General features: G+C 46.2%; 1 protein-coding gene and 1 long non-coding RNA gene across 3 annotated transcripts; one reads left to right on the top strand and one right to left on the bottom strand.

The window, feature by feature from the left end:
* Positions 1–25,891: 25,891 nt before the first annotated feature.
* Positions 25,892–93,646, top strand: LOC115646280 (hexokinase-2). Of its 2 annotated transcripts, XM_030551932.1 has the most exons (18): positions 25,892–26,000; positions 41,280–41,442; positions 54,974–55,122; positions 58,046–58,165; positions 60,855–60,950; positions 63,569–63,668; positions 64,286–64,469; positions 67,741–67,896; positions 70,903–71,136; positions 71,837–72,141; positions 73,329–73,477; positions 76,363–76,482; positions 78,965–79,060; positions 79,994–80,093; positions 81,961–82,144; positions 84,151–84,306; positions 86,480–86,713; positions 88,146–93,646. In XM_030551932.1, exons 1-18 carry the CDS (start codon positions 25,938–25,940, stop codon positions 88,288–88,290), a joined length of 2,754 nt encoding a protein of 917 aa, XP_030407792.1. In that variant the 5' UTR covers positions 25,892–25,937; the 3' UTR covers positions 88,291–93,646. The 2 variants fall into 2 exon arrangements, with proteins under 2 accessions (XP_030407792.1, XP_030407793.1); XM_030551933.1 differs by lacking the exon at positions 41,280–41,442 and having other exon boundaries at positions 25,923–26,000.
* LOC115646281 lies at positions 87,501–107,339 on the bottom strand. Its single transcript, XR_003998984.1, has 4 exons — positions 107,007–107,339; positions 97,056–97,066; positions 93,994–94,001; positions 87,501–87,511 (listed from the first exon to the last, which is right to left on the bottom strand). It is a non-coding gene; the product is annotated as an uncharacterized LOC115646281 (long non-coding RNA).
* Between the last annotated feature and the right edge of the window lie 36,840 nt (positions 107,340–144,179).

Below are 144,179 nucleotides of genomic sequence, written 5' to 3'. Positions count from 1 at the left end.
TCCACTTTTCTGTATATTTCATTTTTAATACCTACGGGCTCTTTTTACTCTTAAGTAAATCTGAATTCATGTTGGGACACTTTACTTTGCACCCATAACACATTTTCCCATGACTAAAAGTTCTGATATCATTTCGCTTTTCCTTGTCTTTCAACTTCTGTATCCACGCTGTCATTCGAATGGCATGTGGAGTTCTAACATCATGTGCAATAGTCCACCTATCAAATTCCTAACAATCCTCATATATTTGGTACTTTCGTTGTTGCCGTTCCCATTAAATTTGGCTCAGAAAGTTAGATTCAGTAGTTTCATTCATAGTGTAACTGGCATTTCACTGGACGCTATCTGTAGCACGCATATAAGTGTTGTAATAAATGCACCTCATGCTATTCGTAGTGCCTGGGCTTGTATTAAATCTAATTTTGTAAGTTCTAATTCTGATGTTCAGCCAAAACCAGTCTGAATAAGGCTCTGGATACTATCAGCAGTGTTTTCTCGCGTACCACCAATCGATCCCAGCAAGACTTTTAAGGAGATTATTCCTTCCTCTACATTTATCTTTAATAAAGTCTATATGATCCTTCCAAAGTAATTTAGTATATAATATTAGCCCTAGGAATGTAAACCCTTTTAACTGTAAGTATTTGTTTTCCATACAGATACCGTTTGCACTCCTTGGTCATTTTCCTTTTTGTAAAGATCAGTCCTTTGGCTTTGGCAATGCAGAACTTGAAACCCCATGCATTTGCTCAGTCAGAAGTCTCTTGTAACACTTTCCTGGTTCCCTTTTCTGCCACCTCAATATTCCTGCTCCTAACCTACACAGCACAATCATTTGTGAACAGAAAGACACTCACCTGGCACTGAGTCATTTTGGAAGATCATTTATTGTAATTCTAAATAAGGTTGGGCTGATAACACTTTGTGTGGTGTACTCTTTTTAATATTATATATAGTCAACAGAACTTTCCTAACTCTGACGTGCACGGTGCTTTTACTCAAAAGAGTTTCTAATCCCTCCATACATTCATCCCCTTATCCCTAGTGCACCTATATTGAACAAGCATTCCCTTTGTACCGTGTCATATACCTTTTCAGCATCTAGAAAGACAGCTGCCATGAAACCTCTGTGCCTCACATGTTTTTATATTTCAGTTTCTAATTTAACAATGTGATCAATGGTGCTGCTTCACCTCCAAAAACCACTCTGCACTTTATCTATAATGCCATTCTTTTCCATCTAGGCAACCAATCTCCCATTCACCACTCTTCCCATAATTTTATCCAGACAGGATGTAAGGGCAACAAGTCCATCAACGTCCCCTTCTGTGGATAGTTTGCCTCATTTCCGTATTGGAATTACTAGTACGTGTATCACTCCTTTTCCCCATACAGTATCATATAGTTCAAGAGAACTTTCAAACTGCTTTCAGAAGGATAGTTAAACATTATGTTGCATATATAATCATGGGTGGCAGGTTTGTAGAAATTATGGTGGTGCCCAGAACCCGCCACCCCAAACTCCGCCCCCTACCTGCCTAAGGCTCTGAGAGGTGGGTTGGGTGGGGAGAGGAGGTCTGGGGTGCAGGTCCTGGGCTGGGGATTAGGGTGCAGGAGGGGTGCAGGGTGAAGGCTCTCGGATGGAGTTTGGGTGCTGGGTGCAGGCTCCGGGCTGGGGAAGGGGGTGGGTGTACAGGAGGGGGTGAGAGGTGAAGGTTCTGGGATGGAGTTTGGGGGTGGGAGGGAGTGCAAAGGGAGGGGGTGCAAAGGGAGAAGGTGCAGGCTTTGGGAGGGAGTTTGGGGGCAGGAGGGTGTGTGTGGGAAGGGGGGAGTTTGAGAATAGGAGGGAGAGCAGGGATGAGGGCTATGGGGATGAGGATGAGTAGGCTCAGGGATGGGGCAGAAGATTAGGGTGTGGGGGGATGAGGGTTGGGGATGAGGGGTTTGGGGCGTTGGAGAGGCTCAGGGCTAGGGTGGAAGGGCAGGGTAAGGGTAGCCTGCCCTTCTTCCATTAGTAGTTGGGGGGCACTAGGACCCTGGGGCAGCAGACAGCAATTGCTGCCGGGAGTGAGGCTCCTCATAGGAATGTCCTACAGGGGCAGCACAAGCAGGCATGGGAGAGGTGTGTGCTGATCTCTTCCAGGCAGGGAAGCGGCGGAGCAAGGGGGAGACCCACGGGGGCTGGGGCCTGCTCCAGACAGGGCCGGGGGAGAGACCCAGCTCCAAATATTGGTGGAACAGAGCCCCCAGCCCTGAATATTGCTGGAGCTCGGGCACCACAAAAGAATATAACCCACTGCCTATGTATATAATTAGAGCCCTACCAAATTCAAGGACTGTGAAATCTAATCTCCCCTGTGATCACAGGGGAAACCAGCATTTCTCAAACTGGGGATCCTGACCCAAAAGAGGGCTAGGGGAGCTTTGCAAGGTTATTGCAGGGGGGTTGCGGTATTCCCACCTTTACTTCAGAGCTGGGTGGCCAGAGAGCAGTGGCTGCTGGCTGGGTGCCCAGCTCTGAAGGCAGCGCCACCACTAGCAGCAGCAGAGAAATAAGGGTGGCAAAACCATACTATGCCACCCTTACTTCTGCGCTGCTGCCTTCACAGTTGAGTCAGGACCCCTACAGTTACAACACCATGAAGTTTCAGATTTAAATAATTAAAATCATGAAATTTACTATTTAAAAAACTTATAACCATGAAATTGACCAAAATGGACCATGAATTTGGTCTGGCCCTATCTACAATTTTTACCTGGGGGTGTATTCTTACTGATATCAATAGCTACTTCAAATAGGGTGACCAGATGTCCCGATTTTATAGGGACAGCCCCGATTTTTGGATCTTTTTCTTATATAGGCTCCTATTACCTCCCTACCCCCGTCCCAATTTTTAACATTTTCTTTCTGGTCATCTTAACCTCAAGTTCCAGCCTACAAAACTATTCGTTCAGTATAGTGTTTACTTCCCCTATGTGATAGTTCATTATTTTCTTCAGTGAATTCACTTCTAATCTGCACTGTCATCATTGCCCCTCAGAAAGTTCCTGTTTAAACGTCTACTTTCTTGTTATTGGAACTGACAAAATAGAAGTTCTGATAAAACCCAGGATGTGACTACTCTTAGTCTGAATTCCATTCATTCTTCTAATTTGCCTGCATATTTGTGATGTCTTGGTATCTTTATCTATCTGCCCACAATACTTCCACCAACTCACTTTCTTTGATCTTTTTATAAGTCTTTGTGCTATTGCCTTATTTCTTTTATAGTTCATTAGCAAAAAAACAATGAATAGCAAAAAGCTTTTTTATAGGCTTTGTTCCTTTCTTTAATTACCATTTGCACACATCATTCCAGCATGTGGTACTTGAATATCTTAGGTATGGCTACTGTAACTCCTGCTATTAATCCCTTTAACACTCTATCATTGAAATTCTCTAGGTCATCATTCACGCAATGAGTTTTCACCAATTCAGTATTTTTACTTGAAAATAGCTCCCAGTTATTTTTTTTTTAAATATCAGGTGGGTAATTTTCCATCACCTTTAACCTTACTTTCCTCTTGAAATGTAATAAGTATAGGGAAGTTATCACTCCCCATTACTTCTTCCATTTATTTATTTCCCAGTTGCATCTACTTGCAATATTTGGTGTTATAATTGCAAGGTCTAAATAAGAAAAACTACCTACTATCTGCTGCATTAAAAATAATTGGGGGTGCCACTAGATTGTTTTCACCAATTAACTTCTCTAAGGCCTGGTCCACACTACAGCGTTAAATCGATTTAAACAGCGTTAAATTGATTTAACTCTGTACCCGTCCACACTACAAAGCACTTTAAATCGATTTTAAGGGCTCTTAAAATCGATTTCTGTACTCCTCCCCAACGAGAGGAGTAATCCTAAAATCGATATTACTATATCGATTTAGGGTTAGTGTGGATGGAAATCGAAGTTATTGGTCTCATTCCTTTAATGTAGCTACCCAGAGTGCAACGCTCCGGAAATCGATGGTAGCCTGGGACCATGGATGCACACCACCGAAGTAATGAGCCCTAGTGTGGACGCGTAAAATCGATTTTATAAAACCTGTTTTATAAAACCGGTTTTAATAATTTCGATTTTATTCTGTAGTGTAGACATGGCCTAAGTATGTGCCCTTGTTGTTGTCTTACATCCCCACAATGTATGATGACTATTTAGGTCACCACATATCACATAGGGTCTTTTGCATTCTTCACTATTTCTTGCAACCTCAAGCTTTCTAATTTCCTACATGGGTTATAGGTAGTGTAAGCCCTTAAAGGGCAATTTCTGTTCTGCACTGGGATTTCATCAGCATTATATTCAAGACTTATATTTTTGTTCTCTAATGCCATGTAGTTTAATCTTTCCCTTATGAAAGTACAAATGCCTAATCCTCTTCCTAGTTTTTGATCTTGTCGAAAGGCCACAGACCCTGGAATTTGAAAAGCAAGCTTTTTAACCCACCATGTTTACTGCATACATATGGCATCTGGTTTAGTTTTCATATCCAGGATATTTTCTTTTGGTTCTTGACCACACACTGTCAAACTGTGTGTAGCCCATTTGCATGGTTGCCTCCTGCTGCTCTTTGTAGGGCAATCGCCATGCTCTCTCCCAGGTGTTGCTCATTCTGTAATCAGGCTTAGGGGGCAAGCCATGCTGTTACAGTGAGTTCTTCTAAGGGTGCTGCAGTGCGGGCTACAGAGGTGTGAACTGGAAAGCACACTAACCCATTGTGCTTTAACTGTCGCGTGCAGATCTGTTGGCATGAACTAAAAAGTTTACATTGATGTAAACTGGACTACATTAACCTGCACTGGGTACCTTTCAGTTTGTGCCAGCCAGGTCTCCCTACCCAGGGCAACGTTAGCACATGCTACAATTCACAAACCTGTAGTCCATCCTGCAGCAGCATGTAGACAAGCCCTAAGTGAAGGCTTTTGAGGAATCATATGAAAGGTGTGATCTGTGTTCAAAACAATAGCTGCCTTTTAAATTTTGCTCTGGGGAATTTGCACTGGTACAGCTTCACAGATTGTTTGCTACTTTGATTCATGTAGCACCAAAGGGTTGATTGTAATGACACTAATACATTGCTGTCCTAGGGCCTGATTCTTTTTTGCCCAGCACCTTCGACAGTCATCTGCACTCATCCATCCAAAGTGGATGTAAAAACACTTCTGTTCTGATCCGGTAACATTTGACACCCACTGTGCACTGAAAAAAGAACGAGGAGTACTTGTGGCACCTTAGAGACTAACACTTCATCAGATGCACCAGTGTCGGCACATGCACCAAGCACAGAGCAATGCGAGTCGGGCTCATTAGCACTGGCGAGCTGCATGAGTGACTTCATAGTAATACATAGCTCTTATCCAGTGCTCTTCATGAGATCTCACAGCCCATTATAAATGAGGTCAATATCTTTACCCTCATTTTACAGATGGGGAAACTGATCCACAGACTGGGGGAGTGACCAAGGTCCACCAACAAACCAGTGGCAGAGGCAGGAATAGAACCTAGGCCTCCTGCAACTGTCAAGTATTCCAGGCAATCTGCACTAGGCAACTCTGCCTCCCTTGGTTCAGTTTAACCAGGTGCAAGTCACTCTTTCCACTACTACAGTGCAACGACACAGGTGGTTCTTCCTGTTGCAGCATCAGTGCAAAACCTGCAGCACACACAAGTCTTCAGTTATCCCAGTGTAATTCCATTGCCTTCAGTTGAATTGCTCGGAATTTACACAGATGTAAGAGTGAGCAGAATTTGGCCAAGAATTAATTTCCCATCCTTCCAAGGATGCTTTGGTTTTTGATTTTTTAACATAGGCCTCTCTCTTTCTCCAGAGGAATGAATTATTTGTGCTCATCACAATCTCTGGGATTAAATCACTGGCTGCTGGAATCCGTATTTAGCTCCACTTTGCCCAGCCAATGACCTCAGGCCTGACTGTATAGGGCCTCCCACTGCAAAGGATCAGAGATGATAAAGCTGTCTCTACGTTAACTTCCTCAGTTCTGAACCTCTCCTGGGCAGGGGAATCCCATACCACCACTAGCCCACATTGTCTCCAGAAGTAGAAGATGTCGGCTGAAAGCTCAGTGAATGTGAAGGATGGGGCTGGCTTCCCTCAGGTACAGGGATTTTATTTTCTAACCATCTATTCTCATCCTCCTAGCTAGGAGCTAGTAATAGGTTATGGTTCACTTGCTGCATCCAGTGTAACCTGAAGGCTGCCCAGATGGGACACATGGGTATTCATTTGATGGAAGATTTGCTACCTAGGATAGGAAGTGACCTGGATATTAGAAACATCTCGGCTTGACCTGGATAGCAGGAGATCATTTGACTAGTCCTGGTGAAATAATAGTAAATGATTACGCAAGAGTGTTAAATGACTTCTTTAAAATCCATAGGATTGTGTTAAATTGGGAGTTATCAAAGCCTTTTTCTAATGGGCAAATTTCCAGGGTAGATTTAAATGTCTACAGCATGCTCCTTTCTTACAGCAGCCTTACAGGAAACCAATGAGAGCAAAATTCGTAACTGAAGGGAGACAGAGGGAAAGTTTTTGTTTAGCGGGTTGAAACTCTTGGTTGTGGGTGCGGGTACATGAGATTGGCAGGTGCATGATATTGACAGGCACTCTCCATCAATGCAGGAGGATGCTGTTGTTTAGCTATACTATCCAGCTGAGTTTCAGACTTTCATTCAGGGAAACTTTGACAAGTGGCCTGATTCTGTGATTTCAAATTCTGATTCAGGGTCTGGTTGCTTTTTGCCAGACCTGGCCAAGAAAACAGCAATGTCTCTTTGGTAGCAAAAATGACCTGCAATCTCTCAGCAAAAGCTAGGAATATTGATGAGTTTTACTCAGAGAATTTTCAATGCAGCAATTTCTTTTGGGACAGGACAGCACAGCTGTGGCTAAATTATTCTTGCTGATACGCAGCGTGTGTGTCAGTTGCAAGAGAAGATTGCAAATCAAGACTCCTGGCTTCTGTCTCCTCTTGAGCCATTGACTCACCATGTACATGGCTGTCACTCTGCCTCTGTGCTCCAGATTCCCCACTTGTGCAGTGAGGGTGTTGATCCTGACTCACCTTGCAGAGGTGTTGTGAGAATTAATTAAGGCTTGTAAGGCACTAGGAGACCCTCAAACGAAAGGGTTACCTATGTGCATGCACTGTATTATTACAACTCTGTGGAAACAAACACACTCATTCACTGTCTGGTAGACAAGCTTAGCCATTAACATACTTTCAAACACTTTAACCAACTTCTTTGAGTGCCTCATGTGCTGAAACAACACCATTCTTAGCCAAGGAGTGAAATTAGATTTAAATTCCTCCCCCCCCCCCCCGCCCCGAAAAAAAAGTAATTGTTTTTGTCCGGCATCTTCAAAGAGGTTACACATCTCACTCCCATTAAATTTTATTGGATTCAGGGGTCCTAACTCCTTAGGCTCTTTTTAAAATCCCAGCCTTTCATTTGAAAAAGTATGTCTGCTAAATATGTAGTTGAGCCTTCTTACTGTGTGGTGAGAGAGCAGGAGAATCTGTCAATCAAAGCAAAGGGTCCAATGCTATTTTCAATTAAGTCAATGGCAGTTGTGAGGAGGGCAGGGTTTGGGGCCTGATCCAAAGCCCATTGAAGTCAAAGGAAAGACTTCCATAGACTGGCCCTCCGCTGGATGCTGGATCAGGTCCATGACTCCTGTAGGGGCCAATCCTGCGCCATGGAAGTCAGTGGGAGTTTTGCCTCTGTCTTCAGCAATGCAGGCTAAGGCTGGCTCTTCAACGCAGCTAAAAGGCAGAAATGTGGCCCTTTGTAACTGAGCTTTTATTACCCAAATGCACTGGCGCTTTCATAGCTCACTGAATTGCTCTAAGAGCTGTGAGCACCTGGGAGCACACATTCTTAGCTGGCGAGAGTCGGCATTGCTCCACTGAAATTATGCTGCAAATCCTAAGTGGAGTACTTTGCATTTGTCCCTGTTGAATTTCGTCCTACTGACTTCAGACCATTTCTCCAGCTTGTCCAGATCATTTTGAATTTTAATCCTATCCTCCAAAGCATTTGCAACTCCTCCCAGCGTGGTATCGTCCACAAACTTTGTAAGTGTACTCTCTATGCCATTATTGATGAAGATATTGAACAGAACCAGACCCAGAACTGATCCCTGCTGGACCGCACTCATTATGCCCTTCCAGCTTGACTGTGAACCACTGATAACTACGCTCCGAGAAATGTTTTCCAGACAGCAGGTAAGTTGCCTCAAACCTGACTCATAGGGCTCACCTCAAGAAAGGAAGAAGAGTCCACAATGCGCCAACCTCTACTGGAGTGGCTGCCACTTAGTGCCTATTGTGCTCTGGACACGTGGCCACTGACTGCATATTTAGACAATATTTACAATGCAAAGTAAGCCAACAAAAGTACATGAGGCTTCAGCCATTCCTCAGGGAACAGAGGGGATTTTTCTACTGGTGTCAGGCTTCCTAGGAGACTGTTCCTTTTATGTGTCTTTGAAAATCAGCTGTCCCGCCTCCTTTATTGAGCTCCCAAGGGAAACGCCTCCGGGTTCAGGTTTCCAACAAAACAGACGCTTGTTGCTTTGCTACACTAAAAAATCTGGGATGGGGGTTGCCATGACCACAAGGGGCCCCTTTTGGGTCCTGATGGGTCTTTACCATTCATCATGCTCAGACAAAGCTGTAATTAGAATTTCTGCGGGAAACATGATAGGGAAATTGGAGTGATTGCCCTTTGGTCTAGATTATTTCCTTTATTCTCTTCTGCACTTCCAGCAGCAGAACTTTCCTTCATTTCACCTGCAGAGTCTGATAGATAAGGCCCTAGTTGAGGGGTCCATAGGTGACACAAAGGCTAAAATGAAGGGGGCCTATCTGATCTAAATCCAGATTTAAAACTCAAATGACTGTCCCACATTCATAACCATCATGTCCTCCAGTCTGCAGGTCTTCTAAATGACCAAGGATTTGCAGGTAAGCAGGAAGTGAGGTCACCATGTCTCACAGGATGGGTAACAACTTCCTGGCTGTGGTGCTGGGTCAGGAAAGTGCCTGAGATATTCTGCAAATCTCTTCTTTCCATGGCACATGCTTGAGTTTAAAGAGAAGTTTGCATTGAATGTGAAGTGATTGAATGGCAGATGATGCTAAAGCAAAGCTCTGTCATTTGTGGCACATTAGACCTAAACTAAGCACTAAATGCTGGGATTATACACCCCTTCACCTAATACATATAGGAATGACCAAGTAGGTCATGCTGGTGTGGGAGTGGGACTATTCATGAAAGGAAGCAAAGAGTCAAATATAGTAAAAGTCTTCAAACTGTACCGTAGAATCTCAGTGGATAGAAATTCCATGCTTGACCAATAAGAGCATAGCAGTAGGAATAGCCTACCAACCACCTGACCAGCATGGTGACAGGTTATTGTGAAACGCTAAGGAAGATTAGAAAGGCTATAAAGGCAGAAAACGTAATAATAATGGGGGATTTCAACTATCCTTACACTCACCGAGTCTGTCACCTCAAGAAGGAATACAGAGATAGAGTTTCTAGATACCATTATGAATGCTTCTTGGAGCAGCTTGTCTTGGAACCCACGGGGCAGGGAGGCAATTCTTGATTTAGACCAAAGTGGAGCATGAGGATCTCATCCCAGAGGTGAATCTAATGGATCTGCTCAGTAATAGTGATCATAGTGAAATTAAATTTAACAATCTTGTGGGGGCAAAATGCCAAAGAAACTTACCATATTAGTATTTAACTTCCAAAAAGGGAACTATGCAAAAATGAGGAAGCTAGTTAAACAAAAATTAATTAGGTATCATCACAAGGGTAAAATGCCTGCAAAGTGCAAGAAAGCTATTTAAAAACACAATAATAGAAGCTCAAACTAAATGCATACCCCAAATTATATATATATATATATATATATATAAAGCAGTAAGAGGATCAAAAATATGTCACCGTGGCTAGACAGCAGAGTGAAAGAGGTAGCTAGTTGCAAAAAGGCATCCTTTAAAACTGGAAGTCAAATCCTAGCGAAGAAAATAGAAAGGAGCACAAACTCTGACAAGTCACATGTGAAAGTGTAATAAGGCATGTCAAGCAAGAATATAAAGAGAAATCAGATAAAGACACAAAGAATAACAGCAATTTATTTTTAGTACCTCAGAAGCAGGAAGCCTGCCAAACAGTCGGGGTCACTGAACGATCGAGGTGCTAAAGGAGCACTCAAAGAAGACAAGGCCATTGTGGGGAAGCTAAATGAATTATTTGCATCGGTTTTCACTGTAGAGGATATGATATACATCCCTACACCCACGCCATTCTTTTTAGGTGACAGATCTGAGGAACTATCCCAGATTGAAGTGTTAGAAGAGGAGGTTTTGGAACAAATTGATAAATTAAACAGTAATATGTCACTGGGACCAGCTGGTATTCACCCAAAAGTTCTAAAGAAACTCAAATATGAAATTACAGAACTTTGGTATGTAAACTATTAAATTAAATCAGCCCTTGGCACTGGCCACTGTTGGAAGACAGGATGCTAGGTTTGATGGACCTTTGGTCTGATCCAGTATGGCCCTTCTTATGTACCAGATGATTAGAGGGTAGCTAATGTAATGCCTAGTTTTAAAAATGGTTCCAGAGATGATCCTGGCAATGACAGGCCAGTAAGCCTGACTTCAGCATGAGGTAAACTGGTTGAAGCTCTTATAAAGTGCTTCTGGGGAGGGATAGCTCAGTGGTTTGCACATTGGCCTCCTAAACTCAGTGTTGTGAGTTCAATCCTTGAGGGGGCCATTTGGGGATTGGTCCTGCTTTGAGCAGGGGTGTCATAAACAGATAGCTAAGGGTTAATGTCTCTTTCACCTGAAACACCTGACCAGAGAACCAATCAGGAAACTGGATTTTTTCAACTTTGGGTGGAGGGAATTGGGTGTCTGAGTCTTTTGTCTGTCTGCCTGTTTCCTCTGAGCTTTGGAGAAGTAGTTCTATTTTCTAGTCTTCTGTTTCTAAGTGTAAGGACAAAGATCAAATAGTAAGTTCTATGGTTTCTTTTCTTTGGTATTTGCATGAATATAAGTGCTGAAGTGCTTTGATTTGTATTCTTTTTGAATAAGGCTGTTTATTCAATATTCTTTTAAGCAATTGACCCTGTGTTGTATCATCTTAATACAGAGAGAACATTTGTATTTTTTCTTTCTTTTTTATATAAAGCTTTCATTTAAGACCTGTTGGAGTTTTTCTTTACTTCAGGGAAATTGAGTCTGTACTCACCAGGGAATTGGTGGGAGGAAGAAATCAGGGGAGGTCTGTGTGTGTTGAATTGGCTAGCCTGATTTTGCATTCCCTCTGGGGAATAGGAAAGTCCTTTTTGTTCCCAGGACTGGGGAACGGAGAGGGGGAATCACTCTGTGTAGTTTCACAGAGCTTGTGTCTGTGTATCTCTCCAGGAGCACCTGGAGGGGGGAAGGGAAACAGGATTATTTCCCTTTGTTGTGAGACTCAAGGGATTTGGGTCTTGGGGTCCCCAGGGAAGGTTTTTCAGGGGGACCAGAGTGCCCCAAAATATGGGGGTTAGCATGAAAACCTCCAAGCTTAGTTACCAGCTTGGACCTGGTACTGCTGCCACCACCCAAAAAATTAGAGTGTTTTGGGGCACTCTGGTCCCCCTGAAAAACCTTCCCTGGGGACCCCAAGACCCAAATCCCTTGAGTCTCACAACAAAGGGAAATAATCCTGTTTCCCTTCCCCCCTCCAGGTGCTCCTGGAGAGATACACAGACACAAGCTCTGTGAAACTACACAGAGTGATTCCCCCTCTCCGTTCCCCAGTCCTGGGAATTCCTATTCCCCAGAGGGAATGCAAAATCAGGCTAGCCAATTCAACACACACAGACCTCCCCTGATTTCTTCCTCCCACCAATTCCCTGGTGAGTACAGACTCAATTTCCCTGAAGTAAAGAAAAACTCCAACAGGTCTTAAATGAAAGCTTTATATAAAAAAGAAAAAAAAAATACAAATGTTCTCTCTGTATTAAGATGATACAACACAGGGTCAATTGCTTAAAAGAATATTGAATAAACAGCCTTATTCAAAAAGAATACAAATCAAAGCACTTCAGCACTTATATTCATGCAAATACCAAAGAAAAGAAACCATAGAACTTACTATTTGATCTCTTTGTCCTTACACTTAGAAACAGAAGACTAGAAAATAGAACTACTTCTCCAAAGCTCAGAGGAAACAGGCAGACAGACAAAAGACTCAGAGACCCAATTCCCTCCACCCAAAGTTGAAAAAATCCAGTTTCCTGATTGGTTCTCTGGTCAGGTGTTTCAGGTGAAAGAGACATTAACCCTTAGCTATCTGTTTATGACAAGGGGGTTGGACTAGATGATCTCCTGAGGCCCCTTCCAACCCTAATAATCTATGATTCTATGACACATAGATGAACACAGTATGTTGGGGTGGATTAACTACAGTGACAAAACCCCTGGTGTTGCTGTAGCACAGGTACACACTGTAGTGAACAAGCAGCTGCACCACTGTCGCATCTGTAGTGTAGACAACCCCTTAGGAATCTTGAGGGGACATAATGCTGAGTGGGGATTGGGTGATGAGTCATTCCTGAGTCACCTCTGAGCCTGACCCACAGAGTGTGATGAGTCAGAGGCAATGACCAGCAGGTGTTTTGATAGGCCCAACACCATTCAGCCAGGGTTCTTCAGCCAATCCACAGGCAAGGATCCACCCAGGTGATTCCAAAGCTGCTATATAGGACCCTAAGGGAATCTTCCTTCCTGGTCAGCTTAGTATCTTTGCCTGACTGGGAACTCTCCCATTGTCTAGCAGAGGTGCTGGAACCATTTGTATACTAGGAGTGCTGAAAGCCATTGTATATACACATGTATATACATCGCAAACCCTGTCTATAATGGAAACCACTTCAAGCCCAGGAGTGCTTCAGCACCTCTAGTTCCAGCACCTGTGTTGCCTAGTAGTGCTGACAAACTCCTCCTGCTCCTGACCTTTGCTCCCCCACCTGTTTCCATACTAGCTAATCCAGAGGCAATATGTGTGTGGGGGGGATGCCCCCAGATTTAACGGCTTGGCTTCTACTGAGCATGGTCACATGGACTGAGCATGCTCAGTAACATCTGCTGAAGCCTCTGCCCTCACTCTGCCCTTCCTTGTGCCCCCCACCCCCCACTATCTGTAGGTATGGGTCATCATAGCAGAATGGCTGGTAGGTCAGCAGGGTCTTGGATTTATGCCTTCCAGCACAGCTGAGGGATGAATATGTTCCATTGCTCACTCTGAAGTTCATATGCTTTGTCTGATGTCTGCCCGAGAAACAAAAGTAACCAGACCGGTTTTCTATTTCAAACAGTGTAGCATGAGCTGGCTGTGCATAGAATTAAAGGTTTCCAGTACATGTATGAGAAAATGCAATGTAAATAAATGGCTGTTTTAAATTTAATGTGTGTGTGGATGTGGAATTAATGAGATGTTGTCAGAAATTATCTGGAGCAGCAATGGGTAGATGTGTCTATGGTAGGTGACTGAATATGAGTAAATCATAGAATCATGGAAGTGTCAGGCTTGAAGGAACCTCAAGAAGTCATCAAGTCCAACCCCCTGTAATGAGGCAGGATCAAGTAAACCTAGACCTAGACCATCTTTGACAGGTGCTTCTCCAACCTGTTCTTAGAAATCTCCAGCGACGGGGATTCTACAACTTCCATTGGAAGCCTATTCCAGAGTTCAATTACTCATATAGTTGGAAAGTATTTACTAATATCTGACCTAAATTATTTCTTGTCCTACCTTCAGTGGACATGGAGAGCAAGTGATCATAGTCCTCTTTATAAGGGCCCTTCATGTATTTGAAGAAGATCAGTCTCCCCATTCAGTCTTCTTTTCTCAAGACTAAACATAGCCAGGTTTTTTTTAAACTTTCCCTATTATTTTTGTTGCTCTCCTCTGGACTCTCTCCAATTTGTCCACATCTTTCCTAAAGTGTGGTGCCCAGAACTGGACACAGAATTGCAGCTGGGGCCTCATCAGTGTGAGCAAAGTAGGACAATTACTGCTTGTGTAGGCCTTGCCTTACGTACAACTCTCCTGTTAATATACCCTAGAATAATGTTCGCCTTTTTCGCAACTGCATCACGTTGTTGACTCATAGTTAATTTGTGATCCACTTATAACCCTAAGTCTCCCACATTTTCAGCCTAAGTGGTTGATTGGGCCTCTTGGCCCAACTCAGCCCTCTCGGGGCCAGTGTGGGGTGTTGTCAGTTGGCGTGTATGTGCGTGTGTTCTCTCTGTGTGCCGTCCCAGCTTTGTGCAGAGATCTGGCTCGGCAGACCTCAATAGTACTCCCCAGAAAGACCATGGACTCAGTTGGGTGGCAAAGGCGCTTGGCCAGATTTCTTTCCGATGAAGCACGGTCCTTGTGCCCCATAGTCTCTACAGGTACACTAACACATATATGCTCATGACATCGGACTCAGGTCAGTCAGCATCAGGACTTCTTGCTGCCCTCTTGGCTGGACAAAGGTGCCATGCCTATGATTTCTCTTTTATACATTGATACAAACAAGTTCCATATAACACTCCTGAAGTAGTTCCCAACCCTATACCTTGTACCTGCTGGTTCGAACAAAACATTTCCATCCATCATCCTATCCTCCCATTCTTGTCTTGCTCGGGGCCAGTGTGTTCCTGGGCCATGTCCCAGGAATGTGCTTACATGAATATCGAGTACTTAGGAGTACCTGTGTTTTAGCAATGCTTGTCGTACCTTTGCCAAGTTCATCTGCCGGATTGTGAACTTGTAAACAACCCTCTGCTTTATGATAGGGCCTGACTTTGGCTCATAGCATGGCCTGGCTTTGCTGCCTGTGGTTCCAAGTCTTGCACAAGGCCCCCTGTTCCAGGCTCTCTGCTACATGGGGAGCAATTCCATCTAGACAACATTTCTCTAGTTTGCTTCTGAGAATGTCATGTGGAACTGCCTCAAAAGCCTTACTAAAACCAAGATATATCATGTCTACTGTTTTCCCCCTATCTGCTAGACCATTAACACTGCCAAAGAAGGAAATTAGGTTGGTTTCGATAGTTCTCTGAAAACATCCACTCAATGTGCAGCAGCAGTCAAAAAAGCTAACAGAATGTTGGGAATCATTAAGAAAGGAATAGATAATAAGACAGAAAATATCATATTGCCTCTCTATAAATCCATGGTACGCCCACACCTTGAATACTGTGTGCAGATGTGATAGCCCCATCTCAAAAAAGATATATTGAACTTGGAAAAGGTTCAGAAAAGGGCAACAAAAATGATTAGGGGTATGGAATGGCTGCTATATGAGGAGAGATTAGTAAGATTGGGACTTTTCAGCTTTGAAAAGAGACAACTAAGGGAGGGATGTGATAGAGGTCTATAAAATCATGACTGGTGTGGAGAAAGTAAATAAGGAAGTGTTATTTACTCCTTTTCATAACACAATAACTAGGGGCCACCAAATGAAATTAATAGGCAGCAGATTTAAAACAAACAAAAGAAAGTATTTTTTCACACAACACACAGTCAACTTGTGGAACTCTTTGCCAGAGGATGTTGTGAAGGCTATAAGAGGGTTCAAAAAAGAACTAGATAAATTCATGGAGGATAGATCCATCAATGGCTGTTAGCCAGGATGGGCAGGGATGGTGTCCCTAACCTCTGTTTGCCAGAAGCTGGGAATGAGCGACAGGGGATGGATCACTTGATGATTACCTGTTCTATTCATTCCCTCTGGGGCACCTGGCATTGGCCACTGTCAGAAGACAGGATACTGGGCTAGATGGACCTTTGGTCTGACCCAGTGTGGGTGTTCTTATGTTCTTATTTGTTCTTCACAAATCCATGCTGGCTATTCCTTATAATCCTATTATTCTCTAGGTGCTTAGAAATTGATGCTTAGCAATTTGTTCCAGTATCTTTCCAGGTATCAAAGCTATGCTGACTAGGTTCTAATTTCCTGGGTCCTCTTTGCTTCCCCTTTTAAAATATAGGTACTATGTCTGTTCTTCTCCTGGAACCTCACCCGTCCTCTATAAATTCTCAAAGATAATTGCTAATGGTTCCAAGATTTCTTCAGTTTGTTCGGTAAGAGCCCAAGGATGAATTTCTTAAGGCCCTGCTGACTTGAATACATCTAACTGAGGGGTCACCAACCTTTCAGAAGTGGTGTGCCGAGTCTTTATTTGTTCACTCTAATTTAAGGTTTCACGTGCCAGTAATACATTTTAAAATTTTTAGAAGGTCTCTTTCTATAAGTCTACAATATCTAACTAAACTATTGTTGTATGTAAAGTAAATAAGGTTTTAAAATGTTTAAGAAGCTTCATTGAAAATTAAATTAAAATGCAGAGCCCCTCAGACCCAGGCAGTGTGAGTGCCACTGAAAATCAGCTCGTGTGCCGCCTTTGGCATGCGTGCCATAGGTTGCCTACTCCTGGTCTAACTTATCTAAATATTCTTTAACCTGTTCTTTCCCTATTTTGGCTATGTTCCTTCCCCCTTGTTAATATTAATTGTGTTGAGTATTTGGTCACTATTAACCTTTTTAGTGAAGACCGAAGCAAAATAGGCATTAAACAGCTTAGCCTTCTTCATGTCATCAGTTATTAGCTCTCCTCCCCTCACAAATAGTAGACCTACACTTTCCTTTGTCTTTCTTTTGCTCCTAATGTATTTAAACAATCTCTTCTTATTGTCTTTTTTGTCCCTTGCCAGGCATCATTCATTTTGTGTTGTAGCCTTTCTGATTTTGTCCCTACATGCTTGTGCTGGTCTTTTGCATGTTTTCCTTTCAGTTTTCAGGTCATTAAAAAGCTCCTGATGGAGCCATATTGGCCTCTAACTATTTTTCCTGTCTTTCTTTTGCATTGGGATAGCTGGCAGTTGTGCCTTTAATAGTATCTCCTTGAGAAACTGCCAGTTCTCCTGAATTTCTTTTTCCATTAGATTTTCTTCCCATGGGACCTTATCTACCAGTTCTCTGAATTTATTAAAGTCCATTTTTTGATATCCATTGTTCTTACTCTGCTACTCTGACTTCTTCCTTTCCTTAGAATCATGTAATCTATCATTTCATGATCATTTTTACCCAAATTGCCTTCCTCCTTCAAAGTCACAACCAATTCCTTCCTGTTGATCAGAATCAGGTCCAAAATTGCTGTCTTCCTGGTTACTTTCTTCATTTTCTGAAACAAAAAGTTGTCTCCAATACACCTGTGACGCAGTAGAGAGTGGGGTGGATTGACCTGGGAATGTCGTTTAGTTTTACTGGGACTGTCTGCATGGGGGATGGGAGAGCAGGGGATGACTTTAGGCGAGGGACAGTACCTGAACCTGTAAACTGAGCCAGGAAGGGGAGTGGGGTGAGTCCACACCTTTGCCTGGGAAACTGGACAAAAGGAGAGGGGGAGAGAAGGAGGGGGAAAGAGCCTGCTGGCGGAGTTTTTGGTTTCAGTTTTGGGCTGGCTGGGAAGAGGCAGGGAACCCCAAGTCTGGGGTCTAAGATCCTTGCCCCCTAGAGGGACCTGGCTGATGGATCCTGGTTGTACCTACAAGCCCTGCTTGGGCTGTGTTCCTGTCGTCTAATAAACCTTCTGTTTTACTGGCTGGCTGAGAGTCATGGTGAATTGCAGGAACTGGGGGGTGCAAGGCCCTGACTCCCCCACACTTTGTGACAACACCCCAAGAATTTATTGGGTGCAGCTTCTGAAATTACCCCAGCTTTGAGATAATCCTAAATGGCAGCCACACTCAGCCAAGTGGGTTTTAGAACGAGTTCATTCAATGAATAGCACATAAATACCTCTGAATGGGGCACCTACAGCACTGCAGAAAGGAGGTGCAAGAACCAGTGGCCACTGGGATCCACAGTACTTGGATTCTGTTCTAGTCACTCCACCTCTCTGTGCCTTCATTTCTCCCTCTGTAAAATGGGGATAATGATACTGACTGCTTTGAGATGTACAGATGAAAAGCACTATGTAAGAACTATGTATTAATATGTCTGCTTAGTGGAATGCTGAATTTCGTCCAATATGTTCTGTGTGGTTGGAGAGCAATGGTGAGGGACATGGGTGCAGCTGAAAGTTATATTTGCTCTTGTCATGTGATCTCCAAGATTCCTTCAGGCAAATTAGGATAGCTGCAAGGGGAGAATTATAAGAGGGTCTGATCCTTGGCTGGGGAAAACCAGTGTAACTCCATTGCTATGCCAATTTACCCTAGCTCAGAATCTGGCCCATGGTTTGCTCTTCTAGAACGTCTTGTGCTCAAGGACCTCAAACATTAGTTAATGAACCTCTATTTTACAGATAGGGAAATTGAGGTTCAGAGCTAAAGTGAGCCTATCCAAAGCCCATTGAAGTCAGGCCTGGTCTACACTGGGGGAAGGGGGAGGAACGATCTAAGTTACGCAACTTCAGCTATGTGAATAATGTAGCTGAAGTTGACGTACTTCGATCGACTTACCATAGTGTCTTCACCACAGTGAGTCGACTGCTGCCGCTCCCCCGTCGATTCCACCTGAGCCTCTCGTGGCGGTGGAGTACAGGAGTTGGTGGGAGAGTGCTCGGCAATCAATTTATCATGTCTAGACTAAATGCGATAAATCGACCCCTGCTGGATCGATCGCTGCCCGCCGATCTGGTGGGTAGTGTAGACATACCCTTAATGGGAGTCTTTTTCATTGACTTCAGCGTGCTTTGGATTAGGCCCAGTTTGCCTCTGACTCCCACAGTGTGTCAGTGGTGGTTGTAGATAGGACCATCGATTCCTGATTCCCAAACCCCTGCTCTAATCATTAGACAACACTCCCTTTTTGAACGCTAAGGAGAAGTTATTGTCACTATAATACGACAGCTCTGCATCTGCAATTGGTGTTCATGGAAATAGCTCTTTTATTAATATTATCCAATTTCATGAACCAGCCGCCAAATTAAATAATTTTCTTGTCTGCTTCCAGCGTTTTGGTGAAGTGTGCAGCTTGAAATGCCTTTGAATCATTGTTCACTCGATTCTGGGTTTATTGGCTTGATAACTAGTCTCTTTGTGGAGCTGAGAAGTGCTGTTTTGTGTGAAAGGAATTCTAAAATAATTTATTTCAAGATATAGTTTGAAAATGGGATTATTTAGTGTCATAAAGCAATCTAATACCAGATTATATAACCTTTACTTACACTGAGTAATCTCTTACTCCGCATATAATCCCATTGGTTTCAATGGGGCTATGCCCGAAGAAGAATGGTGAGTAAGGACAGCAGAATCAAGGGCAAAGAAATGGATCCCAAAGAGCTTATGCCATGAAATAAACATAACATATATTGCATGCATTGAAACCCAAGATCAGGGCTCCATTGCGGTAAGCATTGTGGATACAATCCCTGCTCTGAAGAGTTTACAGGCTAAATACACAAGACAAACACAGGGCAGGAGGAAAACGGAAAAGCAAAGGGATTTGCCAAAGGTCACCAAGGAGGTCAGTGGCAGAGGTGGGCATAGATTCCAGGTCTCCTGACTCCCTGTCTAGTGCCCTATCCACTCCATCACAGACCTGCATATATTGATTCACAGATGGTGAAACTAAGGCACAGAAAAGTTAAGTGAGGCACTGACCAGGCAAAGCAAGGCAAGAATAAGATCTAGAAGAGGAGTCCTGGCTTCAAGGCTCCTGTTCTAACCTCCAGAAGACACATGGTCCCTTTATGATTCAAACCTCAACACAGGCAGAAAAGGGACAGATGTGCTGAGTTATTTTTATCCCGCCCTGTGTTTTAATTTTGCTGTAACTACAGAGAGTTTGGTGCTTAGCAAAAGCTGGATGAGGGGGGTCAATGAAATGGAGTCATGCTGAAAAGATTATATGGAATCATCTCTTGACGCAACTCTCCCTAGCTTTAAGAGGTACACGCCTAGTTTTAACTTTTGCATGATGAAATAAGGTCAGCCAAGGCCTGGTTTACCCACAAAAAACCAAAAAGTATGGGGTTTGGCTGAGGGAAGCAGGCTTCGCTGGCTGCATTGAACAATGTCCATGCTTCCTTTGAAATCCTGAATTTCACTGGTAAGAGGGTTTGAAATGGAACTTGGCTCTATACCCTCCCAGAGTAATCACTGTACGACACATCTGTTAACAGTTTGAGTTTCTTAAAACTATTTGAAAGGACAGCTTCCACAGAAGAGGTAAGAGCATCTATAATGGTTAAATAAGCACTGTGCACACACACGGGTGACCGGATGTCCCAATTTTATCGGGATAGTCTCGATTTTGGGGTCTTATATAGTCTCTTATTACCCCCCCCACACACACACACACCCTGTCCTGATTTTCACACTTGCTGTCTGGTCACTCCCGCCCCCACACACACCCCTCCAGGCATGAAGGAAAGAGGCTGCTAAAACCCGTCTGATGGTAGAATTGATACAGGCAGTGCAGACTAGGCCATGGCTACACTTACAGCTGTACAGCGCTGGGAATTACAGCTGTCTTTGTACAGCTGTGTAGGGAAAGCGCTGCAGTGTGGCCATACTGACAGCTACCAGAGCTGCAGTGTGGCCACATTTGCAGCATTTGCAGCGCTGTTGGGAGTGGTGCATTGTGGGCAGCTATCCCAGCATTCAAGTGGCTGCAATGTGCTTTTCAAAAGAGGGGGGTGGGGTGGAGTGTGACAGGGAGCGTGAAGGAGACAGAGAGAGTGGATTTTTGGAGCTGACACTGTTCTCAGCTCCCTGCCTTGCAAGTTCTAAGGACTGGAAGATACACAGCACCTACCTTCAATCATTTTAAAAGTTTTGACCCCTTCCCCCACCCCTCTCTTATTCACTAAATGCAAATTATGCACTCCTAAATAGCCTTCAGACCACATAAGCAGCAGCTCCAACATGGACTCCCCCCTCCCCCTCCGCCGTGTGGCTTCTCTACTCAAGCAAACAGCAGTGAACATTCCAAAGCAATTCCCCTGCCTGCCTCTTCTCCAGCAAACAGGAGCTGTGTTTGTTTTTTAGATAAGCAGCTCCAGGGAGCCCGGAATTCACCCACTCTTCTGGTTTGTTGTGAACAGGCATTCTGGGATACCTCCTAATACCCTGGAGGCCAATAACAGCGCTTTTGGTGGCCACACTTAATGAGCAGTGCTGCATCACCAGCCCTGCAATCGTTACACCCCAAGCAGACCAGGTGTACAGCCAGCGCTGCAGCCAGGGAGTTGCAGCGCTGGGTGTGCCTTGCAGGTGTGGACAGTTACTAACTTGCAGCCCTGTAAACCCACCACCAGCGCTGCAACTCTCCAGTGTAGCCAAGCCCTGACTCCTGTTGAATTAACAGGAGAGAGAGGAGCGTAAGACGTATTAATAGGAGAACTCGCAGCCCTCTGTTATCCTGTGTTGCACATGACATCCCTGTGTGTCCATGTATTTGTGTGTGCGAGTGTTTATGCCCTGTTAGCAATTTTGTGAGTCACTCGCAGTTTTACTGTGAGACTACTATGGGCTCTGCTGTTGTCTGCCTTGTGTTGTAACCAGGGATGGTTCTAGCCGTTTCGCCGCTCCAAGCACCGCGGTACACCGCGGGGGGTGTTCTGCCACTCGCCGGTCCCGCGGCTCCAGTGGATCTCCCGCAGGCGTCCCTGCGGAGGGTCCGCTGGTCCCGTGGCTTCGGTGGACCTCCCGCAGGCCGGCAGAGTGCCGCCTCCCCCCCAGGCATGCTGCCCCAAGCATGCGCTTGGCGTGCTGGGGCCTGGAGCTGGCCTTGGTTATAACAGGATGATCCTCCTGCTCTGGGGAAGGGAGCAGCTTCCTCCTGCCCCTCCTCTTGAACAACCTTGCTCGGGGCTTCCAAAACCCTAAAGCCAGCTCTGACAAACAGACCCACTCAATAACTGACACATGCATTCCTATGTACAGACCCTTTGACTGAGAGCTCCCTGCAGTGATTGATCTGCAGACAGATGACCCATGCATAGACAGCTAGACAAACAAGACCCATGCAGCACAAACAGCCCTGCGCTCCAACTGACCCTGCAGCCCAGACACACAGCCCTATGCTCAGACAGGCAGACCCATCTAAGGACACATGCAGTGCAGACTGACACACAGCGCTGTGCTCAGACAGATAGACAGACCTATGCATATGCAGTGTTGTTGTAGCTGTATTGGTGCCAGGATATTAGAGAGAGAATGGTAGGTGAGGGGTAATATCTTTTATTGGACCAACTGCAGTTGGTAAGAAAGACAAGCTTTTGAACTTCCACAGACCTCTTCTGGTCTGGGAAATGTATATCATGCACAACCCCCCCCCCCCACACACACAAATGTAAACATAGAAATATCACACAGATACAAAATATGCATATCACACACATACAGAATATTCCTGGGAAATGTAGTCAGAGGGCAGGTCTACACTATGTATGTACATCAGTATCATTACGTTGCTCAGAGGTGTGAACCCACACCCCCGAATGATGTAGTTACACCGACCTAACCCACGGTGCAGACATAACTACCATCTCTCGGGGAGAGGGATTAACTGCGCAGACGGGAGAAGATCTCCCTTGGGCATAGGAGCATCTTCACTAAAGCACTGCAGTGGTGCTGATGCAGCACTGTATATGAAGACAAGACCAGAGTGGTGGAACAGATTGTTTAGCATAAATAGTTAGCACATTTTTCAAGGGACCATTCGAAGTGAAGTGGACCGTTAACAGGGTGGCCAGATCTCCCAATTTTATAGGGACAGTCCTGATTTTTGGGTCTTTTTCTTATATAGGCTTCTATTACCCCCCACCCCCATCCTGATTTTTCACACTTGCTGTCTGGTCACTCTAACCATTAACACTTCTCAGTCACAGGGAAGCAGGGGGAAAGCTGGTGGTGTGGGGCGATTGGAGGGGTTAGAGATTGATGCAACAAACCATAAATCCAGTGTCTCTATTCAATCCGTGATTTTTAGTGTCTAGCAATGTTATAAATGTAAGCTCCCAGGCTTGTCTTTTGAAGGTGTTGTGTAGGTTTCCTTTGAGGATGAGGACAGAGAGGTCAGATATAGAGTGATTGCTTTGTGAACATTGTTCACCCATGTTGATAGGGTGTTTTTTGTATTTTATCATTTCTCTGTGTGAGCTTATTCGAGAGTGTAGTGACTGTCTGGTTTGACCCAAATAGTTGTGATTGAGGAATTGAGTGCACCAGGTGTGATACACCACTTGTTGTAATAGGCATGTGTAGGACCCATGGATCTTGAAAGGGGCGTGTTGATCATTGTAACAATGGAAATGTGTCTACAGGTTTTGCATCTGTTGTTTTGACATGGTCTGCTGCCACTTTAAGTTGGTGTGTTCTGGTCTGTGTGGAGCTGGCTTATGATGATGAACTTGGAGGGGCTGGGAGGTTTGTTTGAAGGCCAGAAGAGGGGTTCAGGAAAGATTTCTTTCAAGATGTGATCTCCATCGAGTGTGGGCTCTAATTGTTTGATGGATACCTCATATGGGTTTTGGCGTTGGCTAGCAGGTGACAACTAGGGATGTGCAGTTGGAGGGGGGGTTATTTCTATATTGAAGCAGGTTGTCTGGCAGTATTTGGGTGGCCTGTTTCACGATGTGATCTCCTTCTCTCGTGTGTCCTTGTTTGGTGAAGACAGTTTTAAGTGTGTTCATGTATCGATCCCAGATTTTCTTCTCAGAATATATTTATAGACTATCAGGGCTGGAAGGGACCTCAAGAGGTTATCTAGTCCAACCTCCTGCTCAAAGCAGGACTAATCCCCAGACAGATCTTTATCCCAGTTCCCTAAATGGCCCTCTCAAGGATTGAACTCACAACCTGGGGTTTAGAAGGCCATGCTCAAATCACTGAGCTATCCTTCTCCCCCGTTTCTTGGTTTGTCTAGGGTGGTTGCTGGACCTGTGAAGGTAAGTGTAGCAGGCTGTGGGTTTCTTGTATATAGCTGTCTGCAGGGTTTCTTTGTTCAAGCCGATCATGCATAGATCAGATGCCATTCCTAATATCTGATTTGTGTCCATTTATCGATGGTCCCAGCTAAAACCCCTCCAACGCATCATCAGGGATCTACAACCCATCCTGGACAATGATCCCACACTTTCACAGGCCTTGGGTGGCAGGCCAGTCCTTGCCCACAGACAACCTGCCAACCTGAAACATATTCTCACCAGTAACTGCACACCGCACCATAGTAACTCTAGCTCAGCAACCACTCGATGCAACAAACCTCAATACCAACTCTGCCCACATATCTACACCAGCGACACCATCACAGGATCTAACTAGATCAGCCACACCATCACCAGTTCATTCACCTGCATGTCCACCAATGTAATATACACCATCATATGCCAGCAATGCCCCTCTGCTATGTTCATCAGCCAAACTGGACAGTCTCTACGGAAAAGGATAAATGGACACAAATCAGATATTAGGAATGGCAATATACAAAAACCTGTAGGAGAACACTTCAACCTCCCTAGCCACACTATAGCAGACCTTAAGGTGGCCATCCTGCAGCAAAAAAACTTCAGGACCAGACTTCAAAGAGAAACTGCTAAGCCTCAGTTCATCTGCAAATTTGACACCATCAGTTCAGGATTAAACAAAGACTGTGAATGGCTTGCCAACTACAAAACCAGTTTCTCCTCCCTTGGTTTTCACACCTCAAACCTGCTAGAACAGGGCCTCATCCTCCCTGATTGAACTAACCTCATTATCTCTAGCTTGCTTACATATATATACCCAGGACCGGCGTTAGGGGTTTTAGCGCCCTAGGCGCACAGCAATTTCTCTGCCCCGCGTGCTGGTCGCGTGGCTCCGGTGGAGCTGCCACAGTCGTGGCTGCGGACGGTCAGCTGCTCTGCGGCTCTGGTGGAGCTGTCGCAGTCGTGCCTGCGGGAGGTCCACCGGAGCCGCGCAAGCAGCGACCGTCTGCAGCCACGACTGCGGCAGCTCCACCAGAGCTGCGGACCAGCGGACCCTCCGCAGGCACGACTGCGGTAGGTCCACCAGAGCCGCCTGCCGCCCCCTCCGGCAAAACGCCGCCCTCCAAGAATCCTGGCGCTCTAGGCAATTGCCTAGGCCTCCTAAATGAAAGCGCCGGCCCTGTATATACTCGCCCCTGAAAATTTCCACTACATGCATTTGATGAAGTGGGTATTCACCCACGAAGCTCATGCTCCAAAACGTCTGTTAGTCTATAAGGTGCCACAGGATTCTTTGCTGCTCCTCCCTCAAGTTGCCTCTGTAACATGCAGTACAGACAGCCCTGTGCTCCCACAGACCCAGGCATAGCCACCTACAGCGCGTACAGACACACGGCCCTGTGCTTAGACAGGCAGACCCATGCACAGACACATGAAGTACACACAGACACATATGTGCTCAGACAGACTGACCCATGCATAGGGCCAACAACAGGCACACATCCCTGGGCTCAGACACACCCATGCATATCCACATTCAGTGCAAACAGATAGACTGGTGCCTAGACACATGCTGGGTGGATAGGCCCATGAACGGAGGGGCAATGCACGTGCATAGTCACATCCAGCGCAGAGAGACCAGTGCTGGGCGGATACCCCCCCAGCTCGCTCAGACAGATAGACAGACAGAGGCGCAAAACCCGCCCCACGCGGAGCACACACCCTCCCGCCCTGGCCAATGGGAGCCGGGCGGCGGGGGCGCGTCACTCCTGGGCCGGGGGAATCTCTTGAATGAGCCACATTGTTACAGCAGAAAGTAACTAACGTGCCGGCTGATCGAGACCGGCTCCGGCTCCGACTTCCCGCGCTGCGGAAGATGATCGCGTCCCACCTGCTCGCCTATTTCTTCACTGAGCTCAGCCATGACCAAGGGCAGAAGGTGGGCGGCCCCCCCAATCGATACTTGCGTGCCGATACCTCGTGGGGGGGTGGGGGGGTGTTAGTGAGGCTCGGAGCGGGACCCGGGGCGGGCTTTGCAGGCTGTCGATACCCATCGGGGACTGGGGGAGCGGCCAGCTCTGGGGTGGGTTATCGATACCGAGCCGGGGGTGAGCGAGATGTGAGGCTTGTGCCTGTCCGGTCGGAGAGAACTCACCGGTCCGGGGACTTGAGCGAGCGATACCTCGCTCCTGGCGGGGGGGAGATTCCCCCCCATCCCCTTGGGGGGGCTGCAGCGCTTCTACCCCCCACTATTCCCTTGGGGGGGCTGCAGCGCCCCCCACCCCCGGGTCCGGTTGAATTGCTGACCCGTGTTCGGCAGTGCGTCCTCTCGCTTTATTGTGTGTGTGTGTGTGGTCGAATAGTGGGAGTGGGAAGCGGGCTCCCTCCCCTCCCACTCCTCGGTACCAGGGCAGGGAGTCCGGGTGGCGGATGGACGGGGCAGCTCGGGGTCCCTCCTGGGAGGTCCCGTTCCGGGAAACTCCGTGCATGATACCTCACGTCCTGTGTCTCGCCCTGCAAACCCGGCAGGCGAGGAGGGGGGTGTGCCCTAACCCCGTGGGCCGCAGCTCCGGGGGCGGCGGCGGTCTTCCTACTGCCTTGCTTTTATCGTCAGAGTAGGGGGTCCCTGGCCCCAGGGTTTGTTTGGAGGAAGAGGAGGGTCTCCCCACTGCCTTGACTTCATGTCCCGCATCCCAGCCCCTCCCCCCCCCCCCGGGCCGTGGGATAAAATGATTCTGGTTTGGGGATTCTGCCCACGGGTTAGGGGTGGGTGGAAGAATGTGACTTGATCCTGGGAGGGGCCGATTCTGAAGGCGTTTTCCCCTCCCCAGGGGTTTAGTTCCAGTCTTTGGAAAGGAAGCGGCTGCAAAGTGTCTGTGGGGAGGGGATTCTCGCTCCCCTTGTCTTGCTGCCAAAGCCTGGCCCAGCAGGATGGCTAGGGGCGCTGGGATTAATTTCCCACTCCTGCTGCTCGGTTTTACAGAAGCCATGTCCTCCTCCACCAGACCCTTTCAGTGCCTGCTAAATCTCCCTCCCTGGAGTAGGTGGGGAAGGCTGGGAAACCACTGAGCGCTTTCCCGCCAGCCAACAAAACGGTTTCTTTTAAAGCATCCCAAAGCTCCTCGCTCTGTGGATCTGAGATTTTACTTTGGCCTGTTATAAACAATAACCTTCCTGTAGCTTGTTCCAGCCAAGGCTCTTACAACCCCCTGTGACTCGGGGTAAGTATTGTCCCTCAGTTTATAGCTGGGAGATGAGGGACAAGTTGTAACTTACTCAAGGTCCCATAGGAAGACTGGGCAGAGCTCAGGTGAACCCAGATTTCCTGATCCCCAAGCATAGCTTGAGCCACATGGCTGCGATTTAAAGTTTTGCTTTAGGCTCCCTGTCTATAAGAGTGAGGGTTATTTTAGGACATGTCTGAGTGGGATGCTTAGATTTATGAGAGAACCTTCCCTGGAGGGTTCCTCCCTGCAAGCCCAAAGAGGACTCTTCAGTGGTGCTATGTGTCAAAACCCTGCAGTTCAATGCTTTCCCTTTCTCCTCTCATCTTGTGGGATAGGGGAGGTTAACTGGGGACACAGTGAGCATCAGCATTAGCTGGATGGTGACACAGTGTGGATATATGCCGAGTGTCAGCGCTGCTGTCTAGTTTGGGTAAGAGAGCAGGGTAGGAGATGGCATAGATCACTCAGGATGTGCAAACCAAATGGCTTTTTGATTAAGGGGGGGGGAGGAGGGGAGTGAACAATGTTGTGACTGGGAGCTTTGAATCCAATTTTAGTCCCCACCAAACCTGTTACATCATTAACGTGTTTTTTGTACACCAATTAGAAAACAAAAACTTTAACTCTGTCTTGTGCTTTGTCTGGAAAGTGAGCCGCAAATATATCAAAATTGCTTTCTTAAAAAAATTAATACAAAAAACATATGCGTAACTTTAGCAAACCATGATCTCTGCTCTTGGATTGAAAATGGAAATCAACGAATTCTGTGGTCTCATTCTATTATTGTATAGTTACAATTTGCACAGGTAATTATGTATTCAGAATGTGGACATACTGAAATGTGCTAGTGTGTGTTTAGCTTATTTGAATAGTCTAAATACACTTGTCCTGCTTTGAACAGCACCAGCTGTTGGTCTCTGAAAATTAACTGTGAGGTGATTTCACACACACACCCTTTTTTTTGGGAGGGGGGCTGCACTCTGGTGGTGAAACTATCTGAAAATGGGGTCTGAATTCTCCAGCTAGTCTGGTGAATGCCCTTAAATTAGAGCTTAGAGACAGGGGCCATCTTTTTGTTACATGTATGTATACCCGGTAAAGCTCAATTCTAAGTGCTACAGTCACATGCTACTGTACACACATGCACACAGATGCTCTAGCTCATCTGAAGCTGCTGATCAGGATTTCTAAATTCCAATCAATGCTTCCTTTTTAGAGAGAGAGAAAAAATCACTTCCTCATTTTAGTACCACGGTTTCCCTTTGTAGCAACAGTCACAGAGATAAGACCCCACTCGCCAGGGAGACCAGCTGTAAAACTAAGAAACGCTACCATGCCTCTGATGTCCCTGGTGGTGGCTGCATTAAATTGGAAGTAAAAATATCTAGCAAAAATCAAGTTGATATGTAAAGAAATAGTTTAGGTTTCCGTCTTGTTCCATTGCATTTAGATATAATGGGGCTTGTGTAACAGTGGAATCAGCTCCTATGATATACGTAGTGTAACAAGACACAGGAGGTATGTAGATAGTGTTGGTGCATTAGCTCTGGGTTTCCTTGCTCTTCTCAGTTTGCTATGCCCTTATCAGTAAGTTAGCATAAAGTTCTTTCTTAAGGAGTTTCACTTAGTTCCAAACCAGGAACTTGGTGTGCAAAGCATGGTCTGTCCCTCTGTTTCAGTAACTACTCTTGCTAGGGAGGGCAAACAAAGGTTATTGTTTGGATGTGGGAAAAAGCTGCAAGCAATAATTGGCTTTCAGAAATACTCAACAAGACAGTTCAGCTACACTGGCTGTGTTTACCTATGATGAAACAGGTTTACAGATACTTTCCCTGAATAACTTCTTCCAGACTTGGATTTCTTTCAGAATTGTTTATTAAAGAAGCTTCTGTAAAACCTCTTATTTAAAAAAACCCACAAATCCTGTAGTTAATGGCCACGCTGCTTTGAACACCGAGTGTGCTGTTTCTTTGTCAAGACAGTGGATTGTGCTTGACTGTCTCTTGTGATGTGGCTACAGTGGGCCCTCGCCAATGTTATTTGGGGGCCTCTGGGCACTGTAGAATCAAACAATAATAACGCATAGGTGCTCCCATTTTTCACAGTGAGGGCTGCATCGCGTCTCCTGTTTTCCATTGCATGCAAGGGAAAGTAATGTTCGGAAAATAGTGAATATATCTCTTTGCTGTTTCTAAGGCATCTTAGCAGTTGAAAAAAAGAAATCCAGGTAGGCAGCCCACCCTCCACAGACCACAGTTGGAGAACCACGGGTGTAAAGCAAGAAGCAGCAATAACCTTGGCTGGCTGATTTGCTGAAATGACGCTTCATTAACTTGCATCTTCATGGAACTGACTGGGGAAGAACTGAGTATTTATACATTTAAAAAAAAAATCTGAGCAGGTTATTGATCCTGTTGCTCTAACCGTGGCTGATGGAAACCATTCCTGATCACAGTCATTTTCAAGAGGTAATGTTGTCTCTTGATTAAAGCTGGAGTCCATGAACTTGCACTCCCGGGTTCTGTTCCCAACTTACTGAGTTGCCATGACGTAATGTAAGTAGAGCCCTACCAAATTCACAGCCATGAAAAAAGCATCACAGACCATGAAATCTGGTTTCCCCCCATGAAATCTGGTCTCTTATGTGCTTTTACCCTATACTATACAGATGTCACAGGGGAGACCAGCATTTCTCAAATTGGGGCTCCTTATCCAAAAAGGAGTTGCGGGGGGGGGGGCTCATAAGGTTATTTTAGGGGAGTGTGTTGTGGTATTGCCACCCTTACTTCTGTGTTGCCTTCAGAGCTGCGTGGTCAGAAAGCAGCGGCTGTTGCCCAGATGCCCAGCTCTGAAGGCAGAGCCCCGCCAGCAGCAGCGCAGAAGTAAGGGTGACAATATCATACCATGCCACCCTACTTCTGCACTGCTGCCTTCCGAGTTGGGCGGCCAGAGAGCGATGGCTGCTGACTGAGGGCCCAGCTCTGCAGGCAGCAACGCAGAAGTGAGGGTGGCAATACCATACCAGGCCACCCTTACTTCTGGGCTGCTGCTGGTGGCAACTCTGCCTTCAGAACTGGGCTCCTGGCCAGCAGTTGCTGCTCTCCAGCTGCCAGCTCTGAAAGCAGGGCTGCTGCCAGCAGCAGCACAAGTAAGGGTCAAAGTACTGCAACCCCCCTACAATAAGCTTGCAGGCCCCCCCCCCACAACTTCTTTTTGGGTCAGGATCCTTACAATTACAACACAAAATCTCAGATTTAAATAGCTGAAATCATGTAATTTATGATTTTTTTAAAATCTCATGATCGTGAAATTGACCAAAATGGACCATGAATTTGGTAGGGCCCTAAGCATAAATCACTTAACCTTCAGTTTGCCCAGTTGTAAAATGGGTCGAAGTAACTCTTGTCAAACCTCAAAGGGGTTGTGTAAACTTAATGAATGTTTGCAGAGCACTTTGAGAGCCACAGATGAAAGGTGCTTTAAAAACTCTAAGACTAATCATATTTGAATGTGGCACATTCACTGGGCCGGTGCTGCGTGTCTCGTACATTAAGGTCAATAGAACCATTATGCTTTAAACTGCAGTCATTTGTGGCAGAAATAATGCTAGGATAAGTACTAACTGCATGTGGACACTTGTGATTCAGAGCTGAAAAATTGGGCTGGTATGTTTTTCTTTTCCTTCTAGCTAAAGGTACTAATTAGGGATAAGTTTAAGTTATTTAATTTTACTTTCATAATGAGGCCTCCCATTCAGTACAATATCTCTGTCTGTCTCTTTAAGTGAAGTCAGTTATGTGGAAGTCGTCGACCTTCCATCTTTGGCAGAGTTGTAAAACTTCCACTCTCCTTTGGATACCAGTCTATTTGACCATTTTCTGACATGGCTGGCTCTTTCTTTCGCTTGCTTAGAGGAAGGATTTAAGTGTCTTCTTCCCCTTGTCTCTTGGAGTTCTTAAATCTCAGTGTCATTGTCTCTTCCTTTTAAATTGTGACTGCGTAGTTGTGCTGGGGAAGGATGGTGGGTGGAGGTTCCCTGGAAACTGGCAACTTCCAGCCACTGGAAGAATCCAGCAATGTCTGTGGCAGGCAAGCTTTTTCGTAATACCCAGCCAATAACCTTCACCTTTGCTCTGCAGGCAGCTCTTCTAAGGGCCTCTCTGCTCAGTGTCTCAATTGTGGTGGTTTCTGCATTGTGGGCATCTGCCTTCTCGGGACTGGATAGAGTCCCACCACACTCTGGCAGAGTGGCCTGGGGGCACAATGAGCCAGCTGGACAATAGTATTTGTGTCAAGGTAGAGGGACTTTGGTGGGGTCCTCCTGCTACCCCTGCTGTCCGTTTTGTTTTCTGGCTGGAAAAGATGTAAACCTCCAGGGCTGTCGATTTAGCACTTGGTTCATTTTCTGTCTTGTTCTATAGTGTTGCCTACTGGATAGAGCACTGGGCTGGGGCTCAGGATACCTGGGTTCTCTTCCCAGCTCTACTACCTGCTGGGTGACGTTGGGCAAGTCACTTCCCTTTCCTGAATCTCAGTTTCCTCTTCTATAAAATGGGCATGATGTTGTTGCTCTCCTTTGTAAAGTGCTTTGAGATCTACTGATGAAAAGCATTAGGTATAGTTATTTTATTAATATACATTTATATTATCTTAGCACCTAATAGCGCCAATCAGATCAGGGCCCCTTGGTGCTAGGTGCTGTACAAACACATAATAAAAGATGTTCCCTGGCTTTAAGAGCTTGCAATATAAAGTATATGGGGAGCGGGGAGGAGGGGAGAATGAGGTAACAAAAACCAGAGGCTGTTTTATCACAGTTCATCTCTGTCTGTCCTCTCTTGTCCTGTGGCAACAGCAGTAGCAGATAGCAGCTGAATGGAAGCTTGGCTGGAATACACAGTAGCTTTTGTGTGCCAGGCCACAAGCATCAAATGCTCCCTGCGCTGGGGTGGGGGTTTTCCTGGGGGCTGCACTTAGGCTGCTGCGAACAGCAGCTGGTTTCTCGTAAAATACTTGGTGAGGGCAAGACTGAGTCTGCCAGTCCTTGCTGATGCACTGCAGCATGACTTCTTTTAGTAATCGGTTCCTTACTCTCCACCCCTCGAGGCGCCCTGTTTGCACGCTGTGTCCTGTAAAATGAGACTCTTGAGGGATGGGGGTGGGGAGGAACCGTCCGTACAGGAAATTATCTGACTCACAATGTAGTGTGCTGCAATAGGATCCGGGAGGAGTGTTGGGCTTTGCTTCTCTTGTAAGGTCACAACGGGGTTTATTTCTGCAAAGTGCTGAGCTCTCCTGGTGCAGTCAGCTGGAGGTGAGGGCCGGCAGGATCTTTCAGGAAGTGCTCGGTGTTTTTCAGGTTCAGGGTCAATACTAGCAATCCACACCTACAACACAGTCATGCAGCATCTTGTGACTTGTAATTTAGTAGCTAGCAGAATTTCTTCCTTTTGTCCCTAAGATTTTAAGTGAGGGAAGGCTAGGCCAGCACTTGATGCTCACGTATGTGATCACATTTGTCTACCTAAATTTACCAGGATGTTTGGATATGTCTTAGCTGTGGCAGCAGGCCCACGTTGGGAAATGGTTCCTGTTCCCTGCACTTCTGCTACTTCAGAGTGTGATCTAGGGCAAGTCGCTTGCACCTCATTGTGCCTCAGTTTCCTCCTCTGTAAAATGGGCATAAAGATACCAATTTTGCAAAGCACTTTGAAAGCTACTGATGATACAAAGTGCTGGATGGGTGATGAGTATTTATTTGCTTTCTGTCCTATGCGCTGTTAAACAGTTGCTGCATTCCCCACCAAAGTGATTGCATTTTAGTGATGGGTCAGGTTATCCATCTGCCACCCTATTAGGGATGTTTTGATAATTGCTTAATGTTTGTACGGTATCTTTCATCAGAGGGTAACAAAGTATTATTTTGTTCTTCAGAATTTGAGAAACTTTCATTTTTTTTTTAAATTACATTTTTACTAATCCATAGCTGGGATTGGGAGGAAAAATGAAAACCTCCTGGGGCCACCATCCTGTGGGACTTGGGAAGAGGATCCTGATACCAAGCAGAACTTTTATGCAGCAGCAATCAGGCCTAAACCAACCCCCTGAAGGGTATTTGACACCCTGATCTGTGGTTGGCTATGGTAAATAGCTTGTCAGTGGAGCAGGCCAAACCAAAATCCCAGATTTGAACTGATCACCTGTTAAATCCAGATCCAAACTTTGCAGCTTAAACACATCTCTTCTTAACACACACCAAACTTTCAGTCCACCACCACAAAAAAGGCCTTTAATGTGTTTTTTCACATTAAATTCTCTAAGTGCTTCTAAAATGCACAAGCAGATCTAAGAACTGTAGAGAGAAAATACTGTAGAGCTGAAACATTTATTCTGTGTTTGATTCTTGCCATGTCTGTGGATCTGAAAAAATCAGCCAGAAACTGAAGTGATTATTCATAGAAAAAGACAAATGACATTGCTCTCCTTCAGAGAGCCAGCATGCAAAACTAATCTAAGACAAGTATGTGCCCAGGTTCTTTTGCATTAAAATAAACAGCTCTGTAGTACTTCCAGTGCTGCATTATCTTTGCTATGCAGGAAGTGCTTGTACTTAACAGGAAGCTACTATCATGCCATGATTTACAAAACACTCAGATGTAGTCAGATAAGCATTGCCACTCGATTGGGGAAACAAAAACAAGACAAAAGATCCACATAACCAAAGTACTGCTTCAATCCATACAAAGTCCCCCTTAATCTTTAACCATTAGGTTGATTCTTCATTCCTTTTGCTCCCAGTATTCTTACTAACTCCATGGGCGTTGCTGATTCTTCAAGCACTTGTGTGTCTGAGTGATTTTACTCCTACAAGTAGCTGCATTGATGGGACCAATCTTGCAAGCGCTCAAGCATGGGGTTTAACTCTTTCCACATGAAAACATTGCACTGAACTTGAACAAAACTCCCCACACATTTAAGTATTTGTAGTGTCAGGCCCTTACGGTGTACAATAAATACAGAATCAAGCCCCTTGCTAGTCTAATGTCCTCAAGAGGAGGGAGACAAGTTAGCAGGAAAAGGAGAAACCTCACAACTTGTCCACTGAGGAAGGTACATTTGTCCTGACCTTGAACAAATTATTCCCAAGTGGTCACCCCAAATTAGCTGAGACTTGTTCTCCAGCCATGAGCTCTCTTGTTTTGTGTCAATCATTCCTCACTTCCAACCCCCAAAAAGTCCAACCATTATCTAAGGTGAAATAAGTATATATTTAAAATATTTATTTCTATTTTCTCTATAATAATTTGATGGAGGCTTCAGTCGTAACATATTGGCAATAACACTGGACTTTGCACAGGGTTTCTATAACTCAGGGGTAGGCAACCTATGGCATGCGTGCCGAAGGCAGCACGTGAGCTGATTTTCAGTGGCGCTCACATTGCTCCGGGGCTCTGCATATTAATTTAATTTTAAATGAAGCTGCTTGAACATTTTAAAAACCTTATTTACTTTACATACAACAATAGTTTAGTTATATATTATAGACTTATAGAAAGAGACCTTCTAAAAATGTTAAAATGTATTAGTGGCATACGAAACCTTAAATTAGAGTGAATAAATGAAGACTTGGCACATCACTTCTGAAAGGTTGCCGAGCCCTGCTATATAACTAGTCCACATGCTACAGGAATGCAGCTATGTGGACACAGAGACAGGCCTGAGCTGCAGAATTTGGATGTGGATCTGAATTTAAAGTTTGGGGCTTCTCTAGATCTGGGGGCGTGGTTCCAGGGTCATCTCCACTTTACTCCCCAAAGCTACGCTGCCAACAGAGATCATGTGGGATGGTAAAAGATGTGTAATCACAGTGTCTTCCTTTCTTTGGCTGAATTTCACAAATAGGGATTGCAGTTATTCATAATTATTGCTTAGGTCTCTTACAATTTCTGTCAGCTGAGCATCTCAAAAACACTTCTCTAATATGAACTATATAAGCTTCTTAACACACCTATGAAGTAAGGGCTATGTAGGGATCCTGTCACCCACGGGTGAAATGCAGCCACTTCTGGGGTGAAACAAGGCAGCTGTTCAACAGTTTAGGACAAGAGGTGGACTACACCATAGTCAGTTTTTCAGTGACTTAGTTTTTAGACTTTGATTTTGTGCTTAGTAGAGAATACTGTTGGAGGTGTTTTTGAATAGCTGGTAGTTTGGGACTCAGTATTTTTAAATTCAAAATATAAAAGATGCTATTTCTTAAATTGCCCCCTACTCATTACATCTGCTTTAGACTATATCTCTAATTGTGATTCAGGGTTTGCTTTTACAGTATCTGGATAATAGCTAATAGAATCAGGAACAAGAAATTAATCTTCTAGGTGTCTTTCCCTAGCTCATTCCAGATTGTTAGTGTCTCATTCTGCTGGAATCTTAACATTCTTGAGGTTTGGTTCTTGAACTAAACTTCTATCCAAGTGTCTTTCCACACACCCCCCCCCCCCCGCTGTGTGTGCTAAGAAAGTGTATAACACATGCCACCTTAAACTCAGTACTACAACTTTCTGCCACCTACCTGGTTTCAATTTCCTCAGGGAAACCCAGTTAACTTGTGAAATATCCTCTTCCAGATTGACAATGACCTTGAAAAGGTAGAACACCCAAGGAGGATGTTCCTCCCCAAAGGCATTCGTCTCCCACAGTCACAGACTAATTCTCCCATCTTGCTAGATCTTACCCGTATAATTAGATGTAAATTTATTTGCAGTAAATACAGTTGGCTAATTGGAACAACATAGCAGTGTGGGATTATATATTTAATTGCCAAATAGTTTCATTCCTGGTAGTTTCTAAATAACAGTCAATTCCCAAATAGTTTTGCACTTCAGCATCCCATAGTGCGGTCCAAATAGCCACTAATGCTGCTTTGTTAAACTTACTTGGAGGGTATGTCTACATCTACAATTTTGCAGCGCTGGTTGTTACAGCTGTATTAGTACAGCTGTATAGGGCCAGCGCTGCAGAGTGGCCACACTTACAGCAACCAGCGCTGCAAGTGGTGTTAGATGTGGCCACACTGCAGCGCTGTTGGGCGGCTTCAAGCGGGGTTCGGGGAACGCGAGAGCAAACCGGGGAAGGAGACCAGCTTCGCCGCGGTTTGCTCTCGCGTTCCCCGAACCCCCCTGAAAACTGCAGGGAAGGAGACCTGCTTGCACGGGGGTTCGGGGAACGCGAGAGCAAACCGCAGGGAAGGAGACCTGCTTGCACGGAGGTTCGGGGAACGCGAGAGCAAACCGGGGAAGGAGACCAGCTTCGCCGCGGTTTGCTCTCGCGTTCCCCGAACCCCCCTGCAAACCGCAGGGAAGGAGACCTGCTTGCACGGAGGTTCGGGGAACGCGAGAACAAACCGGGGAAGGAGACCAGCTTCGCCGCGGTTTGCTCTCGCGTTCCCCGAACCCCCCTGCAAACCGCAGGGAAGGAGACCTGCTTGCACGGAGGTTCGGGGAACGCGAGAGCAAACCGGGGAAGGAGACCAGCTTCGCCGCGGTTTGCTCTCGCGTTCCCCGAACCCCCCTGCAAACTGCAGGGAAGGAGACCTGCTTGATTACCAGACGCTTCCTCAGGTATGCTGGGATACCTGCTTATTCCACGGAGGTCAAGAAAAGCGCTGGTAAGTGTCTACACTTGATTACCAGCGCTGGATCACCAGTGCTGGATCCTCTACACCCGAGACAAAACGGGAGTACGGCCAGCGCTGCAAACAGGGAGTTGCAGCGCTGGTGATGCCCTGCAGATGTGTACACCTCCTAAGTTGCAGCGCTGTAACCCCCTCACCAGCGCTGCAACTTTGTGATGTAGACGAGCCCGGAGTCAAGTATCACAGGGGTAGCCATGTTAGTCTGACATGTATCCAATGAAGTGGGTATTCACCCACGAAAGCTCATGCTCCAATACGTCTGTTAGTCTATAAGGTGCCACAGGACTCATTGGCGCTTTTACTTGGAGTCCAGAGTCATCACTTAGGCCCTGATTCAACAAAACGCTTGCTTATAACTCTGAGCTCCATGAGAATGGTCAGTCATGGTTTCTTGGTGATGTCCCACCCGGCATAGTCCCTGAAATCATTAGGGTAAAGCACATGCTTAGGTATTTTGCTGAATTGGGGCCTCAGTACATCAGCTGCGTGGACTATTTGGCTTCAAACTGAGGTCCCATCCAGCAAACTTGGCCATTTCTCTAACCTAGCTCATGTAGTTGCTGACATATTCTTCTTCTTTTTTTAACCCCCCCTCCCCTCGACATTTAATGATGTTCCCCAGACTGGCACAGGGATAACGTGGCTTACAGCCTCGTCTGTGTTAGCTAGAAGCCTCAGGGCTGACCTGCACTGGGAGTGTTGGGGTTGATCTAAGATATGCAACTTCAGTTACGCCAAGTCGAAGTATCTTAGTTCGACTTACCTGGCCGTCCTCATGGCAGCGAGTCGACTGCCGCGGCTCCCTTGTCAACTCTGCTTACTCCTCCTGCCGAGGTGGAGTATGGGTGTCAATTCGTGGATCGATTTATCGTGTCTCATCTAGACACGATAAGTCGATCCCCGATAGATCGATTACTACCCGCCGAGTATAGACGTCCCCTTAGTCTAAGTGTGTAGGAGCTGATGGATCCAGGCTTTAAATAGCTTTGTGGAATTAGTGGAAGCACCCCGCTTGTTGACATTGTCCATTATTTTTAATACTGTGGAATTATAAGCACATGAGGTTCTTGGCGAGCACCAGACGTGTAGTGAGAGAGGGTTGTGGGGATCAGCCAAGGCGCATCATCATGTAGTCACAAACCAGGCACCACAGCGTCTGCTCTTGGGCAAGCGTATTGTATGCTCTCTGCTCGCTGTACCTTGCCATAGGCGAAGGCAGAAGAGCAAATATTGTAGATCTCAGCTGGCAAGTGATTGGAAAGCACCTGGTTACCACGTGGGGAAGAGAGAATTTTTTTTCCACCAGCAGCACCATCTAGCCCTGGGGCAGCAGGAGAGAGAATGATCAGCAGTGAAGTGGGGAAAGGAAGGAAAAATAAATACTTTGGCGTGGGAAGGAGGGAGTGCGTCTCTGGTGAGGACGGTCTGACTGGGCTCCACAAAACGGCCTGTGCTGATAATGGATCTTCAAGAGTTGAGGGTGTTGGGGTGCAGGCCTAGTTCTCATGATGAAAACCCCATGTGAAATCTTCCTGCTAGATGGCGTCTACGAGGGGTTCGTTCTTGGTAGGGTGACCAGATGTCCCCATTTTATAGGGACAGTCTTGATTTTTGGGTCTCTTTCTTATAAACGCTCCTGCAGTCTTTGAAGGCTGCAGTGTTACAAACAGCCTGGCTAATCTGACTTTAAAAAGCAAGCATGCTCCCAGTTGCCCCAGCTGTGCTCTTGTTTTGACTTTCCAGAATGTCCAAACATCTTATCAGTCTGGAGATGAGATGGGCCTAGAGCCCTAGATCCTGAACTCTTGCAAAAGGTGGATTTGGGCATGTGCTTTGTCTCTCTCATGGTTTTTTCCATTCCCAAGTGGGAGGAGGGGCACACAACTAAAGGCTATTACCGTAGCATTGATATGTGGGCTGTGTCGGAACTAATTTTCTGTGAGTGAAAGTACATAGCTGGATGAGGAGAGGTAAATATTTGGCTTCCCCGCTGTATGGTATTTAAAGGCCTCATAAAGGAATCCTGTTTAGCTTGCTCTGAGAAACCCTTTCAGATATCACTATTTGCATTTTCACATCTGCCTGTCAGCTTGTCTTCGGCTGGCCTCTTTTTGTGACTTTATTCAGCACACAAGAATTTTTCCTTAGGAAGTAGGAATATCCTAAGCTAGATAGCAAAGATATGTTTGCTATTCAAGGGACAGATCCCAAGGGGGTGTGAATTGGTGTAGAGCCACTGACCTGAATGGAACTAGGCTGACTTACACCAGCTGAGGATCTGGCCCCCAAATGCATGAGCAGTGTGGCCAAAAACACACAAGGAATTTAAAAAAAGCAGCCCTTAAAATTATACTTATTTTGCTCAGCCTAGTGGTCATATGGCCATGTCCATGAATGAGGTCACTTCTCAGCCAGCTGGATGTTGCTGGCCTACGGAATGCCAACTATCTTTTTCAATACAGCACTTTAAAAAGCCTTCCGCTTAATTTCTGGTGAAGCGTGCTCTTTGCCTTATGTGAGCAGAGTGGGTGGAGTTTTCCTCTGACTTCCCCGACACTTGAACCTGCCTTTTTTCATTTGTTTGAACCAAGTAATTAAACTGGAGGGATGTTTTCAGTTGGGGCTCGCTGTCTCCATCTTAGCCCTTGGCTACACTGGCGCTTTACAGCGCTGCAACTTTCTCGCTCAGGGGTGTGAAAAAAACACCCCACTGAGCACAGCAAGTTACAGTGCTGCAAAGCAATAGTGTAAACAGTGCCCCAGCTACAAGCTAATCCCCACGGGGAGGTGGAGTCAGGGCCAGCTCTAGCAATTTCGCCGCCCCAAGCATGGCGGCACGCCGCGGGGGGCCTCTGCTGCTCGCCGGTCCCGCGGCTCCGGTGGACTTCCCGCAGGCGTTCCTGCAGAGAGTCTGATGTTCCCGCGGCTCCGGTGGAGCTGCCGCAGGCGTGTCTGCAGGAGATCCACCGGAGCCGCGGGACCAGCAGACCATCTGCAGAAACGCCTGCAGCAGGTCCACCAGAGCTGCCTGCCGCCCTTCCAGCAACCGGCAGAGCTCCCCCCGTGGCATGCCGCCCCAAGCATGCGCTTGGCACGCTGTGGCCTGGAGCGGGCCCTGAGTGGAGTACCTGCAGTGCTAGGAGAGCTCTGTCGCGGTGCTGGCGCCGCGACCACACTCGTACTTCAAAGTGCTGCCGCTTTGGAGTTTTGAGTGTAGCCAAGCCCTTAGGGTCAGGGAAAGGACAGGGTTTAGGTGTGGAACTCTGACTGTTTTATTGTGTTTGAATAATAAAGGAAGCCCTGAGTGGAGAAGTCTGACCCTAACTTTGCCATGGTGTTCCCCGCTGCAGGGAGAGGCCAGCAGCTTACCCTGCCCTGCTGATATAAAATTGACAGCCCTACAGACTGACAGGCTGGCTAGTTTCAGAGGCCTTAAGGAGAAGAGTCTTGGGGTACGTCCAGACTTGTATCAGTGGGTAGCGATCGATTTACGGAGGATCAATATATTGCGTCTCGTCTACACACAATATATCGATCTCTGAACGCGCTCCTGTTGACTCCAGAACTCCACCAGAGCAAGTGGCGGTAGTGGAGTCGAAATAAGATATGTCATTCCTGTAGCTGAAGTTGCATATCTTACATCGATCCCCTCCCCCTAGTGTAGACCAGGCCTTGGTAGCTAAGGCATTGGATGGCCTTTGAGGATCTTGAATTCAGTTCCTGCTTCTGCCTCAATTTCTCTGCATGGCCACAGATGAGTAACATATAGCCTGATTTCACCAGAAGCTTCCATTAATGTTTGGTAAGAGTGATGGTTGCTTGGCAACTCTGAAGAGCAGACCATGCAGCTGAGTGCCTCAGTTTCCCCCCTATACAATCGGGATAATCCTGACTGTCCTGGGGGTTGTGAGGCTTGCTTCCTTAATGTGCGAAGTGCTGCGACACTGAGAAGGAAGGCATGTGGAAAGCGCAAAGTATTATTTGTAGTGATTCAATTCAGCAGATGAGTGTTAGTTGTGATATGAGCTGAGGCGTTGGCTTGATTTGCTCCTTCTCAAACACCGTGTTATGTCTGTTTGGAAATGTAGCACACGAGTGGCTGGTCCTTAGAGAGGACAATAGCCTACTATTGCCAAAAGAGTTGTTCCTTTTGCTCCCTTGAGAAAGGTCTGTGCGCCCTGGTGCTGAGGGTCTCTGGTTCAGTCCCACCGATGACCTGTGGTTGGGTAATGTTCTCAGGGTCCAACCACAGTGCCTGACCCCCCATGCTGACCCACTGGCTTTCCTACACTTTCAGATTGACAAATACCTATATCACATGCGACTCTCCGATGAAACGCTCCAGGAGGTGTCTGAGCGCTTCCGAAAGGAGATGGAGAAGGGTCTCGGAGCAGACACCAACCCCACAGCATCGGTGAAAATGTTGCCCTCATTTGTGAGATCCACCCCAGACGGAACAGGTAAAGTGCTGCAAGGAATTGCTTGTTCCACGTACAACGTGAATGTGTGTGTGCTCGTGGAGGAACGAGCTCTTCTGTTCCTTATTTGTTCCTCTCTACACCCTTTTTGTTCTCCTGTTGTGTTTTGAATTGGGGAATGAAGGGCTCAATTCTCCTTCAACTTGCCCTGGTGGTGTAATTCTCTTGAAGGGAGTGGCTCCTAACTCACACTGGGGTCGCAAGCCAAGAATGCCCCTTCTTGCAGGACAGAAACAGTCCTGGGTAGAACACAAGGGGCCGATAGTGCCAGCAGGCTAACTGACCTCTAAGTGACAATGGGAAACCTTAATTCCCTGTAATACACACGCATAGCTAAGCCTTTTAACTGAATGCTTCCTGCCAGCCACTATCATAGAATATCAGGGTAGGAAGGGACCTCAGGAGGTCATCTAGTCCAATCTCCAGCCCAAAGCAGGACCAATCCCCAGACAGATTTTTACCCCAGTTCCCTAAATGGCCCCCTCAAGGATTAAACTCACAACCCTGGGTTTAGGAGGCCAATGCTCGAACCAGTGAGCTATCCCTCCCCAAAAAAGACAGATTTCTAAGATCTTGGTGAATAGTTCATCACTATCCTAGCATAGGAGTGCCCAGAAAGTGCTCAGATATTACAATGATGGGTGCTGATATAACAACCTAGATGCAACAAACTCCTCCCATGGCTAACAGTTTTGTTCTCCCAGATCTGCTAGCGATGGCAGCTTATTACTCTCCCTCAGATTGTTATGATCTCTGTGCAATCACCAGATTACCTTTAAAACTGATTTGCTGATGTAACATCTGTCTAAAGCATTCAGGACCAGGAATAAATAAATCATATGGGGTTGAGGTTCTGAGAGATGTCAGAAAACGTGCTGCTCACCGCCCAGCAAGGAAAATTACAGCATTTGTGAGTGAGGAGCAAACTAGAGTCTTTTGGCTAGGAGACTTGGCATTGGATCCTTGCACGCTGGGGCAGGACCTGGATGTCTTTCAGCAACGTTCCAAATGACCCTTACTTATGCTGGAGTTACCAAGATGCCAGGTTCTGCTGTGCTCTTAGTGGTTCGCAGATACCGGACACATTGAAGGACAACGGCTAGGATCCTGGGCGAAGACTGTTCACCCCAACTCCAGGCTGGCCACTAGGCAGAGGAAAAACCAACTGGCAAGAATGGTCAATGCTTGATGCAAGGCCTGACTCTTAATTTGACTACATCAGTTTCATGTCAGTGTAGATGCAGTAGATTTATCCTGGTGTGAAATTGGTTTAACAGGAGAACTAAGTCCATCACCACTTTTAAAAATAGGAATAATACTGAGCTGTTACTCAGCACTTTTCATCAGGAGATCTCAAAGCACTTTACAAAGGAGGTCAGTATCATTATTCCCATTTTACAGATGGGGGAAAAATGAGGTACAGAGAGGGGAATGTGGCTTACCCAAGGTCACCCAGTAGTCTAGTGGGAGAGTCAGATATCCTGAGTCCCAATCCAGAGCTCTGTCCACTAGGATACACTGCCTCCGTTTGCAGGATCGGTCCTGTCATAAACAGATAAGAAAAGTTAATAGCACAGAAGTACTTTATATCTCTTTGACTGTAAAGGGTTAACAAGTTCAGTAAGCCTGGCTGTCACCTGACCAGAGGACCAATCAGAGGACAGGATACTTTCAAATCTTGAGGGAGGGAAATTTTTGTGTGTGCTGTTAGTTTTTGGTGGTTGTTCACTCTGGGGGCTCAGAGGGACCAGACATGCAACCAGGTTTCTCTCCAACCTCTCCAATACAGGCTCTTATATGTCCAGAATAGTGAGTACTAGGTAGATAAGGCAAGTTAGGCTTATGGTTGTTTTCTTTATTTGCAAATATGTATTTGGTTGGAAGGAGTTCAAATGTGTATTTGGCTGGGAGGAGTTCAAATTTATATTTTGCTGAAAGGATTTTAATTTGTACTTGAATACTTAGGATGCGAGAGTATACCCAGTGTCTATAGCTGAAAGACCCTGTACCTATTCCACCTTAAATTTACAAAGATAATTTTTACTGTTTTTCTCTCTTTAATTAAAAGTTTCTTGTTTAAGAATCTGATTGTTTTTTTTTTTTTCCTGGTGAGACCCCAGGGGACTGGGTCTGGATTCACCAGGGAATGGGTGGGGAGAAAGGAGGGAAGGGGGAGAGAGAGGCTAATTTCTCTCTGTGTCAGGATTACTTTCTCTCTCAGGAAGAGTCTGGGAGGGGGAAAGAGAAGGAGGGAGGAAGGTGAATTGTCCTCTCTGTTTTGTGATTCAAGGAGTGTGAATCACAGTGATCTTCCAGGGTAACCCAGGGAGGGGAAGTCTGGGAGAGGCAACGGTGGGGGAAAGGGTTTACTTTCCTTGTGTTAAGATCCAGAGGGTCTGGGTCTTGGGGGTCCCTGGGCAAGGTTTTGGGGGGACCAGAGTGTACCAGGCACTGGAATTCCTGGTTGGTGGCAGCGCTACAAGTACTAAGCTGGTAATTGAGCTTAGAGGAATTCATGCTGGTACTCCATCTTTTGGACACTAAGGTTCAGAGTGGGGAATTAGACCATGACAGGTCCCCTAAACTATAAAGTACTGAGGGCCTTCTGCTTTTGAAAGCATGTGCGGTGTAGAAAGCGCTCAGCGCCCTGCAGGATCTGACCATAGCTTTGTACCATAATTGTTCAGATAAAAATCAAAGGCATTTCTCATCTGATTAATCTTTGATACAAAAACAAGGAAACTGTGCAGATCAAAAGATACGGTACAGGGAGCATATTGCTGTTACACTCAAAGTTTGCCAGGGCAAGGCAGGGGTCTGGGTCTTACAGGTATGGCTGGTGTTTGATCTTGGTTGGGGCTGTTGCGTGCTAACCGACAATAATAGTGACAGCAGTGCTGATGAGCAGAGCATGTTTGTTAGTAAATATCAGAGGGGTGGTCTGTTAGTCTGTATCCACAAAAACAATGAGGAGTCCGGTAGCACCGGACTCTTCATTGTTTTTGTGAGTTAAGTTTCTAGATAAATGACTGTAGGGAAACGGGTGTAGAATTTGATTGTTCCTTTAAAGACAACGCTGAGAGGCTTAGGTGACGGAGAAAAGAAGGATTTCTGGTTTAAAGTCGATTACATGCAGAGGGTGACATGGAATGGATACATGAGAAGGAAATTTGGCAGTGGTTTCCCACAGTTGCTGACATCCCTCCAGCAGAGCTGAACATTGGGGAGCCCTAAGGTAGCCAGGTGGCTGAGGTGTTAAGTAACCCTGTTGATTAGACAGACCCTGCACAGTCCAGGCGACGTGATGGCTGAGATGCTGGCAGCAGCTGGTGTCTGAGTGACACTGGTTCTCCCAACATTGCTGCTCTGGGGGAGCTGAACCAGCGTCAGCTGTGCAGGCAAAGGGATGGGGAATGGGTCTGCGACTGCTGAGACAGGAGATAAGCCGGGTGAGCTAGGGGTATGTAGAGGATCTGGAAGACTATGGGGCAAATTCCCTCTGACTTCACTGGACCTGTATTTGCATGTGTCCTGGTGTGGCTCTTTGGCCCAAAGAGCATGGTGACCTCACTGGCACTGCTATAAAGACTTTGTATAGAAACGACCAACATGGGACCAGGTGGCCAGCATCCAGGAGAGGGAGAGGGAAAGGGAGGAGGAACTGAGCCACGGAAGAAGGCACCCATCTCCATTTCTCCTCCCATCTTCAGCTGCTCTGCTGTTGCTTTGCGCCCCCCCCCTCCCCCCCGCGCTGCTTCTGTTTGTGGTCCTGTCTACACTACAGCAGCATAGCTATAGTGCTGTAATGTCCTAGCATGTATGGAAGGGCTTGTTCCATCGCTGCGGCTCATCCACCTTTCTGAGCACTGTCACAGGCATCTGGCAAGACCAGCTGAGCCCCAGAGTGTCTACGTCTTTGATTTACAGTCTCATGAGAACAGCTCCTGTGACTTTGGTGTCACTGACACCGAGCCATCATAGGGTGTGTCTGCAGCAGTGAGTCTCAGAGCCCAGGTCAACAGAATTCACGGGGCTGGCGCCTCAGCACTCAGAACGGCAGTGCAGACACTGTGGCTTGGGCTGTGAAGTTCACACTCATCCCCGGGCTTCAGAGCCTGAGCTCCAGCCTGAGCCTGGATGTCTACGTAGCTGTTTTTAGTGTCGTAGCCCAAGCACCGTGAGCCTGTAGACCCGAGCTCTGAGATTTGCTGCTGTGGGTTTCTGCTAGCCATGTCAACGTACTCGTCCGGACCCTATGCCAAATCCCATCCGGAGCTGGTCTCTGTTTTCACTAGCCTTCTTAGTAACTGCAGCGTCAGAGGAATCTTGGTGCTTTCCTGGAGCTGCTGCATCTTCTGCTTTTTAAACAGTAAAGTTCTAAACTATGTAACGTTTCATCCAACGTTGCATAGTGACTTGCCTATCTATTGCTGCTCTCATGCCTTTGGGCAAAGATCCAGCAGAGGGATTTCTCTCAGGGGAACTATATCTTTTGCAGGGAGAGAATTTGTCTAATCGTACAGGTTCTTCTATCTCTTACCTGCTCTGCAAGGGTGAATATTATTTTTTTGGTTAGGTTTAGTTTATTCCTGTGGTTGTGATCCCGTAGTCTAAAAAGGAGCTGAGATTTTGGCAGCCTGAACATCTTAGAGCCTGAATATCTTGGAGCTCCTCTCAATCTGTCGGTTCCAGGGAATTACTTCAGTTGACATCAGCCTAAGTGAGAGCAGAATCTGGCCCTTGATATCAGCTTAGAGCTGCTGCTGTGCATGTCCAAACCAAGAGCCCGGTTCAAACCGATCACTAATATCGAGTTGCCGAATTGTTGTGTCACTAAGGGACAAATCCTATCATAAACTTCTTCACAAACCGTCTCCACGCCATTTGCACTTTTTCCTTGGTGATTGATGCTCACAGGTTCTGTCCTGTTTAAATATTAATCTGGGCGGGGTTGGGTGGGGATATATTTCCAGCATAGGTTCTGCTCTGGGTCTTGTGGTTGAGGCCCTGGCCTAGGGTTCATGAACGCTGGGCTCAGTTCTTTGTTTTGAGGACATGGGCTAGTCCGTTGGTATTTCTGAACCATGCTTCCCCTGTAAAATGGGGATACCTCCCTCCCTTACAGGGGTGATGTGAAGATGGGATGTTGAATGTGTGGTGCTCAGATACTACAGTGACTGGGGCTGTATAAGCGTCTAGATGGAATTGTTTGGTTGTCTAATACTTAATATGAGTGCCCCTTCCATGCTTTAGAAGCAATTGTAATCCACTCAGTCTTGCTCGAAAGCAGCCAGATTTTACAATTTTCAGGCCCTATGGGAGTTGATGGTGCTCATTGCACAGCACCTCTTCAGGATGAGTTGAGGGCTGTTAGTATCTTGCAGGATCAGGTTCTCAAATACATTGGCACCTACTCAAGTGAGATGCTGTTGGACAGTGAAAAAGAGCTAAATTCTCAGTTTGTTACAACATATTGTAATGGGCAACAGGGTCTCCAGAGTCTTAGCTTAGAGGGAATTGGTGTTAGGGCTAAAGGAGGCTTCCCCTGGAGACAAAGACCAATAGTAGTTCTTTTATATAGCATTCTCCATCTGTAGATCTCAAAGCGTGTTACAAAGGCAAGGAAGCTTCATTAACCCCACTTCACAGATAAGGAAACTGAGGCATAAGAGGTAGGCAGTTGCAGATCCTGAACTAGAGCCCCTGTATCCTGACTCTCAGTCCAACACCCTATTCACTAGGCTGCGATCTCCCCATATGTCATAGCAAAGATGAGGCAACTGACCTTGTAATCTCAGAGCTCTGTGTTTCTCTCATTGTTCAAGGTGGATCTTTCTTAAAGGAGATCCTTATTGCTCCTTTTGGTCACCGAGCACTCTTACCACCTATTTTTTGCTCTGAATACCATATGCTTCTATATGGGGCTTTTGAGATGGGTCAGCTGCATCTGAGCAAGCAGCTGTTCTCTGTATCCAGAAGGAGAACGTTATAAGCAGGCTTCTGCCACTCACACTGCCTATTTGCCACATGAGGGGTTAACTGAGACACTGATAACAACGTGCTGCAATAGAGAAAATGACACATTTTATTGGAAAGTGAAGTCTGATCTAAATGTGTGTCTGCTTTGTGCAATAGGTATTGGTTTTCCCCCTAGCACTTGAAAGTGTGGGTGGCATTTGTCCATTTCCTTCTTCCCCATCTCTCTCACTGTTTGGTGACCTGAAATAGAGGAAGCGTTAGTCAGGAGGGTGCAGTGTTATAGTTGCATAACCATTTTATGCCACACCTTTACTAAGTGAAATGGCTCTTGGAAGCTATGAACACGCAGCTTGCTCTCAGCAATGCTGAATCTCTTCTGTTCTCACTAGTTTAACTCCACTGACTTCAAAAGAGTTTCTCCTGACTTGCGCTGCAGAGTAAGCAAGAGGAGACCCAATCCCTGTGTCCTCTTGCTTAGGCCCTGAGCAAACACAAGTCCTGCTGGAAAGAATGGTATGTTCAGTTACCAGGTTTTAATCTCTAAAGGCTCTGTTTGTTTTCTCAATAGGGTAGGCAGTTCATATCCCTTGCCAGCTGATTGTTTTACTTCCCCTTGAAATCTGTGGCAGCCAGGTTACTGGAATATTTTGCTCCTTTGCTTTGCCCTATGGGATGGAATCCTGAAATGTCACTTTCATTCTGAAGATGTAATTTCTTCTTAATGTTACATCCTTCCCCATGTTACCATAGACAGATATGTCATTGCATATACACACCAATGTAATACCCACGTAGGAGTTAGACTAACACAATATGCAATGGAATGCCTGAATCCCCAAGTATATCAGTGTACTTAGAATGGGATTGTGAAAGAAACCTAAGGGAGTTAGATACCGAAATCTCATCGAAATTCAGGGAACTTTAGGTACTTTGAGGCTTGATTTTTTTTTTCTTCCCCTAAGTGCTGAGCGCCCATAACTGAAGTAAATGGGAGAACTGTGTGATTGCCCCACCTGGTAAAGCCAGGTCACAACACATGTGGGTTTGAAGGACTTTAAATATATTATACTTATATATATACACACTGTATTAGATATAGTTTATAGAGAATGTCCGATCTGCATGAAACTTCAGCTCTGGTATTGTATTATACTCAGTACTGACAGAACCGAACAAAGTAGTTCCCATCTGATGATAGGTTTTTATTTTAATCGTCAGGTTAAATTGCTTAAACTTACTGGGCCTGATTCTGAACTGACTGTTTACCCTGGGGTTACGCCATATGTTTACACTGATACGAAAGCAATATTATGCTACTCCTATAACCTAATTTGGCACAGATGTGTTGAAGTTTAGAATGCTTACCCTTTTTTTTCAGCCTGGTTCTTTTGCTAGAATGATCTAAACTTTATGGAATTATCGCAGCAATATGTTTAGCTGGTGGATCCGCAACAATGAGGTTGTAACAGGCACAGAAAAGTCATTGAAAAAGCTGTGTTGTGGTGTGTCTCCACCCACCCCTTTGTTTCCATGTTGGACAAAGTCTGGAGCGACTCCAATTTTTCCTCTGTCTCTCTTTTTTTTTTTTTTTTTTTTTAAGCTGACTAGATTGAATATTCCAGATCACATCAACAAACCTGTGTGTGAGTCAGTGGAGTCTTAGTCTGCTCAGTCATGGAATTCTAAAGTTCTGTACAAGGGGTGCGGTGGGGAGAATGGAGTGAAAACAAATTTAAAAGTAAATTTTAAAGTTAAGCAAAAACATCCATTTCCCGAGCTTCTGTCCCAGCACCTGTTTACCCAGATCAGGTCGAGGATGGTGTAAGCCACAGGATTTCAGTCCCCCTTTTTGTTCAGGGCTTCCATTTTATTTTTTCAAGCTAACACATGCATGGATCATGTCATGTTAGCTCTTTGGGGCAGGGACTTTCTCTCGCTATGGGTATGTCTATGCTGCAGTTGGAGGTGTGACTGTGTCACATGTAGGTATACTCTCACTAGCTTTAATCTAGCTAACTGTGGCCTTGTTGGGCTGCACCTAAAACTTAAGTTGTCCTACCTATGTTGCTCAGGGCTGTGAAAAATTTCACGCCTCAATCACTGTCATTCGGTTGACTTAACCCCTCGCAGTGTGGATGCAGCTAGGTCGGCAGAAGGAAGGTAGGAAGCATCAATATTACAGTATTAGCAGCGCAGCTGCAGCCCCGTAGCTGTGCCACTGTAGTGGCTGTAGTGTAGACAAGCTTCAGCTACCAATAGCAGTGAAGCTGTGGCAGCACAGACTGGATGCCTGAATAATGACCCAGTGTCCCAGGCAGGCTTGTACAGCCCATGCTGCCGCAGCGTCACTGCTGTTGGTATTTGCAGTCGCTAGATGAAAGCCAGTTCAGGTATATCTCCATGTGCTGCCACCACACCTCTGATTGCAGTGGAGACATACCCTGAGCGTATACAGCATTTAGCACAATGGGGCCACGATCTCCATCGGGGCCTCCACGCACTATCATAATGCAAATAATATTCTTTAATTGGCATCTCCAATCATAGCTGGATTTTCCTCTTAGCAAAAACATCCTTCCAAAAAAGACTCCCTTTTCTACCCCTAAAAAACAACCCCGCCCAGCCCAGAACACTTTTCTCTCCCCCAGAAACCCTGGGAGTCTGTCTGGATGACCAGTCCCATCCATCAAACACTTTATAACACCTTGACATTAAACTGGATCCGAAAAGCCCCAGAGGTGGCTCTTCTGTTGCTGCTGCTGCTAGTGTGTCTTGCAATCCCATGCTGGTATCAACTATAATTACTGTGTCTCAGTGTCTTGTATGGCAACAGGTGTTGAGTTGCTCCTTGGATGGAAGCTATTTTGGTAAGACCGTATGACCTGGATACTTAGCTGCTTTTGGTGTGCAAGGGCAGTACAGGATTTAGAGGAAATCCTAGTTTGTGCAACTACAGACTTTTACATTCGAAAGGCTCGATCCTGCCAGATTATGAGCACTTCCCACAAGGGGCTTGTGGTAAGATGAGGCCCTGAAACATAAACCCTTGTATCGGGGCCCGGTATGAGGCCAAAGGCCTGAATTAAAGTAATGGTCAAGACTTTGTTAACATAAAGCAAAGTTAAACTGTGAGCCAGAGGCAGGCCCTGCTCACAGAAGCTGTCAAAGAAAGGGCTGATGTTGCAAAAATACACATAACTAAAAGTTACTGGACACAAGAGATAAACATATGCCAGAATGATACCAGAACACTCCGATACTTGCACATTCCACACAGATAACAAAGATCAGGCGGACCCATCCTAAAGGGAGGGGCAAAAGAGTAATATGATGGAGAGAGTTGTTTTTGTTCGAACCAACCTGTGCAAGGTGACAGGCAGTAGCATACTATGTAGAGGGGTTGTACCTCAATACGTCAGGAGTGATGTGTAACTTCTTTGTACCTGTGTATAAGAATGCACCCTTGAGGAGTTGCCTTTGTCTGGCCTAGGGGGCAGTGGTAAATCCCACCACTGACTGAGCTGGTCCATTGTCAGGGATATGTACTAGCAGAACTGTAGACATCTGATCCAGGGAGCTAGAGATTGTGTTTCATTTGGCAATAAACCTGGCCGGATACCTTTGTAACTTGTCAGAGTCTGTGGTCATTGGAGATTCTCTCGGGGTCTGCTGTGGCGGTGATCTGCAGAGCCGGGGCAGCACACAGAGGGAACACGCGCATGCAGCCGACTGTTATCAACATTGAACAGAGCAGAGCACCACTAGTGATGTCTGACAACGGGCGTTGAAAATACTTAGAGCCTGGCAGCTTTTAAATGTCCCTTCAGGTGTTTTGCACCAATCACTTGAGAAGAGAGGGAGATTAGTGCTTTTGGAAATGAAACAAAGGCCTTCTCTGTAATTGGGATTAGCCTGTCTTGAACACAGTGCAGATCCTGGCTTTCCCTACAGGTTGTTGTGGTGAAGTTACACCGGTTGCCGCCCATTGGTGGTTGAGTCCCAGATATAGACAAGGTTTGTCTTGGTGACTGTTGCAAGAGCCAGAGAAACTAACAAGCTTGCTGGGGAGGGGGGCTCCATTTTAGCCACCTGACTCCATTAGTTTTCAGACCCTCTTACCTTGGTGCAATGGTGATCTAAGCTACCTGACCTGCCAATTGGGTATCTCAAGGAGAGAAGCAGTAGTGCCTTGTTGGGGTTTTATGGCTGTAGAATGGAAGTTGTGATTCTTGAGTTCAAATCCCAGCTGTGCCCCTGAATTGTTGTGGCCTTGTGCAAGTCCCAAAAGATGTCTCTCTCTGCCATTGTTTCCTTATCTGTGAAATGGGGATGAAAATAAATCTACCTTGCAGAAGAGCTGAGAGTCTTTGTTTATGTTTAAAAATGGCTTTGATATCTGGGTGAAAGACATTGCGCTATGCCAAGCTTCGTTGTCACTGACACCCTACCTAAAATTAAAGTGGCTACGTTTTATTTTTAAAAATAAATCTCACGGCACCTATCCCAAGCTCTCGATTTTCATGGAAGCAGATGCCTCTCATATGTAGATACTGGAGCAGAACTCAATGTGATTCACATGCAGTTCCCTGCTCTAGGGTGCTCAAAGGCTTTGGATTATTGTTAGAGAAGGCACAAGCTGTGATCTGGGTCCCAGGTTGAAACACCACATAATTCTCCGCTGCTTGGCTCGGGTGTGGGGATGTTGTTTGAATCCTTATAAAGATGGGTTGATGGGGGGCTGTCCCATGCTTGCTAAATAATGACCTAATCAGTTTGGCATTTCCTCCTTATCACATTAGTGTAAGTAATTAGGGCGTAACCAGAGTGTCACAGTCTGAGCAAATCTTTTGCTTCCTAGTTTGCTGAGGAGGATAAAATGGGATTGACAGGAGGGTGCCCTTGAGAATCTGGCACATGTTTCTCCCTCCTTTCCTTGGTGATCAGCCACCTTCCTCACAAGGTCTGCCAGCCCCAGGGTGAGAGATCCAACTCCGATCTCTCACAAGGGAGTGCTCAGCCGCTGCCTCAAACCCTGGTATCCCACATGGCATCTCACCACCCTTACCACTAAGCGATTGAACTGGCTCAAGTTTAAACTCTCTTCATCATGGCAGCTTGGGATTGCTTGTGGAAGGATGATTTAGACGAGATTTTAGAAGAAATTATCCTCTGGGATCTGATCTTGGCAAGTTATTAGTTTTCCAGGAGTGCAAGATATTTTAAACAGGAGATTGGGGGTGGGGTGGGGGGTGAGGGGAGAAGAGGCAGCTTTACAGAAATGAGCAGTTGTTTCAGCTCTGATTTTTTTTTCACACCCTCCTCCAAGTTTTTGCAAAGTCAACCCCATAATCGTTCCAACCAAGCTATCGTTACTGCCGAATGCCCTTTGGATTCGGACAGTAAACTGTCTTTGCCGCAGGAGACCTCATGGAAGACACTAACTGGCTCAGTGTCATTGGAATACTAATTAACTACATTTTTTTGTTTTTGTTTCAACTGTAGCCCCTTCATAGAAGCATCATTGAGCACATTGCAGTCCCTAGGCACTGTAATCTGTCTGGAGTAGCCAGCACAGCAGATTTGGTGTGTTCAGAAATTAAGAATGCTGATAGTGGGTTTTTTTCCCCACCCTGCTCTCCCACCCACAGCTCAATATTTAATATAGTAAGCTTGGCGCTTCCACCAGTAATGCTGGCCATTAAACATCCTTGTCCTAAACTCAGCGGTGGCCTATTGTGGTGTCTGGAAAAACAAAATTGAATGCTTTTTTAAAAATAGAATTAGCAACCCATCTCCTCTGGGAGGTGGGTTCAGCTCAACAACTCTTGCAAATCATTACAGGCTTCCTAAAGCAAATTAATTTAAGGGAGGCTGTATTCCAGAGAAACTGTGTGTTAAGCTACGCTCGGCAGACCAAGCCAAATCACTCTGTGTTGTTATCGGAGTCTGTCTCGCCTGCATTTGTGTTTGTAACTCTCCACTAACAGCAACCAAAATAGGCAGATAAACTCGATTCACTTTCCCTCTCTGCTTGTCATGCTGGTCGATTACACTGCTTTGAAGTAGTAGATGATTTACACTGCTTTGCATCCCTCTAATGATGAGGGATTTGGAGACAGCCTTGAGATTTAGGGTTGTATATCTATCTTATGTTTTCTGCCTCCCCCCTGCAGCATTATAGGATCTGACCAGTTCACAATCTTAGGTTATGTCTACACTTGAAGCTGTGGGGTGTGATTCCCAGCTTGGGCAGACCTGCTCACACTAGTTGACATAGAAGTAGCATGCTAAAAGTAGTAGCGTAGCCATGCTAGCGTAGGCTGTGGCAAGCGGTGGCACCTAACCATGTCGAGTACAAACCCACCTGAAACCTGTGGGGAAGAACCTGACTTCTGCTTTCAGCCTGTCTCTTGCTAACTTTGCTTTATATTAGCAAGGCTTGACTGCTACTTTAGTTCAGGCCTCAGGCCTCTGATACAGGGCCTTATGTCTTAGGCTCTCTTTCTAGTACAGTGCTCTTACTCCCATTTTCCCTGTTGGCCACTGGGCTCTGTGCCAGTTTTATCCCAGCGTAGGTGAGAGGAGAATGGAGTCCTGTATTTACAAAGTTTGCCCAGGTTTGTGGCAATGGTCCTGTGATGCTTCAGGGGTGTCTTTCCATTCTGTCCCTCTGTGATCACTCAGTCTCTCCTATTTACACTTCAAAATCCTTTCTTCAAAAAAGCCCTGCTTTGAAACCGGTCCCCTGTGTTCGAATTACTCAGCATGGAGATGGAGAAACTCTCTGGAGGTCACACAGCAATGCAGCAGGAGAGTCAGGAACGGCATCTGGCCTCCTGGCTCAATTCCTCTGCTCTAACTAAGACCATGCGGCCTCCAGTCTTAAAAACAGCACCGTCTGCTCTGTGTGGACTTGGAAGATCTCGTAACTCTCTGTATGAGCTATTTGTGTCACAGGCCACAGTTCCCCAACCACCTTGTGCAACTTGCTCTGGCTAGTTGCCTCCTCCTCCTCCACAGAACTGCTTGCATTTTAGCTGGTTGAAGGGGTCCCTGGATGTCAGATTGATTCCTGAGGGGGTAATTTTCACCCCCTCCACCCAAAGGGATAGCTGTGTTGAAAGTGGGATTCACTTATGGCGGGTGGGCACTGGCAGTATGGCCGTCACTCTTCCTTGAGAGCAGCTTTTCAGCTTCAAGTTCTGTTCAAGGGTGTGTCAGCAAAGTCTAGCCAGGAGAGAAGCTCACTTAGACCTTTTCCTGACCACGCCTTATTTCTGCGGTGGAGCTGGCTGGCGGCGTCTGCCCAAGCAGGGATTGCAGGACGATTGCACTAAACGGGGAGATTTCAGCAAACCAGTAAAGTGCCAGAAACCACTATTGCTTATTGTTAAAAGCAGCCTAGTACCGCTGCCAGCGGTAGTATATTTGGTCCATGTAAATTGGCAGTTATTATGTAGCTCCATTTTCAAGGTGTGTGTGTGAATAGGACAGCGGCCTCTAATACGATATTCTTCTCTCTTTGCGCCTGCAGAGAATGGAGACTTCTTGGCTTTGGATCTTGGCGGCACGAACTTCCGTGTGCTGAGAGTGAAGGTGTCTGATAATGGCCTGCGGAAGGTCGAAATGGAGAATCAGATCTATGCCATTCCAGAGGATCTCATGCGTGGGAGCGGGGTACAGGTAGGTTTAATATCTCCCCCTCCTCCCCTCGCCCTTTTGTTCCCCGGTGCACATTCTTGCTGGCTTACCCAGCCTGCTGTGTCTTCCCGACATGATTCTCCTGGGTATCCGAGAAGGAAACAACCCGTGCTCGCATGCGACAGCCATCGGGGCTGTGTAAGTGCAAAAAGCCAAGGCTTTTAAAAGCGACTAATAATTTCAGGTACCTTGGGCCTTGCCTTCACTAGTAAAGGTGGGCTTTTAACACACATTGTATTGCCCTGGTGTAGACAGGCCAGTTTGTATTTTAACATATGGTAGCTGGTAGGTATCTGCACTAGGGTTCACAACTAATGTGTTCAAACTACAACTTGCCATCTCTCCCCTAGGGATTTCTAATAATACGTGTTAAATGCACCTTTTTTCCTAGTGTCAACATGTCCACCATTCTCCTGGATGCCCAATTTGAGACCCCTTAATGGGGCCTTGTTTTCAGAAGGCAGGTCCTCAGCACTCTCTGTAAATTAGGCCCCTTAAAGGGTGTCTCATGCTGAGCATTCAAAACTGCCAGTCACTAAAAATCTTGGCCCTAGAGAGGGTGGTACTCTGGTCTGCCCCGAGTAGATGCCAGCATTGAAAGGACAGAAGTAAAGCAGAGCACGTGTAGCTCTAATTCCCCTCTGATTCCATCCTCCCCTAACTGTGCCTAATCCCAGTTTTAATCTTACTAAAAGGTCTTCTCCCCACCCCACCCCCACCCTCTGGCCAGTGCCACTGCCCATAAGTTCACATGACATCTGGCAGCATCATATCTGCCCTAGGGAGATGCAGGAACCATGCAGTGGAAAGATGCTCCTCTGCTTGGTCAGAAGTAATAATCAATAGCCACTTTCTTGTCCAGGGAAATCTGTTTCGTTGTCCACGTGAGGGGGGTGACACCCAGTGGGTGCTGTGATGACGTGCTCAGAGTTCATCCTCTGCAGCTCTGTATGAGGCGTGTGTGCTCTGGATAGAGGGGAGGCGAGAGTAGAGCAAGGAGATTGTAGTATCATTGCAAGACGCTGATGTGGGGGGAATTAAAGATGTTAGGAGTCAGCACACCTGGGTTCCAGGGTCATCTCTCCCACCAACTTGCTAGTCCCTTCCCGGCTCTGTGCCTCAGTTTCTCCCTTTGACTTGTGAGTCTAATCATGCCCACCATTAATAAAGTGCTTTGAGATGGAGAGATAAAGAGCTACGTAAGTGTAAAGTAGAGACAGGCAGGTGACGAAACACGTTGTCTTCTAACCCTTTCCTTGTGCTGTTGATTTTGGCTCAAAATAAATACAAATGGAATAAAATAACAGTGCGCATTGTATGGGAGAAAATAGTTTGACACAAAGTAAATGTAAATAGAATAAAATAATAGTAAATGACTGTTAAGGGGGATGACTGTTGTGTGTGAATCCTAGGGAATATAGTTTTTAAATGGTAATTCAGTCATCCCCCCCGCCCCTTTGCTTTATACCACTTGAAGACAAACAGGTGTAATTTGTCTGTCCAGCTGTCTTTGCTTTTCTCAATAAAGCCTTGTGCATAGAAGGCACTTTAAAGTCCCTTGCAGAGAAATGTTAATGCTTTAAATGAGATTCATCACTACGTGGGATTTACAGTCTGTCAAGAAGGGAGAAAACGCCTTGGAATAAACAGCTGAGGGAACTGGAGTTCAGTGCTCTGTTCTCTGCTGAAAACTTAGAAGAAAGAAACTAACGGATAGTGAGGATTGAACCATGGTCAGCTTGGGTGATGCAGCAGGCAGAACCTTGTCTATGTTGGGAATTTATCTGTATTCCAGCCACCTACTGGGCCCCTTGTGCAGATAGACAAATTTGCGCCCTGGCACTGACCCAGGCTTGACACCTGAGTTCAATGCATTAATGCAAATCGCTGCTTATCACAGTTTACCTTGTCTACACTAGGTGTTTGCACTGGTGGGCGGCTACTGTTTAAAAGAGCTACCCTGCAAATCTTCGGTTTGGTGAGGACATAACTAAATCTCGGTTGCATTTATTGTGTTTAACACATTTCTGTGAAAACTCATTTCAAATCCTCCATGCAGTCAAGGTCTAAAGAACCAAGTAAGAGAGGTTTTTTCTTTATCAAAGGACTGGACCACTCCGGAACTATCAAGGGAATCCTAATATTTTGCTCTAATACCCTAGGTTCCAAGACCTCAAAGCTCCTGATAAAAAAAAAAACTAGCTAGTTCCTTCTACTCTCGCTGTGACAGAGGGCAAACTGAAATGCAGAGAGGTGAAGTGACTTGTCAAAACTTGCAGAGAGTCACCAGAAGAACTAGGAACAGAACCCAGGAGTCCTGAATCCCAGAACTCCTGCTTCAACCATGAGATATCAAATTCCTTTCCCAAAAAGTTGTTTCCATCTCTGAAAATCTCCCAGATCGATACATAGAAGACATGCTTAAGGATTTATTTTAAACTAAGCAAACTACACCTAGACGCTATGGTAATGGACAACTGATAAGTGAGTCTTAATAATAACTGTTTGGATTTGTATTACGATGTGTTCTATAAAGTCCCAGAATACCAAACCAGTAACAATCAGGAATACAGATACAGTACAGGGAATGCTTTACATGCCTGTGAAAGTTTCCACCAGTGTTACAGGTAGGCTTATAGATAGTGGCCATAAGTTTCCTTACTTGGAGGAAGGTTACTCTCTAATTGTATTGCTTGAGCTAAGGTGAGTGACGCTGGCAAGTGAAACACAGTTAATGGCACCCACTGGAATGTAGGATCCAGCACATTCAGTTATGAAATGATCCTGACCTGACTTTGTGCTGACCCATTCCAATGGGTGCCGGATTGGGACCTTACGCTGAATAGACAGATTGAGGTGACTCAAGGTCTCAGCAGTCTAATGGGTGGTGATACCTGTTCCACAGCTGTTTGATCATATTGCTGAATGCCTGGCTAACTTCATGGAAAAGCTGAACATGAAGGACAAGAAGCTGCCCCTTGGATTCACCTTTTCTTTTCCTTGCCACCAAACCAAACTGGATGAGGTAAGTGACACTTTTACATCCTCTGGCTTGTAAGCCATAATAGATTGATCTGCAGGCTGAGGCTGGGCTGCTGCCAATGACCAGGAGAGGCGAAAGGGACAAGTGGCTGGGTTTTAATTACACCCTATGGTTTTAGCTTTGTCTGCACATAGAAGTTACACCAATTTGACTAAAATGGATTTTTTTAAACCGATGTAGTTAAACTGGTGCCAACCGCAGGGTGGATTTTGGCTTGCTTCAGTTTAGTTTATATTTGTTCCCTTAAACTGGCAAAGACCGTAAGCATGTCTTCATGCACTATGGCGGCATCTTCACTAGGAAAAAAGGTGAGTTAGGTACCATATGGTAACTAATATGAAGTAAAATTCCGAACAAACTGCCTTGTCTTCATGAGGGTTGTACCTCTTGCTAGTTACCATGTGTTAGCTAACATGAGGTAAGGAAATGCCTCTTTTGCATGCTGTCACATGGAACTTCAACTCTTTGGTGCTTATTACTGATCTGTTTCTATGGCACCATTAATGTGCAAGACATTTTCCTGACAAGTAACCAAGAAGATTGCTGCCCTGAGGCATTTACGCTGCAAATTAGGGAAATAAGATAATGAGAGATGACAAGAAACCATTGGGGGAAGGTGGGAAAAGGACAAGAAACAAAGGGGGAGGGTAAAATTGCTCTTGAGGGCAGCCTAGCTTGCAAAGGGAGTGTTATTTACAAGGCTCCTAGCTGATTATATTTTGGGATTGTTTTTGTGAATAACACCAGCTGTGTGCTCCCAGGCTGGCTGAGAAGAGGATTTTAGAGGAAGGATTGGATGGCCGACGAAGGCAGCTGTTTATCACACAAGTCGAGGGAGGTTGTTAGTGGCAGAGGGGGCAGGGTGGAGACAGATCTGGAGCCTCAGGTGCAGGAAGGAGAGACGAAGGTAGGACTGAGATGGGAGCAGGGCAGGAGGAAAATGAACTGAATGCAGGCACTGGATGTGGAGGGTGTGCAGAGTAAGGTAAAGCAGATCCAAATACCTCAGGACATGTGTCCCCTTGCTAAACGCAAACAGACATGTCAAGCACCGCATCATTCATACCATGCCACACTGGATGTAACATAGCAGGCATGCTCCTCTTCCCACTGAAGTCATCGGCAATGCTTCTACCAGGGAGCAGGGGCAGTCACTCGTGCAGGGACTGATGTGCTGTCAGCCGTGCTTAGCAATTGACTTGTTACATGGAGGGACTCAATTGACCTCAGTCGCCTGATGGACTGTCTGTGGCATCGGGAGCCCAAGGTGAAATTTGCTTGTTTAGCATCCTCCAGATGCATGTATGTCATTTTGCTTGTCACGTGCCCTCTCCTCTGGCACCTTTGTGTGTGTGTCTCCTTTTCTACCCGTTCCCTGCCATCATAACTGGAATGCTAAAAACTCTATTCATCTCTCAGAAATGTAGCCAGCTAGCTATTTCTCTCCCCCTTTGACACATTCTCCATGTGCAGCGAATACTCCATCGTAAAGATGCCCACGTGCTGCATGACAAGTTGTCAACCTTGCTGCGCTAGAGCATGAGGAACAATATGAGTTTCTATTCACTTTTTCTTTCCTTATACTTCCCCTTCACTTTCTCTTGGGAAAGCAGGGTGGTCCAGTGGAAAGCCATGGGGTTTGGAGCCAAGAGATCTTGGTTCTATTCCTGGTTTGGAAACTGACTCATTGGGTGGCCTGGGGCAAGGTACTGCTTTGTCTTTTTCTCAGTTTCACCATCTGTGAAATGGAGACTTTTTGAGTATCTTGGCAGGGGGTTAGACTAGATGACCCTGGTGGTCCCTTCTGATCCTATGATTCTAAAGCGCCTTGGGACCTAGGGAAGAAAAGCGCTGTATAAGAGAGAACAGAAGATGTCACTGAAGTCCTTTCAGAGTGGGAGCTAATCAAATTCCACAGCTGCGTGGCCATGATATTCCTGCTATTATCGATATCTCTTAAACCTACTGGTCATAGTAGAAGTCCCAGTCGCAAAGTGCCTTCTGCTGCTCATGGCAGATTATTAGATTTGTATGGAAAACCTAAAGCACTGAAGACTGTTTTTAATCAGAAGCCGTCTGACACCCTGAGCTCTTTGGGAAGCATCCTCATAAACTCAACTCTGTAGAATCTGGTCAGCCTCACACTGTGCTTTGCATTTCTAATGCGGGTGGAAGTAAATGACTAACTCCCCATCCCACCTGTATTTTGATGGCATTGTTGAGACTCAGGGCAGGTCAACACGTAAAATGCTGCAGTGAAGATGCTGCTATGTCCACAGGGTTGCCTGTCATGTTAGTGTCATTAATCCATTTCCTGTTGACATAACGCTGTCTACAGCGGGTCTGTATAACTTGTGTCGCTCTGGGGTGTAGATTTTTCATATCCCTGAGCAATGTAATTATACCGATGTAAGTTTACAGTGTAGACTCCTTGCCAGTGTAATCACATTGTCATAACATACACACAACAGTGCCGCAACCCATCCCAGGAACTTACTGCAGTAAGTTGTATCAGTGGAAGCCCTTGTCTTATACCAGTGCAGTTGATTTACAGTGGAGAAGGATTTTTTCTTTTTTCCCCCAAAAATCCCCAGAGTAGCAATAGGGCCTTAGAGAAAGATGGCTGAAGACTCTGGTTTGATAATATGGTTGTTCTTATTTCTTTTCGTAGAGTATCCTCGTTACATGGACTAAAGGGTTCAAATCCAGTGGCGTGGAGGGGAAAGACGTGGTTGCCATGATACGTAAAGCCATCAAGAAACGAGGGGTAAGCATTACCTGTGTGCTGAACTCTCCAGTTGTTGGGAATCAGCTGCTCTGCCCCAGGCATTCTATTCTGCTTTGGAACAGAACAAAGAGAATGTGTATAAATCCTGGTCTTGATCTAGTGAACTGCCCTCCACACAGGGGGGAAGGTATTGTATTTCAAGGTATTCACATAGACTGGGTTCCTTCAGGATGGGAAAAGCACTATCTAAATGCCAGCAGTGGCTGTACTTGGCTTCAGACCCGAGACACTAAAGGGTTGTCAGTCAGATTGATGTACTCTTCATCTGGAAACATGCAAGACAGCTGTGCTCTCTCTCTTTTTTTTTTTTTTTTAAAGCCAAACAAACTTCCTCTTCCTTATTTTTTTAATCAGGTTAGAGCCTGTTGGTCAAGGATTACAGCAAACATTGTGCTTTCGCATGCTCATGCCCTACTCTTTTCTTTATGTTGTTCTCGTGCAGGCTGCATTATCAGCTGTGAAAGTGGGTGTACACAAAGAACTGCTTTAGCGCTGAATTCACCCCTGCTCTGAATTGCATATTGTTGGTGTACCTTCTGATATCACAGTTATTCTGGCATCCAGAATGACTGGAGATAGGGAGAAAAACAAATGTAGTAACCTCTACCTCCATTTCCCCATCTTTCCCTGTAAATCCTTAAACAGCTTTGTCATGGTATAATTCCCCATTCTGAACCTTAGCGTCCAAAAGATGGGGTACCAGCATGAATTCCTCTAAGCTCAGTTACCAGCTTAGTACTTGTAGCGCTGCCACCAACCAGGAATTCCAGTGCCTGGTACACTCTGGTCCCCCCAAGACCTTGCCCAGGGACCCCCAAGACCCAGACCCTCTGGATCTTAACACAAGGAAAGTAAACCCTTTCCCCCACCGTTGCCTCTCCCAGGCTTCCCCTCCCTGGGTTACCCTGGAAGATCACTGTGATTCAAACTCCTTGAATCTTAAACAGAGAGGAAAATTCACCTTTCCCCCCACTTCTCTCTCCCCCTTCCAGACTCTCCCTGAGAGAGAACGTAATCCTGACACAGAGAGAAATTAACCTTTCTCTCCCCCTTCCCTCCTTTCTCCCCACCAATTCCCTGGTGAATCCAGACCCAGTCCCCTGGGGTCTCACCAGAATAAAAAAACAATCAGGTTCTTAAACAAGAAAAGCTTTTTATTAAAGAAGGAAAAAACAGTAAAAATTATCTTTGTAAATTTAAGATGGAATATGTTACAGAGTCTTTCAGCTATGGACACTGGGAATACCCTCCCAGCCTAAGTATACAAATACAAATTAAAATCCTTTCAGCCACATACAAATTTGAACTCTTTCCAGCCAAATACACATTTGCAAATAAAGGAAACAAACATAAGCCTGACTCGCCTTATCACCTAGTACTTACTATTTTGAATCTATAAGAACCTGTATCAGAGAGATTGGAGAGAAACCTGGTTGCATGTCTGATCACTCTCAGAACCCAGAGAGAACAACAACCCAAAAACTAACAGCACACACAAAGACTTCCCTCCCGCAAGATTTGAAAGTATCCTATCCCCTGATTGGTCCTCTGGTCAGGTGACAGCCAGGCTCACTGATCTTGTTAACCCTTTACAGGCAAAAGAGATATAAAGTACTTCTGTTCTATTAACTCCTACTATCTGTTTATGACAGGCTTGAGATCTGACTATGCCTCTCTTCCCTGTACAACTCCTCAGCTGACTGCTTGAGCTGATAACCCTGTGACTAAAACAGGAAGTAGAGATGTTGGCCAGGAGTCTTTCAGGAAAGGTTGATTCCTCCAGAATTGCTTCCACTGCAAGAGCCTGGATTTCTTAGTCTGGATCTGCCAGAGCCTAGATTTATTAACGCAGCACCAATTAACACTGATTCCTCCGACATTTTGGGGCAGGAGAGGGCTGTGGACTGGATAGATGTGAAGTTACTTCCGTGAGCGTGATGACATTGTCTGTACAGTTTATTGCATCTGTTGCAAGTTTTCCTTCCTGTATCATAACTTTTAGTCTTCTGAAAACACCAAGAGTCAGGGACAGATGGTTAATAGAAGTCTAGATAAATACATCTGTAGCATGGCTACTTAGTTATCCTTCTCAAGGGAGTATTGAGATCCTTAATGAATGTTTGTGCAGTGCTTTGACATTGAATAGCACTATAAAAGGAACAATTTTTACTAAAGATAGTCAGCCTATTAATGTTCTTCCATCACTTAATCTGTGCTGATGAACATTCAGCCCACACTTGAGCCATGGTTTTCAAAAAGAGCTAGTGATTTTGAGTGCTGACCTTGAGATGTATTAAGAAAGGAGCTGATAAGAAGTGCTGAGCCACCTGCCCTGTGAATATCTGCCCCTTCATGGTATCTCCAGCTGAGCACTGAGAAATCGAGCGAGCCAAAATAATTAGTCACAGCTAATAATCCTGACCCAAATGAGGCTGAATATTTGTGGGCACGGATCCCAAATCTTGGCCTTGGAGCCTTGCTCTTTCTATCTGCTAAAATAACAATTTCCCCAACCTCCACAATCAATCTTAGGAATGGGAAGTTTGGGTCAAACCTGACTTCATGGACTTGATGTCTCTCCCCTTTGCCTGTTTCAGGACTTCGACATCGACCTGGTCGCTGTGGTGAACGACACCGTAGGGACGATGATGACCTGCGGCTATGACGATCACAACTGCGAAGTTGGGCTCATAGTTGGTAAGACACAAAGTAACCTTGACAGGAAATAGATCCTGTCCAACTAATTTGATGTCCCTTTGATGAGATTACAAGTTTGACTGAGGAAAATAAGAGCAATGATGTAATATTCAAAGACTTCTATAAGTTGTTTGACTTAGTACCATGCAACATTTTGATTAAGAAGCTAGAACGATAACAATGAACGTAGTGTGCATCAAAAATTGTCTTAACTGACAGATCTCCAAATAGAACTGTAAATGGGGACTCATCACTGAATGTTTCTACTGGGAGGTCCCACAGGGATCAGTTCTTGGTCCTACACTGTGGAACATTTTTATGAATGACAGGAAGAAAACACAATATCACTGACAAAATTTGCAGACCACCCAAAGAATGGGGGAGTGGTAAATAATGAAGAGGAGGGGGTTCTGATACAGAGCAATCTGGATCACATGGTAAGCTGGGCTCAGGCAAACAAGATACATTTCAGTATGGCCAAGTGTAAATGTGTGCATCTAAGAACAAACAATTTAGGCCATACTTATGGGATGGGTAGGAACTCTACACTGGAAGCAGTGATGAAGACCCCACCACTCCCTCTCCCAAGTGACTAACTCGTGATCTGTTTGACACAGGTACTGGTACCAATGCATGCTACATGGAGGAGATGCGGCACATTGACCTGGTGGAAGGGGACGAAGGGCGGATGTGCATAAACATGGAATGGGGAGCCTTTGGAGATGATGGCGTGCTGAACGACATCAGGACAGAGTTCGACCGTGAGATCGACATGGGTTCACTCAATCCAGGGAAACAACTGTAAGCAGATTCCTGGCTGTGGCTCAGATGTGGGAGGTGGTTTATATTGTATTGTCTGTCCTTCTATTGTGATTGTTTTGGTGTGAGGAAGAGGTCATGTAGGTTAACTGGGTTAAAGGACCCTAAAGGATGCAGGCTAGACCAATGCAAACCGGGACTGTACCACAAATTGGGGATGGCATTTCTGAATGAACTGCCAAGAGCAACCCCCTCCCCATATCTCCCTGCTTTACTTCATGTTCTAATGAATGGAATAACAGCTACTTCTGGATTTCCCATTCAGTGTAGCGATCATCACCCGAAGGCAAACAGCGTCACCTAGTGTTCATACCATCAGTGCAACCAACAGATATCACACTTGGTGAATGTGAGATTTATTTTAAAATTGGAGATGGACCCAGTCCATACAACTTTGATCCAAGCTTCTTCCAAGATGCAGAAATAGTTTGGTTCTGGAGTTTTGGTTCAGGTTTACTTCTAATCACAATGGATGGGAGAGGAAGTCACCTGAAGGCTTAATCCACCCCCCCCCCCCCCCATGTACTATATATATTAAGCATTTGATCCTTCAGTTGCATTTCTTTCTGTGCGCACAGTTCAGTCCACCTATTATCAAGGCAGCTCAAACCTTGCCCACAGGAGAAGTTGTAGCCCGTACATTAGCAATTTCCCCAGGATTCTGCAGACCATACAAACTCACCCACTGCAAGATAAGATGGGAGATGTGAGGTACATTTTCAAAGGGCAGATAGGCACTCAACTCCCATGTGCATCTTGGAAAATCTTCCGCAATGTTTCTAGTTTTAATTTGAAAGCCAGAATCCTCCAACAAGCATGTGCTCATTGTTACATTGGAGCCTGGATGTTACTCTGGTTTAACCAAAACTCGGGGATACGTGATGATTGGCCGTGTCCTCGGGGCTGTACGGTGATGGTTTGAAAAGTGGACCAGGCCTTGGACACACTTAAAACTTAGACTGATCTCGCAACGTCACTCAGGGAGATGAAAAATCCATACCCCCGAGTGCCAGTCTATGCCAGCCTAACTCCCAGTGAATTCATGGCTAGGTCAATGGAAGAGTGCTTCGTTAACTAGCTGCTGCCATTCAGTGATTACCCACCGTGACAGGAAAACCTCTCCCAGGGTAGACACTGTAGGAAGTGTCTACCGTATGGTGCTGTACTGCCATAGCAGTGCCACAGTAGCACCTGTACTGTAGATCTGGCCTGTAAGTGACTTAAGAGCCTAAGTCCCACTGACTTTCAGTGCTGCGCAGTGCTTCTAAAGACGGTATCATCAGGCCCCATTTACTCTACAAGCATCTGCCAGCAGAGCTGTGTTGGTCAGGGGTGCTGAAGAGTTGTGATCCCAGTCTGACGTAGCTGTGCCAGGAAAAGCTATGCTTATTTAGTCCTTGGGTAGGGAGGCTGGAATGTGTTTAACCAGTGATTATACTAATATAAGCTGCGTCCACACTAGGAGTGCTGGGCTGGTATCGTATGCAGGTACAGCTATGCCAGCAAAGCCTTTCTGTATGTGTGTCCTGCCTCAGGGACTGCGGCTCTACTCCTACAGAACTCATAAGCTCCATGGGGCTAATGCAAAGCTCCTACAAAGCACAGGTATTTCTCCAGACTAGAGCTCCCCAGTCTTTTTACTGAAGGTTTTGAAATGTCCCCCTGTGATTTTAAGCAAAATCTGGCAGTGTCTGTATTGGGCTACTATATGAGATCATAGAATCATAGAACTGGAAGGGACCTCGAGAAGTCTAGTCCAGTCCCCTGCACTCGTGGCAGGACTAATTATCTAAACCATCCCTGACAGGTGTTTTGCCTAACCTGGTCTTAAAAATCTCCGATGATGGAGACTCCACAACCTCCCTGGGCAATTTCTTCCAGTGCTTAACTACCCTGACAGTTAGGACCTTGTTCATAATGTCCAACTTAAACCTCCCTTGCTGCAATTTAAGCCCATTGCTTCTTGTCCTATCCTGAGAGGTTAAGAGAAACAATTTTTCCTCCTCCTTCAAACAACTTGTTACATACTTGAAAACTGTTATGCCCCCTCTCAATCTTCTCTTCTCCAGATTAAACAAACCCAGTTTTTTCAATCTTCCCTCACAGGTCATGTTTTCTAGACCTTTAATCATTTTTGTTGCTCTTCTCTGGACTTTCTCCAATTTCTTCACATCCTTCCTGGAATGTGGCGCCCAGAACAGGACACAATACTCCAGTTGTGGCCTAATCAGTGCAGAGTGGAGCGGAATTACTTCTCGTGTCTTGCTTACAACACTTCTGCTAATATATCCCAGAATGAAATTCACCTTTTTTGCAACAGCGTTACATTGTTGACTTATATTTAGCTTGTGGTCCCCTATGACCCCCAGATCCCTTTCCGCAATACTTGTTCCTAGGCAGTCATTTCCCATTTTCTATGTGTGCAACTGATTGTTCCTTCCTAAGTGGAGTACTTTGCATTTATCCTTATTGAATTTCATCCTATTTACTTCAGATCATTTCACCAGTTTTCCAGATCATTTTGAATTTTAATCCTATCCTCCAAAGCACTTGCAACCCCTCCCACCTTGGTAATGCCCACAAACTTTTAAAGTGTACTTTCTATGCCATTATGTAAATCATTGATGAAGATATTGAACAGAACCGGATCCAGAACCAATCCCTGTGGGACCCCACTTGTTATGCCCTTCCAGCATGATTGTGATCCACTGATAAGTACTCTCTGGGAATGACTTTCCAACCAGTTTTTGCACCCGCTAGATTGCATTTCCCTAGTTTGTTTATGAGAAGATCATGCGAGACAGTATCAAAAGCTTAACTAAAGTCAAGATATACCATGTCTACCACTTCCGCCCCTATCCACGAGGCTTGTTACCCTGTCAAAGAAAGCTAGCAGGTTGGCTTGACACAATTTTGTTTTTGACAGTCAGATAGAGACAATCAGGATCCCTTGCCATAATTCGTGATTCTTTAAATGGGCAATTTGCATGACTAAGCTTAAGATTTGTTCTTCTTTCTTGCAAACTAATTCAAGTACTTAGCTGTCCCAAGACCTTGGTACAAACATTAACCTTCTCATTCGGGGGTGCACTGAGATTTTGTGAGCTCATCTGCTACCTGTGTAGAATGCAGCTTTGCACAGACAATTCAGGTGTATCTTTCTGCACGTGTAGCCCTAGACATTGGCCTTTTAAAGTGACAGTGTAGGATGACTTGCACAGTGGACTGTACCTTGCGCTTAACTTCTCTGCAGGTTTGAAAAGATGATCAGTGGCATGTACATGGGAGAGCTGGTCAGGCTCATCCTGGTGAAGATGGCCAAGGAGGAGTTGCTGTTCGATGGAAGGCTCACCCCAAGCTTGCTCACCACAGGACACTTCGAGACCGGATATGTGTCTGCTATTGAAAAGTAAGTAAGAAAGAGCCTGAGCAAATGGTTCTATCCTCAATGAGCCCCCCACAGTGGATGGGAGGCCACCCTCATCTCTTCAGGACGTGTGCTCTTGGGAAGGGAAAGGTCTGTTGAGCCAATGGTGAGTGATCTATTGTGTAGACACCAAGTAGAAAGTGAGCAGGTTAGCCCCGCCTCCTGCTCTGTGTGATGTGATCACTTAAGGGATAGAATTGTATAAGTATGGGGCTGGAAGGGACCTTGAGAGCTCATCGAGTCCAGTTCTCTGCACTGAGGCAGGGCCAAGTAAACCTAAACCATCCTGGATGGGGTTTTGTCCAAGTTGTTCTTAAAAACCTCCAGTGATAGGGATCCACAGCCTCCCTTGGTAATCTGTTCCAGAGCTTAACTACTCTTAGAGTCATCAAGTTTTTCATACTATCTAACCTAAATCTCCCTTGCTGTAGATTAAGCCAATTATTTCTTGTCCTACCTTCAGTGGACATGGAGAACCACTGATGGCTGTCTTCTTTATAACAGCCCTTAATATATTTCAAGTCTGTTATCATGCCCCTACCCACCCCCTCTCAAGTCTTCCTTTCTTAAGACTAAACATGCCCAGTTTTTTAACCTCTCCTTCTGGGACAGATCTTCAAAACTTTGAACATTTTTAGGGCCCTACTAAATTTACGGTCCATTTTGGTCAATTTCACGGATTGATCTGAAATCCACAAGATGAAATTCAATAAAGTCACGTGGAATTAATGTCATAGGATTTTAAAAATTGTAAATTTTGTGATTTCAGCTATTTAAACCTAAAATTTCACAGTGTTGTAATTGTAGGGATCCTGACCCAAAAAGGAGGTGTGGGGATGTCACAAGGTTAGTGTTTGTGTGTGTGTGTGTGTGTGTGTGTCTGGTGGGGGAAGGAAGGGGGTGTTGCAGTACTGCTACCTTTGCTTCTGCGCTGCTGCTTGTCAGCAGCCCTGCTTTCAGAGCTGAGAAGCTGTTGGCTGGGAGCCCAGCTCTGAAGGCAGAGCTGCTGCCAGCAGCAGCGCAGAAGTAAGGGTGTCCATGGTATGGTATTGCCACCCTTACTTCTGTGCTGCTGCTGGTGGGGCACTGCCTTCACAGCTGGGCACCTGGCCAACAGCCGCTGCTCTCCAGCCGCCCAGCTCTGAAGGCAGCGTAGAAGTAAGGGTGGCAATACTGTGACCCCCCCCCCCAAAATAACCTTGTGGACCGCCCTGCAACTTCTTTTTGGGTCAGGACCCCCAATTTGAGAAACGCGGGTCACCTCTGTGAAATCTGTACAGTATAGCATAAAAGCACACAAAAGACCAGATTTCACAGGGGGAGACCAGATTTCACAGTCCATGATGTGTTTTTCATGGCCATTAATTTGGTAAGGCCCTAATCATTTTTGTTGATGTCCTCTGGACTCTCTCCATTTATCCACATCTTTCCTAAAGTGTGACACCCAGTTTCTTATAGTTGATGCTCCTGTTAATACACTCCAGAGTAATAATAGCCTTTTTCAAAACTGCATCAGGTTGTTGACTCGTATTCAATTTGTGATGCACTATAATTGCCAGATCCTTTTCTGCAGTACTACACTTGTTTGGTGGTTTGGGGTTTTTTTTTTGTTTTTTTTTGGTATTACGTCATTTGATTTTTCCTTTCTAAGTGTAGTACTTTTGCACTTGTCTTTATTGAATTTCATCTCATGGATTTCAGATCAATTCTCCAGTGTGTCAAAGTCACATGGTATTCTAATCCTATCCCCCAAAGTGATGATGACACCAAGTATCTAAACTTTATAAGCATACTCTCCACTACATTGAAAGGCCCCAAGCCCCTGGGGGAGCCCACTAGATGAGTGATTCTCAAACCCAGTCTGCCGCTTGTTCAGAGAAAGCCCTTGGTGGGCAAGGCCGGTTTGTTTACTTGCCGTGTCCACAGGTTGGGCCGGTCGTGGCTCCAGGCCAATGGGGGCTGCAGGAAGCGGCACGGGCTGAGAGATGTGCTGGCTGCCCTTCTCACAGCCCCCATTGGCCTGGTGCGATGAACCGTGGCCAGTGGGAGCTGTGATCGGCCAAACCTGTGGACCCAGCAGGTAAACAAACTGGCCCGGCCTAACAGGGGCTTTCCCTGAACAAACGGCGGACCGGCTTTGAGAACCACTGTACTAGATACTCTTCCCAGTCTGATAGCCCACCATTGATAACTGCTCTTTCAGTGTGTTTTTTCAGCTGGTTGTGCACTCACCTTACAGTAACTTCATCAAGATCTCATTTCCCCAGTTTATGAGAATGTCATGTGGGACTGTTTCGAAAGCCTTGCTCAAATCAAGATCTATCACCCCTACTGCTTCCATCCATCCATTAGGCCAGTCATACTGTCAAAGAAGGAAATTAGGTTGGTTCGGCATGATTTGTTCTGACAAATCCATGTTGGCTGTCACTTATCACCCTCTTAAGAGTAGTTAAGCACTGGAACAAATTTACCAAGGGAGGTTGTGGAATCTCCAACACCAGAGGTTTTTAAGAAGAGGTTAGACAATTACCTGTTGGGGATGGTCTAGATCAGTGGTCCCCAACGTGGTGCCTGCGGGCACCATGGTGCCCGCGGGGGCATCTTAATGCGCCCGCGTCCTGGCCCCGAATTTCAGTGGCATTTCAGCGGGGAAGCCTCTCGAATGTCGCCGACAAGTGATGTCATCGAGAGACGTCACCTCCAAATTTCGGCGGCTGCACCACCGCCACAGTGGTCCTTTGGCTGGCACTTGCCAGCCGAAAAGGTTGGAGACCACTGGTCTAGATAATACTTAGTTCTGCCTCATTGCTGGGGACTGGACTAGATGACCTGTTGAGGTCCCTTCCAGTCCTACATTTCTATGATTTCCTTAACCTCTAGGATAAGAGGTGGGACTGGCAGAAACCTTGGGCTTGTAATACTTTGAGTTACCTCAACTGTATCTCAGGCTACTCCAGTGAACTCCTTTTTTTGTTCCCTGACCTTCAGGGAGAAGGAAGGACTACAAAAAGCCCACGAGATCTTGACCAAGCTCGGGCTGGACCCATCTGCAGAAGACTGCATAGCCACCCAGCATATCTGCCAGATTGTCTCCACCCGCTCGGCGAACCTCTGTGGTGCTACTCTGGCCGCAGTGCTGCGCCGGATCAAGGAGAACAAAGGAGTCGACAGGCTGCGCTCCACCATTGGCGTGGATGGCTCGGTGTACAAGAAGCACCCCCAGTAAGCCTAAGGACCTAAGTGAGGCTAGCAATGAGTTTGCAAGGAAATGCCCCTGGGGATCATTCTGCAGCTTGACAGAGTTTAAAGCAACCCAATCCCAGAGCACTTAAAGGGCTGTGACTCCCAGTAAAGTCAGTGAGAGTCCGTATGTTGTTCACAGCCCAAATCAGTAGTGTATCAGTTAAGGCACAAGCCAAGTAGCTTTTAATAGATTGCATGGCCTGGGAATTGGACCCTCGTAGATTACACTGCCTCGCAGATTGCAGTCCAGTGAATAGAGCACAAGCCTACAAACATGGAGAACCAGGTTCTAATCCTAGCTGTGCCAGGCTTCTGGGACTCCATTTTCCCAGCTTTCCTGCCTGTCTGAGGTGCCACCAGTGTTAATGTTTGTAAAAATGAATTGAGTGAAAGGGCTTTACAGGAGGGCCTGGAAGAAGTTTAAAGAGCTGCAGGAAAAGGCCTTCAGAAGCTTGTCCATCAGTGGAAAAGCTCTTGCAAGGCTACAGACCTAAATGAGGTCTAGCTTTGCATAAGGCTGGGTGGGAGTAGGCAACAGGAATTGAACCTGGGCCCCCTGGATCTAAAAGCATGAGCCTCCCTGAGCTGTCAGTATCTGTATGCGGGGCAGTCACTAGTAGAGGGGCCTGGAGCACCACACTAAGTGGGTAACACTCACTCCTGCCTCCGTCCTATGCAGTTTTGCTCGACGCCTTCAGAAGACGGTGCGGAAGCTGCTGCCAGACTGCGACATCCGATTCGTTCGATCGGAAGATGGGAGCGGCAAAGGGGCCGCTATGGTCACGGCAGTGGCCTACAGGCTAGCAGCCCAGCATAAGGCAAGGCAGAAGACCCTGGAAGCCCTGAAGCTGAGCCATGAGCAGCTGCTGGAGGTGAAGAATAGGATGAGGATAGAGATGGAGAGGGGACTGAGCAAAGCATCGCACCCAGATGCCACTGTGAAAATGCTTCCCACTTACGTGTGCGCCACTCCAGATGGAACAGGTAACATACTCTGTGTGTGTGTGTGTGTGTGTGAACACTCCTGTCCCCTGCTGGATAGAACATCAGACCGTAAAGGGGCCAGAGCCTTCAATCTGAGCTCCTTTGTATTTCAAGATTTGGATCTGCTACCTCATAGGTGCTGACTTCCCCTCTGCCCAGTGGATGTTTGACCCTCCCTGGCCCCGCCCCAGCCCCACCTCTTCCCGCTCTTGCCCTGCCCCCATTCCAGCCCTTCCCCAAAGTCCCTGCCCCTACCCCACCTCTTGTCTGTCTCCTTCCCCTCTCTCCTGGAAAATCCTGAGCACTGCCAAACAGCTGTTTGGTGTGGGGTGGGGAGGAGCGGTACCGGGGTGGGGGAGAAGGTGAGGACGGGGAAGCTTGGCTGCCAATGAGTGCTGAGCACCCGTTAATTTTTCCCCCTGGGTGCTCCAGACCCAGAGTACCCACAGAGTCGGTGCCTATGGGCTTCCTAATCCACTCGGGCACCATCTCAGAGTGGACTCTCATGCTGGCACTAGGCATTAACAAGCATGAGTCACTGAGGAACAGGGTTGCCCTCTGTGGACTTGTAGCCCTGTATTTGTGAACTTCAGATTGGCGCATGCAGTTGGGTTTCCAATGCACACTTTGAAGCAAAGAAACTTCCTGAACAGCTTTCAAGGCAATGTGGCCCAGTGGCTAGAGCACTGAACTAGGACTTTATTCACCTGGGTTCTACTCCTGACACCCCCACTAACCTTGCTGTGTGACCATAAGCAGGTCACTTCCACGCTCTGTCCCCCTGCTTCCCCTCCCACACTTTCTCTGTCTTGTCCATTTAGAGTGAAGCACCTAGCACAGGGATGCTCTCATCTCGGTTGTGGTCTCTATCCATTGTCATGGTACAAAGCATAATGGGGACAGAGAACTGGTTGTTCATGGTTCATTCTGATTCTCCAGAATTGTTCAGAGGGAGAATTCTGATCTCCCATGACTTCAATTTCCACGAGTCTCTGTGAGGTTGGAATTAGCAACCTCCATTTCCAAGCCCATCGTCTTGCCTACTCCCCTTCACTTTGCATTCCTTGGTTGCTCCACTGCCTGTAGATGAGAGGTTGGGGCTGGCTGGGTCTTTGGGGTGATCTGGGTACATCATTTGCTGGCAGCTGCTGTGGATAGCGTTGTAACTGCCTTCGTTTGGGTTTCAGAAAAAGGAGACTTCCTGGCCTTGGATCTTGGGGGAACAAATTTCCGTGTGCTGTTGGTGCGTATGCGGAACGGGATTAGGCGTGGTGTTGAGATGCACAATAAGATCTACTCAATCCCGCAGGAGATCATGCAGGGGACAGGAGAGGAGGTGAGCAAAGGCCAGCTTGAAAGAAGAGCTGATGTCTCACCTGAAGTGTCTTGGTGGTGAGGGTACAGGGTATGTGCTGGGGGACCTGGCTTCTAGCCATGGCTTTTGCTGCAGCCTGTTTGTTACCTTGAACAAGCCCCTTACCTGCCTCAGTCTTTAAAATGGGGTGGTGATACCGCTCCACCCTTGTGGAGTGCTTTGACATCTATGAGTGAGAAGTTCTCCAGAAATGCTGCTATTATAGTGTGATTTGGGATCTGAAATTACACAGTCCAGCAGACCTACATGCTTGGACACCAAAGATGGATGCACTCATAATGCCTGTCTAAAGAAACCATCAAAGCCATTTCAAGTAACTCATACTGCTGTGATAGTGCTCTCCATCCATGGAATGCAAACACTTCGCAAAGGCATGCAAAGATTGTGTTTTACTGGTAGGAAAACTTAGGCACAGAAGTTGAGTGACTTCCCGGAGTCACACAATGACTTAAGCATAATTCTGCAAAGTATTTCAGGCTGTTTTGGATATAGTAGTTGCACTGGAGCAAATTCTGGGCACTGTGTTGCCATTTGCTCCAATATAAAATGAGTGTAAAGATGCAGCTGTTCTGTGCCCACTTGTCACTGTTATAATGATAATAAGGGACCAAGGCAAGAGGGCTTGGTGAGGAGAGCGGGAGCAGGGTGTAGGTGTGATGTATTAATGCCTTGTGACTATTCAGACACATGAAAGAAGATGAGATTTTGTGTCTCAGTTCAGCTGGTAGCTTTGTTCCTGTTAAAAGACAGAAGAAATAAGCCTTGATTATATTTCACAGCCAGTGGCACAGTAAGATCAAAACCTTGGGCCTAGATCCATTGTTGCAGAGCAGCCCCCTGCATTCAGCATTCTCGTCTTGTCTTGACTATATGACGGCCATGTGGTTCTGTTAATCCATACTTGCCCATATTTCCTGTCACAAGGCCTTCTTCCAAGGAATCCAGCTATTCTAGCAGCCAGCCTGACCATTCAAGCTCTTGCTTTGTTCCTGAAACTTAATAGATCCATTACCTGAATCTGAAAAACAAGCAAAACAAGGCTCTAAGAAAAGGAGATTCTCCCCTAACCCTCCCTGCCCCAATGCGTTGAAATGAGTCACTGAAGTATTCCCCTCCATGCCCCTCACTAGAGAGTAAATCACAGAAGCTTTAAAATGGAGCAGCAAATGTTGGGAAATCAGCATGATCCAAATTCCTTTCTGTTGTAAACCCATTGCCCTTGGTAGAATTCAGGCAGCAGAGAATTTAACCTGGCACTGAGCAAATGAAGAGGGTACTGAAGAAGAATTTTCATATTGCTTATAATTTTCCCCTGTACACTTAAAATTTAGGCTGAAAAATCCACACCCCTGAAGGCCATAGTTGTCACCCTAACCCAGGGGGTAGAAGTAGCTAGGGTGATGGAAGGATGCTTCAGTTGGCCTATCTTATAGTCAGTCAAGGAGGTGAAGTTCCTACAGCATGCCATAGCTGTGCTGCTGTAGACCCATAGCGTAGAGAAGCACTTTAGATAAGGATAACTGATCAAACGCAACCTTAATTCTAGTGTAGCTCTGTGCTGGTGGAACAGCTTTGGGCTTCCATCTCAGAGGTGGCTGCATTTCAGTGTTGGCAAAAATGATGCTCCCTCTCATGAGGTGCTAAACACCTCTTTGGAGAGATTGAGCCTCCTCAACGCCCACTGCATCAGCGAGAGTAGAGCGTGATCTCGGCATTGCAGATCAGCCTCCAGGTTCACAGGCTGATCAATTTCAAGGCCAGATGGGACTGCTGTGATCATCTGGTCTGACCTCCTGTGTAACGGGCCAAAGAACCTTGCCTAATAATTTCTGCATCAAGCTCGTAACTTCTGTTTGCGCTATAGCATAACTTTTTAAAAAGAGACGAGGTCTTGAGTTAAAGGCTTCAGATGCACCACATCCCTGGGTCAGTTGCTCCAGTGGTGAGCTAACCTCACTGTTAAGAAATAAAGAGCACTTTTTTTTTTTAGTCTGAATTTGTTTTAGCTTCAGCTTCCAACCCTTAGATCATGTTCTGCCTTTTTCTGCTCAGTTAAAACTGGCTGCTCTCTTCCCTGGGTGTAGATATTTACAGACCATAATCAAGTCACTTCATGACCATCTCTTGGATAAACTTTTAAATTTAATAATTGGACACATACCTATCTCCTAGAACTGGAAAGGACCTTGAAAGGTCATTGAGTCCAGCCCCCTACCTTCACTAGCAGGACCAAGTACTGATTTTTGCTCCAGATCCCTAAATGGCCCCCTCAAGGATTGAACTCAAACCCAGGGTTTAGCAGGCCAATGCTCAAACCACTGAACTATCCCTCCCCTACAAATAGATTGAGTTCCTGTAACCTGTCACTATAAGGCACATGTCTCTTAAGTTGTAACGTGCTTTTGCATTTCTCTGGGTGAAGAACACTGTATTAATGTTGAATTTTGTTTTGTTTTTTAACCTGTGCATGAAATGCAAAGAAAAATCTTTTAAATAAAGAAAAGGGAGCTGAAAGAGAAAAGCCTGAAACTTCAGGTGATAACTTTGGGGCTGAGATGGGGTGAGGTTGTATCCCATTGCAGATGGGGGTGACAGGTAACCCAGCCCCAAACTCTAGATTCAGGCATCTCCTAAATTTTAACTATGTAAGTGCCACTGTATAATTAGCTACAGGAGGAAGACCTCCATGGGGATGGATTTTTCACTACTTGGTTATGCAGCTGAGTTGAAGTGGTAGCCCATTTACCTTTTCTAATACCAGCAGATACACTCTTAGCTGGTAGTCTGGTACTTAATCAAGTTTTCTGCAGTTATTAAAGCAACTGCCTCTGGTTGTCTGTCTACAGCTGTTCGATCACATCGTCCACTGCATTTCGGACTTCCTGGAATACATGGGAATGAAGGGCGTGTCACTTCCCCTGGGATTCACCTTCTCTTTCCCTTGCCAACAGAATAACCTTGATGAGGTAACCTATATCCAGCTACCTGGTATCTGTACCTACTAACTAGCCTATATTGCTACGCTGTTCAGAAACAGAAGGAAGGATTAGAAGATGACATCTTTGTTTTCAAACTTCCTTTTCCTGTCTTGTGAGTCTGTTGCCACCTCTAGACATTCCTCCTTATCTTGACCCTACCTGACATGAAATCTTGCTCATATCCTAACCTCTTTCCATCCTATTGTAGTTCCCTCTTCCATAGTCTTCCAGAACAACGTTGGCACAGCAATTCTGCTCCAAGATGGACTGTCATTAACCTCCTCCTTCCTAACTATTGAAATTCTCTTTGCACCTCTCTGACCACTCTAATCTCATCTTCATTGTGCCTCACCAATCCAGGGGCTAAATCCTACCAGAGGATAGCTGCCCATGGAAGTCTTTCACAAAGTGTACTCTTTGGTCCTTATCTCTGTCCTTTCCAGGTTGCTCTCCATGGAGGGATGTTCTGTGACTTGTCATACCCTCGTCTGTGATAGTTTTTAAATGTCATTGTATTACTATGTATGTTTTTATTAATTCCACCCATAAGCAATGCTGGGCACATCAAAGGAGAGATCCCTGCCCCAAAGAGCCTATGATCAAATAGACCAAATGTAAATAAAGAGGGTGCAACACAACATTATTCCCTGGTTCTCCTTAGTTTCCTGTCGTGGACCGAGATGCAAGTGGTCAGACCTAGTTGTCAGAGCAGTGACGGTCAGAGCTAGTGGTTGGAGCAGGAATTGGCAATAGGGAGTTGGAGCTGGGGGTCAGTCAGGTGTCAAGCCAAGGGTTGGAGCTGGAGTCAGTAGCTTTCTGTGGTGCAGAAGCAGGGAACTGGAACAAAGCAGGAAGACGGCCTCTGATGTAGCAGCCAGCCATGTCACCTAGTTGCTCAGACAACTTCCTGTGCCTCCTCTGTCTTAAATAATGAGTCTGACCCAATCACTGGGACTAGATGTCTCCTCCAATCGGGAATTGCACAGGTGGTGGCTCTGGTGAGCTACGGTCCACCAGCTCATGCTCCTCACTGGTGCCAGCAGGCTGCCGAGTGGTGGCTGCAGTTTGAGAAATCTCCGGGGGCCCAGGTTCAAGACTTGCAATCCTTCATTTTTGTTCTTATTAACATTTCCCCTTCTGACCATCCACTTTGTTGCTTTAGTTCATTTTTAACCCTTTCCCTACCAAGAACTTTCCCTTCCCACCTGCCCTCCCATGTCCAGAGTCCTTTCCTTTTTAAACCTTACCTTAAACCTTCCTTTTCTTTCTAGCATCTTAATTCTCCCTGTAAAGCCTATTGCAATGCCATGTGTGAAGAGCTTGGTATGTAAAAAAAAAAAATTAGAATTAGTTTAAGATGTCATGTTGTGGAGCTATTTAATGCAAATATTTCGGTGAACATCTGCCAGGACTGATGGGAACATTATGGGGAAGCTTTTCCCCAAGCAGGAATGGGAAGTAGGCATCCATTGGTGCCTTAAAAAAACCTCCTCCTGTGTTAATAACCTGCATCATTGCAACAAAGAAGAGGACACAGCACTAGTTAATACTGACGAAAACAATATCTAGGCTCCGCCCTCTGTGTGTAGTAGTATCTGTTGGAAAACACATACCATTCAGGTCAGCTGGTATCCTCCTAGATCAAAAAGTGATTTAAAACTCTCTCCCTTAAATAGGTTCTGAATAGGCTGGCCAAGACTTTTAACACTGTCCCCAACTTGATGCCTTAAAGGGGCCTGATTTTAAGAAATTCTTGAGCCTTCTCTCATAAGAACGGCCATACTGGGTCAGAACAATGGTCCATCTAGCCCAACAGTGGCCAGTGCCAGACCTTTAGGAGGGACAGGGGTTGTACAGAACAGGACAGTTGGGGTGATCCACCCCTGTTTTCCCTTCCTGGCCTCTGGCAGTCAGAGGTTTAGGGTCACTCCGAGCATGAGCTTGCGTCCCTGACCACCTTGGCTAATAGGCCTACTCTCAAAATCAGACCCTTTAAGTTACCACCAGTTGGGCACCTAAAATTACGAGTCCATCTTAAATCTTGACCACAGTCCCCTTTAGCCGTGTACATGAACTGATGTAGCTATAAAGAGCGCTCTTACCAGAGCAGATCTTAAGTGACTGTAAGGGTACATCTATACTACCTGCCGGATCGGCGGGTAGTGTTTGATGTATCGGGGATTGATTTATCGCATCTCGTCTGGATGCGATAAATCGATCCACTAATCAATGCCCATACTCCCTCTCGGCAGGAGGGGTAAGCGCATTCGACTCGCCGCCATGAGGACGGCCTGATAAGTTGAACTAAGATATTTCGACTTCAGCTACACTAAGTTGCGTATCTTAGTTGGAAACATTGCCCCTCCTCCTTCTCCCCCAGTGTAGACCAGCCCAAAGTCTTTGCTTTCTGCTAACTATTCTGCACTCTCTTCCCCATCTGGTTTATTGTATCTTTTGTTCTCTTTTTAAGGGGATACTCCTGAAATGGACTAAAGGGTTCAAAGCTACTGGCTGTGAAGGAGAAGATGTGGTGAACCTGCTGAAAGAAGCCATACATAGGAGAGAGGTGAATGTCCATGGGGACCTCTGATTTGAGCGATCAGTGCGTGAATGAAAGGGAGAATTTGCAGCTAGTCAGTCAGATAATCCAGATCCGTCTGGAATTCTCACTGCAGCTAGAAAGGAAATTAACTTGGCTGAGCATAAAGTCGGAAAATGGCTAAATGACGGTCGTATCTTACTCCACACGGGACCTTCAGCGCTAAGAGCAAGGGTCTCTACAGCTTGAACAATTGGACTAAGTCCCCTAGCTGGCAGTGGTAGCAGATTTAGGTGTGCTGTGCTGCTGTGAATTTGGGGACACACAGCATGCTCTGAAAAAGGGCATTAGGGGAAATTCTTATAGCTACAGGTTGTAACCGTAGCAAGGTCATCCCAGCTCTTCAACCTGTCAGTGTAAATGAGCCAAGTTGCAGGCAGCTTTAACTTTTTTTGGGTATTTTGAATGAGGCCCAGTTTCCTAAAGCGCTTGGCTCTGTAGATGAACAGTCTTAAGTACTAAATATCGCCATCTACGGTAAGTCTACACTGGGAGGGGAGGAGACACGTCTGCGAGTCTGAGTCTGCGTCCTGTGTCACGAGGCTAAAAACAGCAGAGAGACATTCCAAATCAGACTGGAGCCCAAGCTCTGGGACCTTCCTAAGCTCTGGGACCTTCCTAACCTGCTAAGTTGGAGGGTCTCGTAGTCCGGGCTCCAGCCCAAACATCTGCACCACAGTTAAACTGCCCCTTAGCCTGAGCTCAAGTCATCTGTCATGGGTCAGCCACATGTGTCTAACTGCAGTGTAGACATACCCTTAGTTGCTTTGATTCCAGTAACAGGGAGTTGTATTAAACCTACATTCACATTGAGTGTGTTGCTCTGAATGCAACAGTGAAAGGGAGCATAAAAGGTGCTGGTTCTTCCAGAATAATGTATGGTAACCCTTTCTTCCTCAGGAGTTTGATCTGGATGTGGTAGCAGTGGTGAATGACACAGTAGGCACCATGATGACCTGTGGTTATGAAGATCCTTATTGTGAAGTCGGGCTCATCGTTGGTAAGAACTGAAGCTTTACATAACAAACCAATCTCTCCCCCCGTACCAAGTTCCTATTCTGTACTTCCCTCCTGTCCTGTATCTTTTAGCTATTCCCGGGAGATCTAGTGCAGATCAGAATTTTCCACCAATGGTTGGAAAAATGTTAAAATAATTGAAATTTCAGTGAAAAATGGCAAAGTCGGTGGAAATCTTTTGCTTTCCTCGCCCCCAACCAGTTTCATTTCCTTGAGTATTTGGGACCAAATTCAGATGTGGTAAAGTACAAGCAGATGTGACTTTATTACCTTCCATGGTGAAAGACTATACAGGATGTTGGTAATGATAAAGAATTCCTCCTGGTGAATACGTTAGGTTTCGTGAGTGGCATGTTTTGACAGGCCTAAGCCATCAGGGTGATCTTCTTGCTTCATTCTTGAGAGGCTCACGGAATGCTCATTGCTTTTTCCCAAGCTGTTTAAGCTCAAGAGAACGGCCATTGTGTAGGCCATGCTGCAGAGATTGTAGACACAGGTATAACATAAGACTGTGAAATTTGCATTGACCGGGTTGCACAGAGTAATGGTAAAACCCCTAAACCCTATTGCCCACTTTCTAACAAAGAAATTTCTTAATTTAGCATATCTGAGCTCATACCGGGCAATGATCTACCGGGTTAGCTCCATTGATTTAAGAGGAATTGTCAGCAGAATATTTGGCCTCCAGCAGAGCATGAACTGGAATTTTCTGCAATTTCAAAATTTGTTTTTGTTCTGAATTGAAACAAAACATTGAATTTCAAAATTTCCATGGAATAAAAATTTTGGAGAAAAATTGCTTTAGGGTCAATTTAAATGGCTTTTTCTTTCAATGTCAACTTTTTTTCAATTTTTGGACAATATAAAATCAGTTTAGAAAAGAAAAACCAAAACGTTCTGTTCCAAAAATGTCAAAATGGAAATCGTGTCCATTTTCTCCTTGGCAAAATTTTGTTGTTGAAAATGACATGGTCCCATGGAAAATTTAGATTCTGCCAAAGTGACTTTTAGCAAGCTTTAGCACAGGGGTGGGAAACCTACAGTCTGTGGGCTGCATCCAGCCCGCTGCTTAATTTCATCCAGCCTGTGGCAAGTCTTGGTGCCTCCCTGCAGAGCTGGTGCTGCGAGCGCCGGCTCGCCCCACTGCGGGGGGAAGCCCTGAGCCTCCACGCCCCCCACAGGTGGGTGAGTTGAACGTTTTATATTTCTGTCTCTAAAAAAACCTCCCTAAATTTAAATTGCTTTTTACTTGGTGGGATCATGCCATAACTTGACAGGGATGGTGTCAGGTTTAACTTACTGGGCCCGATACTCCTCTCACTCACCCCCAGGTGCAAATCAAGGAATAACTCTGCTGAAGTCTGTGGTGTTCACACTGATTTGCACCCTTGTTAAGTGGCAGGAAAATCCAGCCCATTGTTTTATGATCCTTTTGAGCAGGGGGTAGGACTAGATGACTTCCTGAGGTCCCTTCCAACCCTGATATTCTATGATCCTATGATACTTGTGTGTGGCCAGCGATTGATATAGGTTTTTTTTTCCTGTGGGTCAATGGCCCATCATAGAAAAAAGGTTCCACACCCCTGCCTAAGCATTTAAAAGGTAGGATCATAGCAACAGATCATTTATAGTAATAGATGGGTGACTGCACACTATAGACATCATGGCTGTATGCTACACTGACAGCATCTGGGATAGGTCTCTCCCCTGCTTGAGCTGAAAGAGTCTCTATTAACTACCAGTAGTAGTACAGCTCTTATCTTCCAACTTTTTTTGCTTTCCCTTGTATTCCCCTCAAAGCAAGAGTCGTTTAAGGAACCTTTAGACCTTTCTGTGCTCTTCTGCCACAGGCACGGGCAGCAACGCCTGCTACATGGAGGAGATGAGGAACGTGGAGCTGGTGGAGGGTGAAGAGGGCAGAATGTGCATTAACATGGAGTGGGGGGCATTCGGGGACAACGGCTGCTTGGATGACTTCCAGACAGAATTTGATGTGGCGGTGGACGAACTCTCTCTTAATGCTGGGAAACAAAGGTGTGTGTGTGCAGGGCTTTGAAGACGGCTGTGATTTCCACGCTGTCTTGGAGAACTCATGGCATTAAGGGATCTCTCTAGCACAGCTGTTCTCAAACTTATATACTGGTGATCCCTTTCACATAGCAAGCCTCTGAGTGTGACTCCCCCCTTATAAATTAAAAACACTTTTTTTTTTTGTATATTTAACACCATTATAAATGCTGGAGGCAAAGCAGGGTGTGGGGTAGAGGCTGACAGTTTGCAACTCCTCATGTAATAACATGACCCCCTGAGGGGTCCTGACCCCCGGTTTGAGAACCCCTGGCCTAGCACATCCTGGGCTACAGGCCAGGGGCTAGGATTTGTCCCATTAGTTTCATTACATGGTACCCGAGCATCATGAAGATTCCTCCCCGTTTTTCTGATCATCACCTCAGCAGAATTTAAAATAAACCAAGGCTAGAACTTGGGATGGAAATTTGGAGACTTAGCACTAACCTAGCTGACCCTTTCCTAAGGGCCTGACCATGTTCTCACTGACATCAGGGGGTCGGACCAAGCCCCACAAGCATCGTGTTTCTTTTTCATCTCTCTGTGCCTCTGTTTTCCACCAGCAGCGTGGGGGGATCATGCTACAACTTGACAGGGATGGTGTCAGGTTTAACTCACTGGGCTGGATACGCCTCTCACTCACCCTCAGGTGTAAATCAGGAATAACTCTGCTGAAGTCTGTGGTGTTTACACTGATTTGCACCCTTGTTAAGTGACAGGAAAATCCAACCCATTGTTTTGCGATCCTTGGAAAGAAAGTGCCATGAGAGGCGCAAAGTATTTAAAGAGCAGCCTGGAATTCCTCTACAAACCTGTAAACGGGCATCACTCACCCCCGCGGTGCCTCCTACTAGTCGTCCTGGGAATTAGCTCAAATTCCAGCTCGGAGCACCCTCTGCAGGCCGGTGATCCGCCTTGTTTCCTGCTACAGGCCCTGTGTCCCTCCCTGGACCCCGGTGCCCCTTTTTTACATGGGGTTCTGCCCCGTGGCAGCAACCTCTTTTCCTTAGGGGTTTCCCCTCCCTGGGAACCCCCCACGCTCTATCCCCACTTTGCCTCAGTGTAGGCTACTGCCAGTCATTGTCTAGCCCCACGCCCTGGGGCAGACTGCAGTATTAGCCTCTCATCATCGGCAAAGGGGGTTGGACCTGCTGCCGTGGCCTACCCCTGGGTTGTACTCTGCAACCCCAGTACCTCTTAGCCTTCTGCTTGGCTGCAGCCTGGGGCTTTCCAGGCAGGAGCTCCCCAGCTCCTCTGCCTTTCCCCAGCCCTACTTCACCCTAGGTACCTTATTTGGTTCCCTGCAGCCAGGCCCTTCTCTCTCTGCATTCAGAGAGAGACTGTCTGCCCTTGGCTCCCCTGGCCTTCTTATTAGGCCCTGTTGCTCAGTTTGGGGCGTGGCCCCCAGCTGCAGCCACTTCCCCAATCAGCCCAGCCTAAAAGGGCTGCTTTCTCCAGCCCCAGCCCCTTTCCCTGGGCTGTTTTTCACCCCTTCAGGGCAGGAGCAGAGATCTGCTCTGCTACAAAACCTCATCCTAGAGCCAGGTGGTTCTCACCCCACTGCAGCTGAGCATTTCATGTTCTTAGTGCTGAGCAGGGGTCTTCCCATTAAGCAATCTCTAAGCGCACATCAGATGATGCAGATGCCAGAGTCCAGCCTATGTGATGACACCTCCAAATCACCCCATTTGAAGCTGTCTTTGTACTTAGCTACTACAGCAACGAAGGGCAGGCGAGTGCTTCACAGTTGTTGAATGGGTTTTGTCCTCCCAGATAGGGAAGGATTGTTATCTTCATTGTACAGGTGGGGAGCTGAGAAACTGGGGGGCAGATTCAGTGACTTGCCTGAGATTATACAGGGAATCTGTGGCAGAGCTGAGCATGGAACCAAGATCTCCAGAGTCCCAGTCCTTTGACTCACCCCCTACCCTGTCCTTCCTACCCCACGCTCAGCTGTGCCTTTTCAACTCCAGGTTTGAGAAAATGATCAGCGGGATGTACCTGGGCGAGATTGTCCGAAACATCCTGATCGACTTCACCAAGCGGGGGCTGCTGTTCCGGGGGCGGATCTCCGAAAGGCTGAAGACCAGGGGGATATTCGAGACGAAGTTCCTGTCTCAAATTGAGAGGTGAGATTCCAGACGCAGAAGGGAGGGGTTGGGAAGGTGGATGAACGAAGACGCTTGTCCTTTGCCTACAGATGAGATGTAATCAAGTTGGGAAAAGTATATCCAGTGAAATTTTAGCAAGGTCTTGAGTACAGCTAGCAAATGGAAAAATTGGAAAAAAAATAAATAATAATAATTGCTATGGGGTTCATTGACTGAAGTTTCATTTGACCTGAAACTGAACATTTTGTTTGGATTTCAAGCCTTTTTATAACATTTTTGAGTTTTTAATATATATTAAAGGACACTTTGAAACAAAACACTGATATTTTTCAGATTTTTTTTTTATTGAAATGATTGGAGAAATGTTTGGATGTTGCCAAATCTGTTGTTGTTTCCCCCCACTCCCCTCCCCACCCCAGCGTCAGAAAAAACATTTTGCCTAGTTGCAATTTTCAGTGTTCAGCAGCTTGCTGGATTCTAGCCCCCACTTACACCACTCAGTCCTTTGCGGGATCTGCTTCTTGCAGAGCAATGTCATACTGAGGGTTTTCATGCTGCATTAGAACCAGTCCCCCATACAACAGTGACTGTTCGTCTCTAGTTTTTGTAATGTCACTGACCCAATGTTTCCTTCCTGAAATAATTTCCCTTCTTGAGCGCACACACTCCAGTTTGTTGTGTGGTTGCCCACGGATGTTGCCTTGCACACCCTGCTCGTCTGTGGTGTTGATCTTTAATTGTTGCCGTTTTTAAAAAAAATGTCCTCTATTAAAGCACTGGGGGGAGTTGGGGAGAGGTAGGAAGAGGCTCTGATTCCTGATTGACTCACATGGTAAAACTCCATAAGAGATTCCAAACATCTGCAGCGCGAGCAGCAACCACGAGTAATCTAGTAAAATAGTTCTAAGGAAGTCAGTGGAATTTCATCCAAGTCACTTTAGATCCAGAATCCTTCCAAATTCTTAGATGTACGTGTAAATAACTAGATAGAATCCTAGGGCTAATGCTGTGACACTGTCAATGGTGTGGGTTTTTTGAGTGGTGGAGGATGAAACAAAGCTGTGAGTGCAGAGTGCTCTCTATTCCCGCTTCACTAGATATTAACAAGCTATTGTTAGCTGGAGGAGGTACTTCTGCACTCATCATCGGGGGCTTTATGATGAAATCACCACTCTGATTATGATGTAAACTTAGTTCACGCTAGTGAGATCTGCTGAGTGGGAAAACAGGGATTTTCAAAGGTGCCAAAGGGATTTAAGTACCCAGATCTAATTAAAATCCAGTGGGAGTGGGGTGTCTAATTTCCTTAGTCCTCTTTGCAACTCCCAGTGTACATGAAATGCTGCCCCTTTGCTACCCAACAGATCTGCCTCCTGGATATTGTCTGCTCTGCTGATCTGAGTGACAAATAGAAGTATTAAGTTTTAAAGTATCAGAGGGGTAGCCGTGTTAGTCTGGATCTGTAAAAAGTGACAGAGTCCTGTGGCACCTTATAGACTAACAGACGTATTGGAGCATGAGCTTTTGTGGGTGAATACCCACTTCGTCAGACGCATAAGTTTGAAAGGCACTTTAAGACTTAGGTGCTCTTGAAAATGAGCTTGGCTCCTAAGTCACTTAGGCATTGCAGCACCAAGTGGAGCATCACCTAAATACTTTTTCAAAATCTAAATGAGAAAAGGCAGGTGAGGGCCTATCTTTTATTGGACCAACCTGAATGGGCGGAAGGGACAAGCTTTTGAGCTTCATGGAGCTCTTCCTCACGTCTGGAGTTGGTAACCAGCATGTCCAAGTTAAATACACGGTGGGACAGATTGTTAAGCATAAGGCTTTAAAAATCTAGACCTTGTTGCTTTATCACTCTCTTAGCCCCGCGGAGACAGCTCAGCTGCAAGAGAGTGAGTTGGAAAATCTCTTCTTCCTTGTGCATCATCAACAGGATTCTTTGCCAAGTTCTGATCACTTATGCCCAGTGCAAGCAGTGGGGCTGCACCGAAGGCAGAACCTAGCCCACAGAAGCTGTTATTACAGGTGATGCTGCACGAGAAGGAATGAACTGACGTCATTCTTTAGATTAGAACTATACTTCCAAGAGCATCCTGAGTTCAGACTGTTCCTGCCTTCTAATGTTGACAGCAGGCTTTCTTTTGGTCTCTAATGCCTCTGTCCTGCCCTATCTGCCTTCCTCCAGCGATTGTCTAGCCCTGCTCCAGGTCCGCTCCATCCTCCAGCACCTGGGCCTGGAGAGCACATGTGATGACAGTATCATTGTGAAGGAGGTGTGCACCGTGGTAGCCAGGCGTGCTGCTCAGCTCTGTGGCGCTGGTATGGCAGCGGTGGTGGATAAAATCCGGGAGAACCGCAAGCTGGACTTCCTTAAGGTCACAGTTGGTGTGGACGGGACACTCTACAAACTGCATCCTCAGTAAGTTACCATGGGTGTGAGTCTCTGTAGGTCAGAGGTTGTTCCAAGGGGACGTTGGCAGCCAGATATGACTGTCACAAGCAGGCTACAATGGCAGACATAAGAACCAGGGCTGGTTGAAAACTTTTCATCCACCTTTTTTTGGATAATCCAAAAATATTCATATTGTTCGGTATTCTCCCCTCTCCCCCCCCCCCATCCCGAGACCAAACATTTGCTTCACATTGAAATGAAAAAATGTTCACTTTTGGGGTATTGGTCTTTCACCCTTTCTCTTTCCCAAGGGACTGAAAAAGGAGAGGAATGAAAGGAAAACATTTGTATCGAAACAAATTACTTTGAGATGAAAAAATTTTAAAAATCCATGCAAATTTGAGATTTTTGTTTCTAAATCTTTTGCCCAAACTATGCAACCATTTCTCAGCCAGTCCTAAAACAGTGGGATGAAATTAATAGGCCAAACCTGGGGTGGGTTGGGGGCGATCCATTAGATGATGGAATATGTTCTGCATGGAAGGGGTAGAAGCACCCTTGTCTTGGTCACTTTAGCAAAGGGCTGGGAGACCTACTTTTGAGACCATGAGACATGCTTTAAAGACTGTATCCAGCTGGTCTTGGATTTCTATCACTGACATTCGTTTGTGAATAGCTGTGTTGCTGTGTCTACATTTTCATAGCTAATTGGGTCAGTGCAGAGCTCAGGAAGCATTCTTCCTTCTGCCCTGGGATGGCTTGTGCAGTCAGTGCAGTGCATTATGGGATAGATCAGCTTTGAGGATGCCATTTTGGAAAGTTCAGCTTTTCGAAAGTCAGGGACGCAAGGAGCTTTACCCCATTGGGTCCATCATGCTGGAGACTCACTGAGCTAAACCTGGCATCCTCAGCTACCAACCCAGGGGAAGTGGTAGAAGGAGCATCGAGGCCAGTGGAGCTGCTGTTATATGGACCCGCTAAGTTGTTCTCGTTCACAAAGAGCAGGTACCAACTGCTATAGCCCTGAGGCTGTTCTGGTGGCATGGAATAGCTTTCTGCAGGACTGGGAAGTGTTGTTCCTCACTGCATCCCAGAGGATCTCCCTAGTCCACAGCCTGACTGCTCAGGTCCAAGTTTGTACTGTTAGATGGTGCCTAATGTAACCCACTTCAATACAGAGTGGGTTCCTGTTTCCATCTATTGGCTGGCCCACGTAGAGAGGTTTATGGGTACCTTACTCCTTTAGCTTACACAGTAGAGACCATGAGGTTAGATCCAGAGGTCTCAGGTTCATTCCCCACAGCTGATTAATCCAGATGGTCATTGTGGGAGTTCTGGGGGAAAGCTTTGTCCTTCTGACCATCCTCTTAGCTGAGATTAAAATGAACTGAGGCCAAAATCTAGGGTCGAGATGGGGAGCATCATAGATATACTCACTCCTGTCCTCCACCTGCTGCAGCTTCTCCTCCATCATGCATGAAACGGTGAAGCAGCTGACCCCGAAGTGCGAAGTGACCTTCCTCCAGTCAGAAGATGGCAGCGGCAAAGGGGCGGCGCTCATTACAGCAGTGGCGTGCCGGATCCGGGAGGCCGGGCAGCGATAAGAGGGGTCGTTAGGAAGGCTTGGATTTAACAGAGCAAAACCAGCGGACCCTTTTCCACCCTCCAACACACACACCTTCTCCTGCTCCTCAACATGCAGATTTTTAGCTTTACTTGTTCTGTCAAGATACTGAGACCTGAGGTGCTGTGTGTTCGAAGTTATTTTCTTAGGAGTTCTATTGCATGCCATCAAACTACCTATCGAGTACAGCTAAAAGTGTCATCAGAGAGTGTAGCTACGTTTCCAGTCAAAGCCCTTTTTGTTTCACCACAGCCTATTTAAAATACTAAACCTCCCTCCCCAGCCACAATGGCGTTTGTTCTGTAGCAGGAGAAGGATAATGCCAGAGCAATTAAGACACTGCGTTGTCACTTCGATAGTAAACAGTACCTATTTGTAGATGTCCAAGTCTTAACATAAACACACTAGAAAGCAAAACCTCTTTTAAGATTGGATTAAAGACCTCCACTAGTCTTTTACCCTGATCAAGGCTGTGTTATTTCCATGAAAGTCATGGTAACGCTCTTAAAAGCACAGGGTGCAGCATTTAAACCAATGCATTTGAATCTGCGCCGAAGGATACAGAGTGTCCGTATGGAGTGGTGAGTAATATTAAAGTACCTGCTGGATCAAGTTAAAGGTGCTTCTTTAATTCGACCAGCAGAGCATGTGCCTGGAAATACTTGGGGGACTCAGGGTGTAGTCCCATATCCCAGCTTCTCTATTAATTAAATATAGTACTTGACATGTGTAGCCAATGGCGACCCCTACTGGCGCATGAGTGCATAGAAAAAACCATCGCTGAAATGAATGGTTTCTCTTCCACAACCGTTTCAACACTGTGCCCTCAATTGATGTGGTGAGTTTGGTTTTATTTTTGTCTGTGAACTAGCTCTGTATCTTTATTTGTAAAAACCCCATAGGTCATGTCTGGATTTATGCACTGTATTTATGTTTCGAGAGATCTTACGTCTTTTATGTATATAGTCATGAATGGGGGATTGTTATTGACTAGTTTTAAAGTGTTTTGAGAGACTAGTGCAGAATGCTCTTTTATTATTTAAAATAGCTGTCGGAGCAGACTGGAAGGACTGAAATTTCTGAGGATAGATGTATGGAAGGGGTGCAGTCATTTCAGGTCTTGTATCATCAGGGGAAATGGAAGTATGAAGGCTATGTATTCAGCGCACTAAAAGAAATAGCGGCGGCCAGGGAACAAATGAATTGGTTAGTTCAGAGTCTAATCCTGCTCGTTCTGACTCACGAGTAATCAAGCAGGCCCCCATTGAGACACGGTCCTAATTCTGCTTATACTGAAGTCAGTGACAAAATCCCCATTGACTTTAGCAGTGCCGGAGTAGGTCCTTGGTTTACTCACTGGAATAAACCAGGATTAGGCTTTAGCTGTTTCTAATCTAAAGGGTTAAACATTTTATTCTGCAAATATACGTTATTCTTCACCACCACTTCCAGCTCCCATTGAAAGCAACTGGAGTTTTACCGTTGACTTCAACAGGAGTGGGGCTTCAGGCCTGAATTTCTCAGGAGATTCAGTCTCAGTCCTGCAAACAGGCACCGTGTTTTGCTTGAAGCACGAGAGTAACCACAGCTGTTGATGGCAGCACTCACCTGCTCATAGTTAAACACGTATGGGTGCAGAAGCTCAGCGGCAAAGAAATAAGTGTAATTTTGTGACCCCCAAATGTTAAAATCCTTCTGGTTTTCCAAATCGGCATCCCCAAAGCTAACAGCAGGTTTGCTCTGTGCAGCAGAACTCTCCTCACCACTTTGCTTTTTATGATAAAGAGTTAATAATTTTGCCAACAGAAAACTGTGCAGACCAATTAAATTCTGCAATTTGTTGTTTCCCAAACCAGCAAATTCACACACAAAATTATGCAGGGGTGGGTGATGAATCGCATAAACTTTTTTGTAAATATTTAACATGAGGTAACACATGTCTGGTGATATACACATAAAAACCTCAACCTGACCATCAGTTTCGAGGGCTATAGAATTTTTGTGTGGGGGTGGTTTTTTTTGTATATTTTTGTACTGCTTGGGATAACATCTTTACCAAAAGAATCTCTATGTGGCTGTCAATTCCAATAGCACCATTTTAAAGCACACCACATGTGTCTCTTGGCATTTTAAATGCTTATATTTTTTTTATAAGCCACAAGATTACTATATAAAATAAATGGAAAAATCAAAAATGATGTGTACAGAAATAATGTAAGAGAATCATCCAGTTTAGAAACTTTAGATGAATTTAAATAAATTATCTTTTTTTAAAAAAAATAACAGAAAAACCATCTAATCCAATACCAAGCAGTTGTGTGTGATTCTTTTACCGGGATTACTAGTATTTGCCTACTGATCAAGGCATTTTTTGCTTTGATTATATCTACTGTACAGTGAAGAGGGTTACAGTCAGGGGGGTATATTTATAAACCTGAAGACAAGGGATTATCCAGCAGTGTACCTCTTTTTGAAATGCACTCTATTTCACCAGTAGTGAATGAGTTCACTTCTACCACAGATGCTTTCTTTGCAATCAATGACATAGTGGGTGCCAGGGCAATCCCTTTTTGTAGCTGATTCGGGTTCTGGTTCAGCAAAGCACTTGGGCATATGACTTAAGGGGTTACAAGCATACGCTTAAACTTAAGTGTCTGTTTAAGTGCTCTGCTGATTCCGGGGCTTGACAATGTTGGCTTCTCCCTTTCCTTGCAGTATAGTGGGTTACGACTGTGCAAATGGTTTAATTCTCATCTGAAGAGTTGCATTGACGTGAGTGGATTGACTTGCATGAATAAGGGGTTTCTAGGTGGAACCAGTCCCTGGCCATAGTCCTTCACCCCTTGCTTATGGGCCCATCCCAATGCCCACTGAAGCGAATGGGAGTCCTTTCACTGATTTCTTTTTTTTTAAATGGTCATTAGATTAAGTGCTTTGCAGAGCTAGGCCCTGAAGTAGATGCATGGGAGCAATCTCATGATGTCAATGGGACTACTCATGCACTTCAAGCTAAGTAGGTGCCAGTGTTGGATCTGGGCCTTGGTGAGTAGTCCCATTGGGGTCAATGGCACTTAATTGGGTGAGCAAGGAAAGCTATATTAGGCTCTCTGAATGAGGGTCAGATCTGGGATTGCTGAGCACCCTTAATTCCCATTGACTTTGGGAGTGGAAGCCTTCTCGGCACATTTGCTCTCTTGCAAATGTAACAGGCTTAATGGCGGCAGGATAAGTTACCAGGAGCTCACAATTATTTTCAAGCTTTCTTGTCTTGACAAGTGTGTAGTTATGTGGCTCCCGGAATTTCTCCCCAGCTTAGGCTCAAATGAGATCTGCAAAGAGGTGGGCACTCTTGAGTGCGAAAGGAAAGCCTTTCCATGTGGGAAGTATTGTTTTAAAATCTCTATGCTACCAAGTTGTGGGAACCAGATCCAAACTTTCTCAAAGTTCGGAGGGAATTCCCATCCGAGTTTGGGTTTGCCCAGTTACAAAGCAATGGACTAATTGCAAAGGCTGTCTCTGAGCTTTCCCAAAATTTCAATCTGGGGTGGAATGTTCAGGGCCCATCTCTCTTAAAAACACTGCCTCTTGCTCACCTCCTTGTACAGCTTCTTAGGGATGCACTGGGTAAACTTGAATTAAGCTGCAGCAGAGGCTCCTGCCCTCTTTTCATGCCCACTTTGACTCAGATGCAAACCAGAATCCAATGTGTTCCCAGTTCACCTGAAACAAAAATTATACTTGAAACATACAGATCATCTCCACACCATGTAACTGAAAATACATCTTCAGCATATGGCTCAGTTGTGTCTATGCAGAATGTTTCCTCTGTTCGCTTTAAGAGTACAGTTTGTGCACTTTTCTGTATCAAAAGAGAAAGCATCAGTACACGCAGAAAGCTGCTGCTGTCTTACCATTCCTTCCAGCTTAGGAGTTAGCAGAACTACATTAAGAATTTATAGCTGATGGCAGGTTGTGAATGCAGCTTTTTCAGGAGGACGTTGTTCTTGGTTCAGAAACTGGCCAATGTGAAATGGAACTGAGAGACATCATAAAGCGGGATTGTAACTTCTAAACCAGAAATTACAATGAGATGTTATATTAACGTGTGTCAAAATAAGAAAGGAAGATCAGATCATGTAGACGGGCATTGATTCTCAACACTGCTGTCTTTCCTCCACTAAGGAAATTTTGCAACACTTTTCAGGGTGGCTTATTTTTTGTTCCCATTAAGATGCATTTTCTTTATTCCCTTTGATGTAAGGTTTATTTCTTCTCCAGAAAGACAGGGATTCATCTTTTAGCAAGCCGGCACCTATTTTTCTCCCTGATGTTAGTCGCCAGGTGTAAGAGAGAATCATTCTTTCTACCTTACAACTTATTCACTTGGCTGTTACCTTGGATGAGATTTTTTTTATTTGACAAACTATAAAATATTGTGCATGGTAGGAAGAACCTTAACATGCACATCTCCAAGCAGAATGAGCTAGGCCAGTGCAAATTATAGTGAAATCTGCCTTTAAGCAATACAGATGATCTAGTAAGTCTCTAAATAGCAGTAGAATACTTCAGAGGCAACATAGTCCAGTGGATCATAGGACTCAGAAAACCTGGGTTGTAGTCCCAATTCTTCCACTGATTCTCTGCATAACCTTTTCTCAGATATATTGAATATCTCCACAACCCCAACTGAACTCAGCAGGCTTTGTGGATGTTCAGTTGCACTAAAAATTAGAGTATTTTAAAAAAAAAAAAAAAAGTGCCTCGGTTTCCCCATCTGTAAAATGGGGATAATAATGCATATCCTAGTGCAAAACACTTTGAGATCTATGGGAGGAGATTGCTATGAAAGAGATAAGAATTATTGTTCCTTATTGCTTTAAAGCCGTCATTAAAGATGGAGTGTTACCTTCTGGAGGTGGCCCTGTGTTGCAAGATTCATAGTATATTTCAAATAGAGAGGTTATTTCAAGATTTCCTGTAAAATGTGAGCTAGTCCTAGAGACAGTCTGGACTCTTTTTTTTTTTTTTTTTTTTTTTTTTTTTTATTGGCCTGAAACAAAGAAAAGTGCATCTTAATGAGGTCTTCAGAATGGGCTCCTTAGGAGGCCGGAGGAGATTTGATTTAAAGCCAAAGATCGTTGAGCTATTAGCAGCAATGATTGACTGTAGATTTCAGCTGTTCTGTTATTTTTGTGTTTACAATATTTATTTTTAGTAATTCATTGCCGTACATAGGATTCCTTATTTTTGTACTTTTCATACCATTTTTCTTAGTGTGGTATTGTACTTCCAGCTTCCTCATGGCACAATGATTATTCCTACAAATAAAAACTGTTCCCCAAGGCACAACTTTATCTGGTTGGGCTTGTGTGGTTCTTTTCAAATAATTTTCAGAACATCTTAATGTCATCTCGCAAAGAGACGCGCATGTACAGAACCTTAATTAAGGCCCAGCCTTCAAAGGATCCCCTTCTGCCTACATGGCGTCTTGCTGACGTGATGGTATCTGAGACCCCCCTGTGAGTATACAGGCCCTTCGGTGCAGGCTCATTTAGTTGTATTGGAGCCACAATGCAGGTAGGGGAGGGTTTGAGACAGCGGGACCCTCCCGACATACCACAGACCATTAAGCTCTGGAGCTGGAGTTTCTATATTTCAAGCTGTATGAAGAGAAACTATATACACACTCATCTAGCACCTCTCATTCAAGGATTGCTTAATCCTCTATAAGCCACTTTAATGTTTCTAAAGGAAACCAAGACAAGAAGTAGGGTGTTTGCCCTGTTTTTGATTCTGTATGGCGCACAAATGTGATTTCACACACACACACCCTGTTTCAGTCAATGCTTTCTTAACACTAGAAAGCCAGGGGTCTCCCAGTCCTGGAAGAGGCTTTAGGGAGGCAGTGCTGTCTAGTGGCTGGAGCACTAGATGGGGAGTTAGGAGACCTGAGTCCTATTCCCAAATCCTCCACTAGTTTTCCCTCTCACCTATCTACCTAATACACTAATGAACATTCTTCGCTTGCCAGTTCTATTTTTCACTCCATTACGGCTGTGCACATTGTCCCTCTGTGCCTCAGTTTCACCTCCCACATTTTGTCTTGTTTTAAATCGTAAGTTCTTTGCGCCAAGGACAGTCTCTTGCTATATGTCTATATGGCGCCCAGCATAATGGGGCCCCAATCTTGGCTGGGGCCTCTGGTGCTATTGGGTAATACAATAAGTTTGACATCAGCAATAGCAATGAAGTAAAACCTGATTATCTGAAAATGGTAGTGGTCCTGGTCAGAGTGTTTATACTTTTATTAACAGTGCTTTAGAGAAGGGTTTTTAGAGTGAAGGGCCCTTCCCCATCATTTAAGGCTAAGAAAACTGCCAGTTTCTTTGAGTAATGCAAAAAGTTCTCCAACAAGATGAGGCAAGTGAAGACATGATATTCTGCATATATATAAGACAGAAAATAAATCGGCAAAAAAAAAGAATGAGCATTATTCAGCCTTGAATGCATCATAGCCAAGCCCTAAAAGGCCCAGATCCAGCTTTCTTTCCTTGCACATCCTCTTTAGTTGAACAGCTATAAACTATAGACACAAAGTGTTTTCCACACAGCTTGTGTTCCAGTTGTCTCATTTGTTTACCAGGGAAGCACACCACAAAGACACGTAGTGGCTAAATAATAGATTGTGTGCATTATTCTTGGCTGTTTTACCGATGGCGAACCAGAGACCCAGCTGGTGTGAGCAATGCCCTTGGTCACCCAGCATGCCAAGGGCAGAGCAAGGGATAGAATCCACCATTCCTGACATCAACCCCAGCATGCAGCCTCTGACGGGACTTAGTAAAATGAGGAGCATGATCTTGTACTCCTCTTGGGAGCCGTGTCATCTGACATGACGGCCTTGAAGTCTACAGTGTTGAGCTTTGCTGGGCATAGCCTCGTTTGGCCTGGAAGGAAACTGAAAAGGGCTGGCCATTTAAATTGCCAAATTCAACAAGACATAATGAATGTTCATTCGGGGCCAAAGTGCCACCCTTGAAGGCTAAGAGAGAATAAGACCTGAGAGCATGTCTGAATACACAAGCTGTATATTTTAACTATACTGCTATAGTTAAAGCAGTAAACTATACTGGTACAGTTAAGTCCCTTAGGTTGACACTACAGATCTGTGTCGGAATACCTGTGTTGCTCAGGGGTGTGAAAAAATCCACATCCCTGAGTGATGTAGTTATACCAACCTTAACCCCATGTCAACGGGAGAGCTCCCATAGATACAGCTCCTGCCTCTCAGGGACAGAGGTTGTGTGTCTTCTGAAGTATTCCAGCTGCATCAGTGCTGCTACGTTTTAAGTGTGGACTTGCACTTAGCGTGGATGTGGTTCTACCAGCATACAGGTATTTGCTTTGCTGGCATTGCTTATTCTTGCACAGGAAGGGGAATAATCTAGCCTGCTATTAAGGCACTTTTATACTGGTGCAAAGGGGTTGTACTGCTAAAATTGCGTGGGTAGAAACACACAGCCCGTAACTGACAGCTATTCCAGGACAAAAGCTGTGTAGACCGGTGATGTGATTTTTCAAAAGGGTTGATCACCTGTAGCTCTTGTTGACTACAATGGAAGTGATAGGTACTCATTGTGTCTAGCAGTCAAGCCACAGTGAATCATGGCCTATTAGCAATTTCTTATGGAGCAGTGTCTGGAGCGGGACACAGGAGCCCTTGGTTCTAGTATCATCTCTACCACTGGCCTGATGGGTGATTTTTGGACAAGATACATTCCCCTCTCTGTGCCTCAGCTTTTCCATCTGTAAAATGGGGATAATGATACTGATTTTTGTAAAGTGGTTGAAGATCTATGGATGCAAATGCTATATAAGAGCTAGGTCTTTATTATTATTTAACTTTGTGCAGAGATTTTTCTTGTTCTAACACAGACCTTTTTCTAGTTTGACTTTTCTCTTGCATTTGTTTAAGTGTTTTTAACCCAGCTTTAGTTTCAAAAGAAATATTTGATGGAGATGTGCCCACCCCTCCCTTTCCCTCAAATACATAAAAAGAAAATAAGAACTCAAATAGAATTCTGTCCTCTAGAACTTGGTGTAAATCAAAAGTTACTCTGTAAAATCCCAGTGTTAGTCAAAGTAGGATCCTTTTCTGCTGACCTCCGGTACTTCAGCCACCAGACTCAGTGCTTAATTTGTAATGACAGAGGTGTTGGTGCTCAAGCAGTTTTTTTACATTCATAATGGATACAGCAAGGCCAGAGGTGCCAGGGCTACGAATGGCCTGGCCCAGAGGTGCCGGGGCTATGAACTGCCAAACCCAGAGGTGCTGGGCTGACGCAAATTAAGTACTGATCATCCTGGAAAAACTGGGTCAAACACAAAACAGACGAATATTAGGTATTCATTTGACCACCAAAGGGAGTACCTGCACTGCAATGAATGTAGTTAGCAACACAATGCAGCAGCCTGTTGGTATTCATGCAAAATCTCTTTCCTAGTGGTTGCCAAACTGTCTTCATTCAACCCTGTCTGGGAAGCCAGGCTCTCTTTTCTATGTGCTGTTGCTTCAGCGCTGCCCATAGTAAGAATGTTTCCATATTCATCTATTTAAATGAGTCTGGCGTCAACTGGAGTTTTCAAGACTTGGCCAGTTCCTGCAGCTGTCATGATAAAGCTTCCCGTGTGGTTGTGGTGGGACCGTGCGGCTAGGGGTACTGTGGTCGAAAGTCGTTCGTCAACAACCTTTGAAGCTGCTGTTCCCAGCCACGGCTATAGACTGGCCCAGTGTCTTCATGGCCCATTGGTTTCTTCCACTGCAGCAAGTCCGCTGTATGAAAGTGACAATCACGTCACTTCTCACTGTCAATCAGCTTATACCATTGGGGCCACATTTTACGGGGAGGGGAAACCTTTAAAGTTCAAGTGTAAGGGAAATGTTTGTTCTTCAGTAAATGAATTTTGCTCAGCCACATCTCCTTAGCCTCCCAGGCTCTCTCCACTGCAAAAAGAGGTGTGTTTTAAAATCCTGCTGGAGGGAAGGCATGCAGAATTTTTTCCTCAATGTTGGTAAAATCCCAGGTGTGGAGTTATAGGGTTGACATAAACTAGCTCCAGCAAGAAAAAAACCACCTGTGTCTTATCTCCACTATGGTTTCACATCAAGATAGCTACCTCAGTGTAAAAAAACACACTTTTTTTTTTGCACTGAAAACAAAGCCTTAGTGAGACATTCCCCTGGAAATTGCAGGCATCTGCAGGACCTGGTGTGAGGGGGTTGGGTGTTCCTCATCATAGCTAGTCTAGCCCTGTGCAGAAACAAGCAGGGCTGCATTTGGTATTCTCCCACCTGCCAATTTACAAAGCTGCCCAGTTTTCTAAGCTATAAAGACCTGTTGTGGGTAGCTGTTTCAGAGTATATAACCCCTTATAACAAGGGAACAGGCCTCTGATGTAAGAAAAGATCTTTGGCAAACTCTTGAGCCAGCCCCACTCGTTTTCCATGCCTGGTCACAATGAAAGCTCTTAATCCCAATCGAAACCTAGGAGCTTAGATTTCATCCCTGGTGGAATTCCACAGACATCAACTGAGTGAGGCAGGCACCAGGCACAAGTTTGGTGTTGGCAGGTCAGCTGTTGAGCGCTTGAGGTTAGCAATGGACCATGAAATTCTTCCACGATGTCATCGCTCATCAGACATGGATTCACTCACGCAACTGTTAGCATTGCAGCTGGGTCAGGATTGGCGGGGACTCCCTGGAAGAGTTTGTTACTGTATCAGACAGGTGTAGCTGAGCTCAGAGCAGGGCAGAGGATCAGAGCGGACCTCTGGATCCTTTCCCCATTCCAACACTCACCTATGATTTAACCCGCTCTCCCTCACATCCCAGTGCCACAAAATGTGCCTGACTTTGCTGACTAAATCTTGCCAAAACAGCCTGCAAATATTTGCTTGGCCATGCACTTGTTACATTTTCTTCACTAAATTATTTTAAAGTTAGCAAGGCTCAAACAGAAATGAGCTGCACATTTTTAACAAGGGAGGGTAATTAACCATTGGAACAGCGATGTGGTGGATTCTCCATCCATTGCAGCTCTTATATTAGCTGCTGACATCTTGCTAAAAGCCATGCCCTAGTTCAACCACAAGTTCCCAGGCTCCACCCAGGAATTGCTGGGCAAAAATTCTCTGGCCTATGTTCTGTAACACGTCAGACCGGATACTTAGCTCTTATACAGTGCTTTTGCATCAGTCGATCTCATAGTGCTTTACAAAAGACGTAAAGTAGCACCATCCCTGAGATACCAGGGGGAAACTGGGGCACAGAGAAGTGAAATGACTTGCCCAAGGTCACACAGCAGCCCAGTGGTAGAGCTGGGAAACAGAACCCAGGACTCCTGTGCACTATCTAGTGCTCTATCCAGTAGGCATCTCTCCCTATCTGATTATCATAATGGTCCCTTCTGACCTGAAGTTCTATGGCAAATTTCTCAGAAAGAAAATCCAATGCTAATATTCCTAAAAGCCCTTGAACACAGCTCATGTTTCCTTCCGCCTAAACTGATGAACAATGCGCAATAATAAAACTCACATGTAATACAGCAGCTACCCACTCATCTGTTTACTTCAGATTGCTCCAGCAAGTGCAGGTAAATAAGTTCCTGATGCTGCCAGGGCTAATACCAAAGAGAAAGTAAGTAAGTTGCTGCAAATCCAATCAGTATAAAAAGCAAGATACTGAGCAAATTCACCCCCGGCATATAACGGGGCTTGAGGGGCTAAGGGTGGGTATTCACAAAGGTATTTAGGTGCCTAACTCCCATTGGAATCCCATCCCAAGGGAGGGATAATGAGTTATTGAGCCTTTACAGCCAATTTCTCATCTGCCCTGCTTTTCTAGATGGTTTGTTGATCCTAACGTTCCCGTCTGGACTCGAAAGCTATGAACCTATGGGAACTATTTAAAATTCATGCTTTGGCCTGTCTCCCAGATTCTCTTTCAAATGAGTTAAGGCTTGATCCTGCTCCAATTTTTCCAATTAAGAAAAATTATCTAATTCTAAGCATAGCTAAACTCTGGACAGGCTTCCAAGGAAGGTGGTGGCATCTCCATCTCAGGAGGTTTTGAAGAACAGGCTGGACAAACACCTGTCAGAGATGATCTAGATTTATGTGGCCCTACCTCAGCACAAGGGGCTGGACTTGATGACTTCCTGAGTTCCCTTCCAGCCCTGCATTTCTATGATTCCAATAAGATCAGTGGGAATTTTTCAGTTGATAAGGCACTAAGATCAGGCCCTAAGTGCAGAGTGGCTAAAATGAGTGGGGGCAGGGCAAAAAACCCTGCAGCACTGATACAGCCAGAGATAAAAATATGGTCTATCTGCCTAAGGATCTCAAAGCACTGGAGCTACTTTAACATGTTGCAAACCCTCTGAGCTAGGTAATTATTCTTATCCCCGTTTCACAGGTAATTAAACAGGAGCAGGACATAGGGGGTGCAGAAGGTCAGAACCACAGCCACACGCTCCTCCCCTCTCCATGGGCACTGCTGTGTACTCTCAGCGAGTAGGCTATGAGCAGTCTGCGCTCTCCCTTTACAAGTGCCGTGCAAGAAGGGGAGAATGCTCCTTAAGGCCTCCCTTACTGCTGTATATTGTGGGCAGATTCTGACTCTAAGCAACATGCCCAACACCTGGTTTGAGCATTAGCTGATTCTCCTCTGACTGACACTGGTGCAAATCTGGAGCAATTCCACTGAAGTTAATGAAATTTCACCAGAACCAGTGAGAGAAGAATCAGACTTGCTGGAGATTGTTTAAAAAGCCAGTTCCTTCCTGAATATCCAGCTGTTAGCATGTCACATGCATCTTATTTACTCTATGTATAAACTAATTTTGATGGCATTTATCTAGTGCTGGCAGGGGCTGCACAGCAGAGAGCAAACAGTTATTAAGAAGGGGCTGAAAATTTAGATTTGGCTATTTGGGCCTGCCCTGAATCTTTGTTTGGGAGCTGCCCCACGGATGCAAAGAACTTCTTGGAACTGTGGCTGATGCAGAAGGTGATAAATCTTGTGGCTAATTAGAACACTTGGCAGTGTATTTAGATTATCAGGCAAAGCTCTCTAGGAAACTGGAGTTCTGGAATATGATAGTATAAGCATCACTTCTCAGCTTGCAGATTACTGGATGGAGGGAATGAAATGTAACCAGAAATGGAGAGCCAAATTCTCCGCTGGTGTAATGTCTTTGGCTTCAAAAGAGTTACTCCAACAGCAAATTTCACCCTGTGTCTTATACCTGAGTTGGGTTTACTGAGTCACCCGGCTCAAACTGAGTAACTGATTAGAAATCCACAAAGACTTCCTTGCAGGAGAGATTGGAAAGACTGGGGCTGTTTAGTACAGAGAGGAGACAAAGAGGAAGAGACATGACAGCGGTACACTGAATAATGAATAAGATAGAGAAGGTGGATTGGGTGTTCCTATTTTCTCTCTCATTGCAAGAGAGGACACTCAAAGAAACTGAAAGGCAATGAATTTGAAACAAAGGAGAACATTGTGGTATGTTAGGCAGCATAAAAAGTAGGGATATAAATCCTCCTGCTTCAGGGGATAAGGGATCCCTGGACTGAGGGGGTTAGGAAGAAATACTCCCAAGGGGCTGGTTATTCCCTAATTATCCATTGTGGGGATCCTCACATCCTCCTCTGAAGGGTGGGTTTGTGCTAAGGGCTTATCTAAGCTTGGAAGTTGGTTCTGATTAACCTGAATTTTTTCATGGTGAACTGCCTTGCTTCCACACACAAAAGATGTTTCCTCAAATTGTCTGGCATCCCGGCCCCTTGCTGGGGCATCTGTGGGGACTGAACCCAGGATCTCTGGAGCTAAAAAGTCTCACCCATTTAAGCTAAAGGACCAAAGTCCAGATTTACAAAGGTATAGGGGAGTGTAGTGGGACTTCCAAAAGTGTCTAAGTGAGTTGGGTGCCTAAATCTCTGTGACTGTCAATGGGAATTAGGTGCCTAACTTAATTAAGTGTCTGGGGGCATTAACTTGCAGACACATGAAACTTATCAGTGGTGTAGCTGCCGGAGGGAGCCACAGAGGTACATGACAGTGTCGGGTGGTTGCATTTGGACCCTGTCTAGTGGTTGGCAAGGAGAGGGTTAATGCAAGGGCCCCTGATTAGGGAACTAGCAACAGCTGGGAGCAGTGCTCAGCAACCCAAGCCCTAAGTGTAGGATGGGGCTGAGCTGAGGGGAGAAGCCTGTTCAAGGGGAAAGGCAGTTGGGGGAGAGAACTGGCCCAGCCGACAGGAGCGCTGAGGGCAAAGCGGATGGATGGCAGGAATCTCCTTCTGGCCCACGTGCTGGTAGCAGGTAGGGGTTACTTTGTTTACTGACTATGGGAGATAGGGCAGCCTGGTTCTGAGGAGCCCTGTTGACGCTGTACTAAATTCTGCCTCGGGGCTGGAAGCGGGGCTCCGTGCGGCAGAGGAGGAGGATGGAAGGGGCTGTGAACTTCATAGAGGAGCCTGGCTTTTGGCGTTTCCTGTAACCCTGTGTCTGGGGGCACAAGCCTGGGGTGTATTTTCAAGGGAGTCTAGTTTCTCTCTGTGATTCAGGCACTGGGGCTTCTTTCCTTCTGGAATGTTCCACCCCAAAGGGAATATTTCCATTGGGGAAAATATTCCACACCCCCGGCCCCAAGAGCCTCAATCTTCCTTGTCTTTCATCTCATGGCATTCTCCTTTACTGTCCTCTTTTTGCTGCAGTCCTCTCTAAAGAAGGATCAAGTGGCCAAGGTTAAATCTGGTTGCTCTGTGGGTTGGCTCCAGGGCTGCCCCGGGGGAGACAAGTGGGGCATCTTGCCCCAGGCCCCTGGCCCCGCAGGGGCCCCCACGGGAATATAGTATTCTATAGTATTGCAACTTTTTTTTATGGAAGGAGCCCCTAAAATTGCTTTGCCCCAGGCTCCCTGAATCCTCTGGGCAGCCCTGGTTGGCTCTGGCTTTGTAGCTAGCAACAGCTAATCCACTCCTTATCTATCCCTGAAATGCTCCAGCGGGCTTACAATCTTCTCTAAGGAAGTAGCACTTGTTCACAGGGCTGACAACTTACCCTGTAGAAATGGTGCCTGGCCAGGACTCTTGGAATAAAAGGGGTTTTCACTTGTGCCTAGTCCAGTTGCTGGAAGGTGCAAGTGATATGTCAAGCACTGCAACTCTGCTCTTGAAAACTGCAGGCCTGATGGTTGGTGGACCGGACAGAGCAGTGTCCGGTTTGCAGGGGCAGCCTGCTGTTCTTCCCATCGCAACTTTGTGTGAATGTGGCTCTGCAGACAGACAGGGTAAAATCTTTCTCTGAAGCGATTGCAATCCAAGGTCAGAACTTCCCAACTGGAGTACCTAAGGTGTGATGACATAGGAATGGTTTGTAATATTTTTTCATGCCTCAGTTTCCCTCTCTACTTTGCATTGCTACCCAGGGATGAAAAATGATTAAATCTGCTCTTGGGGTAGAACTGGGAGGCTTGAGGAGTTTGTGTCACTAACTGTCTCATCTGGGGTAGTTGGAGAACATTGACCCATATCAATGGAGAATCCGAGAAGACAGAGGGAGCCCCAAGGGCCAGGGCACTCCCACCTGGCAGCCAAGAAGGAACCCCCCCTCCCACACACACATACCCCTCTCTTGGCTGGGAAGCAGAGCACAGGCCCCAGCTTAATAACAAAGGGAGTGTCAGATGGCTGGAGTAAAGATGGCCCTTTTGAGAGACGTAGAGTCAGGGCCAGCCAGAGGATTCAAGGGGCCAGGTGTCTTTGGTGGTGGGGGCCCCCTGCTTCGGCGGTAATTCAGCGGCAGGGGGTCCTTCCGCTCTGGGACGTGCTGCTGAAGTGCCCCGAAGACCCACGGTGGGGCCATCCGCCGCTGAATTACTGCCGAAGAGGGGGGCCCCCGCCGCTGAAGTGCAGCCGAGTCTGTGGGGGGGGGGACCTCCGCTGCAGGTCTCTGGGGCACTTCAGCAGCAGGTCCTGGAGTGGAAGGACCCTCTGCTGCTGAAGACCCAGAGTGGAAGAAGCCCCGGGGGGCCAGGCCCCACAAGAGTTTTCCGGGGCCCCTGGAGCAAGTGAAGGACCCTGCTCTAGGGCCCCCGAAAAACTCTTGTGCAGGCCCCTGCGGGGTCCGGGGCCTGGGACAAATTGCCCCACTTCCCCCCCACCCCTGGGCAGCCCTGCATAGAGTTCTTTCCTGGGACTGACAGAGACAGGAATCCATAGCAGCTTGGCTGGCTGATTGCATTGGCTTGGCCAGGTTGGACTCTATCTTAAGTTGCATTTCTCTGTGCTGACCTTAGGACTTCCCAATGCTCTGTCCCAGCTGACGAATAAACCCTCCTTCTTTGAAAATATTCCCTGGTGTCATTGCAAAGCCGTGCTGGGGTGCATTGCTCCCAGAAGAGCATAAAAGACTCCTGGTCAGAGACCATCTAGTTGGACTTGCTGCCTGGGCAGAGCACATGGTGTGAAGAAGTCCTGGTGGCCTGCCCGTAAGGATATGGGGGGAACCTCTTGAGGGTGTCTGCCACACAGTAGGGTCTCATTTAAGGGGCTGTTTAAAATATCTTGTGGATCTCTGACATAAGTTTAGACGCATTCAGAAGTTCTGAGCACCTACAGCCCCAATTGATTTCCATGGTGTAATCTAGCTGTCTTGCAATGCCGCCTGGCCTACAAGAGATCCCTTACCCTGTTGTTAGGGATTCTACTGAATGACCTGAGTTCAAGGATGCTCCCATCCCTGCATCTAGGAAGACTAGCGAGGGTCCAGAGCTGTGCTGTGCCTCTTTGCCCAGCCCTCCAGGCTTACAGCCGTTTCCTCCAGGCTGGATTCTGGGAAGTGTCAGCAAGTATGGAGTTACAGTCTCCCTTAGACCACATGGAGCATCAAACTGAAGTGACACATTCTGTCTCGATGCTGTGAGTAAACTGAGTCAAGCTGCAATGTACTGGGTGGGTCTTTCTGGTCAGAGACAGAAAAACATCCTCTGCTCAAGCAACGCCCCCATGCACATCCCTTGGGCACCACGGTCTATGCTTCTCTTCACAATCAATAGTCACTTGCATCCAAGTTCCCTGTTTTACAAATGTTGTTGCCTTCCACCCCAGAGGTGGCTGCATTTCTTCAGTGGTCTCTATGGCTTGCAAAGTATTCTGGGCCCTTGGTTGTCAAATAACATAAGCAGAATATGAGAGGCACTTTGCCTCTGAGCTCCACTCTCTGTCTTCCCAGTGATGCTATGTTAAAGCTTGTACTGAGTTTAGAGAGACAAGGTGGGTGAGGGAATATTTTTTATTGGACCAGCTTTTGAGCCACACAGAGCCGAAGAGGAACTCTGTGTGGCTTGAAAGTTTCTCTCTCTCTCTCTCTCTCGGACAGAAGTTGGTCCAGTAAAAGATAGTCCCTCACATACCTTATCTCTCTCATACCCTGGGGCTAGAGTGACCAGATAGCAAGTGTGAAAAATTGGGACAGAGGGTGGGGGGAATAGGAGCCCATATAAAAAAGCCCCAAATATCGGGACTGTCCCTCTAAAATCGGGCAGGGTATGCAGATTCCATGGTGAGTGAGTTTACGGGGCAACAGATACAAATGCAGAAGCAGGAAGGTCACTTGTTAGCCTATAAACATGTTAGTGAATGTCCAGAGTGAGCCAAGGAAAATGAGTTTCTGGGCTCAAAGGATTCTGAGGTTTTTGTAGGCTTTGGGTGGAGGGGGTTACAGCAACAGACCAGACTCTTACTGATATTTGGGGAGTGCCTGCAGGCCCCAATTGAGACTGGGACTCTCTTGTGCTGGATATTGGACAAACACACGTAAGAGATGGACCTTGCCCTCAACAGCTTACATTTGAAATTGACAAGGCCCAAAGATGGGAGGAAGGCATTATCACGATCTCTTATGTTGTGTATGCCATGAACACCTCCGAACATCTGAAGTGGCTAAATGAGGATGGGTGTTGCACAAGGGGAGGGGTTTGCAGGGCGAGTCTGTCCCACGCTTACCCCACAGCAGTGGCTCCTGTCCTGCAGGGCTGTCTGGGCTCGGCTCCCTGCTCCAGGCATTGTGACTTGGCCTTGGGCACCCCTCTAGGACAGTCAGAGCTGGAGGCCTTGCTCCAGCTTTGCTTGGGTCCTGACTCTGCCCCTTCTGGCTGCTGACTCCTGCTCCAACCAATAGGCTTAACTCCTGGTCTGACTGCATATGCCCTAGTCTTGACACACTCCACCTCTTGAGGTGCAAACCTCTGGATCCGACTGTCCTCCCCCCACTCCCCCATGCAGTGAACTTGGACCGTTTCTGCTTCGGTAGAGTGAGTTGGTTTCTACTCTGGCTGGCGCATCATCAAAAGAACTACCGACCTGGGTTATGACTGCAGAATCATTGTCAGTGATGCACGTGCCAGACAGAACTTTGCTTTAGTCTGCCAAGTGGATGGAAAAGACACTTAACTTGTAAGCAAGGTAGAGATGTTCTGGTGGCATGAATAGACAAACATGGAAATATCCTCAAGCCAGTTCTCAGAGTGAGGCTTGCCTACATGCAGCGAATGCACAACTGGTACATATTTTGCAGCTAGACAACTCCTTGCTCCTAAGGAATAGGACTGCACCTTCAGTACAATGGATGACTCCAACACTTGATATGGGATCCACCCATCATGTGCAATGGCTCGGGAACTACAGCATGGAGTCAGTCTTTTGAAACCAACTTACACCCTATGCTAAACTTTGCCCTTGAGAGAAGATGCTTTGCGCGGTGGGTAACTTCCTTGTAAAACAAGCCAAATCCTTGCTGAATCAAATCTTTAGGCTGACAAAACTCTGATGGTTTCAAAGAGGTTTTCCCACACACTGAACAAGGATTCCCAGATCAGGACGAGTGCATTTAAGACAGAATCTTTAAAACAGCTTTGTCTCCAGGCATCTGATGCAGTTGGGCTTCAGTATGCAAATGGTAAGTACTGGAATCTTTTAGGAAGGAAAAGGTCTCTTTTTTTTTTTGCAAGCACTCGTTAGGGGCATTAACAAGAGTGGTGCTTGGTATTGATCAAGCCACAGGCAGCTGCATTATTGTAACCTGTACAAGAGCCAAATAGATTCCTAGCGCCGCCTACCATGTCTCCAGATAATCGTAATCCTTTTAAAAATAGATGTGAAATGGCAGCATGTGGCTCTTCAAAGGACACTTCTTGCAATGGTAGAGTAGGATGTAGCAGTTAGTCCTGCTGTTCCAGTGAAGTTGAGTTCTGACTCATTAAGTTCTCTTCCGCACTCACTTTTGGATATAGTGTTTGTTCGTCACTTCCTCCCCTGAAACTATTTGCTGCTCCTGCGTGCTGTTAAAGAGCTGTTATGGTGAGCCCTAGATGTGGCTGCATTTCAGGGGAGGGTGGTGGAATAATTCCTGCAAATAGCTTGTGTCATAAACAGATAAGAAAAGTTAATAGCACAGAAGTACTTTATATCTCTTTGACTGTAAAAAGTTAACAAGTTCAGTAAGCCTGGCTGTCACCTGACCAGAGGACCAATCAGGAGACAGGAAACTTTCAAATCTTGAGGGAGGGAGTTTTCTGTGTGTGCTGTTAGTTTTTGGTTGTTCACTCTGGGGGCTCAGAGGGACCAGACGTGCAACATTGATTCAGCTCCAGCAGTGGGATGGCAAGGAGTCCACAATAACACGGAAGATAGAGGATGGGAAACTGGTGGTGGAATGTGACATGAATGGTTGCAAGTGTAAGAGAGTCTACCAGAAAGCATGAGGACATTGTCTCCATACTGGGTTGGAGCTTGCTACAAACCAGCTCAGTTTAGTGAACAAAGCTCCTCTACTCTTCAGATTTTTCCTTTTCCCTGTTTTTGTAGTTTTTTCAATGGACTACACAGCTGTGTGCAATCATAGTTCAAAGCCATGATGTAACTATTCTGAACGGTTGTGACGGTTAAATAAAATTTTCAGATATATGAAAAAAAAAAAAACAACAACCAGGATTCTCTCCAATCTCCCTGATACAGGCTCTTAAAGTTCAAAATAGTGAGTACTAGATAGATAAAGCGAGTTAGGCTTATGTTTGTTCCCTTTATTTGCAAATGTGCATTTGGCTGGAAGGAGTTTAAATGTGCCTTTGGCTGAAAGGATTTTAATTGTGTATTTGGCTGAAAGGATTTTAATTTGTACTTGAATACTTAGGCTGGGAGTGTATTCCCCGTGCCTATAGCTAAAAAACCCTGTACCTATTCCATTTTAAATTTACAAAGATAATTTTTACTGTTTTTCTCTCTTTAATTAAAAGCTTCTTGTTTAAGAACCTGATTGTTTTTTTATTCTGGTGAGATCCCAGGGGACTGGGTCTGGATTCACCAGGGAATTGGTGGGGAGAAAGGAGGGAAGGAGGAGAGAGAGGCTAATTTCTCTCTGTGTCAGGATTACTTTCTCTCTCAGGAGGAGTCTGGGAGAGGGAAAGAAAAGGAGGGGGGAAGGTGAATTTTCCTCTATGTTTAAAGATTCAAGGAGTTTGAATCACAGTGATCTTCCAGGGTAACCCAGGGAGGGGAAGCCTGGGAGAGGCAACGGTGGGGGAAAGGGTTTTCTTTCCTTGTGTTAAGATCCAGAGGGTCTGGGCCTTGGGGGTCCCCAGGCAAGGTTTTGGGGGGACCAGAGTGTACCAGGCACTGGAATTCCTGGTTGGTGGCAGCGCTACAGGTTCTAAGCTGGTGATTAAGCTTAGAGGAATTCATGCTGGTACCCCATCTTTTGGATGCTAAGGTTCAGAGTGGGGAATTGTACCATGACAGCTTGGACATAAGCTTTTAAAATACTTAGGGCTTACTTAGGAAGAAAAGCACTGTATAAACGTGAATTATGGCATACAGTATAAACAGTGGTGTTGGACTACTAGGGATGGTGTCCGTAGCCTCTGTTTGCCAGAAGCTGGGAATGGGTGACAGAGCATGGCCTACTTGTGGATTATCTGTTCTGTTCATTCCCTCTGGGGCACCTGGCATTGGCCACTGTTGGAAGACAGGATGCTGGGCTAAATGGACCTTTGGTCTAACCCAGTATGGGCATTCTTATCCTGTTTAAACTTTTTTTAAAGCATAATTATAGACCCTTTGAATTTCTGAAGAACCTTCCACCTGAGGATCTGAGTACTTCCCTAACATTAATTCTTCTTCGAGTGATTGCTCACATCCATTCCAGTTAGGTGTGCGCGCCGCGCGTGCACGTTCGTCGGAAACTTTTTTACCCTAGCCACTCCAGTGGGCCGGCAGGTCGCCCCCTGGAGTGGCGCCGCCATGGCGCCCAATATATATCCCTGCCGGCCCGCCCGCTCCTCAGTTCCTTCTTACCGCCGTGTCGGTCGTTGGAACTGTGGAGCGCGGCATAGCTGTCCTCCACGTCCCTAGCTCTCCTAGTTATCTATCGTTTATCTATCGTTCATCTCTAGTCCATTATAGTTGTTAATTAGTTGGTTAAGTAGATAGTTAAGTTAAATAGTTGTTAAGTAGTTCTTCGCCGGGGGCTTAGCCCTTCCCGGCACCCGGCGCCAGGCTCATGCCCGTTTCGCCGGGCTTCAAACAGTGTGCGGCCTGCAAGAAGCCCATGCCTACCAGCGATCCCCACGAAGCGTACCTGAAGTGCCTCGGGGAATCGCACAGATCCGACAAGTGCCCCATCTGTAAGGCTTTTAAGCCAAGGACAAAGAAGGAGAGGGATCAAAGGCTCTGGACTCTCCTCATGGAGGCGGCACTTGACCCGACGGCTTCTCAGGCCGTGATCTCGGCGCCGGCACCGGATCGCACCGGCACAGAGAAGACTCCCCGGCACCGACCCTCTCCGGCACCGGAGTCAGAACCAAGGCCGTCGAAGTCCAATACTCCGGCCAGGCAGACCCGGCTAGAGCGCCCAGCCTCGACATCGGCCGCGGCGCCGCCGGCACCGTCGACTCCGGGCCCGGCGGGTCCGTCGAGTCCGGTACCGCCGAGCTCCCCCATGAGATCCGGGGTTGAGATAATGGTCCCATCCACACCGGAGACCTTCGCCTCGGCTCGGGACCTCATAGCCCTGACTGAGCCCACTCGGCTGCCACCCCCAGTACCTCCGGTGCGGGTTGTGTCCAGAGGCAAGCCCATGATGTCGGCACCGCCCAGAAACTCTCGTTCACGATCCAGGTCCCGACGTCTTGGGCGCTCCAGGTCCCGCCGCCGCTCGCAGTCCCGGCACCGCTCCCCTCAGCGGTACCGGTCGCACTCGCGGCACCGGTCGACATCGAGACGATCGCGGTCAGGTTCCAGTCGCAGAGACCGGCACCGCGATTCCAGGAGCAGGTCCCGACGCTACTCGCCGCACCGGTTGACCTCCCGGCACCGAGCTGGTGGCAGGTCCCGGTCTCGGTCGACCTCCCGGCACCGAGCTGGTGGTAGGTCCCGGTCGACCTCCCGGCACCGAGCCGGTGGCAGGTCCCGGCACCGAAGCGGCGCCCGGTACCGATCAGGATCCCGGCACCGTGACAGAACCCGGTCCCGATCCCGATCCCGGCACCGGTATGACTCCCGGCACCGGTCCCCGGCACCGAGATGATCCTCCGTGCCGACCCGCGCAGACCCTTACCATCCAGGGTCGGCCCCACCATGGCCCTCTAGACAGCTGTCCGTATCCTCCCAAACGGACAGCGGGTATGCGCTGGGCACCGACCGGCAGGCGGCGCTGTTCGGTGATCCGCCGCTGCAGGACCAAGGCCCACAACAGTGGGGATTCTGGACACCCTGGGCATACCATCAGGCCCAGGGCCCCCAGCAGCTCCCTGCTAGGCCGGCGACTGCGGAGCGTAGGGCTCCTGAAGCCTCGTTGTCTCGCCCCCCTCCCTCCCCGGAAGGGGAGGAAGGGTCCAAGCAGCAAGACTCCGCTGTGGCTCCTGAGGCAGAGGCGAGGGCTGAGGAAGACCCTCAGTTAGACACTCTCGTGCCTGGGGTCTCCTCATCCTCCTCCCCGGATGAGGCGGTGGCGGGTACCTCCTCCAACAGTCCCCCCCCGCTGGATCTCAGGGCGCACCAGGACCTCCTCAGGCGATTGGCTCAAAATCTGAGTCTGCAGGCAGAGGAGGTCTCGGAGATAGAGGATCCAATTGTAACCATCCTCTCTTCTGATGCTCCCACCAGGGTTGCCCTGCCCTTCATACGGACCATCCAGGCCAACGCCAACACCATCTGGCAGTCTCCGGCCTCCATCCCTCCGACAGCGAAAGGCGTCGAGAGGAAGTACATGGCCCCTTCTAGGGGATACGAATATCTCCATGTACACCCGACTCCGTGTTCACTGGTGGTGCAATCAGTGAACGATAGGGAGCGTCATGGCCAGGAGGCTCCAGCCCCCAAATCCAGAGAAGCCAGGCGGATGGACCTCCTTGGCCGTAAGGTGTATTCGGCTGGGGCGCTGCAGCTCAGGGTCTCCAACCAGCAAGCCCTGCTGAGCAGATATGCCTTTAATTCCTGGGTGGCAGTGGACAAATTTAAGGAGCTGCTGCCACAAGATGCTCGCCAAGAGTTTGCGGCCATCTTGGACGAAGGCAAGAAGGTCGCACGCACGTCCTTGCAAGCCTCCTTGGACGCTGCGGACTTGGCTGCCCGTACCCTCGCGTCAGGAGTTACGATGCGTCGCATCTCCTGGCTGCAGGTTTCCGGCCTTCCGCCGGAGCTCCAGCATACTATACAGGACCTTCCTTTCGAAGGCCAGGGCTTGTTCTCTGACAAGACAGACCCCAGACTCAAGAGTCTGAAAGACAACCGGGTCATTATGCGGTCCCTCGGGATGCACACCCCCGTGACGCAGCGTAGACCCTTCAGGTCGCAGCAACAACAACAGCGCAGGCCGTTTTCCCAGTTCCGCCAGCGGCAGGACCTTAACAGGCGCCGCGGCAGGAACGGAAGGCGCAGGCATTCGGGGAACCAAGGGGGGCAGAACCAAGGCTCCTCAAAACCCCCGCCTGGACCTAAGCCTTCATTTTGAAGGTGCGCCCGAGGGTGCAGTAACAGTTTCCCCTATGGATCCTTCCCCCCCCGTTTTCCAACCGCCTTTCGTTTTTCCTCCCGGCGTGGTCCCAAATAACATCGGACCGCTGGGTCTTAAGCACGGTGCAGACGGGATACCGCCTGCAGTTTGTTTCATTTCCTCCTTCCCGCCCTCCTTCCTCGTCCCTCTTCAGGGACCCCTCTCACGAGCAATTCCTTCGGCAGGAGGTGCAGACGCTCCTCAGCAAAAGAGCTATAGAGGCAGTTCCGGAAAGCGAGAAAGGCAAGGGGTTTTATTCCCGCTACTTTCTGATCCCCAAGGCCAAGGGGGGCCTCAGGCCTATCCTCGACCTGCGAGAGCTCAACAAATACCTGGTGAAGTTGAAGTTCCGCATGGTATCCCTGGGGACCATTATTCCATCCCTGGATCCGGGAGACTGGTACGCCGCCCTCGACATGCAGGACGCGTATTTCCACATTGCCATTTGGCCGCGCCACAGACGCTTCCTCCGCTTCGTGGTGGGGGCTCTTCATTATCAATTTGCAGTCCTCCCATTTGGCCTGTCCACGGCCCCGAGGGTGTTTACAAAATGCATGGCAGTTGTCATGGCGCATCTTCGACGCAACCGTGTCCACGTGTTCCCTTATCTGGACGATTGGTTGATTCGGGGCACGTCGGAACAACAAGTCAACAGCCAGGTCCGCGTGATCACCGGCATGTTTGCAAGTCTGGGCCTCTTGATAAACACAGACAAGTCCACCCTGAGGCCCACTCAGAAGGTGGAATTTATCGGGGCCGTCCTGGACGCCACTGTGGGCAGGGCCTTGCTGCCTCTGCAACGGTTCCAGACCATGGCGGCGATCGTTCAACGTTTGCGGTCAGCCCCATTGACGTCAGTGAGGACATGTCTAACCCTGTTAGGCCACATGGCGGCTTGCACCTTTGTGACCGATTACGCTCGGCTCCGCATGAGGCCTCTCCAGCTGTGGCTTATCAGTCATTACAGGCCGGCAAGGCAACCGTTAGACATGTTAGTCACAATCCCCCAGAAGGTCTTAGATTCTCTCGGCTGGTGGCTAGACCAGTCCGTATTATGTGCGGGTCTTCCCTTCCACCCCTCTCAGCCCTCGGTATCCCTGACGACGGATGCCTCAGATCTAGGCTGGGGGGCCCACCTAGGGACCCTGCGGACACAGGGCCTGTGGTCTCAGGAGGAGGTGGGGCTACACATCAACATGCGGGAGTTGAGAGCGGTCCGCCTTGCTTGTCAAGCGTTCTGTCATCAGCTTCAGGGTCGTTGTGTCGCCGTGTTCACGGACAACACGACGACCATGTACTATATCAACAAGCAGGGCGGCACCAGGTCCTCCTCCCTGTGCCACGAGGCGATACGACTCTGGGACTTTTGCGTAGCCCACTCCATTCACCTCAGGGCTTCTTTCCTCCCTGGAGTACGGAACACGCTGGCGGATCGATTGAGCAGATCCTTCCTGTCACACGAGTGGTCCCTTCGCCCGGACGTCGCTCTCTCCATTTTCCGGAGGTGGGGTTATCCCCGGGTGGACCTCTTCGCGTCCAAGGGGAACAGGAAGTGCCAAGCGTTCTGCTCCTTTCAGGGCAGGGAGCCGGGGTCGATAGCGGATGCCTTCCTCATCCAGTGGTCGACCCACCTGTGCTATGCGTTTCCCCCGTTCCCTCTGGTGCACAAGGTCCTCCTGAAGGTGCGCAGGGACAGGGCTCTCGTGATCATGGTGGCCCCGGCATGGCCCAGGCAGCACTGGTACACCATGCTGCTGGACTTGGCCGTAGCCGACCCAGTTCCCCTGCCCCTTCATCCGGACCTGATTACCCAGGACCACGGGACCCTCTGTCACCCAGACCTGCAGTCGCTGCACCTGGCGGCGTGGCTCCTGCGTGGCTGACTGGTTCCGAGCTGCGCTGCTCCATGCCTGTGAGGGAGGTGCTCTTGAGCAGCAGGAAACCGTCCACAAGAGCCACATATTCGGCGAAATGGAAACGCTTCTCCTGTTGGTGCGTAGAGAGAAATCTCCGCCCTATGGAAGTTTCGGTGACCGAAATCATAGACTATGTTTGGTCCCTCAAAGGGCAAGGTCTGGCCTTATCGTCGTTGCGATTCCACCTAGCAGCTATCTCCACCTTTCACCCGGGTGCGGACGGTCGCTCCGTTTTTTCTCACCCGACGGTGTCGAGATTCCTTAAAGGGCTGGAACGTTTATTCCCTAACGTCCGTCCCCCTGCTCCGACCTGGGATCTTAACCTGGTGTTGTCCCGGCTCATGGGGCCCCCCTTTGAGCCGTTAGCTACTTGCTCCCTGCTCTACCTCTCTTGGAAGACTGCCTTTCTAGTAGCTATCACCTCAGCTAGACGGGTGTCGGAACTCCGAGCTCTTGTGGTAGACCCCCCATATACGGTCTTCCACAAAGACAAGGTGCAGCTGAGACCACACCCTGCATTTCTGCCCAAGGTGGTCTCAGCCTTCCACGTCAACCAAGAGATTTTCCTCCCGGTTTTTTTCCCAAAACCTCACTCCTCAGGCAGGGAGCAGCAGCTCCACTCGCTGGATGTCCGTAGGGCTCTCGCGTTCTACATAGAGAGGACCAAACCCTTCCGAAAATCCCCCCAGCTTTTCGTGGCGGTAGCGGACCGTATGAAAGGGCTTCCTATCTCCTCCCAGAGGGTATCCTCTTGGGTTACGTCCTGTATCAGGACCTGTTATGACTTGGCCCATGTCCCTACGGGCCGTGTGACTGCGCATTCTACCAGGGCGCAGGCGTCGTCGCTGGCTTTCCTCGCCCATGTGCCCATCCAGGAAATCTGTCGGGCAGCGACCTGGTCATCGGTCCACACCTTTGCTTCCCACTACGCCCTGGTCCAGCAGTCAAGGGAGGATGCGGCCTTCGGAACTGCAGTGCTCCGTGCCGCGACTTCTCACTCCGACCCCACCGCCTAGGTATGGCTTGGGAGTCACCTAACTGGAATGGATGTGAGCAATCACTCGAAGAAGAAAAGACGGTTACTCACCTTTGTAACTGTTGTTCTTCGAGATGTGTTGCTCACATCCATTCCACACCCGCCCTCCTTCCCCACTGTCGGAGTAGCCGGCAAGAAGGAACTGAGGAGCGGGCGGGCCGGCAGGGATATATATTGGGCGCCATGGCGGCGCCACTCCAGGGGGCGACCTGCCGGCCCACTGGAGTTGCTAGGGTAAAAAAGTTTCCGACGAACGTGCACGCGCGGCGCGCACACCTAACTGGAATGGATGTGAGCAACACATCTCGAAGAACAACAGTTACAAAGGTGAGTAACCGTCTTTTAAATAGGCCCCTCAATATCAATATGAGTCTGGGAAGTGGTGTTCTTCTTAGCGTATGCACAGCGTGGTGATACGTGACCAGGATTCATCATTGCATTTGGTCTGCTGGTTGGATCATTAGCTTCCCGGCTCTGGCTGGGTACTGACAGGGAACATGACATTAATGCTGATTGATACCCCCTTCCCCCCGGGGAAGTGTTTAACACACTTTGCAAACAGGGTAAAAGAGACATAGATGGGAAAACTGAGGCACCGATTAAGCCCCAGTCCTTCAAAAGGCACCTAACCTATAATGATTTAAATTGAATTTAGGAGAATAAATACCTTTGAGGGTGTGGGCCTTAATCTGTGCCTCATTTTCCCCATCTATGCCTCTTTTACCCTAAGTGGCTTGCTCAAGGTTACACAATAAGTCAGCAGCAGGGCTGGGACTGGAGCCAGGGCTGGTTGCGAGAGCTAAGAAAAGAACTCAGTCCCACACTTTGGTTTGTGTGGGCTAGACCAGATCTCATAATTGAACTTTTTTCCTTTTGCTGAAGAGAGAAAATAGTCGCTCTTCTGAGTGGTATTCTTGGTACAACATTGGTAATGACTCAGTTTAAACAAAACCCTGGGATTCCATAACTGCTTTAATAGCTTCTAATGTGTTACTCTCTGGCTGCCTGTAATGACTGTTTCAAAGGAAACCTGGTTCCGATGTAGCTCTTTGAGAAAAGATCTCAGGGCCAGCTGCTAAGCTCAAGCACCTCATCTCCCCACTTCCAGAGACTTCAGTGTTCATTCCAAATGGATTTTCAAGTCTTCGTTTCTGAGAGCCTGCATGACAACTTGCGATGCTGCAGCCCTGTCTGTTTCTCCTCGCTTCCTTGTCCTCTGTGCCAAGACCCTTCCTGCAGGGAGGATCATGGAACGCAAGGAGAAAGGAAGCCCGTGTGCTAAAGCAAACATACCTAGGTTGGGATATTTCAAGAAGCCCAAGATTTAAGTGCTTATTGAAGTCCAAGGGCAACTGGGCATCTAATTCTTTTAGGGTTCCCTTGAAATCCCAGCCAGGGCTTTTGGGATCTACAAAACCCAACTGCTGTGGATGTGTTTAGCTAATATTGGGGTACCCCAGGTTTACATGGGACTGAATCCTGATGCTCTGGCTTTTGGCAAGCTGCGCCTGCTCTTGCATAGGGATATACTCGGAGGGAGGGGGGGCAAGTGAGTTGAGGGGAAGGGCTGGGGGTGGCAGGGAGGTTAAGGAGATGGCTATCATGATTAGAACTTTGCTGAAGAGCCTCTGGAATTTTCAAGTGCAAGGCCTCTCCTGTCCCGCTTTGAAGCATTCACTCCGTGACATGGCTACAGTGATTATCCACAGGTCAGTCCTGATCCACCTTTCTTCAGCTGCAAGGGTCTCCTACCTAACCTCCACTTCCAGAAAGGAGCCCTGCTTCCTCCTGGTTTTCCACATTTCTGTTTCTTCAGAGATATGGGTACATGCCCTCCAGTGTATCACATCCAGTTATGGCACACTCCTGCATAACAGGATTATGCTCCTTTACATTGATCCACCAAGGCCCTGGGTCTCCTGGGTTTGGTTCCCAATGGTAGAGCTTTGAGCAAGTCCAGCTGTGTCTTGGTTGTGTTACCAGTCAAATGGTTCTAGAACTCTGCCGGGATGCTAAGAGACTCAATACCTGTCAAGACTTTAAGGCCCTTTGATACATGTGGCTATCCAAAAGGCAAAGTATAATTAGTGCAGTGGCTACTGAGCTGCATTTTGCATGGGCAGGAGCCTGCAGTACTTGCATTGCGTTAACTTCTAGGGGCCCAGATCCTGCTCCACTACAAAGCAAAGGCTACTGAAGTTAGTCTGGTTGGTGGGACTATTAAGAGTAAATACATGGCCTGGTAAAGGAGGTGATCAGATACCCCATAAGGAGGGCCATGTAAGAAGTGACATAGTCTTGCTCTAGCTAACATCTATGTAAAAAAATTTTAAAAACCCATCCATAATGTAGTTTCCCTTCTTGCCACAAGATGGTGCATGTTAGACAAATGGAAAGATGCTTTGAGAAAATTTAGCCTGGTAGGTAAAAAGCAAACCAATGACAGGGAAAGTAAATAGAGCACAGTTCAGATATGGGAAGAGGCAACACAACCAGCTGAATAGAAGCCAAGGTTTTAGCATGGGCATAGTTGTGGGTGTGGGTGGGGGGTGGGTGAGTCCCCCCCACCCCCGAACTGCAAATCCTCTGACAGGCACAGAATTTGCCCCCCCTGTGTGGCCCTGTTGGCCTGGATGGGGCTGCCTCACCTCCAAATATAGAAGTCAGACTACCTCTATTGGTTTTAGTTTGAATCCAGGCGCCTGCTGACGCTTGGATTGCAGTACATACCACATGTTGCAGGGCTCTGCTTTCATCCTCCTGCCACTTCATCAGCTGGGTCTGCAGGAAGCAAAGGCCAGTTCTGGAGATCCAGGTGTGTGAGTAGCTCTGTGACTCTGCTTACCTGCACTGCATCTTTAAAGATTGGACAGACTGTGCTGCCAAAGACCAGCAACTATTCTGTATTCAGGTTAATACAGACCGTCAGCAGACACGCATACGCTGCTCTGTCTGGAGAACGAAGATCCTAATCTTGTAATCTATACCAAACACACTTGTTTTCTCCACACTGATAATTCCAGTTAAAAAGACTTCTAATTTTAGCAATTGCTTGCAATTTGATGAGGGTGAATTCCTTTGGGCTCCTCATTATTCTCAGACCTGTTCTTTGCACACTTCTCTGAGCACCCTGCCATTCATAGACACTGTAACTAACTCACTGTGCCCTAGCTACTAATCTTATTATCAGTGGCTTTTCCTGCTGTAATGTGCCAAGTGGATCTGGAGAAAGAGGACCTGGTTGGTATCTGGTGCCATAAATATCAGACCCTCTGCAAGTAACATGGTGATGGGCCACTCAGCATGCCAAATAAAACCTTGTATTTTTACAGATCTGCCTGCTTGTGGCATCACTCCTTGCTAACAGAACACCTATATTCCTAGTCTAACTAGGGGCATACATAGCCAGGGAGCGTACATAAAAAGCTGCTTCACGAAGGTCCACCACTTCTTACAGAATTCATTGCTCTCCAAGCTTTGGAGAGCATCAGAGAGAAGCTTTCAAAATCAAACTTCTCTGCTTTCCAGAAGGTTGAATTCTTTAGGGAGAAAGCATAGTGTGTAAGTCTGCTCTGATGGTCCGTATTGACCCCAGTGCAGAATGGCTGCTGCAGTTCTTTGCCAGCAGCAGAGTCCCGTCTGTTTTTTAAGACGTGGTGCGTGCAAACAGAGTCAACAGTTGCATAATTCTTCAATGGCTCTTACATTCTGCAGTGCTGTGTGAGACCAGCAGTTGATCCGGGTAACGTTGCCTCAATAATATCAGAGGCGGAGCAGGGACTGGGCAGTTAGAGAAGGGAGTGATGCAATTTGATGGATCTTTGTATAAATGGAAAGTTAAGTTTCAAGGGTTAACTTGGTGGCCGCAAAACCGTGAGTCTCTAAATGTACCTAGGGCTAAGTGTCACTTCCCAGAGCCCTGCTTCATGGAAAGTGGCTTGCGACTCTCTTTCCTTGTATTGAATCTTAAATTATCCTCTAAAAAGTTGTTAGTAAGAAGAAGAGTCAAAATGTGTCTAGCCCTTGATCATGCAAGCAAGGAAACTTGACCTTAGCCAAGCATACAAGTAGCCCCACTTGAAGGAACCATGGCCCATTCATTATAGCTTTAGGTTCTTAACCATAATTGGCTAGTTATACAACAGGGAAATTAAACTACAAAAACTTTTGTTAAGGCTAAGAATATAACCGCTCCAAAGCCAGGTAGTTAGAAATTCAAGGTTGCCTTGGTAACATTAACATGGCCAAGTGAGAACATGTATTCTATCTTCTATTCCTTGTAGAGACATGTCTTTGACATCTGGCATGCATTTAATATACTAAAATAAGACGTCAATGTAAGTTATTGTGTTTCTATAGAATTATGCTTCACAAATCAGCACTTGGATGGTTTCAGGGGATGAGGGGTGCCCACATATAGCAACCTTGATGCTTTGTTTTGGCCCAAGTTGTCGTCATGTCATACGGCACCTTTCTATTGCTTGTATTCTTTAAGGCAAAATGTTTCACAAAAATAAATGATACACTGGCTCAGGAAATAAATGAAGTAGCAGTGAATAGAATGCTATCCTGACTGGTTACATCCCTAGGCCTTTTAAGACATGATGTATTCAGTCTGAATTGAATCCTTGAGCATTGAGACTGTGCCAAGGGATAATCCAAAGGTTCCATTAACTTACAGGTCAAGAGGAAAATGAAGGACATTACTGGAGAAGTAAATGACGTATTTTGTGAGCTGGCCAACAGTTTCCAGAGCAACCATCCATTCCCCTGGTATCACAATAGACAATGCAAGACCTGAAGATTGTTTGTTGCTTGTAGCAATGGTTAGTGTTGTATTCAGAGTCTGTTTAGCGTTCTTGTTACACTGAAATCTGGAAACCAACTCAGCATGGTGGAAAAGGTGCAACAAACCACTTGGGAAGAAGAAACACTCGCTACAGGGGACTGTTAAATATTGGTCAGTTGTTTCCCAAGGTCAACTCTTCTACAGCCCTGAAGTTCCTCACAATTAGACACTGTGTTTAATAGAGCTAGGTGGGAACCACATTTTCTGTTTTTTTCTGGGAAATTGCCTGAGTTGAAAATATTTGTGTGTTCTGGAAGAAAGCAAAAAAAGTTTCAAAATTCCTCCCCACAATTATATTCTAGGAGGAAAAAAACGGCTTGGATCAATCAAAGCACATTGTTGGATAAAATCAGAATGTTTCATTCTGATTTGATGGCTTTGAAACTTCTTTTATATAGCAATAATTTAGAAACAGTCATTCCAAAAAATCAAAATGTTGAAACAGAACACAGTGATGACATCACTTCTGTTGCTTTTCCTCTACATGACAATTGGTTCAAATTGACAAGCTTTGCTTTCGATGAGTTGGCATTTTTCCGACAGCAAAGCGTTCTGATGGAACATTCCCATCCAGCTGCAGCAGTCAGGGCAATTCATAGAATCATAGAATATCAGGGTTGGAAGGGACCTCAGGAGGTCATCTAGTCCTACCCCCTGCTCAAAGCAGGACCAACACCAACTAAATCATCCCAGCCAGGGCTTTGTCAAGCCGGACCTTAAAAACCTCTAAGGAAGGAGATTCCACCACCTCCCTAGGTAACCCATTCCAGTGCTTCACCCTCCTAGTGAAAAAGTTTTTCCTAATATCCAACCTAAACCTCCCCCACTGCAACTTGAAACCATTGCTCCTTGTTCTGCAATGACTAAAGCGAAGAGCCACATTCTACTCTGAGATGAACATGTCATTAACTTCAGTGAGAGTGCATGCAGGGCCGTGGTTTCAAATCTCCAAACCCAGGCACTTGCGTGAGCAAGGTACACTAGTTTACCTGCTGTGGCTGCTTTTTTTTTTTTTTTCCCTAAACCATGAGTTACACAGATTTGAATTCAAGTACAAAAATTGCACAAATACAAAATGGGAAATGACTGCCTGGGGAAGAGATTACTTTAGAAAAAGATCTGGGAGTTACAGTAGATCACTAACTAATGAGTCAACAATGTAATGCTGCTGTATTAGCAAGAGTGTTGTATGCAAGACACAAAGTTATTCTTCCATTTCACTCCGTGCTGGTGCTGTGCTCAGTTCTGGGCTCCACGCTTTGCAAAAGATGAGGACAAATTGGAAAATGTCCACAGGAGAGCAACAAAGGCCTAGAAAACATGATGTACAAGAAAAGATTGAAAAGAATGGATTTAGAGGAGTAGAGAAGCCTGCGGAAGGTGGGGCATGCTAGCAGTCTTTAAATACATAACAGGTTGTTATAAAAGGCATGATACATTTTTCTCCTTAACCACAGGATGAGAAGCAATGGACTTAAGTTGCAGCAAGGGAGATCTAAGTTAGATATTAAGAAAAACTCCTGTCAGGGTAGTTAAGCCCTGGAATGAATTACCTGGGGAGGCTGTAGAATCTGAGTCATGGGAGGTTTTTAACAGGTTTGCCAAACAGTTGTCAGGGATGGTCTGGATGATACTTAGTCCTGCTTTAGTGCAAAGGACTGGACTGCATGACCTATCAATGTTCTTTCCAGTCCTACACTTCTAAAATTCGATGAATGGCTTTTGTAATAATCTTAATCCCCTTCCTAAGTGACATTAGCCAAGAAGGCTAATGGCATTTTGGGCTGTATAAGTAGGAGCATTGCCAGCAAATCGAGGGACGTGATCATTCCCCTCTATTTGGCATTGGTGAGGCCTCATCTGGAGTCCTGTGCCAGTTTTGGGCCCTGTGCTACAAGAAGGATGTGGAAAAATTGGAAAGAGTCCAGCGGAGGGCAACAAAAATGATTAGGGGGCTGGAGCACATGATTTATGAGGAGAGGCTGAAGGAACTGGGGTTGTTTAGTCTGAAGAAGAGAAGAATGAGGGGGGATTTGATAGCTGCTTTCAGCTACCTGAAAGGGGGTTCCAAAGAGATGTAGCTAGACTGTTCTCAGTGGTGCCAGATGACAGAACAAGGAGTAATGGTCTCAAGTTGCAGTGGGGGAGGTTTAGGTTGGATATTAGGAAAAACTTTTTCACTAGGAGGGTGGTGAAACACTGGAATGGGTTCCCTAGGGAGGTGGTGGAATCTCCTTCCATAGAGATTCTTATGCTCAGGCTTGACAAAGCCCTGGCTGGGATGATTTAGTTAGAGATTGGTCCTGCTTTGAGCAGAGGATTGGACTAGATGACCTCCTGAGGTTCCTTCCAACCCTAATATTCTATGATTCTAAACTAGGCAGGTTGTACTGATTTAACTAAATCACTTTCAGAAGTGTGCACAAACTGTGCGTTGAGCAACTCTTAGACCGTAAGGATACATGAGAGGGCAGGTCTCAGAGCCCAGGCTCCAGTCTGAACCTGGATGTCTACACAGTAATTTTACAACTCTGCAGCCTGAGCCCAAATTAACCACCAGCTGTGGGTGTTTAATTGCTGTGTAGACATATCTTAAGTTCTCAGGGGCAGAATCGGTCTCTATTTTTGGCTTATACAGTGTTAGCTCAAACCAATTACAATGTAACTCCTATTTTATGAACAGATGAGTTGATAAGACCAAAATTTGTAAAATTGGACATCTCAGTTACAGCTGGCCCAGTACATAAATCACAGTATGGTGCACTGCTTTGCTTTCTTCTTGTCCTTCAAACTGCTGCAAAGTTCTTTCTGATGCCTTCAGTGCCTGGGTATTGTGAAGGAATGATGTCTTGTTCCTCATCAACGTCACTTTAATTATCATTTTCCCCTACTTCCCCTCCCACTCCTGGTTGGGGAAAAACAGCTTATATAAGTGGTCATATGTAAGACTGGTGTCCATAAAATCAGGATTCTAGTATACTGACAGAATTAATACCCAACATGCTGTAAAAGCTCTTGTTTCCTCAACATTTCTCTTTTAAGTAATCTGCTGTTTTTTGGAAGTAGAACAAGCATTTAAGGGGGAAAACCCAATTTTATAGAATTCTAGAAATGTAGGGCTTTAGAAGTCAAGTCCAGCCCCTTGCACTGAGGCAGGACCAAGTAAGCCCAGGTATCTTTGTAAACCTTTTCAATATCTCATCTAATTTTCCTTCCTATAACTGTTCCTATGCACATAATCTAAACTAACAATATATATTTTGCTCTAACTTTTCTGTTAGCTTAAAGATAGTAAGATTGAACAAAAATAGGTCTCCAGGAGAGGGCATAGCTTATGTTTCTCTGGTCAAATAGGCTGTTGTCTCTGCACAGAGGAAGTTATTAGAAATGTAAAGGTGCAGAAAACAGAGGCATCAATCTCCTAGCTACACAAAATGGAGTAATTCAATCACACAGGCAGTCTAGAGATCTAGAATTATTCCAACACTCAGGAGTAAAAAGCAACAGAGGAAAGAAAGGAGGTGATGAGCTATGTGCTGTTAGTGGAACTTGAAAGCACTTGTGTGGATTATCCCTTTTTTACATATGGGGAAACTGAGGCACAGAGGTGATGTGCCAGGCCCAAGGTCACCCAGCAGACCAGTGGTTGAGCCAGGAATGGAACTGAAGTTTCCTGAGCCTCAGTCCTATACTCTATCCATTAAGCCAAGCTCCTTGTACAGAACCTTGCTGGTAACAACAAGGAAACAGTTGACAGCTGTAACAAATTTATTTCCTTCCATGGCTAATGAAGTAATAATAAGTAATCCAAGGGTATCTGTTCTTCTCCTATTTACTGAGACTGCTTACAATCAGTTGGCTTTAATTAAGTTTCTGGGCTTTTTTTCTTGTACCAACCACTCAGTCTGTTTTCCTGGGATTGTATTGCTCCACAGGAGCTGGCTGAATAACAGCTGTTTTGCTAAGTGTTCAGTCTAGTGCGTAAGTGTTCCACTGGGCACTGAATTTCTGCAGCCAATGCTCGCGTGAAGTCACTTTATTCCTCCCCTTTAGCATTTGCCTCTTCTAGCATCTTTCTCTTCACTGTTTCCAAATGCTCCATGACAGCTTCTCATCTGGTCATAAGGTAGAAGCTGCTCTGCTCTGCATAGCTAACAAGCTGCTTGCTATTGGTGAAGGCTGTTTGATTGACTGCTTTTCTCCTCAGCCTCGGTGTGGCTTCAAATAGGCATCAATTGGTGATCAAAGTGATGCTGTGAGGTTTAGGCTACATAGTATCATAGAATAGAATATCAGGGTTGGAAGGGACCTCAGGAGATCATCTCAAAGCAGGACTAATCCCCAACTAAATCATCCCAGCCAGGGCTTATTTTACAATTGAAGAAACTGAGTCATGGGAGTTCAGTGACTTCTGTTAATATAAATGACTTCATTGTAGTCTCTCAGACCATGCCCAGGGTCACATAGTCAGCAACGGACCCAGGAGTCCTAATTCATCATCCTCCTGCTCTACCCATGCTAGGTCAGGAAAGAAAAGGTTTAAAATGAATAAAACATGGCCCATGCAAAATGAGGTACTGTAAAATGCCGAGATCAATAGACCTTTGGTCTACAAGGGAGCTATAAGTGTCACAGATGTTAATTTCATTTCGTTTTATTCATGCAGTGCAGCCTTCAACATGTTACTTGCGTTTATTATATAGCAGCCGGCAAGCTGTGGATCCGGAGAGTGAATATAAATCATTGATGTTCAGCTGATGCAAAGGGTGAAACAAAATCCAACTCTTCTAATCTGAAAGTGCCCCGAATGGACAGGCACACTGTGAAGGGTGTTAGGCAAAGCAACGTTGGACCGTACTGTAAAGCCGCATGCTGTAGACTGAGAGCAATGCATGCACACACATCAGCTTGCATGTAAGCTCCATCAAACATACATGCCCTTGTGCGTGCATTAATGGTTCAGTTCACTGGGGTTCGATGCCCCCCCCACGCCCGGCGCACACACGCATTTCCTTCAATAAGTAGTGCTAACGTGTCCTCTCCCTCTCTGAAAATCAGGCCCTAAAATACTTGCAGCAGTTTTTGTTTTAATGGTAATCATAGGTGAGGAGGGGCAGGGATGAATGGATGAGAATGGACAGCAAGGACAAAAATCAACTCGGGGGATGAGAGGGGAACCAAGAGTCTCTTTTGTCATTATGCTACTGTAAATGCAGGGTAACTCAGTGGGGCTGGGCTGGATTTACAACAAACATAACAGAGATTGGAATCCAGGTGTTATAGAATCCGAGTGTTCAAGAGTTTAAAAACACGTAGGCAAGAAATGGAAAATGATTGATCATAGAGAATGCAGCTCACACATACGTAGAACTGTAGGATGAGATTTTCAGATCTGATGAAATAATTCCCTATCTGGCTTTGGAAATTACAGCTAGAATTGTTAGTGAGATACTGTAACTGGAAAGACATTTATATAGGAAAAAGACCTAGGGGTGGTGAAGGGGATTGGCTCGCAGTGCAATCTGGTGGGAGCGGGGGGCGGAAACAAGCCATTTAGATTGTGGGTAGGATATGAAGAGGTGACATGGGGCAAGAGATGTACAAAAAGGGGGAAATCTTGCCCTATAGCCTCAATTCTGCAGTCCATTAATATCTGTGCGAGCATTTAATGAGTTAGGACTCCAGGATTTGGTCAGATATAAGCTGGTGAAAGATTTGAGGAGTTGCTCTCCTTTGCAGTCATCCTTGGTTACTAAATATTGCATAGATTTCCCCTCCTCCCTCCAAACACTTTCTGACTTTGCTCTTAAAAATCTAAATTACTATGAAGTTTTGGGGCAATCAAATGTAACAGGAGTTTGAGCTCTGGAACACTTTTGTTTCTAAAAACTGTAATTTCTCAGCGGCACCCTCTATTTAAGCTATTCCAGTCTCTATTCTGATCTGCCAAGGCTGTTTCATTTCACTCTAAAGCCTGATGTGTCTATATGGAACTCTGCTAGAACACCTAGAAATCCAATCTTGTTTGGGCTTTTTAAAAGGGGTACACACAATCTGTCGACTCTAATGGCAGTGTCCTACTCTGAAGCATTAACAGGCATCACACACTGTGAAAGTGACACTTTAAAGCAGTGATGCTCGAACCTCAGTGTTTCAGGAGCATCACTGCTTTAAAGTGTCACTTTAAATTACCTCAAATTATAGTTTTTAAAAAGCCCAAACAAGATTGGATTTCTAGGTATTCTAGCAGAGTTCCATATAGACACATCAGGCATTAGAGTGAAATGAAACAGCCTTGGCAGATCAGAATAGAGACTGGAATGGCTTAAATAGAGAGTGTCTCTGAGAAATTACAGTTTTTAGAAATAAAAGAGTTCCATGTAACATATTTAAATTCTCACGCAAAATGACAGACCAGCTAGTCTACAATTGGTTAATCACCTGGATCAATTGGTCTTCAGCTGTTGTTAAGACTGTGCCGATCACAACACATCCACCATTCTTCTCGCACTCTTGCCTTTCTTCTCCATGTTCGTCCAAAATGTTTAACAATGTCATCTTCCCATCTTCTTGGAGGCCAACTGGGTGGTCTTTTCTGTTCTCATGGGTACCACTCAGCAATGATTGCGGTTCACCTATTGTCTGTGAGCCGTGCTGTGTGGCCTGCCCATCGCATCTTGTTATCTCTGCTTTTCACGACAATATCTTTCACACTGCTGCGTTCTCTGATCATTTCATTTGGGATACGATCCAGAAGGGAAATTCCCAACATAGCTCGTTCCATTGCTCTTTCAGCTACCAACAGCCGCTGCTCTTCTCTCTTTGTCAGTGCCCATGTTTCACTGCCATGACTGGCAGCACTGTTGAATTGTTGTGTAGTCTTGTCAATTTTTCCTTTGAGGATGTCCTTGATGGAATTAAACGCACACCATCCTGCCCGAATCCTTCGCGAGAGTTTGCCGTTTAGGTCTTGGCGCATATTAACTTCTTGGCCCAAATATATGTATTGTTCTACTTCTTCAATTTCTTCCGCTGTTACCATTATTCGGGCTTTTTGTAAGATGTCTGATTGCATTATTTCATTTTGCAGCAGTTAATCTTCAGGCCTACCTGACTGCTTTTCTTGTCGAGTCTTCATAGCATGTTCTGCAGCTGGTTGGTGCTTTCGGCAATTAGTACTATATTGTCTGCAAATCTGAGATGAGATCATCGTTTTCCATTTATGTTGACACCACTCCTCCATTTGGTATTGTTTATAACCATTTTGAGGCAGGCAATGAATAGTTTCGGTGAAATTGTATCTCCTTGCTTTACACCTTTCTCGGCTGGGATGTGGAGGGGAGTTTCGAGGAGAGTAATGCCTGTTGTACATCCAGTATTCACTTCCTTCAACAAACTGATGTACTGCGGGTTAATACCCTGCTCTGTGAGTGCCTTTAATACTGCGTTAAACTCGATGCTATCGAAGGCCTTTTCATAGTCAACGAAAGCAATGCACAGCAGGAGTTTGTATTCCCTTGCTCTTTCTAGGAGCTGGCTAGGGGTAAATATGGCGTCGATTGTGCTAAAATTTCTTCGAAACCCTGCCTGCTCTCTCGGCTGTTGTTCCGCCAGACCGGGGCGGCTCCAGGCCCCAGCACGCCAAGCTCGTGCTTGGGGCAGCAAGCCATGGGGACGCTCTGTCAGCACCGCGAGGGCGGCAGGCAGGCTGCCTTCTGTGGCACGTCTGCGGAGGGTCCGCCGGTCCCGCGGCTTCAGAGGACCTCCCGCAGGCGTGCCTGCGGGGGGTCCGCCAAAGCCACGGGACCGGCAGACCCTCCGCAGGCAAACCAGCAGAGGCAGCCTGCCTACCGTGCTTGGGGCGGCAAAATCCCGAGAGCTGCCCCTGCTCCAGACTCTGCGAGAGTCGGTTCATTATCACCATTGTAAAGAGCTTGTAGATATGAGCGAGCAGGCATATAAGGCAGTAGTTCTTAAGATTTTCCTGGTTAATAAGCTAGTAAAAGCATCCTGATTGGCTGTTAATTAAACCACACACAGTTTTAATATCATGTGCTGCAAATTGCCGCAGGAGACTCATCAAAGAGCACTTGCAGCTCTGCCCCCAGGAAAGCCTAACAGTTGCAGGGCTGAATTCAGCTGTGTTGACTTCAGTAGAGTCGCATCTGTTACACCAGAGTTGAATTTAGCTCTGAGAACTAACTATGCATTCACATGATGAAATTCATCCCTGGTAAAGATGATCAACCCAAGGCCTATGCCACTGCTTAAGTGCAAAGTAAATGGTGCATGGCTCTCTGCACAGGGGTGAATTTCTTAAACCAATTTTAAATCTTGGTGTTTCCAGGGCAGTTATGTTTGTGATTCAGGGAGTTGGCAAAGATTGGCTCGCGCTTTCAGAACATTGCATCTCGAGGAGCCATCATCTTTTTAACTCTCCTGGAATAACATCATCTAGGGCATCAGCAGCTATTGATCTGCACCCTGTTGGCTAGGGGAAACATTGCTTCTGCTCTGAATTTAATGGATGGATTTGGATGCCCTAATCCCAGGGACTCTTACATTTATCTTTTGAAACAATTCTGATCATCAGAGCATCCCATTCCAGCAAAGGTATGTTCTGCTCTGACCTATGTATGAACCTTACCCTGCTGTGACAAGGACTTCTCTCTTGCAATACATCAGGTGAGAAGCTGATCTCATTTCAAGTGACCTATGAAAGCAGATAAAAATGCTTGTCATGGCAGGCAAATATATGGGGCAAAAGGGTTCATTTAATTGACTCAAGGTTTTGTGAGACCGTAGCGTTGGGATTTTTTTCCCTTCCCTTCATCATTGCTAAGGCAGCAATGAAATGCTTGAGGTCTGCCTCCTACAATGTGCATGATCTAACTGATAAGGGCCAAACTAAGGAAATTACAAGAAACCTGCAGGAATGAGCCACCTTACATTGAAATGGTCACTTAAGGTCTCTCCAGTGTTTCTAGTTCATTCTGCTGGACCTCACTAGGTTGTGTGTCTGCCATCATGGCACCCTGGTGTATGCCTAGTTGGAGAGGAAGAGTAGCCTTGTGGTTAAGGCACTGGACTTGTAGATTTGGGTTTGAGTCCTACCTCTGCCACATGCTTCCTGCCTGGCCTTGGGCAAATCACTTATTTTCCTGTGCCTCATTTCTCCGTTTGCAAAATGGGGAGTTCCAGTGTCTCTTATGCAGCAAAAGCCGGTGCTTATGGTCTATGTACAGCACCTAGCACAATGGGGCCATGAACTCAGTTGAGGCTCCACCACAATACAAAGGGAAGTGCGGCAGGTCCAAATGGCAGAGCAGAGCCATTTAACTCTCTGTGATCTGTAGGGGAGCAATTCCTGAACACCGTGACTGCATTTTCATTGGAAATGTGAGCAGGTGCATTCATTTCTGATTAAACCTCCCCTTTAGAACTGTCTGCATGTGTCCATATGATACCTCCGTATTCAGGCAGTGACGCAGCCCTGTTCAGAGGGGTGGTTAATGATCCTGTGATTACTGTGTACTGATGGCATATGGGACCCTGGGGCATGTGCAGTTGAATATTTGAAACCTACACTCTCAGATGCCTAATTTCCGTAAAGATGAAACAATCCCCTTTCAGTGACATTTCATTTCCTTGGTGCGTATGTGCTCTGACTCACAACTGAGGCTGTTTTCGTGGCTACCTTTCCTGGGGATGCAGTGAATGGGCCCTGGACCAAAATAAACAATCAGAATGAAATCTGATTTGCAAGAAGATGTGTCTGATCATATCCCTCACCATAGACTGCTGCAGTGATTTCTCTAGACCCCCCCAGGGGGAGTGTACACCCCCCCTGAATTTTCCCAACACCCCCCCCTAGTTTTGTGAGCTAGTTACATACCAATTTAGTGACTGTTTGGAAATCTGAATTTAAACTGAAACATGAATACACACTTAAAAGCTTATACAGTGTATGATAAAATATGTGTATCTAAAAAAGTATACTAGATTTGAAAAGTATGAACATAGACTAACTTCCTTGCTTCCTTATACAGCTGTTGTTTTTTTTTTGATGGCAGTGCATTCATGATGTTGGCCAACCTAATAATATCAAATGATGATTTGTAAGCAAAGTCTAAATGAGCTCTTCCTGACAGCTAGTGATGAGCTGGGGCTGTGGGGCCAGATTATAAAAGTTTATTAGAAAATGTTGAAAAATGAACGATACAGAGAGTTTGAAAAGTCAGTTATTGATCATCAGGGGTAGCATGCAGAGTATAGGGGGATGGTAGTAGTTTGGTATTGAACGGCACATAGCATATACAGTCTGCCATGTTCCCAATGCGGTGTGTACAGTGGGTGAGATCAAGATACAGTCAGGAAGCAGTGGGGGTACATCGCCCATACATACAGGTTACAGACAGTCATGGGTAAAGACAAGCGGGCTGGGTAATGGGGATAGGATGACCCTCACATGGTGGAGTTCAGTTCGGTGGGTTCAGGGCTCAGGGGATAAAGTCCAGCAGGGGAGGTCCACAAGTTTCCTCCCCCTTGTGGGTTCACAAAGTCACACCGGCTCACACTCGGTATTGGCGGTGGCCAGTGATGTGCTCTGTGTAAATGTCTCTAGACCATCGAATAGTGTCCGAGACCATTAGGCATCTCATGAGCCGCGCGTAGCGACGGCCCACCCCACAGGTGTGAAGTATGCGTCCATTACAGGGGTCCCAGGCTCCCAGGACCCCAATGATCAGAGCGTCAGTGTAGACCTCGTAGCCCTTTGTCCGCAGAGTGTCCGCCAAGGGAGCGTATTTCTCAAGTTTGCGGGCTCGGGCTTTGCGGAAAGCCAAGGTCCTGTTCTCAAACGGGATCGTCACATCGACGAGGATGATCTTTTTCTGGTCCTCGTCCATGACGATGATGTCCGGGCGCAGTGGGCTGTCGGTGTCGGGGATGGTGCGTTTGACAGCGATCTCTCCCAGGTGCGGGGCAATGGCCTTCACTAGGCAGTCCTGGAAGGCATTGTGGCGCAGCTGCCAGGCTCTGGCATGGGGCCTGCAGCTGCACAGAACGTGGGGCAGGGTCTCCATGGCTTACCCACACTTCCTGCAGTGCTTGTCCGGGTTCCCGTTGCAGTCATTGAGCGGGATGCAGTTCAGTCGGGCGCGGTGTATGAACTGCCAGTCGGCGAATCGGGTGAAGCTGCCAGCAGGGAGAAAGTGGTTGCTGGAGTCCCACTTGCTGGTGACCTCGAAGGCCTTGCCCTGGTCCGGTTTTTTCCTCAGGGTGTCCACATAGAGCACGTGGACGGCAGCCTTCAACATTCACACCTTATCTACCTAGGTATCCAGCAAACAGATCTGTGTTGTCCAAGTGATAGATTTTGGCTGGGGTTGGGTTACAAACCACTTGAATGTGGGGGCGGGGGGGGGATGAAATGTTGTTCTTATTGTATGAGTAAAGGGCAGTAGAACTGTACTTAGCCTGTGATGATTTGAAGGCATCAAGAGAGAGGGTGGGGATCTGTCCCTCTCCACTGTTGAAAGACAGAGCTGATTAGGCTCCATAGATAGTCTTTTGTTCTGTTAAGTGACCACTGCAGCTGAAATCACTGACAATCAGATCTAAGTGCTTAGTCCTGTTGTGGGAACAGTGTTCCCATGGGACAGCGTTTTTGTGTAAGTGTTGCAGACACAGCAGTGCCAGAGGCAAGCAACAGTGGTTCGTTGCCTAGAGTGCTTAAGCGCCAATAAACACACTAGGGTGGAGAAGCAAACAACCAAATTTATTTGAGCTCAAATAAGGTGCCAGGGAGAAATAACAATCTCAGATCCTGCACACCTAAAACAAGCAGTTTCTTCCTTTTATATCCCAGTTGTTTACTACAAAACTTTCTTGCTGACTAGCTGATTTCTTACTCCCCCCTCCTTTCCCATCCAGCTGCAGTATCTTCTCTCATTCAATCTTTTGACTTCCCCCTTCCTCCCCCCTCTTCGCTGCTGAGCCATGTACACAGTATCTTAAAATGACCTTGAACGTGCTCTAGCCTAGCTTCAATGTGTTACAGCAGAGAACTGGCTATTACAATCAAAAGCTAACTGCTAATACTATATTTTTGCAGCTATTAGTACATTAGGTTACACTAGGTTACACAAAGTGTTTAACATGGAGGAACACTGGTTCATTGAGGCCTACAACAGGAGGGCTTCATTGACACTTGTGGTCTATCACCTTTCCGAGTTACCTAGGGTTATGCCAGAGTGACACCAATAACTCCCTCCTTTGAGAATACTCAACAAACTTTTGGCTGAGTGTTCTCACATTTAAAGGATAACATGTGATTAAGCTCTAGGGAGCTGGAGTGCTTTACAGCAAGCAAGCAAGAGAAGAGTAATGATACACAACACCACACCAGTGAGCAGGAGTGAACAATACCTTCCCTTAGTTTTTCCAGGTTGAGCAACCAGCCCCACAGGGGGAATCAGAAATAGTAGGTTTCCTTTCCTGGGCCTTCCACTTTTCAAAAGCCTGTTTGGCTGACAGGATGTGCTTGTTAATATCCTGTGCGCTTTCTGGGACATAAGTACAGTATTCATCCCCTATGAGAGCGCACACCCCGCCCTGGGAAGCCACACTTCCACCCAGGAAGTGTCCACATATGTCTCCATGATCACAGATCAGATGGTATTCCTGATGCGTCTGTAAGGGCAGTGGGCCAAGTCTGGTACTCAAGATCACTCTGAATGGCCATCAGCTGGTCATTCAGGAAATCCCGAATTCCTAAACATACTAGATCCCACTGCAATGCCTTCCCAGCCTCAGTTATATTCAATACCATCTTTTCTTGGTGTAGTACTATAATACACCTGTTATTTAACTATTCTCAGGTACTGTCAAAAGGCATTCCCATTAAGAGCATACATTATTAGTCATTGGAATGGTTTCAATATGGGTAAAATTTCTAGTAGCAGAACAAACTTTTGGGTACTTGTTATTTAAAATCCAATTAGAGAGAGCTATATATGCTGAGGGATTTATCCAAAACACAGGGCGCAGCCTGTAGAATAAACCCCAAAATCCATTCAATACCACATTCCCAAACATGGGTCCCACAAATGTCCTCCCACCAGTGTATAATTCTTTGTTTCCTCACCAGGGTCAGTTCTTAATGTCCTTTCTAGTCAGGAATTCCTGGACTTTGGCAATTTCAGTGGAGCGAGTGTTCCTTCTTCTTTCCCAAAACAGTCGTGGTGCAGCATCCTACAGGGCAGAGGTTACTAGCACATAACCCTGTAATGGTTTTGATTCTTCTAGAAAAATTCAAAGGCACAGTAGGTCTGTCAGTGGATAAGGGAGAGGTTACTAGCACGTCACCTTGTACTTTTTCCCTGCTGTCCAAAAGGCACAGTGGAGCTAGAAGGTGAAATAAGCTAATCATCAGTAGGAGAATTCTCCCGATGTGGAGTGGGTCTTTTTGCAGTGAGAATCTTGGGTCCAAGCAGTCAGTCTTTGGCACTTCACAGCAGTGTTGGTAGTCACCGGGACTTAAGGGCCTTTCCAGCATGGAGCCAAGGCAGTCTTTCGTCGGTGGACCTTTACATCAATCCCGTCTCCTGGTTCCAAGGAGTGGCAGGGCTGCTAGGGTTTTTGGGTAGCGCTTCTTTACCTGTGAGAAAAGAAACTTAACGCATTTCATTAGTGCCTGGCAGTGTTTTTCAGATTTCATAGCTGTGTGGGCAAATTCAGGCCCTCCTTTTCCTGGTTGTTAGCCAAGTCTTAACTGTGAGCAGTGTCCTTGAATGGAGTCAGTGTCTTATCTATAGCCTGAGCTTGCTAGCTAATTCTTTTTTTCCAGTTAACTCATTCTGTTCTTTGTTCTTTTTCCTTTCTTGTCTTCTTTTAACCTGCAAAGGAAACTTCCACTTTTTACTCATACACCTTTTTCCCAACAATGAAGACATAAACATTGTCATTATACAGTACATTAGTCTTATTATTTAATATATGCCACACACACCCTTTTACTAAAATAACCTTATTACAGAGCTTTGGAGCAACAAGCCAGGACAAGCACACCCACTTTGAGGAGTTCATTCAATTTAACCTCTAGTCCAATAGCTTTCCACAATCCCCAGCCCTCTGGCTAGAAATCTGAGGTAGCCAGAAAGATCCCATATACAATATGGGGAGTGGGTTAACTTTTCATGTCCTTGCTTTCAAAGACTGTTGGTATGCAAATTTTAACATCAATTTTTGCAATTAACAGTTTGACCAATGAAGTTTCTTTTCCTTACTTAAGGAAATGCATTAGGCTTTAGCATATTACATTCTTCTGATTTACCCAAACGCTTTGTATTCCAAGTTGAACAAAACAAGTATCTGCATTTTAATTTAACCTTTTTGTTTGATTTTAAACTAGACTATTTTATAAAAATATTAAACACAAAAATTCCGGCCACAAGACAAAGACCACAAGACAGAACATAGAACACAAAACATAATTTCTATTGTGCCAGTAAATGCATGGTACGTTGAATGCTGTTCAGCTGGCATCAGTTTTCTCTGATTATCTGAAAGACAAAAAAACAGAGGTCTACCCACCCCTTCTGGGCAGACAATCATCGCTTGAAATATACAAATACCCTTGTTGACTTCAGGCAAAAACAGAGGAATTACCCAATATTTTCTTGTATTTGTTTCATAGGCAGCCCAGGTTTTCAATTACATAACACTGTATACATTCTTCAGCTAATTTAACTAAATTGTTCATAGCCAAACCAAATGATTGCAATCCAATAATTTCTTTGCCTGAATTTATTTACAAACATTTCACAGACACCAAAAACCTTTTTTTCTTTAGCATTTTCACAAAGTTCAACTGCTGTTCCCTCCAGCAACTACAGAGTTAACTTCTCACTCTCCCTTAAATCACTTGCTTGTCTCCCAAAAGCCACTTTTATCAACTTAAATCACCATTCCAAGTAAGTCCTGGGTATTTGAAATCCCCATGCTTACACTTACTGACTCCTTCCTTCCACTACACCCTTAAAGTTTTCCAACCTGTTTTCCAATCTCTCTCTCTGTTGCCTGCCTGCCTGGGCCCGATCCTGCTTTTCTTGCTGAACCGTCCCTTCCATGGGCACCAACTTGTTCCACTACCAGTTTAGCTAGGAGGGTGGGCTTCTCAACTAGCCCCCACCCTTCCTGGTCTCTTCCCTTAAACATTCTTACTCACAAGATTACCCGAGTCCTCCTTCATGAGGCTTGTCACCTGGACAAAAACACATGACCCATTGGGCAAAGGCCATTTACTTAACATATAATTTAAAGGACTATTCTTAGAGGGTTTACCCAGAGACTCATTCATCTGTTTGACACTTAAACAGAAAAGAGAATTACACAGAGCGCAGAGGGAATTACAGTCTAAGCCAGACTTTCCCACTTCTATACACTGACCGCTACAGGGGATGGGACAGAAGGATCTCAATTCAACCTCAGAGCTTTCTTGCACACATGGCTTCCACTCGGAGGAATTAAGAACGAGAGGTTTAGTTCTGCCCACACTCCTAACGTCCAAATGAACAGAGCAGAAAAACAACAGTAACCGGTTAAACAGAACAGAACCAGAACCAGATAGTGTTTCCTTATCCTATTAGGGCTCACTTTTACTCATGCAATTCTCAACATATAACACCAACAGTACCAAGCAAAGCAAACATAAAATAACAAGGGTAAAACAAATAGACGGTGTAAGTTCTGCAGGGCTCCCTCCTTCTTAATTGCTCACCAAACTGTGACAAATTTCTGTTACCAATCTATCCCTCATGTCAGGTGATCAGGCTGACACTACAGGATCGTTGGGGGAAGATAAAGAAAACACACCATATAACTGAATTTTAAAGCTTCATTAATAAAATAATAAAACAACAACGGAGAGTGTTGGGAACGCTCCCACATTACTCAGGAAAACCTTAATGCCCCAAGCCCCTTTCATACCCACACACGTACGTCCAGACTGGCCACTTCTGTGTATAATGTTCAGAGGAGGGGGAGAGGTGGACAGGAGATTATCCTGTATACAGCTTGTCCAGAATTTCCAACATGCTTTTGCTCTTGGGAGGGCTGTTCTCTTACACCCTGGAATCTCCTGCGGCGTCTCTTTCAGAGATTCCAGTCCAGGTCGGCTGCCTGTGGCTTCTTTGGTGTCACCAAGCCACACCGACTCCAGGGTCACAAAGGCACACTTACTGGACAGTTAAGCTTTGCAAATGTAATCTCAGTTCTGTAACTTGTATTGCCTTTGGTTCGCCTCTGTCTATATTTTTTCACAGCCAGCTGGGGCTGAAAGCAGCCCCTCCCTGCACCAAGCACAGTCCGCGCCGATTCCTGACCCTGAATGCAGAGCAACTCCCCCCCCTTCCATCCCTGGGCCAAGATGATTTTTAAATTAACCCGTTCCTTTCCTCAATAGACAAATTTGCTCACGCTGTGTCAGGGCTTTTTGGTGATTAAACGCTCCTCTTCGATGTATGATCTTATCTAGATTGAAGTACCTTCCAGTGGGCATTGTTTAGATGGATTTTCACGCATGTAAATATTCCAATTCTCTAAATACCTGCAGGTTGTTGAACCATAATGCACGTACATGTAATATGCTGGGGTACTCTTAGGGGGTGAGATGGAATGTTTAGACTGCCCCTTCCCCATTTTCCACTTACACACACAGGGAGGATGCCCTGTCCGCGCTAGCGGCTCATAAACTAAGGATTTTTCCCTACAGGGTACTCACACAGGAGAGGCTAACGAGAATGGCCACGACCCTGCTACACCTCCCTTCAGCAAAGAGCGTCGGCTAGTCTCTGGGAGACGGCGCCGCTTACTCTGATTGCATCCAGTGAGATGATCAGACTGTCAGTAGCCCACACGGAAAGGAAAGGGGGAGGGAAGATGGGTACACACACTCCTAGACCCAGGCAGCTTCCTCACCGGACAATGCCAGGCCGAGTCAGCCCACCATGGGTCGGATCTCCTAAAGATCCACTAGTTACCGGGCTTGCGTTAGAGTAGTCCTGGTCACGAGCTTTTGCTTCACAGGGTACTCTGGGCGTCTTCCGGTAATAGTCACTCATACTGCCCCCCCCTTTTTTTTTCCCAGAGCTTTTCATACAAACAGTTTCAGAACCTACCTGTTCACTGACAAAACAGGAGTAATTGTGCTGTAATTTACTGATCCTTCAGGTGGCCACCTTTCCTGACCCTTTAATTTGTACTGTACAAAACCTTTGTAACCTAGTTTTGGATAACGGATCCGATCCAAACACCTTCCAATTCTCCAGAATGCATTCTAGGGGGGAGCACCTTGCCTTCCCCACCTTGCTCTGCCCCTGCCCCGTGTCGCAGGTAGATGCTGGGCGTCCCCAGATCCTAACAGAGAAAGTCCGGACAACCGGAGTGTTCCTACCTTATCCAAGGGACCGGTTCCTCACCGTCGCCCGGGACCGGTTCCACACCGTCGCCCACAACTGCTTCTCCACTATTTGAGTGCGTTGCACCGTTGTGCCCTCTGGGGTCGCTCACACCGCGTCTCCGCCGAGGCCCCCGGTGAAGTCACCGGTGTGCACTGGCCGTCGGTCGTCACCGCGATCCGTTGACCTCCAGGAGGGATCCAGGCAAGGCTAATTTTCGCCTCAGCCCACCCAGGGACGCCAAAAACTGTTGCAGACACAGCAGTGCCAGAGGCAAGCAACAGTGGTTCGTTGCCTAGAGTGCTTAAGCGCCAATAAACACACTAGGGTGGAGAAGCAAACAACCAAATTTATTTGAGCTCAAATAAGGTGCCAGGGAGAAATAACAATCTCAGATCCTGCACACCTAAGACAAGCAGTTTCTTCCTTTTATATCCCAGTTGTTTACTACAAAACTTTCTTGCTGACTAGCTGATTTCTTACTCCCCCCTCCTTTCCCATCCAGCTGCAGTATCTTCTCTCATTCAATCTTTTGACTTCCCCCTTCCTCCCCCCTCTTCGCTGCTGAGCCATGTACACAGTATCTTAAAACGACCTTGAACGTGCTCTAGCCTAGCTTCAATGTGTTACAGCAGAGAACTGGCTATTACAATCAAAAGCTAACTGCTAATACTACATTTTTGCAGCTATTAGTACATTAGGTTACACTAGGTTACACAAAGTGTTTAATATGGAGAAACACTGGTTCATTGAGGCCTACAACAGGAGGGCTTCATTGACACTTGTGGTCTATCACCTTTCCGAGTTACCTAGGGTTATGCCAGAGTGACACCAACATAAGAGACAGCTCAGACTGCACTAGCAGCGAGGTTCCCCCAATGAGAGCTCAGCTGAAATGACTGAGAGCTGGTGGAACCTCAAGAGACCAACTCACAGAGGTTACAGGGGCTTGGGGCAGGTGGCAGCAGAAGGTGACTGCGCAGGGCCATTGGCAACAGAGCGGTGGAGTGAACGGTGGCACAACGAACAGCCGTGGCCAGAGCAAACAGTGAGCAGCTGGAGGAACGAGCAAGGTGCCTTCTTGTCCCGCACCTGGAAGGTGTACTCATGTGAAAGCACCTCTGAACTCTGAGTGCACTCTCCACTGACCAAGGACGACACCGGTGAGTGGGGTGCGGGGGAGGAAAAAGTTAAATAAACATTTGTTTGTTGGACTATATTTTAGTCAGTTTGCTCCAGAATGCTAGATTTGTGACTGGGAATGGAAACTTATGTTTCCTAGTAGGCCAAGATTTTTAAAATGCATTATTTCCCAAGATTGTTATCTCACATTGTTGCTATCTTGAGAGGTCATTATGTTGCGGAGTTTCTGTACTAAACATTTTTATTATTCTAATTAATTTTTACATAAGAATGGTCATACTGGGTCAGACCAATGGTCCATATAGCCCAGTACCCTGTCTTACAACAGTGGTGCTTCAAAGGAAATGAACAGAACAGGTAATCATCAAGTGACCATCCCCTGTTGCCCATTCCCAGCTTCTGGCAAACAGGCTAGGGACACTCAGAACATGGTATTGCATCCCTCCCCATCCTGGCTAATAGCCACAGATGGACCTGTTCTCCAGGAATTTATTTAGTTCTTTTTATAATCCTGTTATAGTTTTGGTCTTCACAGCATCCCCTGGCAAAGAGTTCCCAGGGTTGACTTTATATTGTGTGAAGAAGTACTTCCTTTTGTTTTTTTAAAACCTACTGCCTATTAATTTCATTGGGTGACTGCTAGTTCTTGTGTTATGTGAAGGATTGAATAAAATTTCCTTGTTCACTTTCTTCGCACCAGTCAAGATTTTGTAGACCTCTATCATATCCCCATTAGTCATCTCTTTTCTAAGCTGAAAATTCCCAGTCATTTTAATCTCTCCTCCTGTTTCATACCCCTGATCATTTTAGTTGCCCATCTCTGTACCTTTTCCAATTCCAATATATATTTTTTAGGACGAGTGACCACATCTGCACACACTATTCAAGGTGTGCACGTACCATGGATTTATATAGAGGCAATGTGATATTTTCTGTCTTATTATCTATCCCTTTCTTAATGAGTCCCAGCATGGTTTGCTTTTGTGACTTCTGCTGCACATTGAGTAGATGTTTTCAGAGAAATATCCACAATGACTCCATGATCTCTTTCATGAGTGTTAACAGCTAATTCAGATGCCATCATTTTGTATGTATAGTTGAGATTGCTTTCCAATGTGCATTATTTTGCATTTATCAACATTGAATTTAATTTGCCATTTTGTTGCTCAGTCACCCAGTTTTGTGAGATCCCTTTGTAGCTCTTCACAGTCTGCCTGGGACTTAACTATCTTGAATAGTTTTGTATCATCTGCAAATTTTGCCACCTCACTGTTTACCCATTTTTCCAGATGAATATATTGAACAGTACTGGTCCCAGTACTGACCCCTCAAGGATACCACTATTTCTCTCTCTCCATTCTGAAAACTGATAATTTATTCCTACCCTTTGTTTCCCATCTTTTAACCAGTTACTGATCCATGAGAGGACTGCCTTTTTATCCCATGATGGCTTACTTTTCAAAAGTCAATTTAAATTAAATACATTTTTTTTAATTTTTTTTTTTTTTAGAAATCTAGATCTGTTACGTGTTTTGGTGTAACTTGCATTTTCCTTATGTTAAATTTGCATAATCCCAACAAAACATTTACTTTATTCATATCTCTTTTATATGTCTCATTGGACCTGACACCTCCCCTGTAAATTCAAACACTCCCTCTAATTTCAATTCCCGGGGAAACCACTGGACTGCTGCCCCCTAATTGCATCTTATACAAAAGAGGATTGGTGTGTTTGTGAAAATAGCAGTTAATTGCCATGTCATTAGCTAACTAGATATTTTTCTACCTAGAACAACATAGCTGCCTTTGTAGACCCCAAGTCAGAGAGATCAGGCTTTCTGATAGTAAATTTAAACTTTTTAAAAAAACACACTTTCATCCTGAGGATAATACCACTGAGTTCAAAAAGATTATAATAGGAGTGAATTGGACTCTATGGAGAAAGAAGTGGTTTGGGACTATTTAGAAAAGCTGGATAAGCACAAGTCAGTGGGGCTGGATGCGCTGCATCCGAGGGTGCTGAAGGAGTTGGTGGATGTGATTGCAGAGCCATTGGCCATTATCTTTGAAAACTCAATGTGATCGGGGGAGGTCCCGGGTGACTGGAAAAAGGCTAATGTAGTGTCCATCTTTTAAAAAAAGAAAGAGGAGGATTTGGGGAACTACAGGCCAGTCAGCCTCACCTCAGTCCCTGGAAAAATCATGGAGCAGGTCTTCAAGGAATCAATTCTGAAGCACTTAGAGGAAAGGAAGGTGATCAGGAACAGACAGCATGGATTCACCAAGGGCAAGTCATGCCTGACTAACTTAATTGCCTTCTATGAGGAGATAACTGGCTCTGTGGATGAGGGGAAAGCAGTGGACATGTTACTCATTGACTTTAGCAAAACTTTTGATACCGTCTCCCACAGTATTCTTGCCGGCAAGTTAAAGAAGTATGGGCTGGATGAAAGAACTATAAGGTGGATAGAAAGCTGGCTTGATCGTCGGGTTCAACGGGTAGTGATCAATGGCTCCCTGTCTAGTTGGCAGCTGGTATCAAGTGTAGTGTCCCAGTGGTCGGTCCTGGGGCCGGTTTTGTACAATATCTTCATTAATGATCTGGAGGATGGCATGGATTGCACACTCAGCAAGTTTGCAGATGACACTAAACTGGGAGGAGTGGTAGATACACTGGAGGGCAGGTTTAGGATACAGAGGGACCTAGACAAGTTAGAGGATTAGGCCAAAAGAAATCTGATGAGGTTTAACAAGGACAAGTGCAGAGTCCTGCACTTAGGACAGAAGACTCCCATGCACTGCCTCAGACTAGGGACCGAATGTCTAGGCAGCAGTTCTGCAGAAAAACACCTAGGGGTTACAGTGGATGAGAAGCTGGATATGAGTCAAGAGTGTGCCCTTGTTGCCAAGAAGACTAACGGCATTTTGGGTTGTATAAGTAGGGGCATTGCCAGCAGATCGAGGGACGTGATTATTCCCCTCTATTCGACATTGGTGAGGCCTCATCTGGAGTTCTGTGCCCAGTTTTGAGCCCCGTGCTACAAGAAGGATGTGGAAAAATTGGAAAGAGTCCAGCGGAGGGCAACAAAAATGATTAGGGCGCTGGAGCACATGACTTATGAGGAGAGGCTGAGGAAACTGGGATTGTTTAGTCTGCAGAAGAGAAGAGTGAGGGGGGATTTGATAGCTGCTTTCAACTACCTGAAAGGGGGTTCCAAAGAGGATGGATCTAGACTGTTCTCAGTGGTACCAGATGACAGAACAAGGAGTAACGGTCTCAAGTTGCAGTGGGGGAGGTTTAGGTTGGATATTAGGAAAAACTTTTTCACTAGGAAGGTGGTGAAGCACTGGAATGGGTTACCTAGGGAGGTGGTAGAAACTCCTTCCATAGAGGTTCTTACAGTCAGGCTTGACAAAGCCTGGCTGGGATGATTTAGTTGGGGATTAGGTCCTGCTTTGAGCAGGGGGTTGGACTAGATCACCTCCTGAGGTCCCTTCCAACCCTGATATTCTATGATTCTAAACTAAGTGTTTAGGCGTGCCAACCAAGCTCAGGGCTCCATTGTGCGAGACACTGTGCATACCTATAGTAAGGGAGCCCCTACTCTAAAGAGCTCCCAAATTAAATAAACGCTACAGGTTAAGAGTGGAAGGAGACCCAGACACAGGGAGATGAAGTGACTTTCCAAAGGTCATAGAGCAGTTCAGTGGCAGAGCCAGGTCTCCTGAGTTCTAATCCAGTGCTCTATCCACTGGATCATATTGTCTCTGATTGCATTTGTGCTAATATACTGTCACACAGCTCTACAAGCATATTATACAGTAAGACCATTTGGCAAACCTTAGAATTTCCCCCCGCCCCATCCCCTAGTTGATACCAGTTTATCTCGCTCCACCATCCACTTGTAGGAGGTGTGCATGAGAGGGGGTGTGTGTGGTTTCTGACATTAATTTGCCTTCTTTGCATTGAATGGCTGGAAAGGCAATGATAATAGGGTCACGTCTCAACTGAATTTAGGTTGTAAACTTGGCTAGATAGGAGACCGATGTGCTCGGGGATGATTTATCAAAGTCAGCCGGGAGACTGCATCTGTGCGTGTATGCATCTGCAGTTCCCTTTCAGGAAATGTCCCTTAACCATTCATGAATGATTCATGGTTGACTCTTGTTTTCTTGCTAGCTCAGAGAATGGAAATTGACTATTGTGGAGGTTTTTTATGATGCATGTATGAAAACAAAGCAATTCTGTAGGGTTTCCCCTTCAGAACCAGGCCCCTATTCCTTACTCAATAGTTCCCCTCCACCTCATCTGGAAGAGGAGCATTTCACTTGCCCACATCTTCCCAGACCCTCCCTCTCACCCACTCTGGAGTTTGGGTATATGGGAGGCAAAGGTTTGGCGGGAAGAGGCACCTATTTACCTGTCCCTGAATCCTGGGAGCTCATTTTAATTCTAAGTGTAGAGAGAGAGAGATGATGCCAACTGCTGACTTTTTAAAATGCCAACCTCTGCTTTTCTGTTGCCCACGTAGTGCCTAGTATCGAGGTGGCCAAACTTACTGACCTTCTGAGACGCATTTGACAAGCTTTAGAAGTTTGAGAAGCTGGGGGCCGCCTGACGGGGCTCAGGTCTTCAGCCCTGATCATGCTGAATGCCTGAGCCCCAGCCGGTGTGCCCTGCTGGGCAGAAGCCCTGAGACTCCCTCCTCCTCCCCCCTGCCACACACACTGGGCAGAAGCCCCTACCCCACCATCTCTCTGCAAGGCAGAGCTCCCCCTCCAGTCTGGTAGGTGGAGAATGGGTGCTTCTGACCAGCATGGGGGGGCTCTGTGAGCCAAACTTTAACATGAAAAGAGCTGCGTCGTGGGCCATGGCCTAGTACAATGGGACACTCAGGGGCACACACTGCGTGTGATAAAATGGAATATTCCCCTGTCCTAGTTGCTCCCACAGCCAAAACTGTCATGTCCTGTCCTGGGTGACTACAGAATTGCCTGAGCTAGGCTGCAAGCTGAGATCTTGTTCTCTTGAGCTTCCTGTGGGGTAGAACTGATGCTGATGTGAATAGAGAAAGCATATTGTGGAACAGAAGAACAGATACTTCAGATGAAGCCTGAAGTCACCATGTAAAACTAATAAACCAGGAGTCAGCAACCTTTCAGAAGTGGTGTGCTGAGTCTTCATTTATTCACTCTAATTTAAGGTTTTGCGTGCCAATAATACATTTTAATGTTTTTAGAAGGTCTCTCTATATAATATATAACTAAACTATTGTTGTACGTAAAGTACATAAGGTTTTAAAAATGTTTCAGAAGCTTCGTTTCAAATTAAATTAAAATGCAGATCTTATCAGTTTAGTGTGATCTTTGCCCTTGCTTTTCCTTGCTGAGTTTCCCAATGTCTGGCATGTATTTGGATACTTTCAGAAGCCTGTGTGCAGCTTAATGATCAGTTGCTAACCAGCTCCTAGAGGGACAGAGGACAGATTTCATGTGTGAAAATTCCTGTTCACACAGGTATGTGGATCCAAATGCTGAAAGCATTGCAATTTTTCTTCAAACTGTTAAATTTCACTGGCAGAGATGTCCAGCAGGTCAGAATAGAGACCCCATGATCTCTCTCGGTAGCTTTAAGAGCACTCCACAGATCTCCAAACTTTGATGCCCACAATTCTGAGCTTTTTAACTGAATGAGCTGCATTTCGAAATCTTCAACACCGTCCACTGAAATACAAACAAATCCAAGTTGCTTTCATTGAACTTTTCAGGTTTAATTAGTAAAGAAAGCACTGGGCCAAATCGCTGGAAATCTTGAAATCTGTCAGAAAATTCTGATTCCAGTTCTTGCATGTACATTCCAATCTCATCGACACTGACAGTGCAATGTGTCTATAGCTCTTTTATGTGTTGGAAGTAGCGGAAAGTCAAAGTTCAGATATCCTCAGAAAAAATTGCTAGTTTTACAACAAATGTCTTCCAGGTTTCCTAAAGATCCAGAACCATTTGCCATGCACCCTGGAGACAGAGGTTGAGTTCATTTAGGTGAACAGTGATGTCAGTTAGAAACATGAGTTAACACAGCTATTTGTCATCATCCAGTTCGGGGTAGTTTTGTCCTTTTTTCCAACAAAAAGGCCTTGATTGCATCAAAACAGTTTACAAAGCGTACCAAAACCTTGCCACGACTTAGCCACTCAAGGTTGCTGTGAAGTGGAACGTCATTATAAGCACTGTCCATCTCTTCTAGCAGTGCTTGAAACTGTCTATGAGTCAAAGCAGATCAAGCAACAAGGACATTCGCAATTTGCACCACTGTATCTATCACATTATTAAGGTTTTCTTGATGGATG

This window comes from Gopherus evgoodei, chromosome 2 (genome assembly GCF_007399415.2).
Source record: "Gopherus evgoodei ecotype Sinaloan lineage chromosome 2, rGopEvg1_v1.p, whole genome shotgun sequence".
Classification (NCBI taxonomy): Eukaryota; Metazoa; Chordata; order Testudines; family Testudinidae; genus Gopherus; species Gopherus evgoodei.
This window is presented reverse-complemented; position numbering and strand designations above follow the sequence as displayed.

What these genes read in the sequence shown, in the direction of transcription:
- LOC115646280 (XM_030551932.1), top strand. Translation starts at nt 25,938, where the DNA reads ATGATCGCGTCCCACCTGCTCGCCTATTTCTTCACTGAGCTCAGCCAT. An exon ending in TGCGTGGGAGCGGGGTACAG is followed by an intron (nt 55,123 to 58,045) that starts GTAGGTTTAATA and finishes CCTGTTCCACAG; the next exon opens with CTGTTTGATCATATTGCTGA. An exon ending in CGCCACTCCAGATGGAACAG is followed by an intron (nt 72,142 to 73,328) that starts GTAACATACTCT and finishes TTTGGGTTTCAG; the next exon opens with AAAAAGGAGACTTCCTGGCC.